This window comes from Larimichthys crocea, chromosome XXI, assembly GCF_000972845.2.
Source record: "Larimichthys crocea isolate SSNF chromosome XXI, L_crocea_2.0, whole genome shotgun sequence".
Taxonomy (NCBI): Eukaryota; Metazoa; Chordata; class Actinopteri; family Sciaenidae; genus Larimichthys; species Larimichthys crocea.
This window is the reverse complement of record NC_040031.1, coordinates 3,776,777-3,905,734: the sequence shown is the minus strand read 5'-3', so window position 1 is coordinate 3,905,734 and position 128,958 is coordinate 3,776,777. Positions and strand designations below refer to the sequence as shown.

Below are 128,958 nucleotides of genomic sequence, written 5' to 3'. Positions count from 1 at the left end.
AAGAACAAACAAAGAAAAAAAAAAGGTGTTTCCCCTCACCAGAGCTGTAAGGTCACGACGGCAGACCTAACTTAGTACTGTACTTCAGGTACCGGATCGGTACTTTTTTTGGCGTCTTATTTTTTTTTTTTTTTTTTTTTTTTCTTCCCCACCTCGCTTCTCTCGTTTTGATTCGTTTTCTTACTGCCCTAACACATATTTTTTGCTGCCTTTAATACTTTTTCCTACTTTACTCCGATACATGTTTCATGTGCTCTTTTCCCCCTTGCTGCATCATGTTTATTTTTCAATGTGCTGAATCGTCGTTATCGTTACTATTGTAGCGTCAGGCCGGACCACGTTGGAAATTGAAGGACGAGGTTTTTATTCACAAACCTGCATTTCTTGCTGAACGGTTTTGGTTACAAGGACTCGGTGACTGGTCGGGTCGTTAACACGCCAAAAAAAAAAAAAAAAAAACATAACAGTCCCGGCTCGCACACAATCAACCCTCGCTCGTGATGCGCCGTACGTCAGAACACCTGACGCACCCAGGTGCCGCTCTCCTCAACCTGCTTCCCCCGCCCCCCGCCCCACCTGCTCTGCTCCCCCCCTTACCTCCCTCCCCCGCCCCCGCTCCCCCCGCGCCCTCCCCCCTCACCCTGCTCCCCTCCTCCCCTGCTCCCCCGCCCCCTCGGTCGAGTAGCATTCAATTCAGACGCAGTCACAGACCAGGGAAATCACAGTAACTCTACGACCATGAACATGTAACACTGTAACATAGAAATTTGTCCTTAATAAATATTACTAATAATTTAATTTAATATAAACAACAGTAAAACTTGTTACTTTTAACTTGGGTACTTTTACTTTACTTTCATCAGTAACTTGAGTAGCAATTTTTACATTACATACTTACTGTCTAACTTGCAATACTTAAGTACAAAACAGTTTTTGAATACTTTAGTACTTTTTTACTTAAGGTATGGTGTTCAATGAAGCACTTTCATTCAACTTCCTTACTCAAGTCAGTTTTTTTGATATAGCCACTTGTACTTCTACTTTTCTACTCCACTCCCTTTACTCCAAGTAACTTTATACATCTCTGCCAATCCACACTAATTAAGGTTCTGTTCCCTTTAGTGCAGCAGCACCCTGAAATGGAACTGGACCTTAATTAGTTAAATCCATTTGTAACACCTGCTGTGTACTGCTTCCATGTCAAAATGCTGCGGTGAAAAAGGATCTAACCATCAGAGGAGACATTTGAGTACTTCTACATTTTACTTATTAGACGTGCATACTTCAGTTAAGTAACATATTCATGCGCCTTTTTACAGTGACCTTTACTCACACGGTTTATATTATTTAGCCTCGGTAAGAGCACCCTTATGTTTACAAATGCGCAAGTTTAGCTTACCACCCCCGATAGTCCTCCACTTGGTGTCCCTTAAAAAAGGAAAAAAAATCCTCTCCTGTCTCTCAGACTCTGCGTTTTACGACGCTCGAGACTTGTTCTAGCCATGCGGTCTGAGAGTAATTCAGCTTGGAAAATCATTTTTCACTTAAAAACAGTGAAAGTGTGGGCGTGCTAAACTGGAACAGACACTCGTCCCTCCTGTCGCTTGGCTTTAACTTCCGTTCAAACAAACCGTGCTTGGAAACCACCGTGCGTGGAGCGTTCGTTGAACGTCGGCCTTTTTCCGGAACCTGGCCAGCCCATGGGACATGTAGTATTATGTTTGAAGCTTTAAGGTGAAATTTGGTTTCCAGAATGAAGTCTGAGACCCCCACGGCCACTCGAGTTAAGTTCAGGTAGTCAGTAGCTTCCAGAGGGAGTTTTATTTATTTTTTTCCTTATCCCCTCAAAAAAGTTCCCATAGTGTTTTTGACCAAATATGTAAATATACTTTGTTAGAGATTAATTGTCACAAATCAAAATGTTTTAGCAGAAAATCTTTTACAGCCTCTAAATAAATCACAATAGAACCCCATTTATTGTAAAACAACTGTCCCAAATCTAAGTTGACAATAGACAAACCTTGCACAAAAGTTAATTTTTTCCAATATGGTTGTCAGTAAAGAAAATGTATAACTTCTGTGGGCCAGTGTAAAAACACACGGAAAAGCATATTACTGTGTGTCACTTGATTTCCTATATAATAGTTACATGACCCCAATGTTAGCCTACACCGTGTTCTTAAACCTTGTTGGAGGTACCGAACCCAACCAGTTTCAATAGCTCATTCACCGAACCCGTCTTTAGTAAAAAAAATAAACTATGAGTTTTTTAACTGGTGCACAAAATTAACCGTGGCAATTAACACATCACCTTGTTCAAATAAAAAACCAACACAGGGCATGAACTCACAACACTTTTTACCTCAGTGGACTTCTGCTTTGCCTTTGAGAGCCAGTTTCAGATAATGCCGTTGGCTTCACCTTGGCAAGTGCCAGTCTCAATGTCCATTTTCCCAACAGCAAAGTCGTGTTTCCTTTTTCTAGTTTTTTAATGTCCAGCATCCATCCTCGAAATGATTGCTCACAAAGATATGTGTAACAAATGGTAATAAAAAATTCCGGGCCCCTGAGGCTTCACCGAACCCCGAGAACCGACTCATACACACACCGAACCCATAGGGTTTCGATCGACCCAGGGTTTAAGAACCACTGGCCTACAACTTGTCATATGTCCAACATGTAGCATGTTTGCTTGCAGATTATGGCCATCATTGGATTTTTCTAATTAAAAAGGTTTTGAAAATGTATTCATTTTCAGGTACATTTATTGGTGTACTTAGTTTTTTAAATTAAGGCACCCTGTGTCACCAAACTACATGAATATGAAGCAAAACTAATCTATTTTAAATAAAAGTACATGCATCGTATCTGAATTTTTCCCTTAGCATGCAGAGGGAATGCAAATTATTTTAGGATAAAGGTGATGTGAGCAGGGTTCATAGGGACTTAGAGAGCTGGAGATTTATGATCAGAGTGTTGTAAAAGGCGGTAAAGGATGTACGAAGCAGGGGAGTGGGGAAAAATAATTGTAGCTTGGGGGAGTAAAGTAAACAGAAGTAAGTACATTTCTTTTCTTTTGTTCTATTTCATATATTGTCAACTCTAATGTTTTCAGCTCCATATCTAGAGCTCCTTTTCAACGCTGTGATGCGTGTGGGGTGGGGTGAAATCTCTGCAACTTGCATGTGTTTTGTGTTGTAGTTGTATGAGAGATGCCTGCATGCGGGTGTTTTATCTATTAATGTTTGTTTTGCCAACTTGTACACCCCTAAGTTGAGATGAACTCAAGTATCCTGGGTCAACTGTATGTTATAATTTAAGCAGCCAACTCACGGATTTAAAGAGCAGTTTATTTTACCTGTGATTTCTCTTGTGACTGTTCCCTGAAGCCACATCACTGCCCAGCTAATCAATACATGTCGAACGCTCTTCTCTATAGCCGTCAACATGCTAGAACTGGAACTTCACTTAGATTTATTTAAAGAAAAAAAAAAGAATCACAGCAACGAGTTTTTATAAATCCCTATTTTAAATTCCAATACATATATAAAATAATGTTTAATATTTTGAAAAAGATTTAAAACTCTGCCTTTGCCTCAGTACAACAAAACAAAACTGCTATAAACAGTGTACATAAAAAAGCTTTAGTACCGTGCCAATGCAGATCCCCAAATATGGCCAATCCCTCAACACTGGAGGTGTCAAGGCTCTCATTGGGCATTGACTATAGGTTATTATATAGTTTAACAATCTTTAGAAAAATACCGGAAACCCTTATTAATCCAGGTAAAATAAGTATACCAGAATAAAAAATTAACATGATGCCTCAAAGGGATATCAAAGCACTGTTTAAAACACCCTCCAGTATGGTTTAGTGTAGATTCTCAAACTTAACAGCCAAGACAAAAGACAAAATACTAACCTCAAAACCATATTATATAACCAGAGATAAATATCCATCAGATAACTGTCAATTGCAAATGACCTATCATTAATTAGAATTCCTATCGTAATTATATATGAGCTTTTTTATTGTGTTAAGTAAATGGTTAATCGTTATTTTACCTTTGGAAGTTACGGTCTTATAAAGTAATCCTTAACAGTATGGGGTGCTCAGCCACCTACAAAAGGAGTCTTTGTTCAAAGGTGGCTTGGTTATCAAGTTCATGCTCCAGTCTGATTACACTTCTGTACTGTGAATATCACTATGTACATAAAAAAAAAAAGATTTCAAGCAGGGACAAAGGTATTGGCATAAAAGTGCCAACAAATGTAGGCGCATTGTTATAGAACTAAAACCTTTTAAGTACATTTTATTTGCAGTTGCATCTCACTCACTCATCTCACACAGCATTTGGTTTTGTGACCACTGCTCTGCTGCCTGGCCATGAGAAAACTTTAAACAGCAAAACAAACAAAGATTAAACCTGTGACTTTTGCTATACCCAGGTTTTAATATAAATAAATCCAAACAAATAACAGTAAAATCCCTCTAGATCATAACTCTTAGACTCCATTGTGGATAGACATGGCTTCACTCTCATATGGTCAGAACAAGGATGCTAAGGCGAGTTACCCTCTCCTCCACCTAACCAGATTTAAACACAGTTTGTTACTGTGCTACCAGAGAAAACAAAACCCTGATCTGCTGTATGCCAACGGCAAGAAGCCTACGAGATACGGCCTTACCACCAATGGGCAGGTCATATCAAAAGTGGGTGTCTCTTCTGCAGATGTAACAGTCATAATGCTCCTCTTCATTGCTAAATACAGGACAAATGAAGAACACAAGCGGCTTCCCTTATTCTTATCCGCTTTTCTGACCTTTGAATCAGGTAGTTTTATGTTCATTGAACAGTATGAAAAAGGGTGTGGTCAGGTTAGGTTTTAATTTGGTTACCAATCATCTTATATGTTTATAAAAAATAGGATTATACTGGGCTGCAGATGTGTTTAACTCTTATGAGAGTGTGTGTGTATTCGGTCCTTTGCAATGTCTTCGTGTAAACTTCCCTTATCTGGCAGGTGTTTTGCTGAAGCAGGCAGGGAAGGTAATTCAAAAATGGTTTTAAGGGCAAAAGAGACAGGTTAGGGAAGTGTCATTTTAAACAAGAAACATAATACTCCAGTACTGAGTGGAAAACAAAAAAAGGAAATTGTTTAGTGAGAATATGTCCGAGACAGCCCATTTTTGAGAAAGAATGTGTATAAGAACGAACTGACAAGCTCCTCAAGAGCTTTTCCTCTGTAACCCGCTGCAATGTTGCACTTGTTAAAAACGCTGCTTCTTGTAACAAGAATAATTAATTCAACGTGAAATTTGAAACTTTGAATCCAGTCCTCCTTATTCAAGGGTCCCTCCTTTAAAAATTCTAGTAACATTGTAACATCAGGGGGAATGTTTGGTATGAATTTTGTTGATGTTTTTTTGGAGAGTTTCAGGCGGAGTTGAGATATGTTAGCTAGCAGTCCAGAAGCTAGTGGCCATTTTTTAGCACTTGTTGAGATATATGCTGTGTAAGTCTTGTATCTTTTTGTTTTGAGTCCTTTAGTTTGTATTTTGATGTAGTGGAAACTCAGTTTCATTAATTCGTGTAAGATTAGTAAAATCAGTAAAGAAAATGTAATTAAGTAATGTTGTTTAAACTGGAAAATCTGAAATGTTTGTTTTAAAATTGATAAAGTAACAGAGAGATAAGACAGAAGCTGCTTCCTGAGTCGTCCGCCTTTTCGGACCCTTATATCAGGCATAACACGTACCTGTTACAACAAACCCTATCTGCAGAGGGAACCTGCAAATACACTCAAGTAAATGAACTGTAATGAGCCTCATGATCGTGGCTGCTGTGTGGTCCTGCACAGCGTCCACTGTCTTTTGTTGTTACCATATCTATATCCCATTACAGTTTATAGTTAATTGAATTGCTGCTGCTGTGCATCTGTCTCTCCTTCTCTCTCTCTAATCACAGGTTTCACTGCTACTAGTGATCATTTTATCATTCAATGTAATTCATTGTCATTGTTAATCATTCATTGATATGTGTTACAATAAGTGTTCTGTACACGTGACATCTATTGCACAGCTGTCCAGCCCTGGGAGAGGGATCTATCTCTGTGGATCTTCCTAGGTTTCTTACCCTTTTTTTCTCCCCCAAAAAAGTGTTTTTTTGTGTGAGCAAAGTTTTTTCTCACTCAAACCATAGGACGAGGGGTCACGTCCCTGTTTGAGATTGTAAAGCCCTCAGAGGCAAAATGTTTTTTGTGAATTGGGGCTATACAAATAAAATTTTAGTTTGACTTGAATGAGCTGACAGACAAAGATTTCCCCTTAGGATATAAAGTAATTTGGTATTCATGGTATGCTTGAAATAGAATATATTTGGGCAATCTCTGGGTGGATAGAAGTGAAGGAAAAAGGATTAACCCGACATTTAGAAGTGTGGATAAGTAGCAAGGGTGGTCCGTTTAGCTAGCTCAGTTGGTAAGCATCTGCCCCATGTACAAAGGCTCAGGCCTGCGTTTGTGGCCCAGGTTTCGAATCCGAACCTTGGTCTTTCGTCCTATGCCATTTCCCATCTCCTCTCTCTCGCTCTCCCACTTTCCGGTCACTCTTTCAAGGTCCTCTGGTTCAAAGTAAAGCTCAAAAAGGCGAAAAAAAAATTGTGTGTGGTTCCAGTTTCCACTCTTTTCCATTCACTAGGTTAGCACGCAGTATGCTCCATTACAGCATCCATTAAAAACCTCTGAGTTTGTAGCTTAAACCTGTTCCAACCTTTTCAATCTGGTTTCTTTCCAACACGCACTGAAACAGCTCTCCTGGAAAGTCCAACGACATCCCCTCCTCTGGCCACCTCAATCATCCTCATCCTCCGGACCTCACTCAGCTTTTGACACCATCAACCACATCATTGTCTCCTCTCTCCCTCCCGCCCTGAGTCCCCCTCAGCATCACGCACTCTCCTGGCTCAATCATAACTCTCACAGACAGAATCATTCATCCCACATCAACACTGCAACTCCTCCCACTGTTTCCTCTGTCCCCAAGGCGGTCCCCCGGGTTTCGGTGCGTGGTCACCCTCCCCTCTTCATACTTTTACCTGCCAGCCGTGGCAACATCATTGGCCACTATGGTCTCCATTCCTCTGTTGCTGATGACATCCGCTTTAATCTCCAAAGTCCAATCACCTTTGCCACTCACTCTACTCATCTCCCCACCACATCAAATCCGGATGCCAGACTAACTTCCTCAAAATCTGTGACAAACTCAGACCAATCATTATCAGCCCAAGTCCCTCACCAAAACCACAGTTTCCGACCTCATCATCGACCACTCAACCCTGTCTTCAAAACTTTAAATAAACTACAGTGCATCCAAACATACTCGCCCCACGTCTGTTCACCCCACCCGCACCTGCGTTCACATTAATCCGGTCCTAAAGAAACTCAACTGGCTCTAGTTCCAGTTCAAAATCCGCCTCCTCCTCACACACAAAGCCCTCCATAACCAGGCCCCTCTTACCTCACTGACTTGCTCCATCGCCACAATACATCCCGCAGCCCCCATTCATCTGATGCAAACCTCCTACTCCACCACTCAGGACAAGGCAACCGAACCTGGGGCGACAAGCCTTCTCTGCAGCTGCCCCCTTCCTCTGGAACTCTGTCCCCAGACAACATCCGGGACTGTACTCACTTGCCCACCTTCAAATCCTAACAAAAAACAACCTTTTCAAAATTGCTTTTAATGTTTAGCCACTCTAATATGTTTTTTAGTTGCTGTGCTTAACTGTTGATTTAGTGACATAAAAGAAGCAGAGTCCTGGTTTTAGGGATGTTTAGTCAAATTCAGGTATCTGATAATTATTCCAAAATTGTTATATATATAAAATTAGTACAGTAGTTTAGTACATTACAAATTCAATCACTCATGAATCTAGATCTTAAAGTGAATGAATAGAACCCCTTATGAGACTTGTTTCATTCACCCACACATTTGCACTGAATTTCTTTGGTATACACAATAAAAGCAAGAAAGCTTTTATTAAAAAAAAAAAAAAAAAATCAGTTTAGTATAATGAATACATATTTAAATAACCCAACCAAAGCAGGTGATCAAACAGACAAAATAAATAAAAGGCAGAAGAAGATATAGTAAAAAATTAGTACTTTCAGGCCTAAAGTCAATTTGGATACAATGTTGTATCCAAAATTTTTAGGGGAAATAAATATATTTGACATAAGATGCAAAATCAATATTTACTTTTCCATCACAAATAGAGTACAATTAAATAATACGGGAGTCACAGTAGCAGTCAAAATGACTTTTACACATTTAATTGTTAGTATCCCTGACCACAAGCAGAGAAGTGCACTTTTTGCTTCATACACATACACACTCTTAAAAGGCTTTGATTATATTCTCAATTTCCCATCTTTGGCCCAGAGCATTCCTTTATTATAGTTGGCCCATTTTCAATCTCCAGACATCTTTTTTGTCTGTCTGTTCCTCAGTTCTTCTTCGCCCTAGAAAAGAGTGATAAGAGTGCTGATTGATAGTAGGTCATCATAATATTCAGACAATGATATTTAGCCATAGAGTCCACCACCCCGCTAATTTAAAAAGTGTTACCTACCTGAGTGAGTCCAGTAAATCCCCAGTTCCTTCTGCATAGCCTCCTTGCAGTTGTAAAGGCCCGGCTTGTGTTCGTTTTTTTGCCTACGTCGGTTAAACAAGCGTTGTCATTGTACTGTGGGACTTGATGCCGCCGATGTAGAGCTCCACCATTTTCTCGATAAAAGTGAACTAAAGTATAAAAAATAATTTCAGCAAGCAGATTTGGCACAAGGGACAAACAATCTTTACACTTGACAACCACAGTTAACTGTTTTACTTACTTGAGGTCCATAGTAGTAGCAGTTGTAGGCGATTGGTGTATGACCTGGCACTGGCCTTGGTCTATGGCACATGTTGGCGTCAAGATTTTTCATCTGTAGTAATAATAATAATTTTGCCAAACCCTGTGAATATTTCTCAACTAACAGCAAGTAGGTACATGTCAATATATGTGGCAATGCATGTGGCACACGCCCTGCAGTACTTTCGCAACCGCACACAAAGCAGCAGAGAAAAAACTGAACTTACTCCTCCATAGGCAAGTAGGTTGTCCCAGGGATCCAACTTAGGAATACATTTTCCAGGACATTGAAAGGCTTACAGTTCAACCTTTCCTCTGAGTTTTTTTCCTCTCGGAAACATCACCAATGTCAATTCCGTGATTCTACAGAGGCAAGAATATGGAGTGATTTGTCTGTGATATTGAAACAGAAGAAATCAAAAGGATTTACTTCAGTTTAAGAGTTAATAGATTGTAGATTCACTTTAAAAATAAATGTCTAAGAAAATAAAGCTTTTAATGGTGAACCCTTGAATGATCATCCTGCAACGTGTGTGTAGAGGCAGGTAGCAAACCATGAAAAAAATTGTCATGTTTCTTCTTCCTGACTACATTTGAAATACCTCGAATGGCAAGTTCCAAGCCAAGTTGATGTTGTGTTTGTATTCATCCATCAGACTTCTGCTACCCTCAAGGCGTTTCTCTTCATGGCGGCTCGGTCAGGCATGTAGGGCTTGTGGTTCCTCTCGATGTGGGCAATTTTGGAGCATGGAACTACTTCAATACTGCCTCCACATGTCCACACCTAAAATGAGCAAAACAATTTGGGGGGGCCTTTTTAAGCTTTATTTGATAGAGACAGCTGAAGTGACAGGAATGGGGAGAGAGAGAGAGATGGGGAATGACATGCAGGAAAAAGCCACAGGGTCGGATTCGAACCCTGGCTGTGGCGGCAAGTACTTTGTACATGGGTGGAGGATCTACCAACTGATCTAAACAACACCCTGCAAAACAAACTTACAACAAAACATTAAAACTCAAAGCACAAGTAAAACAAAGTTTTTTTTTGCATGCTTACAGTCTGTGGGCAGCACCACCTCATATACGCATTTAACACATTGTTTGTAGCACCACAGGATACTACTGCTTATTAAAAAAAGGTTGATAATTATAGAAATTTAGGCAACCAGCAGAGACTCCAGGAAGTTACTTTGAATGTGTGTACGGATCAAACTAACTAGATGCATGATAAATAGTTCATCTTTAGAAGTAAACCGAACAGAAGATAGCTCAGACTACAGCGCTCTTGCAGAGAAACTGTTTTGAGATTTGATGTTGGCTGGGTGAGGCTACTCACACGAATTCCCAGCTCACATTTTCTCCACCATACACTTCATGCCCTAATCGAGGAGTCCAATTTCTCCTAGAAACTTCCTTTCAGCAAACAAGGATCCCCATGACCGACGGACTCCTGAAATGAAAGAAGAGAACATTTATTGCTTTATCATTTTATACAATAATAGAACCATAATAGTAAAGCTTAACAAAATATGTGTTTGAAACAAAGGTAAATCACAACAGGACTGATTGATTACTTGAACTTACTTTCCAGGCAATGAGCTGTCTCCGAGTTTGGAACTACTCGGGTGAAAAACCCTCATACATGCACCATAAAGCCCAGTCAAAGGCGTGTGCTGCTGGCTGGTATTGAATAACCTTGAGGTCATCAAAGTGATCTGTCAAACACAGGGACACCACCACCGTTCGGTCAGCTTTGATCGGTGTCAGCGGGGGTTCGGCCCTGCATGAGGAAAAATAAGCAGAGATGGTACATACTTCACCGCAGTACGCTTCCTTAATTTAAAGCTCCACGCAGTATTTTTTTTGTTAAGTGGCTTTCACAAGTTTACATGTTTTCTCTTATGTTTTATTTTTTCGAGCACCTCTGGCTAGCTGTAGCTGCCTGCATTAATTCGGTGATGCAAAATCAGCTTGTTACAGTATTGTACCGACCACTCCTTTACTCTGTGACTAGGTGGTTTCCAGTTTAAAACATCACTTGCCCTCCCTTATAAGCCTTTTAACACCTTTAAGCCCCTATGGCCCAAGTGGAGCTCTAAAGAGTAAATCAGACTGTGGTTGTACTGGGAAATTGTGCAGTGTTAACTGTGTAAACAGGGTGTTTCTCTTCGGCGACCATTAACTCAGCAAAACATCATCATGGTGAAACAAAAGCTAGATCACCATCATCCACATCACCGAGTCAGTTGTACGAATGGTGGTGTGGACACTTCCCTGTGTGAAATAGTGTAGATTATAACCATGGCAACATTGTAAATTCTCGTGGTAAAAATGTAATTTGTTTGTTTGTTGTTTCAAAGACTGGAGCTTTACGCAAGATGAATTATTTGCAACACAACCTTTTATACAACACAGATTATTCATTAATCATTTTGAGCATAGTATCATACTATTATCTTCACACATCTCATGGACTTCAATATGTGCATCCAGGATGGCCACCACGTCTGCAGTAGCCGCCCTCCACCCAGATACCCTAGCGTAAGCGAGGCCTTTCTGCATCATGCCTCACTCTCACGCAATGCGGAGACCTGGGTTCTGCTCCTCAAGTGACTTCACGTAGATGTCGAGGTCACCACCTTCAGGTCCTCTGAAGGGAAAAGGAAAATGTGGGCAATATTTTAATAAAAAGGGGAAACAGGCTTGATCGGGACAGATTTATCTGGGATGCAAAAAAGACAAAAAGCTTTTTGAGGTGGAACACAGTTCTGATCAAAGACACTCCTTACATTCCAGTTGTCTGATTGAATTAGCGGTGCTGCACTGATTTAATTACACTGAAAAGAGTTTTTGTTCACATAGGGGGGATAAAACAAATGAGAAACAATTACAATTCAGTGCCTATTTGCTGCTTTGAAATGCCATTATGTACAAGATTACATGGATTTATGTGCTTGTAAAGAACTTTCTTGCTATAAAGTTAGAGGAAAAGATTGCTACCATTTTCATTTTTTGTTTGGTAATATAAAACTAACACCCCTAGCAACTGCTTATCTTAGCGAAGCGCAAAGACTGAAAACTGGTGAGACCTGTGACCGATGAGAATGCCCTTATCTACTGGTATTGTTTTTGCAAGGGTTATGTGCTGGAACGTTTTGAGTTTTAACTTCCTCGAATTCTTGTCAGTCTGTGAACGTGAAGATGTCAGACAAAAGCCAGAGAGTCAGCTGGTCTGCGCTCTTTCCACTTTGTGCTAAACTCAGTTAACTCTTATGCAAAAGAAATGAGTACGATCGTCTCATCTATCATTAATTCTGCCAAAAAAATGCCCTACTGTCCATGAGTCCATTAAATGAAACCATAAACCAACATAAGAGCATTTTATCTTTACTATATACTTATTCACTAATTAGTTGAAATGACATGTGGAATATGAGCACGCAGTTTTCATTAGCTTGTCTAGCCTTCATCTGCACTGTAAATCCTAGATGAGCTTTTGTTTACCCTGTGTAGGTTGCACAATTCTTTTGTAACCAACTAACCATTAGAGCTGTTGTCATCCACCATTATTATCTCCTTCAGTATGTTTTAGGGGTGCGGTCGATAATGCTGCGCATGGCTTTTGATGATAGACAAGGTTCATTTAGGTAGATCAGTACACTCCTAAACTTGGAAGGTCCTTTGGGTACGTCTTTTTCAAACACCTGTTTGGAAGGAACACAAGGATTGTTGAACCATTATGAACGCACAACAAACAATACAATAGATGAAGGGTCTTTGTATAAAGTGAATGACAGGTCTATATGTAAAATGATAAAGCTGTACCTTGGATCCCTGGTGTCAGGAAGGTCTCGATTTAGAGGGAGGCGATCGCTGAGAAAACATTGTATCCATATTTTGAAACAAAGTCTGTGCTTCTCTTTGGTCCTTCTCAGACAAATTCTCTCCCCACTGCTTGAATAGTACAGAGCCGGGAACAGTTTATTGGATTTTTTCTTTTTGTCCTGGATTTTTGCTTCAGGTTGCTCCTTCTGCTCTGGCTGTTTGACCTCTGCATTTTCACTTTGTCTGACTCGGTCCTCTTCGAGGAGTTTCTGCATGGCATCCTGCTTTTTTTCAAAACCTCTCATTACATTGTCTTGACAGGTTTGAAAAATAAAGGATGACAGGGAGAAAGCAAAATGAGCCAGAATCATAATCACCATTTACAAAAATGACTAGACTAGATTAAAAATTAATAAAAAAAAAAAAAAATCACTAAAATGTTTTCTAAATAAAAATAAATCAGCACGAAAACACCCAGGGGGGAATAAGGTGTTAGAGCAACACAAGAGAGTGCATGAAAGACAACAAACTATAGAAAATAGACTCGTTTCCTTGTATCCTTCCAATACTTTTCTAACAATGTGAAATTCATTCAAACGGAACCTTTTCTTTCATCATTTTCTTTCCGTTTCCTCATTTTAACTGATTAAATTCGTTACAGTAGAATTAATTCACTATCGGAGGAGAAAGATGAATTATTGCGTCAACTCACGGAGATCCTTGATGCTTGCCTCCAGGTCATAAAAACTCTTCATCACACGCGGCACGTCCAGCTCCTTGTCAGTCACCGGTGTTTGCTGATATCCCACCGAAAGCAGCGCGCCTATGTAGACGACGATCCCCAGACCCCCCAATGCGAGCACTGCCCGCTTTAACCCCGCTGTTCTCATACTGATAACACACCGACTGACGCCCGGTGAATCAAAACTTACAAGACACCCACATACAGCTGACAGGTTCAACCACACATAACACAAAACCCACGTGATGATAATTTGTTATTTAAGAGCGAGGTGAGCACGCGAGGTCCTCCGCCGCCGTGCCTGGGTTGAGCCGCAGGTGTCATTCATTAGTGCGCGTCGTGACGTCGTGATGTTACCTGGTAAGTAGAAAGACCCCCTCAACTCAACTCTGGGAACAAAGAGATAAAAATATCGATTTATAAAAAGCTTTTTTTGTTGTTGTTGTTGTTGTTTCACCTGAGTGCAAGTCAGGCATAGTAGCATTAAAAAAAAAAAAAAATTAAATTTTTTTTTTTTTTTTTGTGGTGTTGTAAAAGGTGGTATTTGTACCTCCCTCTTCATGGTTGCTTACTGAAGCCAAAAGCAATCCAACATTGAATCAATACTGAATCAGTGCACCATAGTTTTTTTTTCTACATTCAGGAAAGAGAGGTGAAACAAGAGGGTTGCAATCCACAACTACACTGCTAGATGCCACTAAGTATTACTTGCCAGTAAAATATGTCAATTATGATTTCATTCATTTCAGAGTATGCAGAAGTACAATCGACTATCTTTAAATAATAAATAAATAAATACATCTTTCAGACATTGACATGCAATTTTATTTTATACACCACCACCAGGACCTTAAATGTACAGAGCTTCAAATGTAATTTATATACAGAAGGGATAAAATAAATGTAGTGAAGATTTACATCTTTTTAAAACCTAACTGCAAAGCTGCTCCTTCTACCACTGAGAGCAGTGCCATCGCTACTGTAACGCACGTTACGCGCTGCGCATAGGGCACCAAGTGCTGGAGGGGGCACCAAAATGGCCAAATTATCATCATTTTATAAGAGTAGTGTTGTGGAGAAATTGCTGAAGTCAAAGGTCAATGGTGAGGTCAGGAGGGAAGAAAGTGTTCAGGAGCCTCTGATGTCTTATGCTGTAATATTTATTGACGCTTGGCCAAGGAGAATTAGAGACACTCTCATGGTGCATCAGAAGTGCCTGAGTCGGTCTCACATTCTGCCCAACTCATGCTGGTGAATCAACTTTAAACCCAAAGATAATACACAAATACTATACGCCCAGAATAAGTGAAAGAGAATGTTTTTACCCATGGAGGTGATATTGTCAACATATTCTAGTCTGGAGACACAGATTGAAACGTCAACGGCAAGCTATCTATTATGTCTATGAAGGCAGCAACAGGTCTCTTTGACCCTGGCCACCACAGTGTTGAGATAGACTGGCACCTGCTGTTCCCAATCAAAGCCAAACAACTAATACTACATGACCTTGTGTAACCTAAGGATAGAAAATTCCATAACAAGTAGTGTAAGTAATTCCGTTGGGGAATACAGCTGTGGGGAATGAGTGTGGATGGAAGAGCTGCAGGTTAGCGGTAGAAGTTGGGTTAGGAATAAATATACAGTGTAGGCCACAGTGTGTGATCAAATAAAGGGCACAGCACAAAGCAGTTACGCTTAGGGCACTAAATTAGCTAGCAGCAGCCCTGACTGAGAGTGAATGGACATTCTCTATTACAATATGGTATCCCAGCTGGGTCAACCAGCAGCAGACAGCTCTACAGGGAGTCATAAACACAGCCCAGAAAAGAATTGGGCTTCCCCTGCTGTCACCTTCAGATCTCAATTTTTTACATTATCCTTTGTTATTACACAATGAATTCGGTGTAAGCACCAAACTTAAACACTTGTGATGGGATGCTCAATCCTCCAGCTCTGTCCACTGCACTGCTGAAGGATGATCCCATAGTTTCCTTCCTGTGTGACCTCAAGACACCTGTTTGTTGCTTTGTTCCTGATCGCTTGGCCCTGCAGAAATGTGATCAAGAGAGAGAACTTATGAGACATAGCATGATAACACCATTGGTGATTTTGGCACCTCCTAGAAAAGACTCTGTGCTGCATTGTTCAAAAAGTCACTGTACAGAGGTCTGAACAAAAGACTACCATGGCCAGTTGAGGTCTTACTTGTTTAAAGTCCCAGTGCATGTGTAAGTTGTTTGCTTTTGCCATCCAACACTCCTCAAGAATAGGAGTACCGCCAGAGCCTGGGTCAACCAGACAGCGGTTGCTGTTATATTTATGAGATTTAATCCACCCAATGATGAGTTCACCATCTGTGTTGAAGTAGCAATGCTGTTGAAAGGTAACGTTATGATTTAAGGTGATGATTTATTATAATTTCAGTACTGTTTTTTCCTTTATGTCCTCTTCTTACCTGTGGCTGCTGGAAGTGGCATTCATATAGGATGGGGATGTTTCCTGGATCAGCACCTTGGTCCACACATTGCCTCATAAGAAGGGTGTTCCGCAGCTGTACGGTCAGTGTCATATTATGAGTTATTAATTTTCTTTGTGTTTGACCACCATGTAAACATTCATTGATTGTGTCAGTCACAACTTCAGCAGGGCTATATATTTAGGGCTTTGCCATTGACATTTAAATGTAATATATGCATTGAAGGTAGATTTCATATAGTATTTTTGATCTTCAGTTCACTGTTAATATTTCAAACTCACTAAATTAGTACTTGCAATAAAATATGAACTGTTAAATAAAAAAAAACAATGACTGAAAAATGCCACTTACCACACCATAACCCAAGAGGTTATCCCATGATTCCAGACTTGGATAAACATTGTCCAGGTACCACTTGAAAGGTTTACATTTCAGCTTTTCTCTAATCTTCTTCCTCTCAGACACATCGCCAATATCGATTCCATGATTCTGTGTGTCATATACCATATCAGAAGGTGCAACAGTGATGCAAAATTGTGGTAAAATCTACATCTATCTGAACAATAAATCTCATATTTGCGAAGCTAAGCTTAAAACGTTGGCTAAGGTAAACACAAACATATGCAGTGTTGATAAAAACATGTTGCAGTGTGTCTTCTGGAACTGATGAACTTTCATCATTTGTGTATGTTTTAGTAACAAAAATGAGCAGTTTACATAATGATTGTATGGATGGACAGAGAAGTGGAATTAGTATGATGAGGATGATGTATGTAAGAAAAACTCCTAGGTATGTGCAAGCTAGAAGTTTCCTGTGTTGAAAGCCATTGAATACAGTAAAACATGGGAAAAACAGGGAGAGCTGGCAGGTATGGAAAATGTACCAGCTAGCAAAGTGTGACACTCCATAAATAAGGACTACATATTCCTCATTACTATTATTATTGTTGTTGTTGTTGTTGTTGTTGTTGTTGTCATCATTATTATTATTATTATTATTATTATTATTAATAATTACTACTCATAATAATAATAATCATAATAATAATAATAGGCATTATATTATTACTACTACTACTACTTATTATAACTTACTTATTTAGTTACATTACTTCCATAATAACGTATTATTATCTACTATACTATATACTCTGTTATCTATTTCTATTTATCTATATATAATTTATCTGTCTATTGAGACTCACATAATTTCTTTCAGACTTAATAAGCAATTTCAAGCAGTTGAAGTGTGGCACAACAAGCTGAACATAGTTTAACAGATGGTGTGTCGTTAGACAATATATTATCTATAAAGATGAATATATAATGTTTCAATAAAAATAATCTCATGGATCATAAATCTTTGTGTCCACCTTAAAAGGAACATTCCAGGCAATGAATACGTTCTTCTTGTAATCATCCAACCAGATATCTGCAACCCTCAAGGCATTTCTCCTCATGGCAGAGCTGAGATCAGGTGCATACGGTTTATGTGCCCTCTCGATGTGAGCTATCCTTGAGCAAGGCACGACCTCTACACTTCCTCCACATAGCCATACCTGAGCAGTCAAGACACAGAGGGTCACTTATGATTCTGCAAATCTTCAATTTTCTTTGCACTTAACAGATTTGGCTACTCACACGAATCCCGAGTTCAACATTTTCTCCCCCGTAAACTGTCATTCCACCATCAAGCCCACCAATTTCACCAAGGAAGCCTCTATCTGCTGCAAAGATTCCCATGACAGAGGGACTCCTGTTCAGAACAAAAAATAACAGTGGCACTAGCAAACCTTTGGACTGATTTCATATGTTTTCACATGTAGTTGAATGAAGGACATGCAAACTGATTTATAGCCTAAGAAGTTACTTGTACGATCGATCCTTTACTTTTAGATAAGATTGCTAGTCTTTGTTCTCTGTGGTCGCATTTGCACTTTCCACCTTTATTATCTGTAATATTGTGAAACAATTCATTCATTTGCAACACCCACAAGTTAAATGACTTTTTCTCCTTAAATAAAAATAATCCAAAAGGCATATGGCGTAATTTACTGTGAGAATAGTCTAAACACTGTTAATTCCTAAAACCTATTAAAGAACATAACATTAGGCACAGGACTGGATGATAGAACATGAGATTTCCCACTAATGTGTGAATGCATAAGTTAGAGAAATGCTTCATAGGATTTAAAATAGCTGGATGCTCTTTTGTGTAAGTGCTGTAAGTCAAACTCTCAGATCTTAGTCAAAGGGGCTAACCAAACCCCAGTTAAAATACTCTTAAATATTGCTTGTTCCACTTACTTCCCAGGCTGCGATTCATCGTCCATCTTCAACCACTCTGGCCGGAAGGATTCATACATACACCACAAAGCCCAGTCAAAGCCATGAGAAGCTGGGATATATCTTTCCACATGAAGGTCATCAAAATGGACCTTATCAAACACAGGGGACACCACCACTGTCCTGTCGGCTTTAATCCTGGCCAGCAGAGGTTCTGCCCTGGGAAGGATTATTCATTTTTTCAGTCATATTTGTGTAAGATTGTAATGACAACTTAAGGCAGTAAAGGAATTTAACTTGAAATACCTGAAATATACGCATATACATACCATCCCACTGTGGCTTCAATATGAGCATCCAAAATGGCCACAACATCAGCTGTAGCATGCTCCCAACCTGAGATCCGGGACTGGGACAAACCCATCTGTCGCTTATGCCACACTTTCTTTATGAGTCCAGGCCTTTCATTGTGAATTTGAGCTATGTAATCTTCTAATGGTTGTCCAAGATCATCTGAAAATGTAGGTCCACAGTCAAATCTATAAATAAAGGACAACAACGACAACAACTAGATAAATACTAATACTACGATAATACTAATCTCTACAAGGTAAATGGATATGAATACAGAAATCTGTAGACAAGGGACAAGATTTTGGTATCTGAAGTGTTCCAGTTTAACCAACCAAAGAGGCGTAACACAGTGGCCAAAATGCAATCTCAGAACTTACCGGCTATCGTCATATAATGATTGAACTTTTTCTCAGCTTTTATAAAATGTATCTTGTCAAGCAATCTGGTCGTGGACTCAATTACAACTCAATTCTCACATCTTCCGGAATAAGTAGTCTTGGTCAGGTTTCTGGTATTCGATATCGATATCCGTTAGCTACACTGAAGGCCTGAAACTTTTGCTGTTGCTCGTAGAGGCTCAATCCGATCCAAGATTGGTAATTCACTATCTAATCTAATTTACTCTAAAATTAGGGGTTATGGTTGATGTAGATTTGAGAGAAAGGTCATTATCCTTTATTACGAATGCAAACTTACTGTAAGTGCTATAGTCATCCACCAAAATAATTTCCTTCAGCAGGTGCTTTGGAGTGTGGGTGATAATACTTCGTATAGCCCTTTTAATGACAGAAAGAGCCTCGTTCATATAGATCAGTACCACGCTGATGGTTGGCAGGTCTTTGGGATAATTCTTTGTCAGACATCTAAATGGTGTGAGATAAAAAATGTGGTTAATGTTTTAGTTTCATTGGTTAGTAAATAGAAATATGAAAGCATACAAAGCTTTTTATTTGTTCTGTTCTGTGCAGTAGGCAGATCTTTCTGTGTTGGAGTGCCATTGCGTGACAGTTCTCCTGTTAAATGTGTGCATATTTATGGCTTGATACTGCTTGATACTGCCACTAAATTCAAATGATCACAATGTATTATATGAACTGGCTGCATGAAATACCACCCAGGAGACAGAGAACACATTAGATTACTGTACAGGTCAAGTTATGGGCAAGTCATTATAATTTGAAATAGTTAGAACCCATATGAGCAAAAGTTACCTGTTGTCTCTTGTATCTTGAAGCTTCCTGTCTAATGGCAGCTGGTTACTCAGGAAGACATTGTATCCGTAAATCTTAAACAGACCTTCAGCCATCTTCTGTTCCTCTTCTGGCAGGTTATCGCCCCACTTTTCAAACAGGAAGGAGTTTGGATATAACTTTGGCACCACAATCTTCTCTTTTTCTTGGTCCACATTTGGTAAAAGTTGATTTTTTTGACCAGATGCTTCTATCAGCATTGCTTTGACATGCGTTCATACAAAAGACAAAGACAAGGACAAAATGGAAAATTATGAGTAGCTGTGTTTTCTAATGCATTCCATTCATTTCTAATTCATTTAAACTTGTGCGACCTTGTTGTAATTTAAGTAAATGGTGTGTCGTAACTAAGCAAACAACCAGACAACCTCAAATATTGCTGTGGTAACAGAAAGCCTTACTGGAAGTTTACACTCTATGAGCACTCTTCTTGTTTCTGCATGTTTTTGAATTGGAATCATAAACCTCATGATACGCACACATTTTTCACTCAAGTTGAAACACTGTCGATTGTATATAGACATATAGACGTCTTTGTGTTCTCTCACACATTTATTTTATTGCAAACAGCCTGAACATGTGATTAGAGAATAATTAATTTGTATGTCAATGTAAAAATGTCAAAAATAATTTATGATGTTCAAACACTGAAGCTGTAGTCCTGTTCTAAAATATGCAAATTGGATCAGATATGGAAAAACAGGGCACGCCAATGTAGATTAGGTTTTCAAACAGCTAAACTGGTCAGTTAAAACCACTATATAGATGCTACATGATGGTAAAAGTAATGATGTTGAATTTATTCAAGTTTAAGATGATTTACTTGTAGTTAACTGAATCTATTCTTTTAACTCAGTAATCCCTCTTTTACAACTCTTGCTTGTGAGTTATCAATATAAATATATTTTGTTACCTGTAAAACTTTAATATAATAGGTTTAGGCCATTCAAAATCCATTGTAATAAGATTGCAAAGTCTTGCGGTTGCATCTGAATTGGTACTCACCCAGCTTGTTTAAGGTCTGTTCAATCCTCTCCAGTTTATTCCACACAACCTCCTGAGCAATAAATCCATTTGGAGCAGTTTTGTCTGGTTTCCAACTCACAATCATGTAGGTGATAATGTATATTAAAAGTATAAAAGGTACAATTATTCCAGCTCTTCGCAGGTATGACTTCATTATGGTTTCTCATGGAGGATCACATCAGTCATCGTGTCCTCTACACCAGCAGCGCTTTACTGCTCAAGTTGCTCAACATCTTATCTTAAAGATAACAGTCATATACACCTTAATTTATTATTTCAGTTTCTAACACAAATACTATTTGTTTACAGTTGTTTGATGCCGAGATACAATCAAGGAAGCATGATTTCATGAGGCTATATAAAGACATAGAACTGTCAATGCACTGCATTGACACTACAAGGACAAGGACACTATAATACCCAGATACACGTCTACTGACTTGGGTGGAGAGGCAGAAATTTGACACTATCAAGCTAACAACACAACCAAAGTAGACTTTGGTTCATACTGTGTCTAGAACACTCCATTCAACACCCCTTTGATTTGTTGAATGGCTGTGATCAGAGTCCAAATGTACGTTTGTATCTTTGGCCTCAATAACAGCCTTGATTGTTGTTGTCATTACTTTCCTGTGCTAAAGTACAGTACACTATTGTTGTACAGTGTAAACATTACTGTTAAATCCTCTCCCGGTCGACCAATCCACGGGGCCCAAAAGGGCATTTAGACAGCAGCCACCAGAGCATCGTGGCGGCTTTATTGTGTATTATGGTTATGGGCTCGCCTCGTTTGGTCTTACTAAAATCGTGTTTCGAAACTGTTAAAATCGGTGAGGATTTCGTCTGAGACTGGGCAGGGATTAGTTTAGATATTTAGTGACTGATTGTACTTGAGAGTATTTTTATGTTTGAACCATTAGTTCAGGAGTGCTGTTTTGGATGTGTGTTTTGTTATTTAGTGTTAGATTAAGTTAGTGAGGTTTTTCTTTCTCGTTTTGGTTTTCTAGTTAGATATTATAGGCTCTGTTAGAGTTCTCTTTTTGTTATACTTGTTTGTTCGTTTAACAGCACTCGCTCGCCCTTAGTTCTCTTTTGCCTCTCCTCCTTTTGTTTAAAAACGATCTGAACTTTCATTTGATAAAATACTTTTGTTTAATAACCTTAAAATCTGGTTTTATGTTACTTCTTTTCATACCCCGAGTTATGGTTGTATGTAATATTTATTCTTTATTTGTCATGTGCTAAACAATAAACAATCGAAACAAGAAGACATTTCAAGGTTTTTTTTATTTTTTTATTTATTTATTTATGTACAGAATATAGTTAAAGAGCAATCAGAAGTACTGACATCCTCTGGCTGCCCATGTGATGATGGGAAGTTGTCGGGCATTTTAATAGCTGACAGTCTTGGCTGGCTTTGTCTCGTCCAGGTCAGCCTCCAGGTATCGGAAACGGCGGTGGCGACGCAGAATCTCTATAGCCTTTTGTTCTACAGTGGAAGGAGTGATACCAAGATCCTCGAGACCAGGAAGTCCTGGGTACTTCAGGTCTGTTGCGTGAAACTAGAAAATAAAAGCGCAATTGATTATTTTAAAAAAAGAAGAAAAAAAAAGAACCCCATTGATAGTGTTACAATTCTCAATACTTCAAGTTTAATATTAGATCAAAATCTTTCTTACCCTTTCGACTTTGTCTGGGGTTGTCCAGGGCTCAAATGGGTTCATTGCGAAAAACCGAGCAGCAAGGCTGAAAAGAAAAGACCGAAGCTATGACACGTGCAGTGGTATATAACAACTGCACCCAAGACACCCTGTAGAAATTCTAATGAGTAGTGATCCTGTATGGGAATGTGCCTGAGTTCAATTGTTTGTACATAGTCAGTCAGCACAGGTAACCCACAAACACGGTTTAACGTGAAATATGATCTAAGAGAAACAGCTTTAGAGACTGTTGTAGCACACATGGGTTTCAATGTACATTTATCTTTGAATCATGTTTCGTTTTCAGAGTCAAATACATAACAGACTTGTTTGTGAACAACACAACTCACTGATAGAGTGGGCGTGGAAGCGGGTAGGGCACAAAAGGTCTGTGTGCCACTGCGTAGATGTACTCTACCAGGTCATGAAGAAGGTAACGGTTGGGACTAGACAAGAGAAAACAAGACAAAAAGAAATTTTGAACGTGAGTCCTCGCAGTGTAAAATAACATGAATCACAGATCAATACATGCTGACCATACACTGTCATGACTTTCAAAATATTTGCAATCTAAATCTCTAAATGATTTGTGCTTGGTGTCCAGACAAATTGCAGTATTTGCTGAACTCCTCGACACAGGTTCAGACCACCTACCCAACTAATGCATAGGTCTTTCCATTGGCATCAGGATCTCTGACAGCATTGATAATGGCCTTGGCCACATCCACCACCTGAGGGGGGAGAAAGGAGACAATGTGATTGGGGTCATCTGATAGGCATGTAAAGAAATTTTGTGAGGTGCTCGTTTTTTTATTTTTTATTCAGACAACATGGGGCAAGTATGAATATGAATCTCTAAGTTAATCTTTCAGTTACATTGTACTAACCCAGAACAGAACTACAAATATGTTGGCATGACTGAAAAAGTCCAGTACTTTCAGTCATGTGACATTCCTGTTATCAAATCAAACCAAACATGAACCAACACAGAATCAGGATGGCCTCATTGTAAACAACCGCACAAAGTGACAGAATGTTGTTACTACCAGCCACGCTGCCATTCAAATTTGAGAGATTACTTCTACAAGCTTGAATTCATTAGAAGGTAAAATATTAGAACGTCTTCATCCGTTTGACAAACTTACATAAACAGGCTGCTTCACAGTCTTCTTCCCCATGGATAGGAGTGGAATAGCATTGCCAAACCAGCGCATGTCTGGAAAAGGATTAAAGCCACCCATGAACATTCAAACACTGGAACACTGAAGTGGTTTAATGAAATCAACACCTGTGTAAACAATGTATTGTGCCACATTTGCATCACTCATGACTGACATGTCTGCGTATTAGTCGGCTTACGGTCTGACCACTTTCACACAAACAGCCGCCTTACGTGCGTAATGGTTGAAGAATCTGTCCTCTCTCCCAAACATCTCAGAAGGCTTCATGATGATTGCGTCAGGAAACTCATCCCTCACTGCCGTCTCTCCTACAGCCTGTAAAGTAACATGATGCACAATAATGTCAACTACAAGTGTCCTTTAATATGCACTGGCTTATACACTGTTCAACAGATTTTTCAACTTGTTTGAGTAAGACCTTGTTCCTCAGGTATTTGGACGGGCTGCGTATGTCAGCGTTGAGGTGAGACATGTGGACGAACTTTGTGATGCCGGCCTCTCTGGCTGCCTTCGCAATCTGCTGAGGGATGGATACGAAGACATCCTCGAAGCGATAGTTTCTTTACACAAAAAGAGGAGAAATACTTACATGTGAACGCTTACCTACAATTTTTATTCCGACATACATCTCATGTGAACAACATAATACAATAAAGACGCTTCAAAACGTTCTGGCAGTCAATACCTCGTCTCCCACTCTCTTCCCACCAGGTTGATGACAACATTCGAGTTCTCCAAAGCCTGTTTGATGGAGTCTTTGTTCCTGGCATCCCACTCCTGCGGCAAGGAAGAACAGACAACACATTTCATTTACGACTCAAATGTGTAATTACATGCAGATGAAACATACCACCATCTATGAGTGTTGCCTAATTTCTGCAAGGTGTCTGTTCGGCTCTTACCATGAAAAGTATTTGCCCGAGATCACCCATGGGCCTGAGATACATGATGTCATACTGATCATTGCGGTGAGGGATTAAAACCTGAGAGCCAATCCGACCTGCAAATCATCAGAAATATAAAAAAGTTCAAACACTGTAATTCCAATGGAATTTAAATAAAAGATGACAACACCATATGACAACCTCAAACCTTCACTGCCACTTCCTGGGATGTTAGGACACAGGATGTGATATTGATATGAAATAACGCTGCTGAATATAAAGTAAATAATGATCCTACACCAGCAGCTCGTATACACAGAGTGGATAAGATATTACTCATAAATAAGAAGTACATAGAAGTCGTGCTGATGTTAAAGAGCATGACAGCTGTCGGAACGAAGCACCTGCAGTAGTGTGCATATAACTTAGCAGCAGTATTCGGCTTTTCACTTTTAACTCACCCAGCCTGTTGACCACGTAACGACCCAGAAATCCTGTGGCTCCAAAAACCGTGGCCGCTATTCCACTGGAGGAGGAGCGTCCTCCCTTCCCTTTGGGGATGACTGCATGGTGCAGCTTCCTCTGCTGGACTGTGGTGACAGAGGCAGCTGACAATACAGCAGGGGAGCAGCTACCTATTAAGGAAAGGAAAACAGTCAATATGGGTCTTAAGAATTGCTCTTTAAAGAATAAAATGCAGGTGACCATCACCTGCCTGAGGAAAAACGTGGTCAGTGCAGGATGTGCTGCACCCGGAAATGCACCCGTTTGCCGGTTTATAGTTTGTTTTAGAAGTCGACCACACACACAGGTATTTGCTATTTTCCAAAGTAATTGCAAAAATTCACCAATGCTGAACTCCGCACATAGCAAAGATGGAAATCTGCTATGAGTTTAACTTTGTTGAATGACGTCACATCTCCAAACAACAGCAGACTGCATGCATTCATGTCGGCAGGCGATGGTCATTCCCCTGCATTTACATATGTGTGACCTCTGTGCTTTTGGCAGAGGAGCTGTGCAGACTGTGATTCCTCTGAGCAGCACACATGGGAATCAATTTCAATATAATCTACTTCACCTTTATTCCTGTGATGAGCACAACGAGTCGATAAATCGCAGCTTTTTAGAAATAAAGTCGCTGAGAGGGTCTGAAAAGTCGCAAAATCTAGCAAGAAAGTCACCAAGCTGGCAACACTGGTTCCTCTTTGTGTGACGTAGTGTAGAGCTCATACTGGTGCCACCTCACATTTCACAAATTTGAACAACCAACAAATTATACAGGCTGATATTTCATGATGCATAAAGAATTTCATTTGTAATGAAACTGTGTCTGTCCCAGACAGTCACTGTATGTTTGTGTCTCAGGTGCTACTGTCAGTGTTCCCGGGACAACTGGACATCCTTCATTTCACGTGCCTGGCAGACAACATCATCATCATACAGAGGTAATAAATAACTGTTACTGTAATTAAACCATGATGTTATAATATTGATATTACAAACCACTCAGACAAACAAACTACAGCATCAAAAACAACAACTGTATATTTTTAATACTGACAATATGACACTAATAGTTATAGCTGTATATACCTCTGTACAATATATTTTATTTTATCGTATTTACTATTGCTTTTTTGATATTTTATTATGTATAGTTTGCTTTATAGTATATTTTTATTTTTTGTTGTCACTTGTCACTTTGTGTAATGCTGCTGCTGTACTATAATTTCCCAGCTTGGGATAAATAAAGTATATCTATCTATCTATCTATCTATCTATCTATCTATCTATACTGTAGCTGTATTGTTGCATTACTGTATTATTAACAAGGATATGAGACTGTTATTGTGGCTAAAATCTGCATTATGATGAACAGCTGATGTGGCTCATGTAGCACACAGCAGCTAACGCAGAGACGGACATCACTCTCACAAACACTCATCGCTGTAACACAGACACATCAGGTAGCCGGGCACGTGAAACATCTGTAATATCTCCATAGCAACAACACATCGTGAGGTCAGCTTATATCTCAGAAACCACAGAGTGTTTGAGCAGCTCTGACAGACGAAGCAGCCGGAAAAGCCAATGTTTGAAGCTCAGCGTGCCGTAAACACACACAGCCCTTCGTTTATTAGCGCTGCGTGTTCAAAGTGGTGCAGGTGCAGGTGCAGGTGACTAAAGTTGGTGCAAACATTGTTCAAAAGGTGAAATGTGAGCTGCTACCGGCTGAAAGCTAAAGCCCTCGCTAGCAGGTGACTAGCCGAGCCTGTTAGCAAGGTCACCGGAGCCAGCGCGCGCTCTGACTGGGAGCCTGCGCGAGGACGACACGCGTGCGAACACCTGAAGTCCCCGCACGACACTCTAACATGCTCACGCTCTTATTAAATAATAAGACTTTGGTTATAATACTCACCTGAAATCCTCGGAAGGACACTCACAGGACGGCTAACCAGCGCCACGGTCGCCATCTTTCCAACTACGGCATGCCGCTTGCGCCAAAAATAACCCGCACTGTCAATTGTCGATAGTGGTGAAGTTGAAAGTTGGAAAAGTGTAGCAACAATAAAGCTCATGGCATAAAAAGACCTGGTCCTAACAATGCAAAATGTATCCAGATGTGTTTATGTCAACATGCAGATACGAATAGAAACCACAGGGTTAACAATAAAAAGACTATAAAATGAGAAATAATGTGCAACATGCACCTTATACTAACACCTGTACATATCTACCTTTAGTCTGCTGTGATTCAGTAATTTTGCTAAGATAATTTAGAGAGTTATAGTATATTTTTGTTCTGAATTGCAGGCATCGCAAAAATAAAACAGCACATATCTGTATAGTCATGAAAAGTGTGCAGAAATGTTACAGGAAATATATTCTTAGCACCAAAACAAGTGTATGAATGTCTCACCATCAAGTCAACAGAAAGTCTGGTCTGGTCTGACAGTTTCTCTTTTAATACTACCACCAATTTTACATGCAGTTTATATCTGATCCATGCTTTGATAAAAGTTCAATGACTGGCATTAATGGCTTAGATAGTCTTTAATGATTTATCTCTGCTTCCCCGGGAGGGCCTACTTAGTGTGCCATTAAAACAATTATAGTTTTCAATATTTGATTATAACAAATGAATGATCACTAAAAAAACAAAATGTATTTATGATGCACTTAATAAGTGAAAGTAAAGCTGCACGTCACTCCTACCACCAGCTGTTCCTGCAGTCAGCAGAAGGTGGCAGCGCTGTTTATCATGCAGCTGCTTAGTAAATGTATCTTTAGTTATCGAGAGCCGCAAATGTTAAAGTAAAAGACAAATGAATTGTGAGATGCAATATTATATAGATAGATAAATAAATATGAAAGTTGTGGTATGTAATTGCATTTATAAAATCATTTTACAATTCCAATTTACAATTAGTTACTTATTTAACAACAGGCTGTGAAGAATAAATAATTATCAATTACTATGTATTAGCAAATATATTCATATTTAAAACTATAGAAGTGATAACTATATTATTGTACTGTATTGTATATTACAGTATAGTGTTTATTATATGTTAAAGTTTGAACAATGTCATAAAAATGCCTCAATATCATGTAAAGTTGAGTCACGGTGACATAACAACAGTAATGAGAATAAAAAATACAAATATGAAAGCGTATGCTCTTTGAAACAACTTTTTATTTCATCATAAAAGACATAAAAATGTTTTTGTTTTTTTTACTTTTCATATTTAAGCTACAATCCATCCTCTCTGGATCTCCGGTTGCTTAGCTAATAGATGAGGGCACGAGTCTATCTTCAATTTCAATTGGATCTCTGTTGGCGTTTAAAGACATTAATTAATTGTAAAAACAATTGTGTCATTGTGTTCTGTAACATCAGATGTGACATCATTTTGTCCAATAAAAGGGATCCTGGCGGGGTAATCTGAACCCTTGTCTGTGTGACCGGTAAGAATCCAATGGTTTCTAATCCAGATGTACACACACAAGAGTAAAGTGCAAGATTTCTAATACTGCAAGGCACAAACTATCAATAATAGGATTGTCTTTTTGTTTCTAATATAAAAAAATGTGTAACACAAACATACAAAATGTTTTCATACAGAAACAACACAACAAGTAAAACCTTGTCTAAACCCTCAACAAATATTCTCTTAAAATATGTTCTGTATTACACATACATAGGAAATTACAGCAGAAATATATACAATAAAGTTCTATTACAAATACATATTTTATGATTGTTGAATTAAATTGTTGAACAAATATGAAACATAGGATCAAATATTTTCCATAATAAATAAGTGAAATCATTAATAATCAATATGTCATCAACTGCATTCAACAATTAAAAAGTACATGACAATTATTTCTATAACGTGAATTAAAAAAAAAAAAACTAACAATTTTTTGGCTCAGCCTTTATTGCACACAATTCTTCATATATTTAACCATCATGAAAGTAATGCTAAAATGTCTAAAAGAAAAAAGCAAAAACAAAGACCACCCATGCACTTTTTAAAGTCACATACTCAGATTTTTAACATGATAGCTGAAAAAAAGTCTAACCTGTTTATTAAAGATTTCAATGCACAGCAAAGATTGGGTTCATTAAATAATACAGGAGACAGAGACAGCAAAAAGTTGATGCTGTACTATGAATTATGATGTAAATGTAATATGTGCATTCTTATGTAATGTCTGTATTGTGACACTTTTAAACAAAATGCCTGCCTGCATCTGTATCCTAACTCCTTTGTAAAAAAAAAACAAACAGTACAACTGGTTGCTTGACTCCACTGTCATACAAACTCAAAGTTCCACAGAAGTAAATTAATATGCTATGACTGTATACTTAAAACAATAAATAGAAGATGTCCCTCTTTGCTGATGATCAGTGTGTTCCCTCCATACATCAATATTTTCTTCACAGCATGTGGGAACTGATTTTTTTCCTACCCGTCAGTAGGAAACCTGAGCTGCTTTCCAGCTTGAAACAGCTCTGACATCTCTAACATGTTGTTTCGTGTCCTTGTGAAGACACAAACCCAACATGGCAGTGTTTGTAGCAAATGAGAGCATAAAGGATCTTTACATTTTCTGTGTGTACAGGCCCAAACAAATGCAACTTTCTCTCAACTGTCCATTTACTTCCACTTCAACAATTTAATCCCTTCAACTGTTACATGATAGGAGGCAAACACTGAGACGATTCCTGGCTATCTTTCCTCTCTGTGCCCATTTCCTCTTGAGGCTTGATGATGATGTGAACGGGCCTCTCTCCACCTCCTTCTTGCTGCTTGGTGTCCGCCGAGTTCTGGCTATCATTCTCATACACCTCCTCCTCAGCTGAGGCCCCGATGGGCCGCAGACGCTCAGCAGGGGCCATCTTTGTTCCTGATGATGAGGTATCTCTCTTTAGCTTGTCAGCAGGGCTGCTGTCTGAGCTGACCTTCTCCCCTGTACCATGGAAACAAATGACATTAAGGTGAGCAGAAAAGAGCTCTGTAGATGTGTCTCTAGCCAAGGCATCAGCTAATATTTATCCTGGTATACTGTATATAAAATTGACTGTACTCGTACCAGGCTTGCTGTTGGATTGTTTGCGTAAACTGGGCTCGCTGCTGTTGTCTGTGCTGGTCGAACTGTCGGAGGACTTCTTCACCGTTGGCCTGGCTCTTGGCCGGACCTTGTTGAAATTTCCCTCCAGTATCCACTCATGCTGTAACCCCTCATCAGGAGTCATACGCTTGGTTGGATCCCAACTGAAAAGTACAAAAAAAATAGTTCAAGTCAGCAAATGTTTTTTGATCTTTAATAAAATATGTTTGAAAAATCACAATGCAGTTTTCATGCAGCCCATTTAGAATGCAAGGCAGATCTTTACAGATGTTTAGAGTGAACATACGTGAGGCAGCATTTGATGAAGTCTAAGAACAAAGGATCATTAGTTTTCAATGCAGCTGACAGCTCCTTGGAGTTGGGTCTCCTCTTCTTCCCCTTGCTATTAGTGATGTTCCTGGGGTTTCCTTTTGAGTCTGCACACAATTATCAAACGCAGCATTAGCCAAATGATTTGGTTATCTTCTGACAACTTTTAGAAATCATAGTCTACATTATTTGTGTATACATACAATATTCACAGAAATAAGATATCAACATATTTAAGATGAATTCTCACCAAAGAACAACCTTCTCCTCGATGCGGATTGAACAAAATCATTTGGAGGCAATCCAAGTACCTGTAAGTAAAAATATTAGGACACCTTCACTAAATAACCAAAACTCATGTCATGCAGTTCCTTAAAAATAATGCAATAAATGTGGACACACAATTATTTCCATGTCATACCTCCATTATGCAAGCTATCTGCTCCACTTCACTCTCTCCTGGGAAAAGAGGATAGCCTGTGTGGAGTTCAGCAAGGATGCAACCCAGACTCCACATGTCAATGGCCATGCTGTAGGGGTGACCCAGGATGACCTCTGGAGAGCGGTAGAAGCGACTTTGGATGTAGGTGTACACTGATGGAAAAGAATTAAGACGCTGTGAGGAAAAGGAAGTTCTCTGGACAAGGCCTTCAATGTCCTGACATTGTAAAAAAAAAAAGTATTATTACACATTCTCTCAGTTGAGTTTTATTCTTTTACCTCTTTGTTGTTCATAACAGCTTGATCCAAAGTCAACCACCTTGATGTTCCCTGGCCCTCGCTGTGACAAAAGGATGTTCTCCTGATCAGAAGAAAAACACAAAACATTCAAACATGCTGCAATATTGCATTGCTCCACTAGATGGAGCAAAATTCACACAATTGCTCTGAAGACTCTTCGGAGTAATAATCAACAACATGCAGTGATTCAGTGCAAAGGTGTGATCCACATCAGGTTTTACTAACATTGGGATATTTTAAATCATATAACATAATCAGATTACAGAAACGACAAAGTCAGTACCGGTTTGAGGTCACAGTGGATTATCTTCTCCCTGTGCAGCATCTGCAGGCACCTGAGAAGAGCGTGGGTGAAGCGACGAATGAGCGCAAGACTGAAGCCCTGGAAGTTGTTTTTTTTGATGAGCTCATATAAGTTCACCCTGACAAAAGAAACAAAATGTGACGTGTGGTTAGAAAGCTTTTGCCATGTTGCACCATTAAAAAAAAAAAAATACTGCTTGGATTTTCTTTTTCTTAAGGATACTTTTGCAACATTCATTTTCGATCTATGCACTCTGTTCATACATAGTTGACTGAGTTCAATACGGGTTCACTTCTAAGGAGATGCACCACGTGAAGAACTTCTCCACGTTCCACAAATAAACGCTCCGAAAAAAGACGACCGCTAAGTTTGAAGACTGACTGCCAAGTGCATACTGGGAAATAATCTGATTGTGCTCACATTTAGAGTGCAAAAGAGAGACAGTGACCTCTTGCTATTTCCTGCTACTTGTGATAAGCATAAACTTCTTTAGACTGTGTAACTGGAGCCTTCACACCATGAAGCAAGAAGAGGTAAGAGATAGGCCCCTAATCAAGGCCTTAACTAAAGGATTCGGTGACAGTAATGTTAGACAAGGTGGCAGTCCAAGACGTCCTCTAAAGGTCATTCAGCCAGAGTGATACACAAAACTATCTCCCCTCAAATAGATATCAGTGGCGATCCACGCTAAAACACAGATGGCTTAAGGTACACAGGTGAACACTTAACTCCTGATTGACTGCAGTCACGTAGTATCAGAAATAATGAATAGACCCAAGTGAGAACAGTCTTTGATAAGACAGTACAGTGATCTAACCCTGCGGTTGTACTTGGGGAAAGGTGTCTCACATTGAATACCTCTGATCAACCGATGAATTATTCACTAGTGTCTTTATATTCTCCTGTACGACTAACTTCTGAACATACAGGCCTGCTTGCTCGCATGCAAAGTATAAGTGAGCATACTAACCCGAGCAGCTCAAAGGAGATGCAAAGGTGGTTGCGGAAGTAGAAGTACTCCTTCATGTGGATGACATTGTGGAGGTTGTCTTTGTCTTTCCTCTTTATTACGTCCAAGATCTTCAGCTCAACCAGAGCTTGGTGATGAAACCTGCAGATTTACAAGAAGCGTTAAGACACTAGGTGTGATTTCAACATCATCATCTGTTCCTTGTATTTTCAGATATAGAAGAGCCAGAACGCTTGTATCCATGTTCTGGTGTTAAAATGTCCCAATGGTGATAAATGTTCTGCTGTCAAGTTTCTCTCAGTTTCTCAAATATCCCTAGATATTTCCTAATCTCAGCGATTCACAATCCTCTCTCAGGGGAGATACGATCGGTGAACACAGTGTCCAGTTCGTCTACTGCACTACTGCGGCCGCTTGCACCCATTTTGTTTTCTGCATTATTGAAGTGGACCTGATGGCTCCTGCATCTAACCTAAAGGACAGTCAGTTGCTGCCACTGTAATCCACAGCAAGAAAGGCCAGGTAAGAAAACACCACGAGGTGCAGACTTCTATCAATCTAAATCAGGATCTCAGGCAGACATGTAAAATGATCCCAGTGCAGACATGTGGGAAAACCTCACAACAGGGATATCATATATCAGATTAATGGCAAAAGCTGAATCCTTGAACATGACAGATAACTTTGTCAATGGAGTTTCTACTAGGGTATCGTGTCATTTAAATGCAAGAGTAGTACAGGGTGTGCTTGTCTGAATAATTCTCTAAGGAATATTTGAAAATAAAATAAATGAATTTCAAATAAAAATGGTTGCATTTTTTTTACGTGTACCTTTTCTTATTGCGTATCATCTTAATAGCTACGAGTTCATTGTTTTTGTGATCCAGACATTTCAGGACCTGTCCGAAGGAGCCTTTCCCGATCACTTCAAGCACTTCAAACCTGTAGCCAATGTGGTCATGCAGCACCTGGAAAAGCAAGAAGAAGAGCACTGTGAATATTTGAGCAGAATTTACTATTATGTATTGTTTATTTACTTACTGAAATAAACTATATGAATGCAATTAAATCACTTGTATTTAGTCTATGTTATTATCTTCTGTGTGCAGAGCAGCTGCAGTGTTGACTGTACTATGGCTTTTCAGTAATTGTGACTTGAAGCCCCTGATAGTGAGAATGATGGTCGGTCACTCAGCCTTAAACAGCTAATTCATTACATATTGTCTCACACACAATTGCATGTCAGTCACCTGGTTTATACAAGATTGTTAAGCCTGTTGTCACAGTTTATTGTAAACATAGTGAACAGACGGACGGGCAGGTTCATGTCTGCAGCTGCTGGATTAAGGTCATATGAAGGCATCTGGTCGTGTACAGTTCAGCTTGAAAGCCTGTACATATGTGTGTGTGTGTGTGTGTGTGTGTGTGTGTGTGTGTGTGTGTAAGTATGTGAAACAAGATTTAATATAAACTAAAAGCTCTCAGATCTACCTACTTTATTTTATTGTTCTTCCTAAATTAGTGGCTTCATATCTACACATGTTTGTGGAAACCATTTAAAATGGGACATGAACTCATTAGGGTGGTTTTTAATGCATCAGCAAATTACAAATAAAAATATACTTGACTACTTGATCACTTTTAACCAATTTATTGAAGTATCTATGCCACTTTACACCACTATATGCTATATGCCATGTTTTTTTTTGATTCAGTTTTTCTCCTTCCAGTAGCTATAGTTTCAGCATCAAATTTGCTAGAGATATGGTACATAATTCATCACAGTAAACACTCAGTCAGCTTTATTGTAGGACTGCTTAAACTCTCTTTGTTGGTGCATTGAAGTGCCTCGGGCAGATGCTAACATCTAAGACATACTCTTGAGCTGCTTGCAACACAGCAAACTTTGTCATTGCAAGATGCTTACATATATCTTTTTTATGATGTTTGTTTCATGGTTCTCTGCTAGGCCACAAAGCTGTTTTTTTTTCTTCCCGCAGACAACAAAAGTTCAAAAGCATTTTTCATAAGAGACATGGAACAGTCACTGTTTATAACTGCTTAACCACACAACAATAACACAACTTTATTGCCATGGACCACCCATCTCAAATGTTTTATGTTTCTTTCAACACTGACTTCAACTGAAACCAACTGGTGTCTTGAACACACTTGTGTAAAATGGTCAGCAATGATGTAAAAAAGCTGAAATTCGATTAATTGGGGGATTCTTTAATGCTCCATCTAACACATTACCCTGATGTAGCTTCCATGCTCGTCGTCATATCCGGAGTTCTGCGGTGTGCCTTGGGAACCCTCGATCTTCTGAGAGCCCAAACCCATGAACCAGATCTCTGCGTAGTCCATGATCTCCTCCTGTTCAAACGGCGTCAGTCGCTCCTGGAAGTTCTTCAGTGCCTCTGCAACAGGAAGTAAGAGGAGGAGGATGGGATGAGTCACGTTTGTATCGATTACACCTCTGCCAAAAGCAGAGGATTGTGAACAATCAACTTAAATGCCAGCATGCTATTTTTATTGCATTACTGAAGTCAAAATTGTTTCTTAGTTACATGTTTGTGTTGGTACACCCTGAAAACATTCATAATGTGAAATAACATCTCTGTGCCTTTCTAGTTCTGTTATATATCTATAATAGTAATAGTATATTATCCAAAGTAACATACCTACAGGGGACATAGGTAACCTTTGTCCCTCATATGACTTCTCCTTCTCCACCTTGTTGCTAAAAATCTTGCTGTTGCGGGAGACTGACACTTTATCCATTGCTGCACCAAAGCGCATGGCGAACTGCTGGGTGGGCTTCGGCCTCTCATCCTGTACAATAAACACACACAGAGAAAGCAGAGTTTCTTGTTATTATGAGCACAGAAAAGATAAATAGTTACAGTGTGACATATACTTCATATTGTTGTCACAGTGAACCTTGTCCTTGAATCTACTCAGCTGTTTTCTGATGTTCGAATCTTTTTCCTCCCATCAGAAACACAATAAAAACAAAACAAGCTACTACTGTTGGATAATTAATGCTGCTAGTGTATGAGAGCCTCACCGGATGGGTTTGGTAGTTGTTTTGGCCCCCTTTGTTGGCAATTTGGGGCAGGATGTTGTCCGACTGCTGGTGTTGGTTTTTGGCATTGCTGACCACCACCTGGACCACTGGTGGCTCAAGCTGAGGCAAGGTCCCCACACCAGGGCCAAACTTCTGTAAATCAGAGCGACTCTTTTAATTTTACTTTATTAAATAAAGACACTATAAATACCACTACATTAACTAAAAACTTAACAAAGACAAAAATAACCAATAGAAAACTATGATAGAAAATGTATCTCAATGTGACTAAAGACTTAGATGAAGTCGAACTGTGGTGTGATTCACAAAAAGTGAGAATATTTAGGAAAATCAACAAAGAAATTGGCCATCTTCCACAGCTAAAAGGCTTTTCTCTGTCAGGAATACCTCACTCTGCGTTTCAACACAACAGAATAACAAATACAGAACAGCACCTCCAGCTGTAGACTGACAACAAAAGCAGCATTATTCTTTTTACACTGTTGTTACAAGCTTCTTAGAGACCCTTTCATTTTTTCATGAGTATGTGTTTGTGTCTGGCTGCACCTCGTCAGATTTGGTTTGTGTTCCGGCTAACGATCTACATCCCTTTCACATGCATTTGGTCTATGGAGGCTCGGGTGACTAGGACCTCCAGCAGGTAGCAGGTTGGAATTACTGATCAGGGTGAGAGTGAAATGGGGACAAAGCATGTGAGGCTGGGTCCTGACAGAATCTGTCCGAGGTGGTGGCTCTGTGGGGGAGGTGAAGAGGAGCAACCTGCTTTTCTCTGACTGCCATCCTGCTTGCTCTGAGAGCATGATTACATGTGTCACAGCCTTGACAGCACTGGCAATGTTGGATAAAATTAGACCTCTGTCCTGTGCCAAGTCCTCTGGGAAAAAATATACATCCTATAGATGTGTATCTGTGTCAGGTGGGATTTATAGTGTATATTTAAGAGCTGCAATTCCACTCAAATGTCAGGTGGAAATTTCAAAACAGCACTGCCCCTACATCCTACATGAAGCATTTAGAAATGTGCCTTGTTAGCAGAATAATATATCCTTTCATATTAATTATTAACAGCATTCCAGAGAAAAAAAAGCTTTCCGATCGATAGAGTAGATAATTCAGATTTTTTTTCATCTCACGTGGTAAGAGCTGCTGCAGGATCTGCCAACTTGGGCATGACGCATAGAGATACAGGCTAAATATAGTTGCAAGCACCTGCCACAACAGGCAGAGGAAGTAAACACAGTTACGTGCCTGTACATAACCAGCGGACATGCTGCTCCAGTAAGATGCGCCTATATGAATGGAAATCTGTGATGCGTCACACCACATGTGCACGTGTGCAGACAGATGTGTGCAGTCGCATCCACGTTTTTCTAAGACCTCGTGTGTAACTAAATGTCTATATTTAAAACCTGAATTGTAAAGAGAAAAAAGGAGGCATATAAAATAATTCAAGTACACCTCACATAATTAAAAATACCAAGGGAAGAGATGGCTTTGTTCTGTGTATGGGTTGGCTGCTACAGCATCTTGCAGAGGGGAAGAAGTGCTGACCTGTGAGCAGGGTCGGTTTGTTCCAATGCGGCTGCCTTCTGTTGGGAGTCTGTGAGGGTGAGGGAAGGCCTCTGGTCGTGACGTCTGTGGGAGGAATAAGAGCAATTCATAAAATACAAGACGAGCGAAAGAGTGAAAAAAAAGAAGAAGCTGCGTTCATATATTTTTGCTTTTTCCCTGGGTACACATATTTCTCTTCTGCATTGTTTTTCATACAGCACAACGCATAACAACGTCATCACAGATTTAGGAATCTTTTTTTTTTACCAAAAGAGATTAAAGCTGTCGTGATAAATAATAATGAAATAGCTTCTTGTGATCATGCTGCCTGGATACACCAGTCTTGTCGGCCCGTGGGCAGTTGAGTGAAGCTGAAGCCAGACCAGCAGAAATAATGCACTGTGATCTTAAAATAGATTACTTCTGAAAAAGAAAAAGAAAAAAACCCCAGCAACAACGATCCAGTATTCTCTGTGTACCTGCTTGTTTGTGCAGGTGTGTGTGCACATTCATCTGGCAGTGGGTGTACATGTGCCTCATAGCCTGTACACACCGGAGTTCCACTTGCTTCAATGTGTTAAAGAGACGGGATGAATGGTGAAAAAAGCAACAGAGGATTTTCCAGATATTCTAAAAAAAAACAAAAACATGACAAGTACCACATGCATTTGAGCTGATTCTGCACGCCTCTCTGGAACACCAAGCAAGCTTACACGTGCCTTATTAATCAGCATGTGAGTGTGCAGCTGTGTTGGGCAACACCATATGGGTGAAATAAAGCTCCATATGGAGATACGTGCTAAACTCACTCTGCCAGGCTGGCAGTCGGGTAAGGAGGGAGAGGGAGAGGGGCTGAGACAGGCTGTGTGGGGTGTTATCCACAGGAGCTGCTGCATATAATCTTAACCTTTCCTACTGATTAAGAAGCAGAGGCAACATCAGATCAGTGTCACGACTCTATCTTCCAAAGGGAGGAGGAGCTGAACTCACTCAACCAACACGAGGAGGAAGATGAGACATTGAACTGACTTCTTAACTTGACTTCACAAACTTTTGAGTCTTACAAGTCACTTGATAAAAGTAAGTGAGTTCAAACACTCACTTCATTAAAGTTAATAGTCCTGCAGTAGGACAGACAACATCTAGCCAAAGAAGGGGATGATACACTGATGTAGTCGTGTTACGGCAAGCAATGTGAGTGACAGCAGGAGGCATCTAGGTCAATGTGGCAGGTTGGCTTCTGAAAAACCTGTAAAGGTCTGCTGTAAGCCTGGCTAATGAGCACTGAGCCTGTGGCAAGCCAGTGACATCATAAAATGTGCCAAAGTGCCAAAGAAAAATTGTGATTGTGACCTTTAAATCCACTGTGATAAATTAGAATCTTAGTATCTGAAGTATAGAAAGTAGCTGTAACCAAAATCCACGTAAAAGAAATGAGTATAAGGCAGGCAGTGTATACACACCTCTGTCATTAAAACATGAAATTATGAAATTTGCTTAAGATTCAACACAGCAGGAATCTGTGCTTTCATGTTTGCAAAAAATAAAACAAAATCTTGCTTCACAAGCATTTTTGTATGTTACTGCACATAAATGCAGTCAATTTACACACAGCACATATGAAACATACATGACAAGCAAGTTACAGTAAGTTACATGAATAAAAAAAATGGAAGTTAAGCCAAGAAACAGCAGTCAAGGAGTCAGATGCTGGCTTTGTATCTGTGTGACTCGGGGTCTTTGCTAGAGGTGGGATCCTCCCAGCAGGTGTGAGAAAGCATCTTTGGCTCATTAAGGGTCAGTCCTCCAGGGTCAGTTGGTCAGAGGGTCAGCAAAGCAATAAAAGCACGAGTAAGTGAAGGTAAACATCAACAAACTGTAAAACTGTGCACACTCACACTATCAGCTGTCAGACGTGAATTTTTCAATGTATAATCACACCGCCCTGTCATTTTCATCGCTGTTTCTCATGGGGCATCAAATGTGACCGCAGAGGAAGGATGCATGTCAAGTAAATCACTGCTCAATCCTTGTGATCAAAATGAATGGGAAACATTCCTATAGAAATATTTCAGTTACTAAAACAGTAAGAAAGATAAAAGCTGCTCCTACCATAGCAAGGGTTAAATTTATATCAGCTTCCATGTAAGGTGTGAAGAATACACCAGAGTGCATATAGACTTACAGAATCTGTCAGCATAACAAACACTGAAATAAGTAGACTAAACAGCGACTGAAATAGAAATGGATCCGATTTTTCATCATAACTTGGCATAGGTTCAGGAGCAACAGGGGTGAACTAAAAAAAAAATCCATTCAAAGTGTGAAAAGTTGTAGAGGAGTAATGGAAGTAATTCCAAAGTGGAAAAAAAGCTTTAAATTCTTGGCACGGATCACTGATGATTAATAGAGAATGTACAGTACGTGCTTTCTTTTTTTAATATTCAGTTTAGTTTATCCTTGTAAAAGGAGACCTGCAGAGGGTTTTTCCCAAATTGGAATTAGCCTGGAATGAAGCCCTGTATCTGGGCAAAAGAAATTCTTCTTCCATAGAAAAGAAAATATAGGAAATTTAAGTTCACAATAGTTGAATATTAAGTGATTCTATGGGATATACTGATGACTAGCCATTATTAGAACATTTACAGTGACCATGAACTGCCTATAAATCTACTATGAATACAAACCACAGTACCACTATAACTAACCACAGGAAACATGCTATTTCACCATCAACCAACCAACCTACTAACAAATCAAAGTGCCTCACCTTGTTATTTATTTCTGGAAACATGCTGTATTATCAATGTCAGTCTTTACAGCTGCTTGACAATCCAAACACAGACAGTTTAAAAAATCCAACAGAGAGTCATTGTATCCAACTCTTGTCAGTTCAGCCTCAAAAACCAAAAAAACAAGACGCACTTTCCAAGACACCAACTTCTTGAAGAGAACTGAATCAACATTGGGTGAGTACAATCCTGATGACTGATCAAATCCACGGACCCAAACCTGCAGCGCTCCTGGTTTTACGCACCACGAGGTAAGTGCGTTGTCGTCAGAAAGGAGATTAGAGAGCGATGCAAGCTGTTGAGGGTCTCTGCGCCTTGACGCGCACTGCTAAGACACTGAACGAGCCACCTGTTCAGGTTGCTGTCGATGACAGCTGGGGCTGTCCCGATATAGATTTGTTTTTTATCCGTCTGCTGTCGTCCACCTACAACATGCTGTGTGACTGATGCGCTCTCCAACACCAACGCTGTACAGCAACACCGACGCACGCACGCCGTGGCCACTTTACAGTAAATGCTATGTAGACTGCTCCCTCTCGAGTTGCAGAAAGGGTCTCCACTCTCATAAACGAGTCGTGTTTTTTACACTTTCTTTCTGGAAACCTTATATTTCTTACAACTTCTCTCTTCATGTGTTTAACACATTCGAACGAGATAGAGTTTATCCAAAGTAAGACTGAATATAAAATGGATAACTCAAGAAAATATGGAAAAACGGGTGCGTTGGAACCAAATGGCATTCTCTCACAAAATTAACATATTCTTAGTTGTTTAAAAATAAAGAAATGTTAAATACTCGGTCAAATGGACAGATTTTTAAGAATACGCTCCCTTTCTTTCTTCCTGGTAGAATTCCTCTATTTATGTTTAGTGGGCTGCAACCTGTCAATGTAAAATGACTGTTTTGAGACACCTTAGCTAAGGTTTCGTGCTAGAGACAGACAGTAATAATGAAACAAAATAATTCCTTGGTGCTGGAACCCTCCAGAACATAGAACCTATAATAAACAGTGAGAGGCCTGACCTACTTCAAATATATTTTCAACGCTACGTTTTTATTTAACCAGGATGGCCTCTTGAGATCTCTTTTCATAAAGTAAATAGTACTGGCTATAATTTCCATAAGAGCCAATACAGGACCAACATCCATGAGAGGAAGAGGAACTCATGAATTTTAAAATGTCCAAAACAAATAAAGACTATATATGACATATAGTCACACAACAGAGACAGACTTCAGACTTCATAAATGGACGCCCATTCTTACAAACAGAGAGAGCAGGAAATATCCTAAAACTTCTGCTTAACTACAGTACCAGCCACTCAGAGGGCTGCCAGCAAAGGTCTGCCATGGGTCAGACAGCAATTCTACGTGTCCGCATCTTGTATGTAGAAAGAGTCACAAGATTTCCCCCTGACCACATATGTGAAATAACATCTTGTAACAAGAGAGCAGACATTAAAGCATTAACACCATGTCACCATTTGTTTTCCAATGACTAATCCTGCAGGGGAGGAACCAACTCAGATACTCCGTGTGATGAAAAGGCCAGAACAGGAGATGAATATGATTAGACGACAGCTGTTATACAACAGTGGTAGCCACTCCAGTAATCAGCCTCAGCTGGGACAGGATGAGATGGGATGAACTATCGAGGAAGCTGCTTCTGTCCTTTTTATTGCATCCTTATTACACTCTCCAAATCTATATATTCCCTTATCTGTTGCTGTATTTAAACTGTAAATAATCATGATGTAAAATCACTGGAGTTAGATCAGACATATGTAAAGTGCTGCTAGCAAACATGCAAGAACTGCCACATGATTTCAGTATTTATGCTAAGTTAACATTGTGTGATTTGCCCCTGCTGGTGGAGTGGCCCTTCTGGAGGGAACAGAGGAAAAACAGGAAGGAGACAGGGGACACTCTCAGAAGTGGACAGCTCCTCTAAAGGATCAGTGTGCAGGATTTATCGAAGCATGAAGGAGAACATAGGGTGGCTGCAAAATAAAAAAACACCCTAGTGTTTAGTTTGGCTGTTCTGGGCTACAGTGAACATGGTGGACTCCATGGGAGAGGACCTCAGGCTCATTCTAAAGTAACAAAAACATCCATCCATTATCTGTAACAGCTTATCCTCATCAGGGTCACGGGGGGATGGAGCCTATTCCACCTGACTGTGGGCGAGAGGTGGGGTACACCCTGGACAAGTCACCAGTCCATCACAGGGCACAAACAACCATTCACACTTGCATTCACACCTACGGACAATTTAGAGTCACCAATTAACCTATTAAGTGCATGTCTTTGGACTGTGGGAGGAAGCCGGGGTACCACATAAAGAGTTTTGAAGATTAGCTTAGCTTGCTTAATGTTAACATGGTTAACAAAGCCAGAAAACAAACTGTAAAAACATGACTATTTTGTAGGGTTATTTCTTGGCCTGGCTCATTGATCTCCTGATGTCTCTCTGTGTTTGCCAGGGATGGCTGCTTGCTGTAGCGTCATATTTATTGAACAGAGTGGTATCACCTTGTCTAACTCTCAATAAGAAAACAATTGTAGGGGCGGTCAGTAGCGTAGTGGGTTAAGCGGCCGCCCCATGTGTGGAGGCTACAGTCCTCGCTGCAGCTGGCCCCGGTTCGAATTCTGCATTGGACGGCCATTTACTGCGTGTCACTCCCCCTCTCTCTGCCTCCTCTCTGTCTTCAGCTGTACTATCATAAAAGGCCAAAAAAATAATCTTTAAAAAAAAGAAAACAATTGTAAAAAAAAAAAAAAAAAGTGTATGTCCTAAACTATTAACTACTAAACTAGGAACTGTTCCTTCAATATTGACTGTTAGTGTCTTCAGTATGTAGCAGAGCTCATATAGTACATAATCAAACTGCAAACAAGTCAGACACTGTAAACCTTGTCACAGTTCACCTGGGAGAGTCACAGTAATGTGTGTACATTTTGTCACCCAGGCGATGAGAAGCAGCTGGAGCAAAACAATGCAGATACAGTATATCTCACCATGACAACCAAAAATTTATGAAACAAAACATCAGAGACAAAACAAGGAGGACTGTGCTACCAGTGAGGAAGTCTAAAAATAGAAACTTAAGTGCTCAGAACAGGAAATAAAAAACAAATGGAGGTGAAAGAAAGAGTGTGGGCATGTAGACATGCAGATGTCCCATCTGGTGCCTGTTTACTTCAAACATACCTCAGGTTGGACCCTCCTGTTCCTGCCCCAGCAGCAGCCCTGAAGAAGGCTAAAACCACAGCACGCAGGCGAGGTCCCGTCTTCCCACATAGCATTTCTCCCCCATGCTGCCACCACGACCACACCCTGAAGCCCACCTCAGCTTCCAGACACCATTTCCAGCCAGAGGGGAGGTAGCTGCTCAGCAGGTCAGAGATCAGATAAGACACCCGCGGAAACAAATTGAAGGATGATGATGACGATGATGATGCCAGGCCTGCGTTACCTGCTGCTTTTAGTCTATGAAGTGTAAGTCAGGGTATTGCTCCTTGACTTCTTTTTGCCAAAATGAAATTCCTCTTGAAGTTAACAGCAATTTGATGCTATGAAGTTTAGTTACGTTGACTTTCCAATGTCTTCGTTAGATGTGTTGAAATCCTGAAAATATGACTGACTTCTTAATGCAGAACTCCCTGTGGTTTGTCATAACTCACCCCAACATATATAAGCGGTAACGTTCTGGTTGTTTGAGACCTCGGTTCCCTTTGTTTTCTTCCTTGCCAGGTTCATCCAAACTATTTTTCTCTGCTCCGGGATACAGACAGTGGTAGAGAGGCAGGCTGCAGACAGACAGTGAGAGGATGCTGTTGCTTTGTGCTGTTGCTATTATCGGTGAGGGAGTGCTCCGTCTTTGCTGCTGCCAGTGACGTATGGATGGGACTCAACAAGGGACCCATCCTGAGCCGGAGACACAGCAGCAGGGGCCTGGCACTTAGCTTCCTGTAAAAGAGGCCTCTGGGAGTGCAGGTTGGGAGAGAAACAGGGGGGTTGTGGGACTATACTGTAGATACAGATCCCATGATCCTCCCAGGTGGGCTCTTCATGGGGTTGAGGAAGTCAGACAGGGAGGATGTGCAGCTCTAATGGGCCTCCCATCGGGTTCAACAGACACCCGCAACTCTCCTCTGCCTACTCAATTGCCATCGTATCTTGGAGACAAAGCCAGAATGGCTGTCAGGCACTTATCCCCTCCTCCCTCCTCCATCTCTTTTACCATTCTCCACCTGCTTTGCGGCTGCCACAAACCCCTGAGGGGCTGCTACAGTCTTGCTGACAAATAATGCGTAGGTGAAAGCTTATCCCACCACACCCAAGCTTCCCTTGGCCTTTTGCCTGCAGCAGACAACAGCAGCAGGGAACTGCAGAGTCCACTGCAGGACCAGACACAGAGGCTGAGTTTGAGCTTCATACTGCGGGTAGTCATGTTATGATTACCTCTCTGCACCTAGTTTATTATTGATGATTGAACGATTTACTGGAGGTGACAAAAAGATGATCAAGTACCAACTCTCTCTATTTAACTTCAAGACATTTTAGCGACAAGTTACAGCGCAGCACTTTATTTAAATGTTTGCACGCCAAAAAGACATCCACAAGTATCACATGAGTTCTGCCCCCTACCAAAAATAAAATCTGTAAATCACCTTGTTTTGGTGACAGGAAACATGTTTCTATTTCTGTAGCATGAACCACCAGGCTACTGTATTTCATTACTGCCCTGTCAGCCAATCTTGATGCTTATGTGACAGAGTGGTAGCTGCTGTATCTGTTTATCCTCCACACCTTTTTTCTTAAAAATATTTAATCCATGGCTGCAAACCCAACTATAAACAGAGTCATTTGACAGGTTGTTAGCCTCTCAAAGCCACACCTTTCCAACGTCTTCAAACCAGCAGGCCAGATCTGGATTGAGTGAACAGCAGGTGGCTGGACAAGCAACACCAGGCAAGATAAGACTCAAGGTTTCAAAGTTTGGCCAAATGACCTCCTCTTAGAGGGCCATAACCCGGTGCCATGCATTCTGTTGGGCTGTGGTTAGACGCTGCCAGGTGCCAGGGAAGGCAAACTGAAGAGAGGTGAGCTGCCAGCCAAAACAGACAGTATCAGAGTCTTCTTCCAACTGGCAGAGAGGAGTGTGGGTAGTTTGACCTGGCTGGCAGGTGGAGTGCAGCATGTACAGTTTTAGACTCACAGCAGGCTTCTCAGTGACAGCATGTCACCATGTGAGATATGGGCCGAGTTCACAAGTTGACACAAGCGCATACACCCAGACACTCTCGCAGACATAATTATATTAAGTAATTATAGGATCAATTGTGACTTAAAAGTGACTTGTTAACAGCTCTTGGCAATAGAAATGAGTCAGCAAAGAGGTGCGGATTGACAAAGTGGCGATGTGCCCTCAGTCTTTCACCCACCTATCTATGAATGAAAATGAAGCGGACTGAGACTTAAAGGAACACTTCCCTTTAATCACTTATGACATAAAATTATGGTTAAGGTCAATTCTCTGACTGTTTTACCTCTCGTGGAAATTAATATTCGTTCCAAAACTGAAACTTTTGCTATGAATAGATTCTTATCTGAACAGTAGGGAGTTTTAATCGAAAAGAGGTTATGTACAAAGTACATACTAACCAGCAGAGCTGGTGAACAACTAGCACACGACCAGTGTATTAAAAGAACATTCAATAAGCTCATTGTAAAGTAATTACAGTCAGGTCAAATTCTAAATGCTTCTCTGATTGTCCTCATTCTCTGTCAAAAGAACTGAGTGATTTTGTGTGTATCAGTGTGTGTTTCTCTGTTTGATTGCGTGTGTATATGTGTATGCGATTGTAGATGTAGACATGTAAAAAAAAAAGAAAATTAAGCGGGGCTCAGGCCAAGCCAAATCTCATTAGCCATGTGTAGAGGCTCTTCGCTGTGGTGAAGAGGGTGAGACAAAAAAACAAAACACACTCCCTAATTCAGCGATGTCTGATTGCAGCAAAACTCTGTCAAGGTCTAAAGAGACCAATGCATCGGTCACAGTCCCTCTATATCTATGTTTGCTGTAGAAACTTCAGTCAGGAACATTCTGTACTGCTGTGACATACAAATACACAGAGTGGGTATCAGTGATATTTACATGTAGCTACTATGTTAGAGCACAGGTGTCGCATGTTGTTATGACTTGATGACCTACTGTAACTGTGACTCACCCTTGATAAATAACTGTGAAAAATAGCACAAATCAGTAGCTTTGTTTCCATACAAACTACATTTCGAGTTATTCAGAATTTTTTTTTTTCTTTGTTTGTTTTTCGTATAAGCAGTAGGTGGTGCCATGAGGGCTAAACAACATGATATAATAACATAACAAAACCTATGGAAAATACACTATTAAAGACACAATGGAAATATGACATTTGTGTTTGTTCCATGCATTAATGTGAGTAAGGTTACATCACATCTCTGGGGCGCTATTATGGATGCATTATAGAGCCATGGGAGTAACGAGAAGACTGAGTGGAAACAGTTACTCAGTCATGTTAGTTAAATATTTGCTACATCAAAACTACAAAAAAAGATAAAGAAAAACTCTTTTTTTTTAAAAGGCAAAAACAACCTAAAGACAAAAACTTTTTGGGGAAATTGTAGAACCACCCCAATGGTTTTTAAATAATTTCTATTAGCAATAAAGGGATGGACTATATAGCTAAAATTAACAGCATAGTTGAAAGATTATTCTTTTAACTGAGACAATATTGGGCAGATTCATAGAATTATTATCATCATTATTATTATTCATGGATCTCTTTCTATATGTTTATCTCAATATGGCAAATGTACACAAATTCACATAAAAAAATACATCACATAAAAGTCACATCTTGAAATTTAATATTTGGGCATTTTTAATACATAAAACAATTTTGATTTTGAGAATGATCATCATTAATAATTAATGTGTGGCTCAAACATGTCAGCAAAACTGTCTAAAATCAGTGGTATATTGTAATATTATTGTGTTGTTAATAAAGTGTATACAAAACTGTGGGTCTGGAAAAAGTACAGATACTGGAGGAATGCCTGCACTCGTCAAGGAATACTACATGTAAGCAAAATCTTCATGTACTTTTAACTTTTTAATATGTCTGCATTGAATCATGAATCTGACTGAAATCATGGAACAATAACATTATTAATAATTCTTCACCAGCAAAGATATGATCCTGCTTAATGTCACTGAATTATCTTTCAGTTTTTAATAAAAACTCTACTCTGACATAGATACATTTTCCCCATCATTTAAGACCACTTGTGTGTTTGTGTGGGGTGCAGGCTGACCTAATACTTCATGTTAATTTGTGTCACTGTGTTGGTCTGTCGAGACCACCTACATAGTACTAGTACACGTAATCCTCTCATGCTCCATGAGACATCATTTCATCTACTGTAATAACCACAATCAGACACTCAAGAGCTTCATGACTGTCTTCTTTTCAGACAGAGACCCAGACTGTCACAAAAATTGTTAGAATTGGGTCACAGGTCATGTTCACTGGCCTTGTTTAGCAGATTATTAGACCATGACATTTTATAATTATATAGTCTTTTCCTATTTCCCCAGCCGTGCGTCTGAAAAATTAATCCCGCACTGTTAAGTCTAATGTAAAATACAGACCTTTTAACTAATCCTGTGCCCCAGTGCCAAAACAATCCTCATATGTCATTTAGTGTGGCAAATCTCTTGCACACAGACGTAAGTATAGTCATGCGCTCAAAGCAGTCAGTATTCCAGAGGAAACTCTATACCATATGCTATCTCACCATCTCTCCACCCATCTCTTATTCCTTTGCATTGAAGCCATATAGAGATTAGAAACATGATCTAAAAAATATCACCGATACAGCAGAATGTATATTTTTTAGATTAGAAAATGCAAGACGATGGCATTGCGAGTGGCTGCTATCAAAACAAAGTCCATACTTTCTAAAACTCTAGCAAAGAAACACAGGAACCTAAACATTTGGTACAAGAAGATTTGAAATCCTTAATTTCATTAATTCCTTCAATGTCAAATCAAGACAAAAGCATGACTATATTAAAAACGTCGGCGTAGTAATACCGTGAAGGGTTCCCTGATGTCCTGACCAGTTTCAATGATGAAGCCTTTGTTGGCATCCCAGTTTTGCATACTTTCAGCTGTTAAATCCAAAGAGAAAATATTGCTCAATACTCAAAAGTTAAACAGATTAACAGGTACAAAGCTTCCACGGAAGACCTCTCACAGCTGTCTGTCCCTCCAAATTGCCTTGAAAGTCTTACCTCATTAATCTATCTTTCATCTAATATCTGCTGCCTCCCATCCCTGGAGTGAGACCTGACCCAGGGCCCCATGTCTGGCTATGACAGGACGTCACAGTTATTTCAATAAAGCTGATCTGATGAAATCATTGGCGCACTTGCAAGATAGCTGAGGCAGGTGTGGTATAAAAAATCGCACAGGTGCATGTGTGTGTATGAGATTTCTCAAGCCTGTAAGTTTATCTGCATAATCAAAATATGTGTGTGTCATAGGTTTTAGTGCTAAATATTCTTACAACACTGCAGGCTTTAAGCCCATATCATGTGCAGTGTAGGTGTTGACCTGAATGCCCCAGACACTGCCCTGCCAAGGCTGAGAACCTGAGGACGGAGAAGATGAATTTGTGCAGCCAGGCCTGTGTGAGTGATGAAGGCCTGGTATCTCTGGCAGCTCTGGGGCCACACACCTTGTCCTCACATGGCACTAATGTTGCTTCCAATAAGACAAAATCTCTAGGCAACACAGTGCTAGTTACAACGTCTCATTTTCCATTTTTAACTTTCTCAGGATTCACACCCCTCTCTTTTTACTTCAAATCTTCCTGTCATTGAAAAAAAAAACACAGCTAATACTAGTCTATTGCATCACTGCCCTCTGAAACCTCTGTCTGTCTTCTTGATCCTATGGAGCTGATGGGCAGAAATGAGCCTTGTCACCCAGGTAAGATGAGAGTTGTCAGCCCTTCTTCTGACCCCATAAGCAGTAACTCCCCTGTCACCTTGCAACAACAATCTCGCAAGGTGATCCGCTTTTGTTGCCACCTGCATACAAAAGACCCCATGTCCAACCTAGACTGACGCAGCCGATACACTGCCTTCAAATTGTAACAATTAGTGCAAATTGTATTTTCATGTGATGACTCATGTGGACAATGAGGACAAGAACGCCTGTTGTCTTTGGGTGCCAAATCGAAGAGGCTCTACTGTTCCACACCGTGTTGTCAAAACACAGTGGACAGACCGAGTGTGTAAAGAAGATCCCGTCTTAGATTCTGCTGGCTTTATTATCCAAGGCTCAGGTGTAATCTACCGGAGTGGCAGATGCTACAGGTATATACTGGCCTGTGAGACCAACACAGGAACAACTAAAAGGTTAATCTCGATTTTTGTGATCACAGTTATTATCAAGAGGAAATAAATTTTAGAAATAATGAAAAAAAAAGTAAACATTTACTAATTTTGTGCATTTTAAATTTACATTGTTACACTTTTGACGTAAATTTAAATGTCTCATCATTTCTAATAATAATGAAATATTACCCATGGAAACTAAAACGGATATAAAATGTCTGTATAAGAGTTTTTTTCTTCTATTTTCTTCTTAATATTATTATAACTGGTGATTTTAGTGGCAGAATTTGTTTTGAAACAGTGGTTCAAAATTGGCACGAACATAAAAATAAAATCTTGTGTTATGTTATGTTACTATGTATGAGGGAGCCTAGAAGGCAACAACAACAACAACAACAGCCGGATCCTCTTATATAACAATATTTTTGATAAGATCTCACACATTATTACACAACATTTCTGCTCAGCCTATGGAGATGGAAGGAGAGAGTGCGACGGGGGAGGACGTTGGCATACCCTGTTTAGCAGCCCTGTATTGCATGACTCACTGTTAAAGGAAAACAGACACTTCAACACAACCAAGCCAGGCACTCATTAACGAAAACTCCCTGGGTGGCTGTTTACCCAGCATTCTTTGTAAATCGAATTAATGTTTATCATACTTGGGGAGTGTTTTCATCCAGATGTCCTCATGTCCTCACCATGAAATCCTACAGCTGGGACATGGCAGCACAAGTAGCCTTGGCAGTATATATAGAAAGCCAAACGTTGCCCAGGATCAGTGGGTGGGATAACAGTCATCCACAGCAGCGATGATGCTGTTATGCCTGAATCTATTATGGTGCTCACAGAACATGGAGATTCACATGTTGAGATGCATGGGCCATGTGACGGCCTTAACAACATGCCAGAGGCTTTTCTGTTGGCATACATGAATGCTTGTGAACATGTATGAACATGGATACAACGTAACTACATGGATGACAGCACAATCTTATGCACACACGCACATGCAGAAGAAGAAAAAAGCAGAGAGATGAAGAAAAAGGATTGCAAGCAAGCTTAATCATTTCTGCACAGCTACTGATGCACAGTAACGTGTTAGTGTGAACCCTGTGCTCAGTGACACTGATATCAGCATGTAATTCAGCAGAGGTGAGCTCTCTCTCTCTCTCTCTCTCTAAAAGACCGGCTTTAATTTGTGGGGTCCGGTGTCAACAAGGGACAAAGCTGCGATGAGAAACCCTATCAGGGGCAGGGTTCATCAGAATAATGGGTAGGCACACTCGCTATTTCACAGTCTGCGGGGGTGAAGGCTGGGCCAGGCCAATGGGTCCGCCCTGATAAATAATACTCTTAAGCAGGTCATGAAGTGCACAAAAAATGATTAAGGTCATGATCTAACAGAATATAGTGACACTGTTTTTAATTGGGTTACACAGACAAAATTAATCTGCAAGATTTTGATTTGCGATTAATCATTTAAGTCAATTTTTAGAAACAAACACCAACTATTCTCTGGTTCCAGCTTATTCAATGTCGTGACTAGCTGTTTATATAATTGTACACTGAATATCTTTGGGCTTTGGACTGCAGTTTTCAGTAGCAGTTTAGTAATATATTATATATTATCACTAGATAATACAGGTTAATGAAATAGGTGCAATCCTAGTTGTAAGCCTGTTTCCTACCAGTTTCTTTGATGCAAGTTAAACCCCCCAAAAACCCTTAAAATATACCTAAATACCTGGACAGAGATTGGAATCCTACGTAAAAGCTTAAATACAGTGCTGAAGACCTCCTACAGTATTTATATGCTGGCACAAAGCTTCAAGATTAGTCTTTAGCGAGTGGACAACTGCCCAAAAATAAATCATGTATTTCCAAGCAACATAATGTACCGCTTTACTGGAAGGATCTGACAGTACTTTCTGGTATAAAAAGAAGGTTGGAATGCCGACTTGAGGAGTGAGTCATGTCGTACAAAAGCGTTCATGTCACACTGCCTGCTGAAATCTCAAGGCGTTTCACATCTTGAGGGGGTACTGTGCATCTGCTGAGAGCAGCTGCTTGCGTCTGTATTTTGTAATGACGCAAATGCTCTCTATTGATACCCTAACTTAGAAAAAGAGAAAATCTACCCGCACTCAGTCCACTCACAGTACAAACCCTAACAGCTTCAAACGATGCCTCAGAGTTGCTCTTTCCAATTTCTCATCAAAGTTCAAACAATTCCAACATTCTTATCTCGAGTGTCTTTTGGCTTAACAACAGTGCTAATGTGAGGAACCTTGCTGAGATCAAAGCAAGTAAAATTACCATGATGGGGTTTGGCCGAGTTTGGCCGACACACGCTGCAGTATGTAATACTCCACATAAAAGACAGAACAATAAAGTCAGAGCTTGCTTTGGGTGTCATATTGTAATGATAACGGCTATGACAGTCACTTAAAATGACCTCTCCTTCTCACACAAATACACCTGCACACACATACAAAAAGCAGGCATTCATCCATTTCTATTATTTCAATCTAATGTCCCTCATGTCCCATATTCATATCTACATTGTGTTTCCTCCCCATTCATCTATTTCTATCAAACCAGCTCTGTTATAAATAGGGCCTGCATAAACTCTGAGCCCAGGTAGCTTTATCATCAAAGGGATTCAGTCATTCCTGCTCCACTGGCTTGCCCACCCTCATGGCAAAGTTTAATCAGCAGTAGGTAGAAAAATGTCCCATAGGAGTTCAGTGAGGGGAGGTCCGACCAGCTTTGAAACACTCTAATCCCACCATGCAGGAAAGGGAGGGGGTGAATCAGCCCACTGCTGCGTGAACCTGCCCTTGTAGGGCAGAGCTGAAAGTTGTGGTACTTTCCAGGAAGAGGACATGATGGGGTTAACGCAGGTGGTGTCAGAGTAGAGAACCTCAGATACAGTTTGTAGCCTTATAATGGCTCAGCCCCCTCCCACCCCCCACAGCATTTGCAAAAAGGAAAAGGGCACCTCTCTCTCTCTCAGACGTGCAGACCAAGAACATCACAAGGCAGAGAATGTTCCCTCGTAAATCACTTCTGCTGAGTGCACACAATCACCTAAATAACATTTATTTAATGGCCTGCAGATCAACACGGGGTGTAGGGTTGCTTAGAGGCACACAAAAACATGGCCACCACTATAACTTAGAGTGATATATTGGAGCAGTCAGACTGACAAGTAAAAAAATAGCAATAGCAAATAACACTTTAAATATGGACACATGCAACATATATTAAGAATGAATGACTACCTTGATCAGCAGTGGAAAGGTGCCCTTTCTCTCCTTTAAAATTTTATCCAGCTTATTTTTGGAGCCATTCCTGTCCAGAGGAAAAAGAACATTTGAGTTTAATATGACTGCATATGCTTGGAAACTTTAATGATGTCAATGCTCCAGGTTACAAAAATAAATCTGCAAAGCAAACACATGTTGCCCTTGCTACCCTTGACCTTGACTTATATGTGAAGCATATTAAAAAACACAATGTTGGGATGACACAAATTTGTGAGATGTTTTCTCTTATCGACAGCCACAGCTGTAAGATCATAAAGAGCCCATTTCCATTGCATAAACTACACTGACACCTTCTGGGCACATGTTTGTGTTATATTAAATACATCGAGGACTGCCTACTTTATACAAGTGTCAGTCAGTCACAGTTTCCGGTGCCTCACTCAGTAAATATGTAAGCCAATCACCCGGAGATAATTAACTTTTGGTATGATACCTGACCTGAGAAGCAAACCTATATCATAATGTATTACACTGACTTATAATACTGCATAAACATTGTGTTTACACAAGAAGGAAACTTAGAGGAGAATATGGCACTAACCTTTTCTCTGAGGATTTCGGCACGCTCATGGTGAAATTAAACAACACGGTGGCAGTGATGAAGCGACATCCGACCGTCTGATAAGCACACAGTCGGCTTGCGCCTAAAAATACAAAGGCTGTTATACTCGCCACACTAAGTACTCACTATTTCATTCTCCTGTTGTTTTTTTTTCTGACGCAGCTTTTAGGCAGGTGCTCACGTGCGTGCTTGCGCGCGCGTGTGTACGGGACAGAGAGAGAGAGAGAGAGAGAGAGAGCGAGAGAGAGAGCGAGAGAGAGAGAGAGAGACAGAGGAGGGGGGAGAGAGAGACAATGGGAGAGACAGACACCCACAGGGATATACATTTTCAACATACTGTAGGTCATGGTAATGTCATCATGTTGGCAAACCAGCATGTACAAAGCTGATTGAAAAGATTTTTCTAAAAAAAAAATAATAAATAAATAAATAATAAATTCATATATATATATATAAAGATTATTTCTAAAAAAAAAAAAAAAAAAAAATATATATATGTACATGAATTCTAAAATAGAAAATGAAAGAAGTGGGCTTAAAGGTGATGACATTTATAATAAAATGACATTCTGTCGGCCATGTTGTGATTTGTGGCTAAAATGCTAAAGATGACATGTGGACAAACAGTCAAACATCTGTAATGGACACAGTGTGAATCCTTTATGAGGGATTTGTCTCTGCATGGTGAAATAAAACTCTACTTTATCCTCCAAAACTACAGACAGAGCTCTCCTACATACTACATAATGACACCGTGCAGTTAAATGATCCTCCTAAAATGAGCTAGAGTAAAACATAGTTATACTATTTCTTTTATTCTTCAGTAAGATTATTATTTCACCGTGATGTCTTTGTCAGAAACGGGATTAGTGAAGACAAACACCTGTTCTTCTTTCATGGTGAAAGTAAGTGAGTGATTTCTTTCTTTCTTTCTTTATTTTTTCATTTTGCTCTGGATATCCTGAAAAGGTCAGAAAGCATGGCCCAGGAAGGGCTGAGCCTTCTTACATGGGGCGTACACTCAACTGAGCTACAGACAATGGCATTATCATCATCCTGTTATTTAACACATGCAGAAAACAGCACAACTCACACAGAGTTCAACAGTTTATTTAGAATAAACAAGGCAACATTACAGCACCGGTAAGAAAGCAACATTCACACAAGTTCTGCACATAAAGAATGGTCCCAGCTTTTGTTTTACACCTTCAGCTTATTATATGACCAGCTTATTCTTCTGTTATTATAGGCAGCAATGAAAATTAGCACCATTTGAACTTATGACAGAGGCAAGTTGAACAGTTGACTGAAACCAGGTAACTTAGAGAATCTTGGCACCAGTTTTAAATATCTGCTCTGTGCAAAAGCTTTTTATTATTATTATTATTAGCATGTCTGTACTGCAACAGGGGCTGTGATAGTGCGAGGTTTAATAAAAAGACTGTATGAGGCAGTATGATTATTCAAAATGAGGACATGTCGGAATAGTCATACAGCACTGGTATATTTGTTGTATGACTTATTTCATTCACTTCAAGTCACTCTAGTAAATGGATTTCGGGGAATTAATTACAGATATATTACTGTACATACAGAATTTATATTTAAGGGACAATCCACCTTAAATCAATCTTTTTTCAGTATCAAACACTTGCCCTCTGTGGGCTTATTTAAATGTGTTTTTAAAAGGTTAAAGATTCTCCTTCACAGGTGGCATATACTTTTACATCTGTCTCAGATGATTGTGCTCATAGCAATGAAGTCACTGCTGTCTGGAACTAATCTACAGCTGCTCCAAATCCTTTGAAACTGACACAATCCACACGCTCATGTGGCATGTATTTTTTAATTAAAGTTATGAGTAATATTAAACCACATTTGGATTCCATTTGAAGATACAACCACTACAGCTGTAATTTTTCCATTTGTCTATAAAACTTTCCAGATTTCAAATCAGGAAATCTGAGCAGGGTCCTTCTGAGAACAAGAGAGACAAGAATGAATAACAGGGCCACATGGTCTTGATTTTGTCTGTGGACAAAGTCCGAGAGTATGTTTGTGCATATATAAGAATAAGGATAAGTTGCAGGGAGGGAGAGGATTGTAAAGAAAGAGACGTCTGATAAACAGCTTTAGTGCACACCCTGTTCTCTTCACCTCTGCTTCACCATCAACACCCTCTGCTCCATCCTTTCACAGACAGAGAAACAAAAACAAAAACAAAAAATCAATTATTTCTTTGGCTGTGTTTGTCTCCCAAAGGACTTCATGACTGAGGCCGCAAGACGGGGCTTTGCAAAGAGGAGGTAGCCGCTGTAGGTCTGGTAAAAAGGTCGGATCTGATCTTTGTTCAGGTGTCATAAGAGCTGATCGAACAATAGTGGGCTGATGTCAGAGGTTGTGTTATGGTCGTAGCTGAGGCTGAGGTCAAGTGGATCTGAGAAAAGATACGACAAAAAACATAAGGCTTTGTCTAAAAAGGTGATCATTGTGAAGAAGTCTCTGGTTTTTATTGTGTTCAAGTCGCTGACGACATACTTCATCCCAGGTGCTTGTGATGATGTTTTTCGTAGCCAGCATTGTTAGAACTGGTACCTGTCAGGGAGAAAACCATCATCATGTCAGGCAGATTGGCGCAATTACTGATTCATTAATCATGCAGGTGTTCAAGGTGTCCACATTACCTCACTTACCTAAGTAGTCCTTGTAGTCCTTGAAGTATTTGTGTCTCAGACTACGTCCATCTGTAAACCACGCAGCCAAAAAGGAAAAACAAAATAAAAAACTGACATCTGATCTCCATATCAAATTCATTACACTTTGAAGTCTTAAGAGATATTAAGTAAAAACTCTACATTCTTTTGATTAAATCATTAGTTTGATATTTCTGCCAGACACAGCTCATATGTTAAGACAGACTAATGACTTGCCAGGTCACTCCAATTTAATACTATTTATAGATCTCTTTAATAGGAGAAACCTGGCACCCAATAGCATGTAATCTGCCAAGAGATAGCAGGCCAGACTCAAAGAATGCTGCTGGCACTTCCTGGCATCATGGGGGTACAAACTTTGGAAAGAGTTTCCATTAGATCCAACAAAGAGGAGATTATTTGTAAAAATAACATTAAAATGGGAGATGGTGTGTATAAAGGGCCATATTCAAAGCCATATCACATTCACAGGGTAATCTTTCAACTATTAGATTCTAGCCATACCGGAGTTGCCACGTTGCTTAATGCACTGTCCCCGGTTAGGAATGCCAGAGGCAGGGTTTCCTGGGTTGATGATGTGGCACTCGTAGCCTGTGGGACAGTGAAGAGGCTCGTCTCCATCCTCAGTTGTGCTGCAGGCCTCAGCTAGTGGGAAGAAAATGTGCTTTAGAAGAAATTACAAACATTTTGATGATGCATTTGCATGCGTTTGCACCCAAAAGCTGCTGATGATTTAGATCGCTAACCTGTTTTTATTGTACTCAACAAATGCTCGATGCCATTAGCATTTGAAAGATTTGCAAAAGCTTAGATGCCGATGATGGGATCATTTCACTGTGTTAGAATTTCAGTTAGGTGGAAGTCATGCAACCCGACCAGCTGGAGTTACAAGTGTTTTCTTTGACCTCAGTGACTGTTGAAGTGTGTAAGTGTGTGTGTGTGTGTGTGTGTGTGTTTGCACTCACCCTGCAGAACCTCCTCTGGCCCATCTAACAACCAGCCATTACCCCCCAACCACCGAGGCTTGGGCTGCACCAGCCAGTCCAACACTGTTCAGAACACACACATAACCTTATATAAGTTACTGGTAAATACCCAGAGAATGCTTTATGCTTTCAGAGAATGACTGACACTCATCAAAAAGTCAAAAACCTAATATCTTGATGTACTATTGTGCATGTAATCATCTGTTGGTACTGCTGACCTGGAGGTGGCTGGACAGACTCCAGGCAAGCGTAGATGCAACCATTGTAGCAGCAGCGTTTGTGTCGCTCACACTCCGAGTCTGAGCGGCAGCCTGGCACTTCACAGGCTCTTTCTGGCAACATCTGGGGTGGCGGTGGACACCGGTCATTCTTCTGGTGCTGTGTGGACTGGGCATGGTTGGGGTACTCATAGTCCTGTGTGAGAGAGAAACAAATATCCAATAAATAAATAAGAACATACATGTCATTTGTCCATACTATGACTCTAATATCAGCAGGTTCTGGGTCTCTCAAAAGCTGCTACAGGCTCTAGTCACAGTGAAAATGAATAGCCTAAGTGGAAATAAAATCAATAAACAGCTGCAGGCGATAGACCGTAAACACTCAGTGGATGATTACGCAATAATGTCAGGCCAAGAGGAGGTCACAGAAGTCATCATGGAACACCATAAAAACTCTCAGGGGTCAAATTGCTTTACACAGCTTCTTTCCTCAGGCTGTGTGACTGTAATTCATCCTTGCAGCTTGCATTTTGCCGCACAGGCCTGTGTTATGGAATGATAAATAAATTAAACTTGAACCTTGAATTTTGATCCTTGGACCTTGAACTTGGACCTGAATTGAGTTCTGCCTTCTGACATCCCTGTCGAAGCTGCCAGCTTCAGGCACTTCTCTGAAGAATCATAATTATTTTTTTCCTGCCGTGTCAAGTGCATCATTACAGGGAGCTTTCAGTTGACATGCAATAATATATTTGCAGTCTTTGAATTACAGCAAGCCTGGAACATATCTTATGATTAAACAGATCATACCTAACAATAAAAACATAATTTATTGTACTAAGCCAGTGCAAAAATACTTTTACGCCTGAACAGGAATGGCTCCCTGAAGAGGTGATGCCATAGGGAGAAAGATGTCAGTCTGCATCATTTCGGAAGCAACATATAATGTTAGTGTTTTGTGAAGCTGAATGATTCTTGTGAATGCCACTTGAGAAATTAAACTTCTCATTGGGTTACAATCCAAAAAAAGACTCATTATTCACCTTGTTCACACGGTGTTCTTATAGAATTACATATAGACTGCACATTTTAACCACCAGAGGGCAGCAATGGATGTGAGCGATGACAGCAGAGTGACAGCAAAGACACTGAGGGTCTGGCTTTAGTACACATGCCTGCCTGGTAACGTCTTGATCTGGATTGAGAAGGTGATTTGCTGTGGGAACAAACACTTCTCTGGTGAGCATGAGATGGGGAACGTAGGTCACAGGACCCTGAGCCAAGTAAAGATACACTTCTCACACTTTGAGTTTAGCAACATAAAATGTGGGCCTACGTGCACACATGCACAAGTAAGCAAACAGCAATGCATGCCCTTCTCTGCTCTGAATGCTCTCTGATGATATGTTCTTGTGTGCATTGTCCAAGCTAAAATAATGGGATCCTGTATCACAGTCATGGTTTCTGTGGTTTTATATGTTTTTACCAAGCTACAGCTCTTTATTGATTCCAACTTGTTGGTTTGGAAATGTGGGCAGAATTTTGTGGGTTTCTACTCTTTCACATGGCTGGAATCAGATATCACATTCTGTGCCACTGTAATAACAGCCATTCATTGTATGGACACATGGGAAATATTACAAGAAAATCCCAAAGAAGCACAGCTGCTCTTGACTAAACATGAACTCTCATATTTTCTCACACACTGTATTTACTTTTGCATGACAAATGTGATCAAGTTTCTCGTTTATTCCACTGCTGTTACAAAAAGGAAATGAGCAATATTGTGCCGTTAACATAACTTTTACAACAGCCACTGAAGCACATAACAAGGAATAATTTAAGGATACTTTCTTGGGTCATTGTTGGAGTATTACGTGGTTAACTCCTTGAGGTGCTACAGCACAGCACAGGATGTTTGGTTATCACATTCTAGTAGGCCACAAGGTTTTCCTTACCATGTGAAGGACACTAATGGGAAATGGACTTAATGATCATATGTCCTTTGTCACATATTCATTGTGGTGGTTTGTCAAAAAGGTTCAGAACACATGCTGTGTTTCTGAATGTATGTCTTTGCAGTCATGTGGGTGAATTTCCAGCCTCAGCCATTAATTTGGGAGGGTGAGCGAGAGCGAGACACAGAGAGAGAGAGATGGGTGTTTTTTCTAAACCAGATTAGTAATTAGATAATCAGCTTGCGGGTCGCACATGCTCATTAAAACGGCGCTGTTTATTTGGCAGGCTTACTGAGCACTCTTACAAACCAACCAGAAAAACGAAAGCAAATGTTTGGCTCTGACGTGGTATCACTCACACAATGCGTGTCCACTTTAAACACACATTAATTTGTTCTGGCAGCTGAGAGCGTAATGGGTGGATGATTCTTTCAGGGTGGGAGAGGGGGGGCTGGCTTCACACCATGGAGTGATGGAGGGACTAATGTGTGCTCAGTCAGAGCTTGTTAGTGTTACTTTGAGATCCTGCGTATTAGTAGTATTCTTTGATTAGATAGTTCAGATTAAAGGCAGCTTTAATCAAGATATTTATATTAACAATGGACTTATGTAATGCAAATTGTGTCACTCATAGTGGCAAAACCACAATGAATTATCACCTGGCACTGCAGTTAGACTTTACAGAGATTTTGAGCTTGTTTTGAGTTTTTAGACCAACACCCTCACTGTTTTGATTCAGTTTTACTGCTGCAGCTGATTTCCCAAAAAAGGGCTAATAACCTGACTGTTACAAAGTTAGTGATTGGCTGGTGAACATATTGGAGTATTTAGCAGCTGGAGAGCAAAATATTTCCTGCAGGAGTTGGTGTACAACAACAACAATCATCAGATGGCCAGAAACACAACTTCAAATCAACTTCAAATGAGTTGGAGAGTTATTGCTGCACCGTGTCGGTTCATGAAACAATATGGCAATTTCAAGGGAATATTTCAGTCTGTACTTTGTTTGTAGAGTGAAGGATAACAAACATGCCTGTGTCTTCATAGATTGGATTTGCTACAAATTTTCCTCTCTGTTGACAGACTGGAACATTAGGAGGTCCAGGTAAAAAAAAGAGGATGGAAATAATGTGTAATATATGCATTTTTGGGGTTAGTTGTGTGGACAGCAAAGTCCAGTAAATATGTCACTGTTAACTAAGAAATTCATTGTATCAACTTTGTAGTTTTCAGTGACATCACTTGAGGCAATTTATCAGACTTTGCGTAGCTGGGGCCACAAAGGACTTTGTGCAGTAGTACTCCCGAGAAAATCCCCATTTAGTATGAGTTATTGAAAAATATACATTGCTTGGTTATTGAAACCAGTCTCAAAAAACAATACCCAGCCTGCTGTACTGTATGTGCTGATCCATAATACTGTAGACTACAGGTCTTTACTCTTCACTCCTGGCTCTCAAGAGGTAAGTGGAGCCACAGTGGTTAACAACGTCTCCTGGTACAATGAATGAAGACAACAATGTCTGCTGTGATTGGATAATGACATAATGACTACTGCTGTCTCCACTTGTCTCATATCCGATCAGCTCGTAAAGTCTCCTACAACCGTCTTCTACCAAAGGTCAAGTGCACGCTTCCTGTTTATGTGACAGCGTGAGTTTGATTGTATGCTGTAGAAGCCATTCATTCTTTAATATGTGTGATTGTATGATCTTTGAGCCTTAAACTTGCCAGCATTAAATATGTCACTCAGCTCTTACTGTAACTGTGTCTCTCTCTGGCTCATCTTGCTGCCTTCATTGTACGCCAGAAGACACGCCATGCTCTATATCCCAGGCTCGATCACACAATCCTGTGCACATCTCTCTGATGTTCACAGTTGTTTATTTACACTCCTGTCTGCTATGCCGCTCTCCTGTAGACACTGCCAGCGGGCCTGTGTGTGATGTTCATGTATCTGTGGGCATGAATTCTCCCGCTCTGTCTGAGACACTCACTATCTCTCTTCCTCCCCTTCCTTTTTTTCTATCTATTTGATTTCTTTCCTCTTCTTTTCTTCCTCTCTATTTTGTGTTGAAAGGCGGTAGCATGATGGTGGCTGTATGGATTTATCTTAAACAGCTGTTTTTCAGTCTCTCCCTGTCTCTCTTTTTATTTACTCTATGGTTTGTGGGGAGTTTGTGGGGAGAAGCCACTGGAGACCCTGTCTGGCTCCATAACTGTACTGAGATCAGTCTGTTCATGGTTGCACGCAGAGATCTCAGACAGATACTGAGATTTTCTGCTTCCTTTGTGCATGCACATAAGCATATACCCAGAAACACACCCAGTCTCTGACATACGCACATATAGTACTGCAGGGTCAAGGTTGTGTACACATATAGATAAACAAGGAAAAACTGTGTTCCTTCATATAAGTGTAAGCTCAACTGTGCCAGATCTCCCATGTCTACTTAATGAAGTAGCCCACAGCACACATCTGGTTAGCTTTTGGTTTGTCAGGACTCATTTCCGGCCACTATATGAGCAGTTAAGTTTGACAGAAAGATAGACAGATGTGCAGATAGATGGAGATGCATTAGGCTAAGGTGTGAAGCAAACAGACAGCCTGTAAATCAGTCGGAGATGAGAGTTTCGATGAGTGATGGGAAGAAATGCTGACAGATAAACAGGTAGATGCACATCTGGGAAACGTAGTACTTGAACTGACAGACGCCTAACCTTGAAATGCAGACGAACAGACTGCACCCATACGAGATGTCACTTACACAAGGAGGCAGAAGTAAACCAACTGTGGATGCAGCAAATTAGCGCTAGGAAAACTGTCTGAAACAGTATGTGCTACCTGTCAGTACTAACCTGATGTAGCAGGGGCGGCCATGAAAGAAGTCCCAATTAACTCATACTGCATTACCCCTTGATTCTCGGATTTTAGTGCAGCAGCCACACACAGCCGGGTTTCACAATAAAAATAAAAACTGGAACAATGTCAGAAAAAAAATATATCGAAGAACAGCTGTGTGTACTTGCAGACTTATGGGTACAAACATGTCTGTGGTCTTGCATACTTCAAATGCCAAATAAATGTTATGTCTGCAACATCAGAGGCTCTAGTGAAAAAAGTGAAGCAGTTGGTGTGGAAATGAGTTTATGTGTGTACCCAAGGTCCTGAGCAGTGACCTGCTCCAGTGTAAGTTCAGCAATGTGCTTCTGACCAGCAGGCTCACATCATCTGACTGGGATTAGTCCTGCTGCACACACCAGTTCATGAAACTACTGGTATGCTGAATGACTGACTACAATAACTCCCATCTATGTAGTAATCCTTACACCCAAAATTCACATGTAAAATATGTATACATCAAAAGCTACAAAAAACATCCCAAAATGTAGATGGCAGTCTACTTCATGTATGCTGCAGCTTCCAGCTGTTCTGCTTACTCCACTCTTTCATTTTCTTCACCATTGTACATATTTTGTAAAAGAATAAATGTAGAAGGAAAATATACTCTCCATCAGCAGACTTACTAGTTTAGCTCAGTTGCTAAAAGGGCAATAACTTCACACAGTTTATTTAAAAGACGTACTTGTGCCAATGACCACAATGTTATAAATGACTGCAAAACATGGTTGGTTTGTGGAGCAGTCTATAAGGAAATCCAAAAAATGAATAGTGCAATGCAGCTAATAAGCTACATTATATTCCTCCATTTTGTCATCCATCCAATCAAAGGTCACCGCCATCAAGACAGCTTGCTATTGATCAACAGTCAAGTTCACAGGCCAAATTTCACCAAATTAGAAATGTTGATTTTGAGCGAATCCGCAAATCAAATCCAACTAATTGGTTTGGAAATGCAGAAAAACAGCCAATGCCATGGCTGTAGTGCATTTGTCATGCATTCCCAGGATCTGTCAACTCTTAGCCCTGAAGGACATAAACTATTGCGAAATGCAAAACAGCTCAGAGATAACATTGTTGACAAAAATCATCATCATGCATCATTTATGGGGCTCTTTAGACATAATAGGGCATAAATGGAATATAGTATGCATAACTATGTTTTCATTAGAGTATAATTACCTGTCAATAACACTCATTATGTTTCTGTTACTTTAGAATGAGCCTTTTATTTCTACAAATGCAGCGGGTCCTCTTCCATGGTGCCCACTAAATCAAATCTAGAGACAGTAGCCTGCAACTAAACAGCTAAATGCCAGACTGATTCTTTAACACCGGAAAGAGTAAACTTGAGTTTAATTTTCCTTGTAAAATAGGACACCCAGACAGAGCTGTGTGTCAGTAAGTAATTGTGTATTGAATGCAAACTCATTGTGAATCACTGCAATCAAAATGTCACTTTTAATACATTTTAACTGAATCCAAGAGAGATCCAACCTCTCTTGTTTTATTCCATACTTACTTGATAGTATTAGGAGTCATTACACGGTGTAAGTTAATCTTACCTTGACAAAGTGTCACTTCCTTAAAAGCTACAAATTTCCATTGGTAAATGAGCAGAGTATGGATCTGTTTTGTTTTACCTAGAGGCCCCAGGCCAAGTCGAAAAAGTGGGACAGCCTAAGAACAGGAAGTACACATGTTTCTGAGCATTTGCAGGGCCCCTGGTCTTAATACCAGGTGTTGTCCGAATGGTCCACATCACATCAAAAAAATAAAACTGTAAAGATTTATGATTGAAGCTGACAGACACTGTTTGTGCTCACCGACATGCATGCCCAGGCAGGTGTCTGAGACAGACTGTGTTATGGCTGTATGAGAAGAAATCATCTGGGCTGCATGTGTGTGTGTGAAACTGAGAATCAGGAGTAATGATTTGTTAAGGTGGAACTACAAATTTAGATTCAGACAGAGGTGTTTGAAGTGTGTGTATTGCTGTTCGTACTGCTGCTGGAAAAAAAAGATACTTTTAATTTGTGCTTTTCACTTTCAGTCACAAACTTATGAATCCTTTTCATAATCTCCTCCATTCCCTCTAAAAATTTAATTACTATTTTGGAGATACAAGTGGCATTGGCTTGTTGTTCTTGAATAGTGTCGAGTGAAATGTTCTCTCATGGTTTATAGGTTATAATCAAAAAGCTGCCAAACAAACTAAACTTAAGGTCTCTGTCATTATCATTTCTAACACACCCCTTTTTTTCCTTCCCTCCCGTTCTCTCCTCTACACATCAAACATGTTTCTCTTGATTGCACGTTTGCATTTCTTACCTCTGCACCCTCATTACACAAACACAAAGAGGAAATTAGGAAGTTGCTCCTGGTGACCTTTGAACCTCATGGCAAGAGGTGGTCTAGATAAGAGCGGGTCGACATAACTCTAATCCCCAACACTATCTGACCTAGAGCTCAAACACACACACGTCTGTGGTGAGAGCTTTAAATGCCATGTCTGAAAAAAAGAAGTTAAGGGCACAGAAAACATGATTTGAAAACACATTTTATATTAATTGTAGATTTCGTAATGGATGGAAAAACTGGCTGCTTACATTTCAAGTCTACACAGTGAAGGAAAATTGCATAGAAGCAGTCACTGATCCCTTTTATACATTTTAAGCAGCGTTCAATCATCAGTAGTCAGGCATTTGGGGAAAGTCCCCACACTATGTTGATACTTTTCCCTACTTATTGGAATCGTCTAGACATTTTGACTAATTTGGATCCAGTGTGTACTTAAATAAACAAATGTGAAGAAAAGTAGCATTTTTGAAAGACAAGGATGACCATGAAAAAAAAGCCAGGTACAGAGCACGCTGGTGGCCTTGGGTTTGTTTTAAATTTTTACCAATTTTCCTTTCAAGACACACTACTCCCGTAGTGCAGTGCCTACGTGAAATACTCACTGACTATAATTTGTCTTTCTGCAAAGCCCCAGTATTATGAATGAGACAGAGGGTGTGTGTATACGTGTGTATGGGGGAGGTAGTTAAAAAGAATGAAAGATTGAAAGATGCAGAGATGAAAGGTTCAGAGGGAAAGAGACCAACTCCATCTGCACAGCCGTCTCAGCATGTTCCAATTACAGCAGCTTTGAAGCAACGTCCAGCAAGACACTGCTTTTGGCTCATCCTGCGAGCAGTAGACGAGAGAGAAGAGGTTTGAAAGAGTAAAAATTTGGAACGGCATTGTGAGAGAGGCACATGGCAGAGGGAAAGGAGAATGCCTGGCAGAGAGAGGGTGAAAGGGTAAATGAGAGAGGGGAAGAGAGATAAAGGCTAAGAATGAGAGAGGGAGGGAAAAAAAAGGGCCAACGGGGGCAGAAACCACTCAGAAAGTGAGAACACTGAAGCACAAGAGGTCGCAGAGAGGGGGAAAGAAAGAGAAGGCAGCACGCTACAGTGAGCCCTTGTTAGAGATGATCAATCAGCTACACTGAGCTGAGTTAACAAGCAGGAGGCCCGGTCTGCAAGTTCAGTTCCTGCCATAATAATCCACTACAAACACACACACACACACACACACACACACACACACACAGACAAAAGTACATCCAGTGTGACCTTGAATTACTCATATGGAAACTATGGAAAAAAAAATCAGCGACTTATTCCAACCTGTTGCACACTCCACTTTCTGCTACTCATCAAAACCGAAAAAACTCTCTTGTCATTGTAGATTTTTCATGCTTCAGAATCAAAGCCTGTCTCTTCACTAACTGTTTCTTTTCCAGCGGTGGAAGAAATATTTCAGATAGCATAGATATCACAATGTGGTGGCAGCGCTCTATTGCTCCAAAAGACCGGCATTTAGTAGTAGTATCAGAAGTTTAAAAAGAGCCCAGAAACAGAAGTTAAACGTGCTCCATCTTTATATTATTGCATTATTAACACATGATCAGCGTTTTAACTTATCTAATTGACCTAATTTTGACTATATTTGATATTTGATACACTTTTTAGAGGTCTGGTCTACAGCAATGCATCATATTTTATCACATTTGTATCATCATTATATTTTAAAATGTGGTCATGATTTGTTCATTAGTTGTCAAATACATATAATGGAGTAAAAAAAAAAAAGCTTCCCTATGCCTAATTACACAGCAAGGGAACAACAGTCATGTTTATTTATTCATTTTTTATTTCATCTGCACATGAAAGAAATTGAAAAACCTCTCGCACGTAACCCCTCGTAAGGCACACACACAAAAAAAAGTTATGTTATTTTTTTTCTATGGATTAAGCAAACTTGATATAATGTATTAATTAGTGAGCCTGAGAAGTGCTGATATGTGGATTTTATTACCTTGGGATTAAGCTAAACTTGCTGTATTATTAACTGTCGCTTCTAGTCATTATGGTGAGCTTAGACAGATTTGAGTGTCATATTGATCTTTTCATGTAACTCTTGGCATCTTGGCAAGACATAAATGCATTTCCCTAAACGTTGAACTATTAAGCACAGCACTTGGGTTACTCGGTTAATTAACATCGCTGTTCTTTTCATTACTGGCATTAGAGCACTGAGACCAGGTCAACTTGACCACCTCTCACCTAAGCCACAAAACTGCTCTCACTGTGTGAAACTAGTGCGCTGTAACAGAGCCAGTATTGTACTGTAGTTCTTGTGAGCTTTCACCTACTTCCACTTTGCAGGATATTCTCCAAACGGCCATAAAATAGAGAGAGACACGAAAAACCACACGCTCATGCAAAAAGTCAAATGTAAGGTTAGCAGCCCCACCTTATGGTTGAGTCCTCTTTTCCTGATTCTTCTGGCATCACTTCCTGTGGACAGCAGGACCAAAAGGGACAGCAGCAGCAGCACAGAGCCCGGCATGGTCCGTTTCCTGCACCCCAACTCCAAACTCTTTCTGTGTCTCCCTCCTTTCTCCTCCGTTTCTGTCTCAGAGGTATTTCTTCTTCCTCTCCTTATTCCAAAGTTTGTCCCTTACTCGTTTGTGGGTCTTCTGCTCTTTCAGCTAAAGCAATAACTCTCTGTTGCTCATGTGCAGCCAGAGATTACACAAGCCCTCTCCCTCCAACAGGACCTGCCTTTATATCCGCCTGAGGAAAAAGTGCAGGACAGAATGAAAGAGTAGAGGGAAGGAAGGGGAAAGTACAGAGGGGATGAATGAAGGCAGTGTAGGGAAGAAACTAAAGGAGAATAGTTAGGGGAGCAAAAGAAAGGGGAAGGGAGAAAACAGCAGCTGACTGTGCATCAGTTGCTGAGAGCTCAAACTGTCTGGTGGCACAGCATGCGCACATGTCTCTGTGAGAGAGGAGGGGAGAGGAGAGGCGAGGGCTGGTGGTGAAAGGAGGGAGGGGAGAGCTTTAGAGAGGGCAGTGTGTGTGACACCTCCCCCTTGCCCCTTGTTACATCTCGCAGCACATCTGGTGATCTTTATGTGAATTTGACAGAGTTGTGTCAATGTGCGGCCGTGACATATTTTATTTTGTGGCTTTGCCTCGCATGTTTTGCATGCGTGCGACATTGTAGGAAGGGAAAAAATATAAATGGCTTGGCTAAGTGTGGGGTTTGAAAAAAATACTTGTTGACTGCTAGCCTGGAGTTCAAGCATGTATTTTAACTATTAAGTGTCCAACATCTATGTTTACATTCCTGATTTGTCTTAGGGACAGGATGTACATTATTTATCTGACAGTGGCAGGAAATACTTAGAGCACACCTGCATGTGTGTGTATCCCTATGTGTCCATTTTTGTGTCTGTATAACATGTTTGGAGAAGATGCAGTGTGATTTCAGTGGCATTGACCCATAAAGAATGAAAGCATGTGGTATGTTTCAGGGAAAGGGGCCTCACTGTCTCTTTTTACATCTTGTGCCTCTTTTTTTCACGTCTCCCAAGTTGTGCACCCTCTAAAACTAGGACATCTTCTCCCCCCCTGTCTCACCCCCACCCACCTTACCACTAGACCTTTCTCCCCTTTTCCGTTCCCTCCCCTCTCACTCCATTCTCAGTGTCTTGCACTGAAAGGGAGAAAGAATGCTAAGCCCGCACAAATCTCAGTCATTATTAGTTTTACAGGAGCAGGGCTCATGTCACTGGGAGGCCCTGGCTTCGCTTACACAAAAGACAGAGTAAAGAGTTGGAGGGGGGGGATATAGAGATAGTGGAAGAGACTGCATGAATGAATATGTGAGAAGAGAGATGAGCCTGTTCATCACTCAAGGTTTGGTAGGTGCATCCAAGCTATTTTCAGAAATGACTGCTAAGCCCCGTCCTATTTACTGTTACTCGTGGTACGTCTTTTAAGCTGTTCTTGCATGGTGCATAATGTAACGTAATGTAAATTCTCAGTAATTTGTATATATGTAGGAATCGAGTTGGCCAAACATGCTAATGTTCATGGTTTATGTTGGAACAGACAAACAAACTGTTTTACCACACTGTACATAATGAGGAAATTAAAAGTTTCACAGGCCTTGCAATGCCTAGTCACAGTTGCTAAGTTTGATTGAACAAAGAAAATCGAATTCAAACTCTAAAATGCTTTGAAAACTGCACAAAAACTGGCGATGCACCTAGCTGGATTTGGTGTTTGGCTCATTTGAATTTGAATTTCAAAAGGGAATTAAATACGTAGAGACATTTTGAATCTGTTTGAAACACCAAGTACTGTAGTACCATTAGCATTTCACTCTGACATAAGAAAGCTTTTCCATATTCTACATGCTTTGGTTATCCAGAAATGAGCTGACATTATTTAAAATCATGCATCACAAGAGAACAAACGCACAAAACCAAGTGCTTAAGTGGAATGAAATGAAATCCACTCGACCAAAATCAATATTCAGCTCTGTGTTGTATCATGCTGTATTTCACTGTACCGCACCCTAAGTTATCTTCAGTTAATTAATGGGGAACAACTGCAGCTGCACAGTTTCAAGTCGTAGACACGTTCTCACATACATCATCCAAATCCTGTCTGCTTTCTATCTGGAATGTATACATGAATATTAATTGTATTCATGAATAGGACAAGAGGTGAAACATTCACACATTCCAACAACTTTAAGTGCATGCACAGACGCACACACACACACACACACACACACACACACACACACACACACACATACTGTATGTTTAATTCCATATACACAAGAGGATACAAATGAAGTGCTCGCACAGCTAAACAGGACATGACATTCAGTCTGGACCTCGCATCCGTTGGTACAGTTATGAATGAGAGCAAATTCTGAATTGATTGAATTGACGTTAGACAGAGAGGAAGGAACACCTCAGAGATAAAGACAGACGTTCACTCTGTTCAGAGACAGACTCTCCACTCAACAGACTGAAATTCCTTTGATCTGAGAGGCGTTCTCTGGAGGCAAAGACACGACGTAGCTGTTTCTGCAGGGTGGAGTATCTGCGAGTCTCGGTGGGCTTCATATCACATGCTTCTACTCTCTGATGGTCAAGATTAATTCCAGTCTAATTCATGGCGTAATAGTTGGAAGCTGTCCAAGGATGGATCTGGCTCAGCGGTCAGGGCAGCTCCTCAGCCCCATGTGACCAGTATATGAGCACAGTAGGTATAATTTTATACAAGCCGAATGGGAATATGCATGGCATATGTTTTATAATGAAGCCCAGCTTGTGCATCTGGATGGAATATACTCACTCTGAGGTTTATGGAAACGTGTTGATTGTATATGGTTTCTGAGTCTGTGTACCCATAACATTTATTAGGTGTAATACAATATGTAATAATTATACATAAGCATGTAGTGTATACACTGTTGGTAATTGCTGAAATATGAATTTGTTGCAACACATAGATGTTCAGAAATGCTTAAACCCTCAGACATTGAACAATCTTTAGTGGTCATAAATGTGGTTATCAATACATGCTTATGAATACATTTACAAACTGACAGAAAATATTTTCTCATAAGAAAAGGTTTTTATGGGTGAAGTAGTCGCAGTCAAGCCCAGAAGTCCACAAGACAGGGTCTGTAAGGTGGCTCTGTGATGCTGTGTTTTGGCACAGCAAGCGCTAGCATCAGCAAGGAATGAGGTGATTTACCATTTTATTGTTGCTTAAATGTTTATTGGCATGCTACTCTGGTGGGCTGTTCTTGTGTCAGTGTGCTGAAGCCTGAAGCAGGAGCCCGTTAAAGCCATTCATTCCACATCAGGGCTGTCAGCCAGGGTCAGGGGTCAGCCTGCGGGGTCAGGGGTCAGCTGTGATTGTTGGTATGGTTGTTGGATTTGGAGAGGGGTGAAAGTTGAACTTCTCAACACTTAGGCAGTATAATACACTTAAAATACTTACATTCATAGTCCATCATACTACATGTAAGTTTATTCTCATGTGATTTCATCCTGCACTGTTATGCCAAGTGAGGAAAGAGATGCATCCACAAAAGACTTTATAAACTGTATATATTAAGTCTTTATAGCACTTTAAAACTAATTTTCTCCATGTAATGTGTTGTATATCAATAGCAATAAAAGTCTACTTTGTTCTGTTTTACTGTCTCACATTTAAAAAGTTCAGCGGGCACTAGATGCATCCTGGCATTTGGTTTTAATGCGTGTCTGATAGAATATAAACTTTGAGCAGCCTAAGAGGACACATAACTCACTGACTTAATGGCTGTTTGAATCAACAACAGTTTGAGTTGGAGCGATGTGATGAAACAGAAAACACACTCACATACTTATACAGCATGGATGCACGCAGAGCACAAGATCGTGTTGTGGATTTATTTGACTACAAAGAGCCAAGAAGAGAATTACTGGTGCCATCCGCTCCATTTTACTGGATAAATCAACACAGTAATGGAAAAGTTTCTACACCGGTGATGTAATCTGATACCCTACTTTTTAAAATGCATATTTGTGATGTCTATAATATGATGTATTGTTTCCGCCTGCTTTTATGTGACGACGTTTTTTTCTGTGTGATCTATGAAAGCACAGTGAGTGAGTTAAAGTGGGACAGCTGTTTAAAGATGCGGGCTGGCACTGGCTCATGGAAAAGTAAGGCAAGATGAGGACGAAGAGGAAGAAAACAAGAAGCTGAAGGACTGAAGAAATACAGATGGGTTGATAAAAGTAGAAAGAGGGTGGCGAGGAATGATTGACACCGGACAAAGAGGCATTCATGTAGACTAAACATCTGTCTGACTTCTGTATCGTCTCTCTGTCTATTACGTCTGAAATCTTCTTAAAAAACTTAAAAATAAATGATATGATGTTTACTGTATATGAAGACTGTATATGAGAGCTTTAATCATTAAATCTTGCAAACTTAAATCATTTGCTGAACTTGGATTTGGAGCCACTAATAATACAAACATAACATGATGAATCTCTACACATTCCTGGAGGTTATTTATTGATGTGTTTTGCAGGCTGAAGCTGTGGACACTGGGAATATTTTTGCCTCCTACCGACAAATTTAACTGGTTATAAATTGCAATCTGGAAAGTCTCCTGGGAAAAAACATTTTGCAACCACTTGACATCTCAGATCAGCAACATGAGATTGTCCATGTGTGCTGTCACCTGTTTCAGAGTGCATATCTGCCCTCAGTGGAGGTACTGTGGGGTCTGGTTGCTACTAACGCTCATTAAGATAAACCTCCGTAGCTACACTAATGATTTCTCATGACCACCATGTCTGTCTTTTCTTTAAATCAGTGAATATGTTAGAGCCATGCCCAACCCCTTCCTTTCCCCTTTGTGACTATTTCATCCCTGTATCATTATCCTTTATCCTTTATCCTGTAATGGCACTAACCGGCACAAAGTCTGAGTACCCTCAGCTAGCTCTGAGGGTTTCCCCAGTCTACAGTAATTGCTTCTTTTCTGCCATTCTCCTTCTCTTTCCTCACATTCCTCAGCTTTTTTTTATTTTCCTTTGCTTTTTTTTCTCTACTGTAGCGTGCCTACTGTTCCCCTCTTGTGCTCCACCTCAGTTTTAAGTTTCCCTTAAAACTCCTCCAGTTTTCTCCCACCTGGTTTATCCTCTTTCATACCTATCTCTGTTTGCCCCTCTCCTGTCCACCATTTCAGTTTTCATCTCGTCCTTCTCCTTCTCACTTCTCCTTGTTCTTGCTACCGAGCACTTTGAACTCAGGTAGCTGCGCAGCATTCCACAACATGACCCCTGGGAGCGAGGTCGGCAAAAAAAAAAAAAGAAAAGAAAAGAAGAAAGAAAAAAATTGAAAACCTATTTCAGCTGTTTCTATTGAGCCCAGGGCTTCCACTGTGGGGTCAACGTGACCGGGGGGCCCTTCAGTAACTCCTGTTTGACTATTTTATTCTTTATTTGAGTTCATGTTGAAAGGGTTAAAATTTAGACAGTCCTGTATCTCTGCTGCTACTCTCTCCCCCTCTCTCTACACACATGCAGTGGGTTGTGGGCTATGTGAAGACTAAACAATCTCACTTAGTTGTTAGAAGTTAAAGGACATCGGCTTGTCTCATCTGTTTCTACCTTCCCTTGTATGAACAAAGTAAGGTGTACTCATGAACCAAAGGTACCCAGACTTTCAGCTCTTTAGTATAGGTTAAGCACAGAAAATGCTGTATGCCACATTTCCCATCATGCAACTCTTACATCTTGACCTTTGAAATGGCTACTTCTTTCAAACTCCACATCTCCAGTTTGTAAACAAGGCTTACTATTAGCAATAACTCTTATGACATCACAATGGCATCATCAGGGTTATTCTTGGAACGCTCCATCGGGATGTCACAGAAAACATGATTTTAAAGTTTGTCTGGTACTCCTTGAGACGAGTAAAGTGAACTGCGTGCTATTAACTAAAACGCCAGTTAAAATACCCCTGTGTAAAATAAATCTGGAGTGCCCCTTTAAGGTCACTATACACATACTGCAAGGTCATGAAGGAACATCTTTTTATAGCTCAGTCAATACAAATATTTTAATACATTAAACAAAATTTAGTTCCACACCGCCTGCTTTGTTTGTTGCTCAGTCAGACATATCATCCCTTTTATGTGCAGTGCTGACTGTGTTAATATGGGTTTAGGGACTCCAGGTATGCTGATGTGCAATTAAAAGATCAAACTTCCCCATGTATCAAGTAACAGCAGATTTTAGGTTCACTGGATTGGAAATCCTCTGATAATTTTGAACCGACAGTCTTCCTTTCCCTGATAATAGGTGGCCTCTTCTCTCTCTTGGCAGTCAACCATGACACACAGTGTGTGTGTTTGAGTGCGTGTGTGTTTGGTTTTCATGTAGAGTTTCTATGAAACATGGATTATGTCTTTGTTCCTGTCTGGCAGATCAAAGGCATGTGGTATTTTGTGACCAGCTCTCTTGTTGTGGCAAGTTTTCTTTTCTGCAGTCTTTCTTTTGGTGTGTGTTCATCTCTCTCTCTCCAGCCACTGTTTGTAAATCCTCGTTTGGAGTTTGTTGCAGATTTATGCAGGTTGACGTGTTTATTTATTCATGTTTTATTTGAATGATATCAGGTTGAAGATGTTTATCTGGTGCCTCTTGTTGGTTCGGAGTTATGAAAGCTAGTTTTCTTGATGGTTGCACATACCAAACATTCTGCAGCAGAGGAAGAAAATGAAGAAAGGCTTTTCTCACTGCCTTTCATGCTGCTTTTGGATCGAACTCCACTCAGCAATTTGGAACTTGTTTTGTTCTTTCAGCAATGTAACTATACACTTCAGACTTCTAAAAATATCCTTGTAATTTAATGGAAGCATGTTTCATAAATTTGGTCTTTTTAGCAGCACAGGATATTGCGTTCAGCTGAGCACAGAACACAAAACTGATGCAACTTACTGTAATTTGGTTGTTTGGTGCACATCTTTAAATTCTCCAATCTTCCCAGTGGTATAATGAAGTCTGGATATATTATGCACTTTTCTGCTCAGTCCTGCACAGAAAGATGCAACTGAAATATCAGTGGCTTCTCACTGGAGGGAGCCATAGTCACATTTTCACTTTGCACCCAGCTTTCATTCATACATGACACTACTGTAAAGGACAACAACATCAGATTTTATCAGAACAAAAATCAACTTCTTCTTGTGATTTTGTATTGAAATTAATTTTAAAAAATGAATGAGGCTTTATGATTGTCACATTCCTGACACATTTTTGCACCAGAGTGACGTAAATACACACCTGTACTGTGTTACAACAGTGTAGAAGACATCCCCCTTTTTCCATGAATTTAGGAGAAACTTGCAAAATCCTCCCACAAACATTTGAAAATAATACAACATTAAAAAGCGTAATAACTTTAAGATGAATTACTCCAACTTAAACATTTAATATCTTAATAGTACATTCTTTTTCACAGCAATTTAAATGCATATTTAAAATGAAATCAAAATAACAAATACGGAACAATTTCTTTCCTCTTTGGTGTTTGTCCATTGAAAGGGGAAGATCAGCTACAAATTTTGACTGTGTGAATGATTTATCGATTTCATAATTCCCTGCTTTCACACACTAACTCTGTGTGACATAAAGAGATGCTGACTCCAAACCATCCACATAATCCTGAGTTGCAGATCTGTTTTCAAACTCAGCGTCTGTCAGTCATGGGAATCTTTTTTTTTCCACCATTCCCATCATGTTCAGGCCTTTAGCTTTCAGCTCTGCTGCTTTGCATCATTTCGCATATTTCGGTAGTTGACCCCTGGCCCTGTGGTTCATTTGATGGAGGAGGAGCAGGAACATCGCAGACATGATGAGAGACACTCCTGCCATGAGGAAACCCGCTCCGTAATCACTCATCCTGTCTATGAAGAACCCTAAAGGAAAAAAGTGCATGTGAGTGATTTGCAGCTTGGACACAGTCATATTTTTATAATTTTTTAGTGTAATGACAACAGTCAACAACAGAATACTGGCTGAAATTCACCTACGCAGGCCAAAACACAGCAATATCGCAAATTATGGTATCTTCAGTGAATTACAGATTATTATAAACGAGGCAAAAGACTGAAGCAGAGATAAGGAAGAGAGGATTGCATGGATTTAATTTTGTCCTAAGGCGGTAATGCCAGTGCTGTCCCCCCGTGAAGGAAACATAATTAGAACGCTTTGATGAATCCTCAACATCCATCAACTCTCTGGTCTTCAAAGTGCTCAAAGAACTGAGTGCTACAGTAAATAAGTTAGAAATAGCCTCCGTGTCAGAGGAACCATGTGAATTTATAAATAGGACACCACCTTCAGTTTAATTAGCTCTTAACTTTATTTGAGGTCAGTTTCAGCCTTTAGCGTTATCTTAACTCTAACATTTACATGGTATGGTATTCCTTCAGTCCAAATTGGGAGGTTTTCAGGAACTTGTAAAACAGAGAGGAGTGGATGTATTAAAAGGAAAATTAGGATAATGAGGACTAAGCTTTCTTCATACATCAGGCCAGTGGCAATGACTCCATTTGTAATTAAAAATATATACTGTGCAACAGTACCTCTACACCTTGACATGCTTTAATAACTCATCCTTATTGTGCTGCACAAACAACCTTCTTGGAAATCCATAAATGCCATCAAATGAATCCAAACCCCAATTATGTGAATGTGTTATTTTTCACTCTGTTGGAGTGGTTTCCCAAGCTGATTTACTACAGGCTGCGTTCAGAGGCAGGGCACTTTGTGGCAGGAGTTGCTGGGTTTGGGTGTCAAAGTCAAGCTGGGTGTTTTTTAGGCTGTATTTACGGCTATTGTTCAGAGTTGTGTGTGAAAATGGGTCATAACCTCAGTAAGCAGGTTCGAATGCTCGCTGGTTTGTAAGGCAGTGCTGTGGGTGGTTTTAAGATTTTATTCTATTCAGTGTGAGCGCCAGGGGCATTTTAGTTTAATAGCTGCCTAAATACTTTTCATTTTTCACAATAGAATAGATTAATGAGGATAACTGCAAACAGACTGCTATAAGTAGCTGGCACATTTGAGAAGCTTTCCAGCAACTGACAAACCCATCAATTTACTTGAATGTATTTAAACGATTTTGGAGGAATGCTGGGAAACAAAACCCTGACACTAAGGGGATGATAAACCCTAAGGGGATGATATAATCATAAAGGAGGAAATGTACTTTATGAAAATCAGACAAGAAGGATTTGTTAGTTGTGTTTACTGGATGTTTTTTATTTCTTTCAATAACTTGAAGCTGCTATCATTCATATTTTTATATTAATTAAGGATCACATGACTTTGTTAAAGTAAAAATGGTCCCTGAATCCACAGAGCGTTATCACTCCTCAGCTCTACTGAGCATTTTAGTGTCTTTCAGGTCATTGTTTCTGTTTTAACTGCCCACAACTTTGTTCAACTGTTTTTGTTCACTCACACTGCTTTCATCAGTGTGGTGTCAGTCAGATCTGCCAACCGTTTTCATTGAAAAAGCTTTGACAAACCTACCGTAATCTATACCTGGAGGATAAGTGTTGGATTTCCACTCACCAGGTGACCAGAAACACAACTCTATAATTATGCTAATATTGCTCTGTATATGTTGAATGTGCAAACACCTGCTAAATAAACTAATAGGTTCACCTTTGTTAATTTTAAATATATCAGTGTTGTGTTTTTACTGCTCATCTCTTCTCTCTTCCTCCAAGTCTGCGGAGGCATTTACAAGATTTTCTCCACCTCCTTGTTATGTCCTTATGGTATTACAGTTGTTCTTATGTTCCGTAGGACACAGTGCATGAACGTGGACAAATGTCACAAGTAACTGAATGGAAAGTCAGTGGGGAAGAAACTCCATTTAAAGGGAAAAAAGAATCTTTGTGAGGCAATCAGCCATGAAATGAACATAACTAGTATCATGATATTGTAATTTTTGTACAGTTGCTCTCTGAATACAAAAACCTCAACTCCATTGGGACGGACCATCGAGACAATTCATGATTAATTGAAGGGTGGTGCTGCATGTCATGAAGGTATAAAAATCTCATTTTGGCTGAATAGGCACACTGAGCTGCAGTTATAATGCCGAGCAGTGTATAAGCAAATCTTTTGTGTGAGATTTAATGTGGTGGAAGAATAGGCCCAGGAAAATGACAGACTCTGTAACCTTGAGGTAATGATTTGGGGGGTTTCTGACAGAAATGTTAACAGACGGTAAATTAAATACAATTCTATTCTTTTTCACTCTGTGCAGCTTCTTTCTTATTTCTAGCTTGCAGCGTGTTAGTGGGGTAGAGCAGATCACAGGGAATTTTTACAGCAACATCTCAAAGCTGCATTCAATTTTTTTTTTACAGTTTCAGTAGTGCAGTAGCATCTTTCACCAGCAATGGGTGGTCCAAACAGGCCTCCGGTACTGCGTATTAGCATGAAGAACCCCAATGCACTTCCAAGCCTGTGGACGCCCACAACCTCAGCCAGCACTGTGATGTGGATGGAGACTGTGGCACCGAATACCAGGCCGTAAGCTGCGCTGAAAGTAGCCAGCTCTGAGAACGACGAAGCTAGTGGGCAGAGGAGTAACACAGTGCCCAGGAGAATCACTGTAGCTGCCAGCTGCTGCACCTGGTGGGAGCAGAGACAGACGAGACAAACCGTGCATCAGCTGTTGCACCTATAGTGGCCTCAACACATATGCATACCTACTTTTCATGCAGTACATTGATTTTCTAAAGGAATGGTTTGACATTTTGTAAAATATGTTAATTTGCTTTCTTGCTAAGAGTTACATGAGCTCAGACCATAGACAGCACAAATATGGACATAATATCCATCACATCACCCATAGGTTTCTGAAAAGCCATATGTGAAGCTCAATGTGGTGGCTCTGGCCACTGCCATCTAGGCTGCCCTGCCTCTGCCTCTCTAAAAATCGGCAAAGACATGGATCAGTCATATGTTGGCTTTCAGATATGTTACTTAAGTTAACTATTAAACTGAACGTACCGTCTGAACCAGTCTCAAGTTTGCCACCCACCCAAAGAACACCCTGCCGAACAGGTCCAACACAGCAGAGATAGACATGAGTGCAGCTGCTTGGTACTCCTCAATCCCTTTACTACGAGCATATGGAACCAGGAAGAGAGCTGGGGCAAAGAAACCCAGTGCAGCAAACACCCCAAACATTGTGTAGACCATGAAGTGTGCATTGGTGATGAGGGTATAATCTACGTAGTGAAGGATTTTGGTCCTTAGTTCAGGCCTCTTAGTCCTGTTGTTTGAGTCTTGTACTTCCATGGTTAAGTTAGCAATCTCTTTAGGGTCCTGAAGACATGCCTGGATTGTCCCCTGATCAGACTTGTCAGACATCGTCAGCTCCTCCATCTCTTGGAAGTTTCTTTTGCTCTGCTCCGAGGCACCTTTTGGCACCAATTCCAGGGACAAGCCCTCTTCCTCTGCTTTGACCTCACATGTCATGTTGGTGGATTTTAGGGGCCTCAGCAGCATCCCACACACACACAGGTTAAGCTGCAGACCCCCAAGGATTAGCAAAGCACCCCTCCAGGAGTAACTGTCAATCAACAGCTGGAACAGGGGTGTGAATACAAACGTAAGGATGCACTCTCCAGCGCTGGCCAAAGCATTTGCCACCGGACGCCTCTTCTCAAAATACAAGCCGAGCATAGTCACTGTGGGGGTCCATGTCAATGCATAGCCAAAACCTGCAGCGAAAGAGACCAGAGAATATCATTGTGTGTATGTTTTTAAATGTGTTGAGTCAACCAAAGGAGTGTGGTTAACTTACCATTTAGGAACCCCACTGTTAAGTAGAGTTCAATTAGGTTACGGGCAAAAGCCCCAAACACAACTCCTAAGCTGCATATCAGTCCTCCTGTTATCACGACAAAGCGATGGCTGTAGAAAGCACTCAGAGCAGATGCAATGGGAGCTGCAGAGAGACACAGAGGACATTTAGTAATAACCCATGTACAGATTTACTGTTCCTATTTATTTTTATGATGTTAAAATGAAGATGTTCTCTTAAAGTGTAATACAGTTTGACTAAAATTCTTAGTTAAAATTAAACCATGTTAAACCATGCAAGGCTTTAAGCGGTTTAAGAGTAATTAAATTAATCCCAGTACCCCTTAATGCTGGCATAGGCATACCCTTTTATTTTAAAAAATAAAGCAATCTTATATTTTGTGCGTGATTAAGATTAATTTAACACAAAAAAGGACCTGGCATGTAAAGTTGAACATCATTTTAGATGTAGGAGAGAGCCACCTAGTGGCCACAACCTCAACAAGTCTCTGTTTGACCTCAAGGTCAAAAAGAGTGGAGAGATTTGTAACAATACAGATATAAAATTTAGGAAATATATGAAAAAAAAAACATGCACTGAGATCTCTGAAACAAATTTTTTAAAGAGGAAAAAAGATAATTACCCACAACGTGAATGGTAGCCACCGCAATAGAGGTAATCCAAGATGTCTCTGTTGCTGTTGTCCCAAAGTATTCGTGTATCTCAACATAGAATACACCAAAGGCCTTAATGACCCCAAACGTCAGGCCAAAGACCAGGAAACAGGAGAGCATGATGAACCAGGCATAGCCACCATCAGGGGCCACTGGTGGTGCTACAGCTGTCCTCACCTTCTGAGCCTTCACTGGAGAGTCCATGTTGGTCTGCTCTGGTTCATGAAATACTCATATCTCAAGGGAAAAACACACAAAAGTTATTTATCATTTCTAATTAAAGTGAAGGAAGTGACAAGTTACGAAGTTGTGTGTATTACAGGGGTGTGGTTTACACTAAGGGATGACGGGGAGGTTCTGCTAGTGTACACTGTACATCAACGTATTAGTGTATGTACCCAAAAGGTGGTCTTTAATTTAATAGTTCTCTAACATAGAAATAAAATATCTAATGCATGTGGAACATTATTCGTTAAATATATATATATTTAAACCATCTTTGTTAAAGCAGATATCATTTATGACAGAAGATGTTCATCTCAAGGTTTTGAGAACTAAATAAAAGAAATGTTATTGTTATTGTAAGCTGGTTGTGATCTCAGTCAGTACAAGCAGATTAGGTCGACAACGCATGATAGGATTTAACTCAATTCCTTTTTCCGTTGATGAAAAACACATAACACAGATAATAATAATAACAATAATAATAATAACAATAATAATAATAACAATAATAATAATAATAATAATGGAGCTTCATAGACCACATAAGAATCTGATTACAAAGGATTGAAGGATTTTAAGGCATTTTAATTATAGAGATTATCGACCTGGTGTATGATTGGACTGGAAAAGGTCTAGACCCAAATCTGGATCATGACCTCAAAAGCTCACAATACAAGCCAGGGTGATTCACAGCATTATTCACAATATCGAACAAGTCACACGATACACACATGATATTATATGTAAAATCACATTCCTATCCTACCTCTCTAAGCTTGGTGTGGTTTCATAACCTGGCAGCAATGACTGGCACTCCTTCCCTGTCACATGCAGCGGTGGTGGTGCTCACACAGCATAATGCGCAGCATGCCAGACAGACTGTCTTCAAGGAAAACAAACTCCAGGTTAAAGGGTGCAACGGTAAACATGGACAATAAGTGACAGCAGCAGGTTAAAAGCATATTCATGCTGATGACGTGCCTTTTTTGGTAAAATCAGAGGTTGAAGTTTATGTTAACTACATGTGCAGTGAAGCAGCTAACCTAGATAGACCTTTATAACCTATTTTTCTCTGTATTCCTCCGTGCATCAACATGCTGAAAACAACAGTTTAGTTAAACAGTTAATTTATTGTTATTTTACAACACATGGTTGCACAGTGAAATCTCAGTTTCTACACACAAAGAACATATATATACAACTATTTCAATTAGAATAGGATAAAATGAAATAACATAAGATACAGTTATTTTTATGTACAAAATGTGTAGTGTCAGTGTAAAGTTCAGTGTAATTTATTTATGCTGGACTGCAGAGGATGAGTTGAGGAGTCCCACAGAAAGAAGCCCCTCGGTTGCCTGTGGGATGACTGTGGATACGTCTCACTTTCCAGACGACAGCAGGGTGAACAGACTGTAGCACATGTCTTATCCTTATCCCTAGTATCCTTTGGGCTCGGATGCGCCTCCCTGTAACCCTATCACTGATGCTCGGTAAATGATGATCTGAGTAGTTTTAGTAACATGCTGCTGAGCCCTCCTGTCCTGGACCATGCACATCCCATACCAGTGTGTAATGTTTCCAGTCAGCATGCTTTGTATAATTCCTCCACACGCCACACTCCATGCCTTAAACCTTTGCTGTTGTGTTTTTGATCTTTTGTATATATATATATATATATCTATATATATATTATATATATATATATATATATATATATATATATATACAGATTTTACCACCAGAAATTCAAAGCTTTACAGCCCAACTTGTCTTTCACAATCTTTAAGAAAGTTAAATGTCATACTGGAACAGTGTGCTTGATAAAATGTAATGGTTCTCTATATTGTAGAAATCATAGCGTTTATTCTGCTCACAGTGTCTTTTTCTGCATTAATACATCACACTAAAAATCACACTGTGAAGTGTCACCATTTATACTGAAAATAAAAAAAATAAAGTCAGTCAATATTAATTGGCACATGATAAACACCCTCATGCGGTGATCGAGCTGCAGGCTCAGACAACCGAGACAATGTTCTGCATGGGGCAAGTCAACACAGTTGGATGCCCAGCAAGTGCTTTCATATGTGATAAGCTTCCTTATGCTCACAGCTCTGCTGCAGCTGCTGTCTCACAGACAGCTCCTCTGATGATCAACATGTCAGAATACATCACACATTAAACCAAACTATCAAGGTGCCTGACGAAGCTCAGACATGATGCTGCCTATTGGTCATCAAACTGGTAAAAAATCAAAATAATTCCACAAGGAGAAGTTTTTAAAGGAAGAAACGAAGACATGAAATGTAGTTTAATATTTTGAAATGGTTACGAATTGGCGCTGCTTTATTTCTGTCTAACATTGACTTTCTCATTAACAAACAGAGGAAAAAATGGATATTATCTGAAAGTCGAATGGCTTCATTAACAGCTCAGACAAATGCTTCATAAATTACCTTTAACTGCCTCTGAGTGGTATAGCCTGCCAATAAACTTTGGCAAACTATTAATTCTGCCTATAAATTTTATGGGCTTTACAGTTCACTAAAGAGGCACAGTACCAAAGCTTGGGTGTGCCAGATCATTAGCAAGGACAAGTGTCTTCACAAAAACAAGTGCACAGTGTTCGGGCCAAGTTTGTGTGGGCTCCTGAGTCAGCAGACAGAACCGTAGTCTTGCTTTAAAAGGGCAGCAGATTATTATTCATGATTTAGTGATAACATTAAATCTTTTAGAACTGTCAGCACATTAAACACTAAACCACTGAAATTTCATTACTGGGTAGAGCTGCTTAATTATAGCAAAAGTTGGTCAATATTGAAATTGGCATTATTTAACACAATTACTCATAGACTTTGGGAACATGCACTATTGAACTTTAAAAAAAGCTTTTGTAGATATCCTTCAGCTGGAGAATAAAAACAAAGTCAGCACAGTGGCATCATGGGCTTTACCGTGTCCTTTTATTCAGTTCTATCAGCATGTGTGCTTAGTAATAGACTGGTTTGTAGCAAACCTGCCTAATCCCATAAAATCATTGAAATAAAACTACAACAAAAGACAGAATGCAGAAACAACACAAAACACACACTATAAACACTACAGTTGCTTACGCACAATAGGCCAACAATCTGGGAGTCCTAGAGCGCTAGGTGCTACGATCAACCGACCAACCAACCACCAACAATCCACTTTCCAAGGCTTTTTGTTGTTTAATGTCTGCTTCTGCTGCTTCTGCTCTTCTCTGGTTTGGCTCTGCAATGTCCTGGTTGTCACCCCAAGCAACATTGTTGGTGACGAAAATGTTATTTTTGCACATTTTTCACCCTCAGTCAACAGAAGCCACTCCCTTTGGTCTTTTGCTGTCCCACTATTTTCTCCTAGTCACTTATCGGCTATTAAATTTACAGTTTCGACCATCACTTGTCCATGCCACTTGATCTACAGCAAGATCATTATGGGAGAATCTTTTAACAAAAGGTACAGTTGTCCTGATTTCAAATGTTTTGGGCTGCAAGCATTAATTATTTTTTTGTATCATCAATGACAAAATTATGTGCAGTATTTTTTTTTAGTATTTGTTATCATCTTTAATCAAAGCAGTGATGTCTCATTTTGTGTGGCCCAAGAGGGCCAGAGTCAGCCCTCCTGGCATTTGCCCAATTTCAAGATGGCCAATCCGCCACTGGATATGGAGTCTTCTGTAACTCATCCTGTATCGATCGTGCTTGGCGACCAGCAACACACTGTCAGGGTACATTATACACACACAGTCATCACTGTAGAGAGCCGATACAGTACCATCCGCTCAAAATTGATGCCACCAGTCGGCTGCCAGCCAGATATATCCATTCATTCCAATCATATAAGCGGTGGCCTGTCATGGACCTGTCATAAACCAGTCGCCAATTCTAGGTGACTGTATCTGTACATGCTCTGCAAGCTGTCATATTCTTAGAGTGTTTTCTAATTTATTAGGAGATTTTAGGTCTGCCACACTGCTTAACGACCATCCCTGCCTGTTCTCTCAGCACAAGTTGTGTATGGGAGACATATGATATCTTACTGTCCAACAGCTAAATTAGTTTTACCTTTCTTGTTAACCAAAGACTCGTTTCATCATCTTAACTAAAGCTAAACTAGAGAAGAGGCAAAAGTCCACTTGATTTTATGTTGTTTTTATAATCAAAATCTAATCAAATTAAATTAGATTAATCACCCGCCCCTACTACTTGGGTGACTCATTGGCCTGCTCTTGCATATTTGATGATGCATTTTTAATGTAACACCAACTGCTGCCAAAATCTTCTATTGTGTACCAATGTATCCTTTTGGACTGTGTCCTATGATACTTCATCCAACATCATGCCATTCAGTTCTATTTGCATTTTTGTATTTCTACTTGTCAATGTTATTCTAGGACCCTTGACAGTTTTAGTTTGAGTGATTTGAGAGTTGAGCTCTGTTTTCTGATGAAGGTCACTGTGTCGCAGCTCTGCCTGGGTATTAGAGCTTAGACAGACAGTCAAACAGAAACAGGGGTGTGGTGGAATAACAGAATCAATCTTCCTACTCTACATCTGTCCAACAACCTGACAATAATTTAAGACCCGTCTAGATTTCCACTGTGTTACGTAACATCATGACGTTGTCTCTGCCTTTTTCAGAGGATTTTCCGTAATTTACTTTCATGGAAAAATCTTGCTTTTGGTGCACAGAACATTGAATAATACATCCCCATCGGGTGTTCTAAAAACAATTAAAGATTTATAGGCATTGGTGATAAATTATACATCTATGATGGGGATGACTAGGAAGGGCAGACTAGAGGTATGTAGAGGAACACCTTCTGAATAATGAATATGTGCTGGCGAGGTCTGACACAGTGGACACAGAAGGAAGTGTTATTAGCTGTGTTTCCAGCGGTGGATACACTCCTCTGATGTCTTGTTGTTTTCTTCACTGAAGGCTCCTCAGGTTTCACTCTATGTGACTTGATGTCTGAGTTGTTGCTGCAGCTGAGATGTGTTTGTCTGTGCTATGCTGCCCCTAAATGTCACCAAACAAATCCTAAAAAAAAAAATGTTACATTTTCTGTATTTTTTATATACCGCCCTGCACATGAGGGCTGTCCATAGAAACCCTGCAGCAAGCCAAAACATAGTGCTGTTGCTTCACCAAGATCATTACTTTTTTATGAGGGTTCATGTTGCTCATCCTAATGGGGAGAGTTTTTCTAGAGGCTTTACTCAATTTCATTTAAAAATAAATAAATAAGACAAAAACATACTGATTTTAGAGAAAACATTACTGATTAGACCTTTGTTGTTGTTTGTTTCATGTTTCTTTTTTTGTGTGTGAAAACTTCACAGAATTCAGCAAGTTACTGATGCAATAACTCCGAAATACACAAATACTGTACACTCCATGTCTTTGAAGAAAACCTATGTGAGTTGTTTGACAGCCAGCTTCTTCTCTCTACTTATTAGTAGAACAGCTTTGTCTCTGCAAACTACTTGTGTTTTAGCCACGCTAAACACACAATATTACAATGGTTAACATGCCAATCACTAAACCCTATAAACATCAGCATGTGAGCTTTGCAATTGTGAGCATATAACATTCAGCTCAAAACACTACTGTGTCCAACCCCCTCACATAGCTCCTAGCATAGCTTGTCAGTAGCTGATTATGTTAAAAGTGCTTCACCTCCTTATATGGTCAAATGGTGGTTTAAATGGCACTTTGGTTGACCAATGAAAGAGAATCAAAATAAATGACTTTCATACACAACAAATATCCACCCAGTTGGAGAAACACTGGCCTTTAGTTACAAATGGGGTGTCAGAAACTGTAGATTTTTTGTTGTAACCAGTGGAAAACAACACCAGTGAGACACAAGACAAAACTTCTCTGAATACTGATGCTCGGGCCCCGAATGTGCCCAACAGCCTCTCAAACATGCACCACGGTAATTGCCATAAAGGCTAACAAGCCAGTTGAAGTGTGTATGATGCAATCAGACATGTGCATGATGAGCCAAGGTCATTGCGAAAGAACAATGTTGTGGTAATCACACAGGGAGGCATCAACTGGCCGGCTCACAGCCTGGACTTCATTCCTGCTCTCTGATTAGTTGTGGAGCAAATAAATTCTGGCAAATCACTGTTTATTACTTCTCATCTCTGTGCATTTGTCTGCGAAAAGAGTCTTATCGCAAATCCTGCTGGAGGTTTGCCACACACAAACACATCAAGGCTTTCAGTCGTAGTAATTCAAATCAGTTTTTTTTCACTTTGTTTTTTTTAATCAGGTTGCAAATGAGTACACAATGACCCCTTATAGAGTAGCTATTCAGATACAGTAAGAAATCCTTACTGTTTTCTCTGATGATTTCATTAGAACTGTGAGGTTGTAATCTCTGCACAGCTGGTCTCTGAGCTGAGGAACTTTAAATGTTTTTTTCTGAGCTAATTTTCAAGCTAGTCAGGTTCTGTAAAACTGGCCCTCGGCACCTCCCCCCCTGTCTTCTCTAAAAAACGTCTTAGTCAATGATCATTTAATTCAGTCCTACTTAAAAAGCATATCATGTAAGTACCAACGCCCCCACACGCACACACTGCTCCACCTAAAGCTGTAGCACTATCTACACACCCCTATAGCCTGTAGATATCCTTTCATCCATCTCCACACTTTTCTCTGCCCCCTGAGAATGTTCTGTGGTCGGTTTTGTTTTTAGCTGAGTGTGAATTATTCTGGTGAATGAATAGGAGAGTGGACCAGAGGAATGTGGAACAGTCTGACAACCTTGTCAGAAATTCTGCAGACACACTCAAACTCAGCCAACACTTGGTGCAAGCCCGAGGGGAAATAGGTTTGACCTTTTCAATGTAGATAACCATTAATCCATGGATCAGCTCGTAATGTCCCCAATTGGCGTGGGAACAGGTGCGCCAGTAACCCCTCCTGCTCTTCCTGCCCAGGTACTGTTGTAAGAATGACACCAACGAAATGCATTCATGTCTGACATCAGCATCCCCTGTAATAAGCACATTTTTCCTACTTAAGCCACTTATCCAACAGAATTAGATGTGCTGTTCAAGTGTGGAGGAATTTGATTTACTCTGGATTAGCACAGTACATCTCTCTCGCCCTCAAAATACTTAGTTAGCTCCCAACTGAAGCATTTGCAGTAGTGACTTAGGTGAACTAAGAGATAAACTGAAGCACAGTCTTTCCTTGCATGACCCCCCTACACCCTCTCTCTTCCCCTCCACCTCTGTTTTCCGAGCTTCAGCCATTGCTTGCCTTTCTGTGGCACACTCCCAGAAACCACAGGTGTGTGTGGGCTTACCCAGATGGTGTTGTTGATGATGCTGAGGGGAGGCAGCCAACTAGCCGATTGCACACCGGTCACCCACCGGCCATGCAAAACCTTCTCTAACACTAGCTATAACAAGAACTTTAATTAGTGATGTTTCCATGAATGTGTAGGCTGGTAAACAAGTCTTTACTGATGAGGATTGGAAACCAACATATTTGAAAAGTTGAGGTATCTCACAGACAATAATAATATCAGGAACAAAAGAGTTGCCATGAAATGTACTATATGTGCATTCAAGAATAAAAAAAAACATGAAAGCTCAAAATGTTAGATGAGATGGTTGATAGTCATATCTATGTGTTACACAAGAGTTGGAGGGGGTAATTAGTTTAGCTTAGCATAACGAATGGAAGCAAGGAGAAACAGCAGCACCAGCTGTTTGCTAAAACCACAACTTGTCATTTTTATATTTGTCTCTGTGTGCAGATTAGACAAAAAAGAAACAACCTGGAAACAGCGTGAACCAGCTAGCTAGAAGAACTAACTAGCAGGCAGGCACTTTGCACTTCTTGCAGTCGCTGATGCTTTCCCAAAATGTCAAACTATTCCTTTAAAGTTTTTTTTTTCTTTGCTCTGTCGTCTACATCAATAATTAAAAAAAAGAGATCTGCAGCTCCTGATATTGCTGGATGTCTGATGCCCTTGTTACACACTGACAGACAAAATATTGGTTCCAGATCAATGGCTGCCAAATTGAGATGTAGCCCTGCTTGGTCCTCCAGCAAAAATGAGTAGCACTACTCAGATCATTACAGCCTCGCCTTGCACAGAACCAAGTTTTACTTGTGATGAAACATGAACACAGAATTATGGACATTTGTATTTTGTGTGCATGGGAAAATAGTGTAAAACATACAGTATTTACAGCATAAGAATATGTGAATGGTTTATCTCACCTGCTGATGTTGAGCTCTGGTATCCAGGTGAAAGGTGTGTGGAGTCAGGAGGATGTTTCCAGGAAATGGAAAGGTGTTTACAGGTAGACACGGGAAGGAGGAAGAGCTTGGGTTTAATGAGCGGGATCAGCTGCTGTTAAAGTGCTTTCACATGGGAATAACTCCCCTGGGTTTGTTTGCATCCCCCCTTCCTGAATTGTTAAACAAAGGTAGTTTTAGGAAACATCTACATGGATTTCACCTCAGTTTTAATATGACAGTTTAAAAATTAAAGTTTAAAGTGTAAATAGCTTGATAGCAATTTAAAGCCCAGCATGTTTGTCTTTGTCAGTGTATTCAACTGTACAGCATCAATTTGCTGAGATTTATGAATATATGATACATTAAAAAGGGAGGACATATTCATCAGAAAGTCTTATTGTATTTGAGGTCTGTTTGTACCACAGGTGTTTTGGGTCACTAGTAAGAGGATGTTTTCAGGCCCTCAGCATGGGCGAATGAAGACATGGTGCCAAGCCGGTGTCATGCCAGAACTGGAGCCAGGTGAGTAACTAGGCTCAGCAGCCTGTGTGGAGCAGCCCATCACCACAAACAATACCAAGACTAAGAGTACAGCCATGCCAGCAGCTCTAGCATGGCAACATGCTCACAATGCTAACATTTGCTGGTTGGTACTAAATACAAAGTACAGCAGTGTTTAAAGAGTTTATATAAACAACAGAAAAATTAACTCAGGAGCAGGGGGACTGGATTATGTTTTGAAGGGAGGCGATCCAGAATGGGAGCAAGGCTGGTGGTGAGATTTAGAACAATGCAGGGTTGGTTGGGACAAAGTACAGGAGCAGGTGCTAGGATGAGACTTAGCTGGGTGTGACAGGGGAATGATATGCAGGAGCTCCTGAAGCGCAGGGAAAGCAAGATTAAACAAGATCACACAACTATAAAGGATATCACGGTTGGCCGCTGCATTGTTACAATGATATATATTAGAATATATATATATCATATATATATAAATATATATATATATATAATATAGATATATATAAGATAGATATATATATATATATACACACACACACAGATATGCAAGAAGTAAATAGACACCTTTAATTTGAATTTGAATGAAGGTGTCTATTTGTGGTGGTGAGGTGATAATCAGGTGAGAGGGAGACCAGAGGCCACACCCAGCAGCACACACAACTGAGAGAGACAGGCAGACAGACAGACACAGAAGGGAAGCAACAGGCAAGAAGGAAGCAAAACACCTCTACAATAACAAGCAGAGACTGATGGAAATGCAGATATTTTGTCATAAACAAAATTAATGGATACATCAAACTTTTGACTGATATCTGTGCCAATGTCATGACAATCCATCTTGCACATTTTGAGATATTTAAAGGATATACATGAAAACCTGAACCTACTACCCTACTAAGTACTAAGTACGGTTATTGTGATTCATCCTCTGGGCACTATAAATGTCTGTAGCAAATGTCATAACAATGCGCCAAGTAGTCTTTGTAATATTTTATAATAAGGCCAAAGCAGGAGACACACAGTGATGAAAATGTAAACCACATTAAACCAAATTTAGTAAATTAAAGTGCCAAATAAGGTTTATTAAGATGTGTGATGTGGACCTCAGTAGTCAGTGGTGTAAATATGCATGAGTGAAAGATGTGTGTATGGCAGTGACAGCACACTAAACTAAACCAAGTGGTGCCTGTAGGGAGAAGGTAGAGACAGCTGCAACAGCATAAAGGCAGCCAGAGAGGGAGAACTGCACCACCATGCAGGCTTAAACAACCTGGGAAAACACCGGGGCTCTCAGGTGTTCCCGTTTACTCTAATGATCCACCTGCAGTGTGAGCAGAGAGACAGGTGCTGAGGCTCCTGATTGATGAATTAATAATTTTCAATCAATCAGACTTCAATCATCCAATCCATGAAACACCAAAAAAGAGTCAACAGCAAAGAAAAACTGTCTGGCAGAGAAGATTTGGCATATTTTTAAAGAGCGCAACCCAAATACTCATACTACATCCCACAAATGCATGTTCCTTACAAATGTAAAGTAAGATATTTGAATAAAGGGAAATAATCAATGGTGAAAGATTTATTGCCAAGAAGCACTGTTACAGCAAAGAATAGCCTACCAAACACATGTATATATTTTCTTCAGATAACAGAGCCTACATCTTAATGTAAATTTTCAAATCCTAATAATCCACCAGAGATTATTTGGACCATCTAATCAGATGATGGAGTGAAACAAATATGTACAATTGGGCAACATGACCAATCAAATGTGCAATGATACATGACAAAACATTGTAGTTTTTACCATTATATTTCACTCACCCGTGACCATTTACACAATATAATTTGCATCTCCCTTGCTACTACCTGTGTTATTCTGCCACTGAGGTGCTTGTTTTGTATTCATCATTTACAAGTGAAGCTAACCTTGTATAGTATGGCTCTGGAATAGTTATTCAGTATGAACAACTGAAGAAGAACTTTTATTTTCATTACAGGTTTCATAGCTGCTGCTTGATCTGTCCTCCTGTGGGGCGTTAGGTCATTTCTGGTAGTTCTTGCAAGTCTGTATGTGTCTTGGGTGCTAATATAATATAGTTTTAATGGTTATTTTAAGGAGGGTTGGTCATCAGGCTTTATTCTGAGTCTGAGCACATACTTCAGCTCATTATGAAGCTGAATATTGTGTTCTCTGCTTCAGATAAGAGGCAGATAAAGAGACTCTCTTTCTCTGTCCGCCCCCTTTCTCTCTTTGATATCTTGCCACTTGCTGTCTTTCTGTCTCTCGTCATTTCTGTCACCCAAAAAAGGTGTTCTGTCTTCAAGTAGTTTGAAATTCATATAAACCCCCACACTCTTCTGATTTCCCTGCTGCTTTCTGCTAAACCAACTTGCACATTTCATATCAGAAACCCCCCCCCCCCCCAAACAACTTTTTCTTCCCTTTCATTGACGTACACATTATTCAATAAATTTGTACCAATGTCCCCACAGTAAGGTGGTGTTGGCACATTTCAGTACAGATTTCTTCACTTTTCTATTTCATTCCTCTAAAATTAGAGGGAGTAGACACTCCAGGAGTCCTTGAAGACTTGTTTGGCTGATTAAATTATACATTTGCAGTCTGAGCCATGGTCGGTGCTTGATCTAGATGGTGGGATCTAGCCTCTATAGGGGTTTCTGTCCATTTTAATTGGATCCATGTCTTATCAGAAATCTTGTGGAGTGCATCCTTGTGGTTGCAAACAGTAGGAAGCAAACAGAGACTGATCAACGTCTTACGTCAAATAAGGTACTCAAAAAGACACGCATGGCAACAAAAAAGAACAATGTTGACTCTTTAACACAAGACATAAACTAATAAAAGGGGTCAATAAGAGCACAATCTCAAATGACTGTAAAATTAAATGTATTGGAAGATCAGTGATATCCACTGCAACATGGTCAAGACACTGCCATGTAAGGGATAATGAACAGTCCTGTTGTAAGGGTGACAGGATGATGCAGTACATTACTGTTGTACATTATTCTACTTATTACACAGCCATTTACAAAAGAAATCAATAATTTGATGTAATATATCGATTTAAAAATTACTTTATTGATTTAAGAAGGATTTTATCCACTGTGGTCAGTCTAGAGCTACGTTGATGGCAATGCATGTTTTAATAGCAGCGGTTTGCTATACAGAAATAGCAGACCGAAGAATGTCGTAACTGAACAATCACAACTGAGTATTCGACAAAGCTGTGTAATAATTCAACATACAGTCTGGCAAATTTGCAGTAACCTGTGTCATAAATACAAACACTCTTTTACTTCTATCTCTGTTCTTGAAAATATATTTCAGTACAAAGTTGATTATGTTGCAGTTCTTCTTAAGATAATCTTTTTTTGAACTCAGTCATTTTTTAAAAGACTTTTTAATTATATTGTTACTTTAAATGGTGGCAAAAAGCTAGAATTAAATTGTGATCCATTTTCTTTTGTTAACCAGAAGTGAAGGACTCAACATTTGACATGAAAAGAGACTGGCATTTTCTATCAGACAGAGGTAACATTCAGCTCAATGTGCTTCTACATGGACAACTCCTACAGTGCCCATAATTGTAGTAAAGGCCATATTATTTTATATGTAATAACACCTCAGTGTCACTCTATGATCTTTTGAGGCAGAATCACTTCTTGGTTGGTACTAGGTATGTAAACATACTATATAGGACAACATACATCTCTACCAAAAATTAAACGTGTTCACAGATCTGTTATCCAGCATTACGACATACAGGAACTGTTGCTGATGTTGACTAATGAAAATGTAATTTATTTGTCAATGAACATAAGGTCCAATTGATTTATCAGCACAAGACTTGCTTAATAATAATTATACCACCTCACTGAGTTATTGACACAACACTATGCAATAAAAAACAAGAAAATGGAGAAAACATTCACTAGAGAGTGCACTGCATTTTGAATCAATCTGCAAATACAGAAAAGCAGCTGCATTTGATTTTACCTGGGGATGTTCGGTGAGCTTATTTTTGTTTTCTTTCCAAAAGCTGCAGTACAATTACGTATCCTGGTATCCTACTCAAATGGCTGCACATAGGCAGACACGCACAGCATCAATTAATGGTTGAAGAACATTGAAAGTCAAGTTGTAGCTTTGCTATAAAAATAAGAAACAGCTCAGCTCAGCTCAGCTCAGAGCCCTTCAGCACTTGACTGTAGCTGCTGATCTCTCATCAGTATATAAATATAGGATGAAAGTAAAGCTGGCTATGAATTTTATATAACCTTCCTACCACTACTTCCTTCAAGCTGGAAGCATGTTTGGATTGCTTGGACTGGTGGATTTTCACATTGTAAAACCAAACCTGGCTGAATAATCCATTCAGTTCACTACCTGAGTTCACTTGAACTCTCTCTGGATGCAAATGTGTGCTACCATCTACAGTACACACAAGGGAATAGTTTGACATTTGGTGGAGATGTGCTCATTTGCCTTCTTGCTGTGACTCACAGGAGAAGATTGATACCACTCTCTATGTATTGTATGGTATAAATGAAGCTAGAGCTAGCAGGTTAGTTTGTTTAAGCACCTCTAAAGCTCAATTAATAACATGTTTAATCTTTTGTCTTGGTAACAGAACATTTCACAGAACATTTACAAAGCCTTCTGTTTTAACACTGCTGCTTATCCTAAGGAATAGGCTACATGAACTATAATATTACATTCTCTGACTGAAATCCTACTCACTATGTCTGTGGCCCCAGGAATCCTCAAAGTCAGCTATTTCATATTTCAATTACTTTTAAAAAGTGAGACTAGAGAACTGAGTCCCTGAAGCTGGATCATTTACAGTGTCAGAGAGGTGTAATGGTGAGAGAGAATCATAATTTGAAAAAAATACCATTAAAGGGGACATATTATGAAAAAAATTATTTCTTCTATACGGATACTTTTGCATTGCGGGTGCGTATAACCCCCTCCATTTTGCGTGAGCTGCTGCAGACACACTAGAGACAATAGGTGTGATTGCATGTCCTCCCCATGTTTGCTTGGGTTTCCTCTGGGGGCTCCAGTTTCCCCTACCATCGGAAACATGTATGCTATGCATATACGTACATAAAATAAAATTTGTGTTTTTGTTACATGTATATGTAATAGTTTCAGCTTTATAAGAGACATTCTACTGTTTCCCAAATCAACAAACGAAACACTTTTTTCTGTATCTATATTTGTATGACAATGACTCAGATAAAAAAAAGGTTTTTCTGGCAGAGAATTGTCACCAGTGTTGTTGTGCACGGCAGCAAACTGCACACAAAGATAGAGACTAGCGGGTGAATTAAGTAGAACATTTAGTATTAACACTACAACTGGTTGTTTTGAGTCAAATACTGATGCTAAAAAGATGAATTTCTTTAAGATAATGGTGTTTTTATTGAGCCTGTTCTTAACTGTCGCACACTCTAAAAAGAGTTCGACCTCCCTTTTTTAAACTTTTCCTTGCTGTTCCCTCTTTTTCCCCTCCAACTGTTAATCCTTGGCCAGGATTTCTTTAACGTCACCGTGCTAAGAGGGAGGCAGATGACAGTCGATCCATCTGGTGTGTCTGCTGTAGTCTCCGTCATACTCCATGAAAACACCTTACACTCCATCGCTCTGCACCTCCATCCTTACCGGCAGCAAGAGACATACATTTGCAAGTTTATTTGCACAGCCTTCTTAATCGCAGTTACCGTCTCAAAGGGCTTCCCGACGCCCACATTATGGGAACAATGAATGCATGTGGTGACCCCTTAAACCTTTAGACTCTCAGTGAGCAAGAAAACCTCCTACTAAAACCTTAGTCTCCAATGTGAGTAGGTGTGTGTAAGAGAACCGAGAGAGCGATGCCAGACATGCCTCCATAAACTTTTGAGGGATTTGTTTATATGTTTTAACTTTTTGAATAAATTATATAGATTCATGTGTAGTGTGGTGTTTGACTTAATGGTTCGCAAGTACTGTTTCAGCTGAGCTGAGCTGATTTAAGAGAGAAGACAAAGAGAAGAGATAAAAAAAGATTTTTAAAGCAATTTAAACAAGAAGAAATACTGTGCTGATTCCACAAAAGTATCGAGCCTCATTCTGGTCATGGAGTGAAACTGTTCAATTTGTGTTCAGCAGGAGAGTAATGTAGATGTCTTTGACAGTAACCACAGTGTATGTGATGAGCCTGCAGACAGGTTCCTAAGAGAGGGCTGAAAGAGAGGGACTACACAGGAGATCCATCCCAATGACATTTAAAGCCACAGTCTCTGCTCTACCTGCCATTTTGTAAAAAAAGACTGAGAAGAGAGTCGGTACGAGTACCAGAGAAAAATAATGAGACTGTATGCCTGTGTAGGCTATGCTCATAAATCGTCATTAAAAAAAACATGAATGATCTTATTTTCATTCAAAAGTGCAAAACATTTACTGGTTCTTCCTGGTAGTCTTTTTGTAAACTGGGACAATTGCACAATTTGGCTTAATAGCCTCATCACTGATATAATCCCCATTTGAGGGAAATCAGAGACTGAACAAGTGCCTTAAAACACTCAGTTTACTTCCAGTGGCTGCAGTTTGGAGCTTAGCTAATTAACAGAAATAATGTGAGTCATTTATCAAGTATAAGTATAATTAGAGGTTTGTGTGGAAACGATTAAATCTCAAAAGTTATTATTCACTCACACATTGACTTACACTGTGATGAGTGAATTGTCCTTTAAAGCACTAAATGGAGGAAACAGGCATGTACAACTTATAAGTCATTTTCGTTTTTGGGGTGCACAAGTTTGATCATGGCTATCTGTAGTTTCACAGCTGCTTCATGGACGTTGTCAACCTTTAAAGGTCCAATGTAGAATGTAGCAGAATTTCTTTACAGGAATGGAATATAATATTCATTTGTATGTTTCTGGGGGTTAAAGCACAGATGATGTGCTGTTCACATACAGAAGTTGTGGTCTTCTTGGGGGGAAAAAAAATACTACTACTACTAATAATAAAAAAAATAAAAATAAAATAAAATAAATAAATATATATAAATAAAATGCTGTATCAAGTAATTCTGTATGTTTGTCTATACTGTTGGACCATAACCAAATCTGTGAATATATATTTTTGTATTTTTTATTTTATTTTTTTATTTTAAAAGATGTCAAAAGCACTATGCACAAAGTATGCCTGTGAATGGAGTTTGTGTTTGGACACTAAATCCTTTTGACTTCTGACTTTATAATGCATTATCAGTATGTAACTAAGCTAACAGTCGCTGCTGAATTGACTACTGTTAGCCAAGCAGCTCCTGGTAATATTGCCAGTACTTCATACATGTTCATACATTTATCTTTGTGTATGAATTAAACACATGAGTTACAAGGTCATCATTTGTGAGCTAGTATAGGATCAACAGACAGAGAGGCTTATTCCCCCTGCTTTCATTCTTTATGCTAACCAAATAACATGATGTTGATCCTCTCATCTAATTATCAACAAGCAGGTAAACAAGCTTCTTTCTCAAAATGTTGAACTATTGCCTCAGTAGCTTTGCCATTAAAAAGAAAATGTCCTGTTTGCAGTTTGTGCCAATTTGTTGAGTAACATTAAAATTGTGTTTTTTAGTTCCTATTTCATCAGCATGAGCAATGACTTTTGATTGACCTTTTTTCATGTGGAGAACCATCATTAAACCTACTGAGCCTGAGCCAGCTGCTAAAAGCATATTTATTACCTAATGTGCATCTTTATTGCGCTTATGGGGACGCATTATCCCAGTAACTGTTTTTAAAATATGATCCCTTTGAGTTATGATCCGTCCTGTGAGATATTATGCATACTGTTGCTTATGATATCGATGTCCCTTAAGATACTGAGTATACAGACGGATAATAGCCTTAATCTGTGTAGTCCATCATATCTCATGCTAAGTTGGATTGCCTCGTTCAGACTGATATCCTCGTGGCCATATGCTCGGATATAGCACAAATTCCACTTTACCTATTAATCTCACGAAAGCTATAGCTAGTGAAATTGGACACCATATGGGCAATAAACGCCACACTACACCAAAAGTGATTGCACTGAAATCACTGGGATTCTGGGGAGAAAAACAAAACAATCCAATTTAGAATGACTGGATGAAGTTGAGTAACCCGTTTGCTTCTAATCCCAACTTTAATCTAGATTACATCCACATCTGGCATGTCCATATCCTTATTGAACCCCATGGTGTGGCTGACCACTCATTTCTAAGAAAAATGTGGATGGCCCAAACAGTTTAGGAAGGGATGAAAGGATTTTTGTATCACATATCTAAATAAAGTTGAGCAGTGCTTCCATTAAAAGAGATCCCCGTCTACAAACCACAGATTTGTAAAGAGATGTGGCCCCCTTTCTGAGTGGTGTAATTGCGTACATTGTTGTTCACAGAATACTTATCTCTCTGTCTCGCTTGGACAGATGTTTCTATTTCTTCTTCTCTCAGAAACGTTCAGTGACAGGACACTGATTGAGCATCCCAGACTGGCAAAGAAGATTAGACTGTCATACCCAGAACAAACCAAAAAACTACAGCAAGCCAGAAAATGTATTTCTCTCAGATTACTAGGAGAGCTTTTATTTGGAGCATTGCCAAGTACACATCATAGTTGTTAGTGCTCATTCTATCTCACTCACACACCCTCTCTCTCTAAGACAAACATTCTTTGTTTCTTTCCATGCTTTCATTTCCCGATCAACTAAAAAAAACAATATGCATCATAACTTCTGCAATATCCTAACACAGTTTACCTGGAGTTTAAGGTAAGGAACAGAGAAACCATTGAGTCCAAGCATACAACATACATGAGAGAGAGATGGATATATATCATATATGGGCCAAACTATCAGCTTGTTTATATTTCTTCTCAGGACATGGCTTCAAGCTTCTCAAAAAAATAAATTAAGATGAGCACTTCTTTAAAATTCATGACAGAAAAGTAGAGTATGCAGTATGAGACAGGTCATACTGTAGGCAACATATTAAAACGTAGTAAAAATAAAACTAAAAGTTGCAGTTGGGCTTATAAGTATGATCACAGTGGAAGGAAAAGCAACTTTGGATTGAATATTGCATGTTTATGGAAGCAGCCGGTTACTAATATTGGCTTTCTGGTCAGACAAACTGGACCGTCCATTTTAAAGGGTTTTCAGTCTTTTCTTAGTGTCTGTGCAGTCTACAGTGTGCACGCTCTTTAATGGGAATACCTTTCGTTGAAGTTCCTCACAAACCTTATGGGAAGTTAAGCCTTTGGAGTAATAGTCGTTTACAGTCCTTTCATTGTGTGCAACACAGGGATTTGTGGATTCATAACTTCTTGGAAGTTTAGGATTGAGTCAGTCAGTGTAAGTACTGCTCAGAAAGCTGCTGCTGGCAGGCTGTGATTGTTATTTCCTGCAGATTCATCGCCTTTCCCCAGCAGAGCGATAGACTCCAGTGAGTGCACACTATCCTTGTCTAGACGTAATCCCAGCCCAGGTAGAGCTGATTCCCTCCTTACTCCTTCACCTCCTGCCTCCTGCAGCTCCTCTGCAGCAGCAGCTGCAGCGGCTGCGCACTCCTCTTTAAATAATCGGTCATGCTCCATCTTGAGCTCTTGGTAGGAGCGGGAGAACATGTGGAAGATGGAGGTAGCGGGGAAGGCCATGATGAGGATCCCGCTGAGGATGCTGCTCAGTGCTACAACTTGTCCTGGAATGGACCTAGGCACCATGTCGCCATAGCCCACGGTTGTCATGGAGATAATGGCCCACCAGTAGGAGGCGGGGATGCTGCTGAAGTCATGGGCGCCTGTGAGCTCACTCTCAGCCAAGTGGACCAGCGGGGAGAATAAGGTGACGGCCACGCAGAGAAAAAGCAGGAGGAGGCCAAACTCCCGGGTGCTGCGCCTGACTGTCAGCCCCAGTGTCTGCAGGCCAAGAGAGTGGCGAGCCAGCCGCATCACATAGAGAATCCTCAGAGCCCGAAGAATCCTCAGTACCAGGCCCAGCTTGTCCAAATAGCCCTTACCTCCTCCTGGTCTCTCGTGATCATTGGCTGGGTCCTCCTCTTTCACCACCAGAGAGACATAGTAGGGAAGAATGGCCATGGCGTCTATGATGTTGAGTGGCCCGCGAAGGAATTCCAGCTTGCTGCGGGCCTGAATGAACCGCAGGATGAACTCCAGGGAGAACCAGGCTACACACACCGTCTCTATGATGAACATGTTGTAGCACTTGGAGGAACACATACCCTAAAGGTAGAGAAGGAAGGCGAGAGGTAGGGGGGGTGAGGGTGGGGGAGCAAGAGAGAGTCAGAGACAGAGAGATTAAGGATGAGAGGAGCAGGGGTTTGACAGAGAGCAAGACAGATGGAGTGGAGGGATGGTGAAATGGGGAGAAGACAAAAATCCTGAGGTCAGATAATCATCCTTGGTAATCATTAATAAATCATGAGCTACATTCACTCAGCATGCTAAAACTACTGCAGGAGCACTGATAGTGACACAATCAATCAATTATTTTATGAGGGCAGGTTTCATAGATTAATTTGACACTCAGTGGGAACGTTGACAGAAAGCAATCAGGTTTGCATGCCCTCTAACTACGGTATCAAGGAAGACCAATGCAATAATAAAAAGTACAGAACCCTGCTGTTAACTGACCCCCTTCTTCAGAGCTTTGTCCCATGCCATCATCAAATTAGCCTTTATTAGCCTCACATCTTCAAGTCCCACTGCAGCAAATAACTTGAATCACTTAATGAATTGTTGAGTCCTTTTTATATTTAATAGGCTACCATATCTAAAGACTGGAACTAGTGCTCATACAAAGTGCTGTAAGATACATTTAATATTTATCCGCTGGCTCCAAAAAACAAGTGTGTTATCACAATTAAATAAATTCTTATAATATATGTTATCAGTCTTTTCAGTTAGGATTGCTGAGGCTTGAAAGATGTAAGCGAAGAAGAAAACTATAGCTTTCTGCAGAAGTTCAAATCATACTTTCTCATCTCCTCATAACTGGTTCATTGGATTAAACGTTGGATAGACAAACAGATTTTAGCAGGTGCCCAATTTCAATGTTTGAAATGCTGGAATTTACCACCTCAGAAAGGGGACTTTCATTGTTATGGTTAAAATAACAACTACTTGGATACATTTAAATGTGAACTCAACAAGAACCCAACACTGTGTTGACAACATCCGAATGATATCAGAACGAAAACGGTGAGTTTCATTAAAATTGTGTTGACTCATCCATCCACACTGACCACCTTTCTGTGGACTCTGCTTTACCGCAGCACTCAGTACCCATCTTTTACTCCTACTGGAGTCATAATTCATACAGCTACTAAGGGTCTTTGTCACTTGAAGAGAAATGTACTTCATTATTGACCATTCTCTAACACCCGATGCTGTCATTTTGTCCTGAGGTGACTCCTGGTTGTCCATCTTTGGGTTTTCTCTTTACAGGTTATGACAAAATAATGATAATACTGGATATAAGCCCACATGACTTCATTAAAATGGACATTATTTGTCTCAGCCTCTCCTTTCATCAGCTTCCCCCTATTTTCACCACTTCCCTCATTGTTCACTTTCTGCATTTATCTCTCTGCTTCTGTGTGTCTCATCTATTTTCCTTCCCCCTCATCCTTCTTTTCTCTCTCTGGTACCCTCTCTTTCTCCTTCTGCCTCTGTCTCCACCTTCTCATCACTCATTCTCTTTCCTCCTCCGTCACCCTCTCCGGACTGCCTCCCTCTCATCCTTCATCCTCTTTTTGCCCCTCACACCACTGTCTCTCAGCTAGAAATCCTCTATTCATTCAGTGTTTCTTCAAGTGAAACACAACTCCCTCCACTGTTTCTCTATGCATGATGCATCCTTCACACACGTGTCCCATTCCCCCAGCTCTCATTTATCACCCGTGTCCTCTCTGCCTTTCTTTTCGCACTGATTCCCATCCCAGAGTGACTCTTAGCCTTTCACTTCCTTTCTGACTGACATGCATCTGCATAATTTGTAGTGTTGTACAGAATGCAGTGTTATTATTGAGTTGGGAATTACATATTGGCCTAAGAACATTTCCCTTCATGCCTTTTACACTGTGCTGAGTCCTGGGCTGTTTCTGTTCTCATATATTCTGCATGCATCTTTTATTAGAACTGCTGTGACCATGACACCCTATCATTTTAACCCATTAACAGCTAACAGTTTCCCCTTCAAATGGGTTGCACATTATATTTCCTGAATATTCAGTCTGACACTGGTATCTTAGGAAACTATGTATTTTAAATTACAGTTCTTCAAGGTTAAAGTTTGTAATGAATTTGAGTTGGCACACAAGTTAGCTTCCGCTTGTTAAAACTTCAATATCTGTGTCATTACTGCAAATGAGCAAAAGTGTCATGTCTCCAAAGCGGCTAAACGTTTGTCATAAAAGTGCAATTTTATGACTTAAAGCAGTAAAAAAAGCTTTCTGGTAATACTGGACATCAATTAACATTTATGAGAGTTGTGTTTTCCAACCTAAGTATGTTGTGAATCAATTTTTAAAGACTTAAAAATAAAAAGCAGACTTCTGCGAGTGCTTTATTTGAGCTTTTCCATCATCCTAATTGTACCAAATGGCCAAATTCTAAATTTTAGGAATTCCTTTGGTGCTTTAAATAAGGGACTACAACATGCTGCATGAATGACCAACAATTCAGACAATTTCTCAACATAATTACTACATATTCATTTAAGAAATTAAGACTTTCAAATAGACTTAAAGTATGAATGAGAATGATAAGCAGCTTCATGTAAAATTTAAACTTTATGTTAAATAATCCTGGCATGCATGCTTTGCGACATACTTCAGGGAAGCAGAACAAGCCAAAAGCAAAACATTTTATAAATTGTTATAATTATTATGTAATTTCCATCCAAATGACATATGAATGACCAATATGGACTTATAGTTTTGGTCTCTATTGACTCCAGAGAGAAATATATACCTGTATAGCTGCTAAATGGTTCCCTATATTCACCATCTAGTCACTGACCTTTTATCCACTTAAAACAAGGCTGAGGAACACTGCAGATAATAATCATCACAATGAGTGACATCTTTAACATTACACATAATTGTTTATTCCATTGGTAATATAAAAATAATGATTAGTGCAGCTTTAAAACATTTAATAAAACACAAATTTCTTACGATATCCCACATATCAATAAAAGGTAAATATCCTTTTTAATAAATTAATTACTCACTCTTTGTTTGTTAAAGCACATGAAACTTTAATTATTGCACGTAGGTGCAAAGCAGCACTGCAGCAGTCGTCAGTGCCCAGACAGTAAAAAGTGAAACCACAATCGCTCCTGCAGTCCATGATTTCTCCAGAGGTCTGAGGCACTGACTGGGGGGATATTTGTTTCTCAAGCAGTGGACATTTTCAAAGGAAAAAGACACATTCGATAGTTTAAAAGGCCACTTCCTGAGAACTGCCACTTCAATAAATCTTTAACTAAATATTAACCTTTAGACTTCTCCTCCTTAATCTTCTCCTGCATTCTTCACGTTTTCTGTCTGATGTCCAGTCCTGCTGCGATTTCTAGTTGGCTGTCTGTCCTGTATCAATCTGTCAGTCGCTCTCTCCCCACAGCTCACATGTAATGTCTCTCACGTGCGCTCTCATTTATTCCATTCCTCACTGCTATTTCTCTTCCTCGTGCTGACATTAGGCCCATCAGGGCTTTTGCGACATCATTCTTACCCCCTGCATGATAGGCCATTTGTTACAGCTAGAAGCTTTCCACTTCTGTCTCTCCCTCTCTCTTACAAACACACACACACACACACACACACACACACACACACACACACACACACACACACACACACACACACAATGCCTCCCACAATACCCACTATCTCCCTGACCTTATCTCCTCTGTACGACTCTCTCTGGAACTAATGTCAGTGACAGCTCATTTCAACACAAACACTGCTCAGCCCAGCAGCTGTCTCACACTGTGTTTCACATTAACATCCCTATTAACACATCTCAATGTCAAATTAAGACAAAGACCACAGTTAGGGTGGAGTCATTGTAAAATGCACTCTGGGGACAGATGAAGTGACCATGTGACAAACCACTTCATCATTATTACAGCTTTTCCTTTTTTGCTTCCAAATGTTGCCACACTACAGGATCCTACAAAAAGGTGGTCAGCTGAGGCACCTGCAAACCCACCTGGTAGAATCTGTGCTTGTATACTAATTTCTTACTGCAACAACCCAAGTTGAATCAGCCATCCATTAGCCCCTAATTGCATGTCAACCCACCATCTTGACTACCATTTTGTCTTAATGTGTTGTATCTAAAAAAAAGTTCCCCAAAATAGTGTTCAGGAAAAATTCAAGGTGACTAGTCTGCAATAAACTGAAACACAAGCCTCTCTGTAGATGAAACCTCAAGCCCAAATAATTAGACAGGCTGCCACACACACACACACACACACACACACACACACACACACACACACACACACACACACACACACACACTTCTTTGATATGTTTAGCTTAGTATCTTTGAAGAGCAGCAAGACTACATAAATGAAGCAAGCTGTTTTATCAGAGCGGGATAAGTCCTGCTTCTTTTTAACTGTGTTTCATTGCACATCTCCCTTTCTCCAAATGGATCCGCAAAAAAACTCCTTCGTCCCGAAAGGAATTTTGTGTGAAGGAGATTATCACTTTGTTATGACTGAACTAGTAAATTGTACAGTATATACAGTAAGAGAGACATTTGACAATGTCTTTCTAGTAGGTCAAGAGGGATGTAAGAGAACATCTTTCTGTAGACTGATGGATTATTTTGCACAAAAACTTTCAATTTCAAAAAGAAACAGACCGAAGTTGCACAAAAACTTTCAATTTCAAAAAGAAACAGACCGAAGTTATGCCCTTCAAGCTGAGGCTGGCTAAGAGATTTCAACAAACCTTAGCCAACCTTAACAGCCATGAAAATGGTATAAATTGCTCCACAAAGGAAGCACAGATTATATACAGTTACAAGATTTCCCTAACAATCAAGAACCTTGCAAATGTTATCTGTTGTGACTAACTATGTCTTCACAGCTGACTAGTGGGTTTGCAGTTAGCCCGCCACGTACAGTACAGTAGTTCACCAACTAGCCCTATGTATGTCACTACGTACTGCAGTCATACCTGCTGTGTTTGTGTCAACATTTCGACTGCAGCTACACAGTGTGATTCTGTGAACTGTTGTGATGTTATGTCTTAACTTGTAGCTTTCTAAAGTGGCAATGTCTCGGATTGTGGCACTTTTCTATTTGCTGAAACATGGTGAAAACATTGTCAATTCTCGTGTTTTGTGACACTACATTTAGATTTGAGGCAGTTTGAGCTGAACTGCAAACTGTGATTCCAGATCTCTATGGGAAATTTTCGTTCTTGGGAGGGGCAAAAAAAAAAAAAGACATTCTTAATACGTCTAAGACTATGTCAATAGTATGTCATATTGCAACCTATATTGAAAGATTGTTGTATTGACTCTGGCTCTGACTCTGGCTCTGACTCTGTTTGCATTAATTTTGTTCATTGCAACTGGTTGATTTTCAGTCATCTCTCTGATTAAACATCTGGCATGTATTGCATAATTATGATCATTTTCAGGAAGTTTCATTTTTGTCAGTGTTTGTGTTAATGGTTGGGCAGATGGTTGATGAAATGGGTTCAATACAGTACACACACTGACAACTGACTTTCACTGTGGGAGTTTATTATAAATACGCTGTGACACAGACAGCACTCACATTCCTCTTCATGAGATTAGAAAAAGACAATATGTTTAATAGTTATTCTTAATTTGGGTTGAAGGTGAACACACAGTTTGTAAAAAATTGAATGTCATTCAAGAATAACAGGACTACTAATGCCTGCATCATATTACTTCACCACCCAGCCTCCCATCTACCCTCACCAGTGACCGGTCACTGAACAGTGAGACAGCTGCTAGATGTTTCAACAGCAGGCCACTCTGTGTACCACAGGTTTGAAGTGCAAATGTATCTCTTCATTGTTGGACAAGAGAAAGCTTCTATAGCTCTGAAATATGCTATGTTTTTTCCACTTGTGGATCAGGTGAAGCCCCATATTTCACTCTCTTCGGTTCAGTAATTAGGACAACTCCTATATGCAAATGGTGTGTTTAAAATTTGATTATCGTTCTTCGTAATGCTCCCTGGTGTTCTGTTTCATTCTCTGACTCTTTCACAGTATGTGAGAGAAGAATATAGCTTTCTCTTCATCTCTCTTTCTCTCAGGGCCCGTCTCCCAATAAGGTAAAAAAAAAAAGCCCCTAATGACGACCCTACCGGAAATCTATGGGTTTGGACAGAAAGAGGAACAGAAGAGAATATTCTACCCATCAATCAGATTTACCATGCAGCAGACCTTGAACATAGCTTGCACCATTGAATTTCTCTATGCTGCTGTACTGACCTTGCACTCACGAAAAAAAAGAAGAATAAAAGAATTGGAGCAAGAAGGAGAGACAGGACGGACGAGACATAAAGACAAGGAGAGATAATTATGGGGTGTGGTTGAATGCCACACCTCTGGCTTCAGCCTGAAATACTGCACATCAGCACCGTGTTCACTCGCCATGGGTTATTAAAGGACTTGTATTATGTGACACCTGCATCCGTTATCAGGTTGTTCTTCTGTGACCTGATAGCAGACAAAATGTACTCAGGGTAACACATGTAATGAATTGCATTTGCACCAATTTATTTGCAAGAATTCTGGATATATATTATGATAAAGGAGAAACAAGCCAAATCAGCCAAGCAGACTCGAAAGACACTGTCCACTGACTCTAATAACATACAGTATGCTGAGCACAATAAAGAGAGTGTGAGAGCAGATCCGAACAGTTTTCTCTGAAGCTGCTGTAGAGGCTGTCAAGTGTCCCATCTCTGACAAAGACCAACAGCTTGTTCACGCACAAACACCCTAATGGAGAAAAATGAAAGAGGGAAAGTGGTAAGGATTGATAGATAGAACAAAGGGAAGATGAGAATGGATGGAGGAAGAGTAGGTGGCTGAGCAGTGTGGAGGGATGGAGGAGAAATGTATTACAAGATCAGTTGATGAGGAAAAAGATGAGGTGACATCTGAAGCATGGGGTTCTCTTCATACGCCATATGTCTCTATTGTCTGTCTGTCAACACACACACACACACACGCGCACACAGTCAGAATGAGACACACATAAACGGCAAATTAGGTTTTCGCTTTCCAGTTTGTTAGATATCTCTTCCATGATTGTTTCAGCGAGTATTGGATGAAGATGGGTGCACATTGTTAAAGACGGAAAAACGAAACTAAACAATAGATACATAAGAACCACACATGCACACACAAACTACACACAGTACAATTTAAAAATGCTGTAAAAGCAATTCAGTGCTGTTAGTTTCTCGTCCAATTTTCTAAAGCGTTTAGTGTCTCATCAAATTCAAAATGTTATACGTGGATCAGCAATGTACTTATAAAGTGACTCTGATACACACAGGAACACACACACACCTTCATAGCCACACACACACAACAGAGAACCATTGCACTTTTTTTTTTTTTCCATCACTGCTCTGTGCAAGATATAAACCACACACACCACCAACACTGGAAGTGTCCCATCAATTTATTGCATCAATAAGCATATCAGAAAATTAGATTAAAGAAGGGACACAGGCACACACACACACACACATTCTGGTGGCTCTGCAGGCTGCATGTAGGAATGCAGAGGCACACAAATGGTGCGCTTGACATCAGTTATGCGGGGGTGGAGTTGCAGTATGAAGAGGGATGTTTGATATTGCGGGTAGCTCCCGGGCAAAATGAGATTCTAATGTGCCGCAGTGACCAGAAGAAGGCAACGTTGGAGGGGTGGGCACCTGCTGCTCAGTGTATAACCTCCGGGGGGAAAAGAATGCTGCTGTGTTTGTTTGCATGCGTGTGTTTTATGTACTGTTGTGGCCACAGCTGTTTATTCCTCTCCATCCTCCTTCGCCCTGAGTTCTTTTCTTTCCATTATGTTTCTAGTTCCCCTTCTCCTCATTCCTCACCTGTCCAGCAGGTGTCCTCGGTGTGCTCTCCTGCCCTGCACACCTGTGGTTCATCGTTAATCAGTCCCGATTTGCTGCGGCTGTCTCCACAGCTGCGTCTAATCACCAATTAGTGGCTGAGTGTTTATAGTGAGAGCTGTTTCTTGTGTTGGCTGCCAGATTGTCTGTTGCCTTGCTGCAGCATTTCCGTCTGCTCTTCTAAAGCGTTTTTTTAGATGAAAGCAGCTTCTTTCAAAGGAACTGCTACGATAAGTGTATTCACTCTATTAAAGCTGCACAAACTTTGGGCAACTTTTGACACGCAAAGAGGCCAAAAGAGATTCATAAGAGAAAGCCCTTTGGCTATGTTCCATAATCCACTTTTATGTAACAGTCTTCTGCTTCACATAAGAGGAATGGTTTAAATACAGTCATGAGACAATGTAACGCCGTGTTTTGAACTAGCTAGCTTTCTAACTGTAACATATTACAAATATTACATGTTCCTGGCCAGTGTGTTAGTGGGCAGCTACAGTAGTTCACCAGCTAGACCTATGAGTAGTAACTACAAGCTTCTAGCACCACGCACGCACTCAAAATACTGATAAATCTGGTACCTGCTTGTTTTATAACCTTTCCCGCTAACCAAGCCCACACATCCTTCCAAATAAACAACAAATCTGCTGTATTTGTATCTACCTTTGGAGCCCAACTACCTATTGCCAGCTATTCGAAATTGAGATAATGTATCAGGCCATTAAGAAGAAAAGAGTTTCATTATTTCAGTTTTGTCTCAATCAAATTGTTGTTTAAAAGAATGCAGGAGATAGTATACCTCTTTGTTTGGAGAGGTCGTCTTCAACAACTGAACATGTACGTTTGCATGTACAAGTGCTTTTACGCTTTCTAAATGAAAACTCTGAAAATAAATCCTCAGATTATTTGTTAATTCTTGAGTCATTTTTAAATTCGTAAAGAAGCAAACATGTCATCACATGTATTAAACTTGCTTGTTATGTGTTCCCAGTCAGATGATACTTTTTTAAAATTTATTATTTTTTTTCCAACATCTGAAATTCAAGTGAAAATCTGAAAACTGCAGCCTTCTTTTGCAGAACATCTGTAGGACACTTCTGTATCAGTCTAGCTGTCTTATGGTGCATTCAGTTGTCTAGTAAATCAGGAAACAAGGTTATATTTACAAGGCTACTGAGGCTGTTAATCATACGCTTTAAACTTTCCTATTAGTATTTATCACTTTGGTGGCTGCTTGATGGCCATGTCCTGATGGAAGACTTTTAATTTAAGACGGACAAACACACCATTACTTTCGGTCAAATGAGTCTTATATGGGATGGATTCAACTGAGTGGCCTTCAGTCCTTTGGAGGATACCGTTTTCATTGGACAGCTTGTTCTCTCTCTCTCTCTCTCTCTCTCTCTCTCTCTCTCTCTCTCCTTTGTTTTTTTTTTTTTTTTTGCAGAACTGTATTTGACATCTATGGCTTGTTTAATATCTATTTTTAAAAAGATCATGACAACTTTGAAAAAAAAAAAATACAAATTGTGAATATCTGGGTAAGTTAAGTTTATTTAAAAATCCCTAACTTGAATTTGTCTAGCACATAAAATAGCATCTTCTAAACTACCAAAGGTTTCCAATTGTGAAATCACAGTTTACTGTACATTAGCAGTCAAAAACAATCTCCAGCACTAACACATTCAGATCTAAGAGGTTCCTCTTCACCCTCTGCATGGTGCTGTATTCATCTATGCTGTGCTGTGCTACAATCCCATTTTGGCACAGACAGGATAAACACCTCATACTTTGCTGTTCTCTCCCATAAGCCCACTTGGCAGCTATGCAGCACATCAGACCGAAGGAATACAGCTCATAAGCAGATAGGCAGCAAGAGGCACACAGAATCTGCTCTACACTGATACGGTCAAACAGAATATATGCATGCCCACAGACATAGGAACGTAGAAAATGCATGTGCATGCTAATTATTACTGCACGCACATTCACACACATGGTGTCCACACTTTAATGGAGTCTAGTACTTAGCATACAGATATTTACAAATCCTCCTGTGGCTTGATGGTGTGTTAGATTGAGAAAGACGGTATCTCTGTTAGACAACTAACTGTTAACTAGCAACCTGTTACAGCAAGAACTGAGGAGAATTTTAAAGTTTGAGGATACACACACACACACACACACACACTGTTTTTCTGTTGTTCTTAATTCAAGGTGCTGAATCATATTTCACACGATCATAAGGCTTATAAGGTCATCTGCAGCTGAGTGTGTGTGTGTGTGTGTGTGACGCTATGAATACCCAGTTGCACCCAGTGGATTTACTACCCCTCTTCTTTTCTGCATCTACTTTATTTTTCTTTATACCTCTCTTTTCCCCCTCCCCGTATGCTGTTTCCATCCACCAGAGTGCCTAAAGTCTTATTTACTTTCCTTGACTTATAGTCGCTCTGACTGCCTGCCAGCCTCAGACTTGCCCTACTGAGCCAACAAAGTTTACAGACCCGGACACCTATTTATGCTCTGTTCGCGTTCATTTAACGGAGATTGAAATTGAGTGGAAAGGAAGATAAAAATCTGCCACGTGAAGAATGCATTCTTAATTTTGTTTCGCTGTTGCTCAAACGAGGCTCATGATTGATGATGGTGCTTTGTCTTCTTGGCTCGGCAGATGTAGCAAGCCGTCTCTGTGCATACAAAGACAAACATAGTAGACACACACAAGCTGAGTCATTTAAAGCCTTTAGTTCTTTGTATCTACTGTTACCGTATGTGTTTCACATGTCAGGTGTGGAATTGAATTACCTTAAAATAAAATTATACGCTTGAAAGGCCTACAATTGTATTATGCTAAAGTGAATTCACTTTTCAGACTGTTGGCCGTGTTGCTTTGAGCTGCAGGGGAAATTCATTCATACTTCCAAGTCCAGACTGTTAAAAATGTTGGATACCAAATCATAACTCCCCCGCAAAGGCAATAAATGTGGCTTTGTTGATTCACATAATTCAATTCTGCACAGTTCAGAAGCAGGACACATAACCACATTTTTTGGGACTTTATCACAGCCAACACTTTGATCTTTTCAAAATGATTCTCAATGGAGGCGGATGTTGGTACAAAATGACAGATAAGAGAACTCTCAAACTCTGTTTTTAGTTTCTGGCTGTTGGCGATATGACAAGTCGATCTATCAAAGCAAAAGATAAGGCCCTTCCTGGTCATTCAATTTTCTTATTTATGCAATTTTATTATGTTCAATCAGATTACTAAGTATTTTATACAGCCCTGACTACAAATCAGAAAACTCCTTGGGGCCAGCAGTAATAATTTAACGGCTATACAGCCTCTGAGATGAGTATGTATTGCAACTGACCTAATATGACGAGTTCAGGCTACAAGGTTAGAAATAATCCTGTTTACCAGTCAAAATTGAGGTTACCATTCTTAAATGAAGCTCTGTGATTATGTTATTATGAATTAACTTTTTGTGATGCATTACAAATTACCACGAAAAGGATTCCAGTGATTGGTTACATGCCGTAACATATCATATTCCATCACCGCAGCGCTGTTGAACATGACAAGAATTTATGGTCTTTTAACAGAATCAATGTGATTACACGTTGTTACATAAACCGACTTTATCTTAATGACATTAGTCATTAAGATAAAGATACTTTCAACTTTCCTGACGTAGTACAGCCAGCTGCAGATGACATGCATGTAGTTTCTCGATCTTTATTTGATGCTGACACAACAAACCTTGTTTTCCAGTGATCATGAAAAGGTGTTTTTTATGCAGCTTGTCAAGATTGCAGAATTAGACTAGCTTTTGTCTTCACAATGAAGCGAGAACCTTTGGTAAGCATTTTTCTTCATTTATTCAGGTCAGAATTTCTTACCTATGGTCTCTGGCATTCTGGGACACAAGAGAAATGTTGTATGTAAATGTAATCTATATTTTCCCATACTCACCCAACAGTCTTTGAAATAATTCATGTGTTGAGAAGTCCTATAATAATTCAAGAATTGATAATCTTCAAATATGTACTAAAATAAGCCGTGTGTGTGTGTGTGTGTGTGTGTGTGCACTGCTATTCCCTCTTCCTCATGTGTAGAGGTAATATCGCTATGTCTCAGACAGTCTTTAAACATTGAACAGCTCCTCTTGTCGGATGTATGGGGGAGAGAAAGGAGGCTTCATGGCTGGTTTAGTATTTACATCCTCCCAACTTGCTCTGTTCTCTTATCTTCCACTCCGTCTCAACAACCCAGAACCTATTTCTTCCCTCCTTAATAATATAAAGAATTATCTGGCCTTCAAAAATCACACCACGTATTATCTGTCTCACTCTGTCTTTCTTTCTAATATTGTCCTTAAATAGAATATGAAATCACACTCCACCTGCCCTCTCTATAATCACTTGCTCAGACAGGTTTGATGGTTCAATAAGATTATTGACACGACTCTGCTTGAGAGTGGATAGTCAAGAAGAAAACGTGTCACAACCCAGAGTCAGAAGCTTAAGTCGAGCAGTCTGTTACTCTGCTGTCTTCTCTCTCTGTCCCTCTCTCTCCAGATACTTGTGATTGATGCCCTGGGACGTAATTATTGAACAGCAAATCCCACTCCAATTTATAGCATTAAGGACATAAAACGGCCACTTCAATTACTCCCCAGGCCAGAGCACGACTGAATTAGTAAAAAAAGAGAGCAAATCTGATGAGGCTGTCTGAAAATACTCCATCACCCGGTGAGAATATTAAAAAATGTGAATCTGAGTGACATTCGCTGAGTGTAAAACCTTTTGATGTATATGCAGCAAATGAATGCTGAGAAAGTTGCTGCTTTGCTGTAAAGTTTTAGCGAGAAATGTATGCACAAAAAAAGTCAGCGTCTTTGATGGATGTTTGACATTTGAACAGTAACAAGGTGTAAACTCAGTCAGGTTATCAATGTGTGCTAAGACCTGCTGCTTTCCATACGCCCTGTTGTTTCTAATGTAAATGTTGTTGGTATCTTGCCATAGAGATGACTGGGGTCAGTGCTGGGTTATAGAAATTCATCTCATGGACTACTGAATATGCCAACTGCAATGTGTGAAGTGAAAAAATACATATACATGACCAGAGAGAGTTATTTACTCTAGCTTGACATTGGAATAGTAAAAGTGAGGTCAATGTCATCACAGCCAAACACTAACCCTCATATTATGTCCTCAATCTATGCCTGAGCTTGAATTAAAACCTAAAGTCTTACTGTAGCTGCCAACCTATCCTTTGAGTTGTGAACTTATCACAACCTGTACTGCTGTGTTAATGTCATCCATGCTTGTTGCTATTTTTATGTCACTATTTTTCTTAAAAATAGACAGATGGCTAACTTGCTATCTAAGAAAACCACATCTTATTTCTTATTACATTCTCTGATCGAGGAAAACAGTTAATTCCACTGCAATTAACAATGCATTAGAGATATTTGATCTGGTTATTGCATCTAAGCTGTGGGCATGGATTTAGAGGACTGGAATCAGGCAAAAACTTTATTTAAAAAAATCAGAATGTGTCTAAATTCCACTGGCAGGTTTACCTTTCCATTAGCTGGGTCTAAAGATCCACTGTCCTTTTGACTCCCTGATCTTATATCAATATTTCCATTTGCATTTTAGAAAAACATCCCTTGGGGGAGGGGGGCTGTGCTTCCCATATAAAATATTGTAGCTACACATCCTGGAGGACGGATGGAATAATAGCGGCTCCAGAATTATATGGAAAGTTTTTACATAAATAGCAGAACACTTACATACAGTGGGGAGATAAACATTGACAGCAGGGGATAAAGTGGTTATCAGTGAGATTGAAACTGAGCCGTATGATAAAGGGCCCTCTCAAAGCATTTAGTTCATAGTGATCTACTATTGGATAGAGGGGATCAAATGAGGACATGCAGAAAAACACATTACATACTGTAGAGATAAACGGACTAGAGCAGGTAGAGGGGGAAATTATGTTTGGTTATCTCTTGCTTTCCCCCCACCAGGATCTCACTCTTATCCATTTCCCCTTTTTAATTTACCCTCCAAAGTATATTCTTTCAGTCCATTTTTACATTCCCTCCATCTCTCAGACATATACCCTGCTTGTCCTCTTCCTCCATCTTTCACTAGAGCTACTATGCCAAACCGAGGAAGACAGTGAAACAGGATGAATAACGAGTGGATGAGGGAATTTTGGCCCACTCCAGCACAAAGCAAAACCGAGTCAAACAGCAGGGCCATGTGAATTAAAGATGACAGTAGTCCTGCTCCTCCTGCCTGAGCATACTAGCCAGACACAGTGGATGGAGTTCAGTCGCTGAACACAAGCGAACGGTTTGAAACTCTGAAGCATGTAGCGAGGAAAAACATGAAAGCAGCAGATGGATTTGTTTACTTTTGAAGGGAGCTCCCCACCCTCTTTCCAAGAATGAGTATTGACGTTCAAAGAGATGCTTGGATGAACACACACACCTAAGATATCCTTACAGCCCACAGTGGGCAATGCATAGAAATGTCTGACACAACCATATGAACATCCACACATGTACACACAGTTCCAAAAACTCTGTTTTCTCTCATGCCAGGAATCAATACAGTATAACAATGAAAACTGTGCGTGTGTTTGTGTGTGTGTGTGTGTTTGTGTGTGTGTACAAGGAGTTTGGGGAAGTGAGCTGGCCCCTGAGGAGTGTACTGACCCCAAAGGACAGCTTGATTTCTCCCATGGAGCTCCTCTGTCTCTGCTACTGTTTACCTGAGGGATTTTCTTTCTTTTTTCTTTTTTTTTACTATATGTTAGGAAATACAATCAGCATTACTTGTACTATGTCTCTGTTTCTATTGCCTGAATATCTGCTTGCTTGTGCTGTATATCTGACTCTTTTGTTGTGAATCTTATTACCCACACAAAATACATCAATAGTAGAATCTGACTCCACTGTGCTCATGGTTGCAGATTTGTCCTATCATATGCTATAAGTCCATATCAAAGACATCACCCAGTCATGCAGATTTACAGCAGTCAGTGAATCAGACCCATGGGACTGTCCAATTCTGTGCCCAAGCTCTTTTATCTGTCTTTCTATGACTGTCACCAACTACTGGACTCCTCCTGTCAGGGCTCTTTCTAAATCCTCTCTTCAGCCTTCACAACTCCCCAAGCATTCTGCAACTGGCGCTCTCCTCCACCTCCTTAATTCTCCAGTATCACACCCTACTGGCACTTGATCCTTTGGGCCTGTGGCTGCTCATATCAAAATCAATCCAGAGGCACTGCTGTTAACGTCTTAACAGCTATTGAACAGGTATGTAGAGTTTACCTGCAGCAACCAGTCTTACATTGGATGCATACATGCATACTATATCTTATTTAAAATGCTCACAACTGAACGGTGGATACGCTGCAGTAAAAATGTTGTTAAAAGGGAACAGAAGGCTTGAGAGTAAATGTGTGCAAAATTCAGAGAGCCGAATCAGTTACAGCGGTTGAGTTCATTACTAGTGTGTGTGTGTGTGTGTGTAGGCATGTGACTGTCAGAGCACATACGTGTGTGTTTTAACTTGTGCAAATTTGTGCTACTATAAGTGCATGTACTGGCGCGTGCATGTGTCTTTTGTGTGTGATACAGTAAGCCCATTTCATTATTCCCCAGTGTTTACTGACAGATACTGGACAGGCCTCAGTGAGCAGCTCTGGCTTCATTATCTCATGCTGCTATGGGTAGACACAGATCACAGGATGTGCATAGCCAACACACATAAACAGCAGCATCTCACTGGAAAACTTAAGAGTGTGTGACGAAAGGGAGTTTTTATATTTGAGAATTTTGCAGCATCATAATGTCTGCCTCGATATGAAACGAATAAAACAAGGCTCACACACTTACACATACCGCTGATTAAATTAAATGTTACTTTTTAGGAAAGTTAGTTAGTATCGAAACCTAAATGAGCATCCAGTTTGTCATGTTAAGGTGTGAGCAGCTCTGTTACTTCATGATCACTGTTCCTTCGAGCAGCAGAGAGCTATTAGAAGACACAAGAGTAATCATTCTCACCACTCAAGATAAATCCCATTAACACACCGGCCTCTTACAACACAACTTGAATATATGGGCGCTATTCAAGTTTAAGTATTATACTTGATTAATTAGTTTAGTTTGACTTAAGTTAGCAACCCGTGCTGCTGACAGTTACACAACATGCAAACACCCTGGTTCACTCACCATGTTCTCTTCCTCTCTGAGGTCTGGCATGGTGCTGATACACAAGCTGACGACAGTCACCGCAACCATGATCACTGACATGCAGGCAAAGATCTTCCCCGGTATGCCTGACTGCGGATTCTCCACCATATCTCTCAGCCAGTTCATCACCCTTCGGTACCTTGTTTCCTCCACTGACACACGTTGCATGGCGTTTCTTTGCCTGCACTCCTCTTCATGCCGCTCCATCTCGTGCACCTCCTCGATGCGCGTGTACATCTTCCTCTTACAACAGCGCTCCATGTACGCCATCTCCACACCCCAATAGGTTAGCTCATCGTGCAGGGATAGGACGCACATCTCCCTCAGCAGGCGCAGCTTCCCCGCAGCCAGGAAGTTGAGGATGACCCTAAAGGCAGATGGTGAGCGGTCAAAGAAGAACTCCTTGCGTGCTTCATCATAGTCATCGCAAACACTGGCGATGTCCTCAGGTGACTGGCAGCCACAGAGACGACCAAGTCGCGTGAGAGGGAATTGCTCCAGGGTGCTCCAGGGGAAGGTGTAGCGATTTCCCCCAACGTTGATCACTGCCAGCAGGGCATGGTCGACGGACACCAGGTCCTCTGGCCGACGGATAAACTGAGCCCTCTGGTAGTGCACACCCTGAAGAGTGAACAATGTAAAGCTTTAATGAATAGGCAGCTTAAATGTGCGTAAGAGTTCAACTTGATAACTTGTTTTTGATTGTCACTGAAGTAAAATCAACTCAATCTTATTCATACCTTGATGGTCTCAGTCTCGGGGATCTCTGTAAAGATGCGGTCGAAACTGCTGTCATCACTGAGGGACAGATTGCTGAAGTCATGGTTGGCGTTGCTGATGATGGGCATGGCAGCATCTGGAAAGCACGCTGCTCCTGACTGGGCAGCTCAGACCAGGTTATAAAGACAGAAAAACTCGACAGGTTGCAGCAGACTCAACTCTTCGGTCTCTGGACACGGTAGTCTATTCTGTATTGCAGTGTACAACAACTTGCACACTTAAAACTTGCACATGAAAAAAGCTTTCCGTCCACATCCCAGGTCTATTGCAGACAAGCTGAGCATAAAAACAGCTGTAGCTTTCAGTCTTTTTGGTCTAACAACCCCTCATAACAAGCAGTATCTTCTCAGCGACAGTCAATCTATGGCTCTGGCTTCCGACCAATGGAATGAAAAACCACAGAAATGAGAGGAATGAGGAATGTCAACCTGTTGTCACATCTGAATGTCAGTGAGTTTTGACATTGCCAAGGTCCACAATAGGCTGAAGTTGCTATCGGGATTCAGCATCAGTGGGTAATCCCAGCCTGAATCGAGAGTCCGGAAAAAGAGAGCCTGAATAGAAACTGATAGCTGCAGGATGAGCTGGCTGAGTCAAGGAGCCAAATGTGTAGCACTGAGGTGTCCAGGGACTGAGGGGGATCCTCTGTGTCGCTGCAGCAGGATTAGAGAGGGCCTAGACATGTGGTGGCATCATGCAGGCACTGACAGAGAGGGAGAGAAATACGTCAGAATGGGATAAGATTAGGATGCTGTCACAATATAGAGCAAGAACGGGCAAAGAATAGGAAAGAGATTGGTCTGAAGGCTGAAAACGGTGAGGGAGAGGCAGAGAGAGCACACCTCAATGAGACTGCAGTGCTGGAGGCTCCACCCCCCTCTTTCACTTCCTTTTAGTGAGAAGCAAGACAGACAGACAATCAGCTCTGCTGCTATAAATGGCCGGTCACTGTGGTCCACGCAGGACTTGAGCGAATAGCAAAGGAATTTACACTCAAATCAACATCCAATAAGGACAGCCTTGCTGGTTTACTTAGCATGGGTGTTATAAAATGAAAAGAATAACAGAGAAAAGAACATTCGGGTCTGTGGTGTTATTCTCACTTAGTCAGTTATTGGCAGTTGTAGTTGGGCAGCAATCCTAGCAACAGACACTGAAACACAGGGTCCAAAATGTTTTTCTTGGCAATGCAATTACCCTGAAACTTACTGGCATAGTCAGTGGTTACAGTTGCCCAGAATGGTTCGCTGTGTATCAAAGACTTAAATAGTTGTGATTACTTATAAACTTGGTCTTGTTTCATTTGTTATTTGTTTACTGCGATAACTTGCAGTTAATCTTTTTTTTTCCTATTGCAGTTAATTAATGACACTCCATGCAATGAAGACCAGCTACGAGCAAACAATGTGAACATCACAAAGACTGGCAGCGCAATCCTGTTAAATTTTTTTTATGATGACCTTCTTTGGTTGTCATAGCAAGAAAAGCACAGGTTTAATTAATTACCTCAATAAAGGCTGCATTGTGGTGAGCCATTGTTAATGCTATTAATTACACCACCTACACCGCTTTTGGTGTTGTCACATATAAACTGTGTGCAAAAAAAATAATCTATTGGATCTGTTTACATATATTCGTATTAATAACATATTGCATATTATTATTCAGGTGTGTTTTAATATATTGATTTTAAACATTCACCAAACTCAACAACCTTTAGAGATAAAAGCTGCTTTGTTAAGGCATTGGGCGAGAATGGTTTTAGTTTTTAATGGTATGGGGGCAGATGATGAAAGAATAAGGCCCAGGTTGAAACAGCTGGATTTATCCTTTGAGACTCATTGTTCTGTTACTTCTTGTATCCAGCTACTAAAACTGACTTGCATTTGGCTGCCTTGCAATTTTCTCCTGCCAGCTTTGGTTATGATTATAAAGCTGTATTAGATTTTCTACTCATGCCACAGCAATTTAGGAAAAGTCTATGTCTCCAAGAACAATTTAAGACTTTTTTTTTTTCATTTTCTAAACACACGTGTATGTGCAAATGTCTCTGTACACATAAATCACTGATCTGTCACTGACTCAGCCGTGATGCTGAGCTCAGTGTGCTGTCCTGTAAGACTAAAACAGACCTAGGGTCTAACAGAGCTGTGAGTTTGTCAGAGGTACAGTAACACTACATACTTTGCTCACTTCACCTTTTATAAAGATATAAATGTTATCATTCATTTTCTGAGTATTTTGCCCATTCCTCCCTACAGTAATCACAGACTTCTTGAATGTGTGACTGGACAGACAGTTTGAGGCATTGGACCGCACCAACATGCGTCACTAATTCAGATCCAGGACTGTACTCGAGGAACTAATAAATCACTTCTGTCACAATGCTGGTGTTTCATTTCCACCTCGCAGAGGGAGGTGAGCATGATAAACTATTTATTAATCGATCTGTAGTCCCTGTGGATGTAACTGGTGTTTCTTAGCGGAAAGTTAATTGAAGGAGTGTTTTTAGCAGCACACTGGTGTTATCAGCTCTGCTCGACCTCCTTTGCCTCTCCACTGGACACAAATGACAGATGGGGAGAGGAATACCTGAAGAAGTGTAAAGTACACTTTGGAGTTTAATTACATATGAAGGTTGACATTTTGCAGGGTGGATTCACTGTAAAGGTTGATCTATACAGAGGACTATTGAACTAAATCACCTCAATTAAAAGAAAATATAAGTATGTACCAAAGATCTAATCAAATTGATACTTTTATTGATTTATTTTTGTTTCTGTTGACTTTTTCTATGATGGGGGTTATACAGTATTCACCATTTAGTCAGAGAGCTTATATTATATTCATGGGCAAGTCAACAGTGACTGCATTTGCCAGGAGCTGATAGAGGGACCTGCGTCTCGAGTTGCTCTCTCTCTCTCTCTCTCTCTCTCTCTCTCTCCTTTTCCCAACTTGCGAAACACACACACACACACACACACACACACACACAGGGCGCCGAACTATTTTGCGTCCTTATCAAGCACAAACCATTAATTAAACTTGGTTAAATTGAGCGATTAATTTAAATGACCTAATCGTGTTCAGATTACCTCATGCAGGGAAATGTTGTTTACAGCTCTATGATATATAGAATGGATATATATATCCATTCTATTTCCAATTAATTTTGTTTTCAAATATTAAAAACGCAGTGCTATTTGATTTAATAAGCTCACAAAGTCAAATGTTTATCTTCCACGTATCTTCCGCAATTTGTCTTTTCCTTGTTGCAGTGTTGGTGACATTAAAGGACACCAGCATTCCTCATTTAAAGTATTGTGACAGCAATACAACTTCGGATAAATATTCAGCCACAAAGACATCAGGATAACTTGTGAAGTGCAGCTTACCATCCTGAGCCCCGCACTCATCTCCAGTCGGTCAAACAAGCTCGGCATAAAATCCTTTTGTCCCCCCCCCCCCCAGCCCCCCCTGCAATCCCTCCGATCATTCAACACCAAATCAGGGTGTCAACGAGCATTCTCAACAACTGCATGTTACAAGGACAGGTGTACCTCTCCGGCGTCCGCATCATTCAAGTCGGTGGACGGCGCGCAGAGAGTCTGAGCATACCAGACATGGAAACGGGTAAAGGTTTGGTGCGCTGAAAGTGTCCCGTTACAGCTCGGTTAGTGGTGGTGCAGGAGGAGGAGGAGGAGGAGGAGGAGGAGGAGGAGGAGCAGTGAAGGGGGGGGAGTCGGAGCTGTGGTGCGCAACACAGGAGACTCCCGGTACCCAAGTTCGAGTTTAAGCGTAAAGGCAAAGACAAGCGCAATAGTGTCCGGGAATATCTGAGCTCCGGATAAGAGAAATAAGACATTTTAACAGAACTGTAGGGGGAGGGTGACTCTCAGTATAAGGTCACATCTCTCCCTTCCATCTTAGATAATATAACATTCAAGGACACTGAGGAGATGTTCTCATCCATGTTTCCTATCCTGGTCGTTTCATGCGCAACAGGGGGCGCGGTTACCGCTCAAATTACCTCCATTAAAGGTTGAGCTGGTGCTTCAGCAGATAGGTCTGATATCATAACACTCATAAGTGCAAAAAGAGAAATGATTTTAAAAAAAGACCATAAAGTATGATTTTTATCACATATTGTATCTAAAATTCAATCTAATTGAAGACCAGTGAAGGCACATCTTATCTTGCAGTCTGATATTAATTGGAGGTGGTGTCAATCTGGAATAAGACAGGCATAATAAGTATAGAAATAACTTGAATTTTGTTTTCTGTCATACTTTTTACTGGGGCTGTGCCACTTGTGGACTCTGGATTGTGTTTGTGGCAAATAAAATGTGGTAGATTCCCCTCTCGGATGCCCTTACGGTGGACAAAATGTGATGGCATACCCTAACTAAGCTGTTTCGCCATGACTTTGTGCATGCTGGTGCCCTCTTAATTTTTTTTTTGCCCCTGTTCCTCCAGCCCAAGAACGCCACTGATCAAGTGATACTAAGATTAAAAAAAGGAAACGTTTTTTTGTGAATATGGATGATGCAAAAAGGCTCTTTATAAGGATAAACTTCAGCCTTGCAGCAGTTATCACATAAATATGTTTTTTGTAAGCATGGACAATAACTTATAGTGTTGGAACTGATGTTTTTATGAAAGCATGCATGCTATACTATATAACAGTTTAAATCAAACCTGGCCAAACCTTGAGCTGAGATCTCAGTGTGCTTACTTTGAAAACCCTGACTGTTCCAGATCAACACATGCTGTGTCATCCCTAGCCACCACTGCAACGCTGGAACCAAACTTGTACAAGGTGAAAGTTCAGAGAAAAAAAAAAAATATCATCATGCTTGCAGATTTGTCTGCGTCGCTGGCCTCACACACCCACTTTGTCCTTCAGAGGCAGCTCATTAGGTTGCATGTGCCTGAGGGATCTACTAAAACAAGCAAACACTTTGTCCAGGCCCTTATGGCTGCTAACGGAGCAGACAACACATTAGCAAGGGTAGAGATGGAAACTGAAGAGGTGGGGGTCTGTGTATTTGTGTGTGTGTGTGTGTGTGTGTGTGTGTGTGTTCAGAACAGAGACATACAGCTTATTGAATCCCTCCATCACTATTCATTAACCTGCAGTGCAGCATATGCCCAGGGCTGGTTAGTGTATGCAACATGAGACTGATCACACACGGTAGGCTATTAGTTCTCAGTCAGGTTTTTTTTTTTTTTCTCACAAAAGAGACAACGTTTCAGTCACAGCTGAATGCATTAGATGCTTTGCAATCTGCTTCACTGAGACAGTAATGCAATATGCCTTTTTAGTTCTTTCTGTCATAATCTTATGCAGAAGAAACACAGAAAGAAACACTCACACGTCCACAGCAAGTCTGGATTTTGCACAGGTGGTAGACAGGGAACACCCAAGTCCTCCAACATTAAACCAGCTAACTTAGTTATGTGTTGCACCACTCCCAGCACACTGTGTTCCTGCCTCTTTTTTTTTTTTATTAATCTCACACACACACACACCCATAGAATATACCTGCAGCTGCCCACTATCCATCCATTACACACACACCCCTGCGCTAGTGCAATACACTAGAAGCCAGCACAACATATACGCACATGCAGCAAAAAAAAACACCAAGATAGCCACAGCCCTGTCGGTACTAATAGCAAGCCTCAGTCTGGCGGATTAAGAGTTTAATCCCTCACAGGCAAGAGAGGCTGAGATGAGATCGCAGCAGCCGATGTGCTGCGGTCCGATGAGCAGTGGTGTGAGGTGCGTGCAGGAGAAGAGAAATGAGTCACTCAGCTATTTAAAAACTGTTTGAACTAACACTTTCACACCGATGGGCACCTGAAGGTCCCACCAGATGCTCCTGTCCAATCTTCCCTCTCTTTCACCTCCCTCGCCTGCCTCTCTTCTGATTTCCCCGTGTCTCCCCTCTCTATGATTCTTTCACTGCCCTCCCCTTTGAAAATTTGTTTGATCTCAGCACCGGGAAGTTTTGATCAGGTTAATTGCTCTCTCAGCGGATGGTGTGAATAGACAGATTAACACCCGGCACCCAGGACGGAATAAAAAGCAATGTTGCTTTTTAGAAAAGAGAGCAGGAAAGGGACAGAATCAGCATAATGCAATAGAGGACGTGTGGGAAGGCATTTTATAGCAAAAGGAGTGGGAAAAGGTGGATGAAGGGTAGCGTCTTTTCGAGGTTCAGGAAAAAAGGTGGTGAAGTGGGAACACAGAAGTGGAATTAAAAGGAGAGGACAGGTTGATGAAACACCAGGCTGATACAGGTAGACAGCATCTACATCAGGTCTGTTTAAATTAGTGTCTCTGACAGCAAGGTGGTCTTAAACAGGGGCGTGAGTATAGACAGTGCAGGTGGTGTGGTCACACTGGGGAATGTGGGCTCCTCCAGCAAGGTGCTTGGTGGAGAACAGGTTCTTGTCAGTAAATTTGAATTTTTATTGGAATTGTATATGCAATGATAAGTGATATTTCTGTTAATGTTGTCTGATGTCAAGTCTCTGTTCGATCTTGTGATCATACAATATGATATACAGTACCTAAAGCAGATAATATTTTGCACTGGGTCTTATTCAAGCTACTTTATGCCATGGATCGCAAGATAATACTGTTGTTTTCTTGTAATATGAATTAAACATCCAAATGCTACTGTGTTTTGCCCGAAACACACCAAAAATTTGAGGACATAAACAAATCCTTTAGTATACAGGATGAGACCCATCTTGTATACTAAAACCAAAAGCATAAACACACACACTCTAACACATTCAGTATTTACAGCAGGACAAATGAAGATTCAGAGCAACACCATCATACACTATACATACACACCTTTAACACAGTTTAGCCCTGATGTTGTTTTACAGATAAACTCTTTGTGTTTTAAAATGTCAAACTGTATTATAGAAGATTTGGCAGCAACGGCTGACAGCTGTCAACTGTAACAAAAATGTAAAAATTAAAAAAACTAAATCTCTCTCTTTCTCTCTCTCTCGCTCTCTCCTTGATCACCTGACTTCAAGGAAAAATCAACACAGTTTCAAAAATTAACTTTCTTTTTTAAACAATTATTTAAGTACTGAGTTTGATTTGATGGAGGAACCTTCCTGTGTCCACACAGGAGTTTGTTATAACTGCAGACAGTAGAATGACTTGTTGAACCGTTTCTCAGCTGTTCCCACCATCACGTTTTATTCTCTTCAGTGGTGCGCCAACATCGCTCCACCGGAGAGTGAAGTTTAAAAATATTTTTTCGACTCATTATGAAAGTGTGACAAATTAGATGTTATCAGGTGATTAATGGGAAACATTGGATTTTATTTCAAGATCACAGTCACAATCAGTGTCTTCTTGGTCCGAGACCGAGAAAAGACTGGGTAAAAATGTGACCGATCTGGTACTACAACATAGCATGGCTAAAAATATAATAAACAAAGGAGATGATGCCACCCATCTGAACCACTTTATGTTTCACCCAACAAATTACCGCACCTAGACATTGCCAACATTGGTACATTTGCCAACAACACACTGATCTATCTCTGATAACTTAAGTGTAGGCTGATGATATTGGCCTGCTGATATATCGGTCGGGCTGTATCTTTTCAATGAGTCATTGACTGATGTATAAAAAAGCTACCTACGGGTTACCCCGCATATATAGATATATAGATACTATATATATATATATATTATATTATATATAAAATATATATATACAAGTGTTTAGACCAATACATTAAACAATAATATAGTAAAATATGTTAAAATAAGTGGCAAGACGATGAGTTTCTGTTTAAATCACAACTCCCCTGCCTCAGGACCCTGCCATGGAATCATGAGACACTGTGCTTCTGAGGGGGTTTTAACCGTGCACGTAACTTCACTCATGGTGCAAAATGCCTTGCATAACAGCAACTTTAAGCTACTAGGAACTTATAGAATGAGAAACAGTGACACTCATAAACAAACAACATCTATAGAATTTGGAACAAAATTACTAAACTTTGTCCGTAACACAGTGTCTCATGGCATGCTGGGAAATCTTCAAGAAATCTTCTCAAGTGTAAAAACAAGTATCAGAGTACGAGTTTGGTTTAGTGACATTTTGTTATACACTTAATTTTGACACCAACGACCTTTAAAAGAGTCAAATATAATGCATTTTAATCAACTCAGTCCTGCTCAAATTTCACTACACCAAAACTTTATTTTTCTGAATTTGCTGTGTATGTTGTAAGTCTGTGTTGGTTCAGTGTAAATGGAATTAAAAGGTGAAGTTACTTCCTGCTTCGTTTCAGTGTAATTACCACAACAGTAAACCACTCCAATCAAGTTTTCATACTGTGCATCTAACCAACAAAGTCTTCAGTTTCTTTCAGGTTTTTTTCTGAAATGGTGGCAGAAATTTTGCAATTGGTCTGAATGCTTTCTTACAGTGCGCCACACTCGAAGGTAAGAGTATTTATATGTCTTTCATTAGAAATGATTCCAATCAAGAAAGTTGTAATACCATTTTAGTTTAGATTAAATAAATATGCCTCAAATAAATCCTGAAAAAGTAAATAGAAAGTATACATAATATATAAATAAATAAGCCAAATCTATAAACTCGTATAGCTCACATGTTAGCTTTTTGAAGAAGGAAAAACCCATAAAATTGTTAATGGAGAACATGAAACTGACATGGCCATTGCAAAGGGGTTCCTTGACCTATCATCTGTGAGACACAGGAACTGTGGCACCCTGTGTCACATAATTGGACAAATGTAATATTGATATAGATCATATTATGTAGTAATACAGAGTAATGGACCTTATGGTATTTTGTTGCTGTTAACTCAGTGCCACTGTCTTCTACATAGACATGCCACAAGATTTGCTGTTTGATGGGACTGGGACTCTTGTTATTGATTGGCACACAAATTTACACTGACAAAAAACTCTCAACTAATTTCACCTAAACTAAACCTAACTTCATTTGAACCAAAAAATGAAAAACACCTTCCTAATGGTCAGGACTGCATTTATAATAAATTGTAATATATAATATATATATTATATTATATATATATAATATAATATATATATATATATAATATATATATATATATATATATATATATATATATATATATCCATTTGTTATGTTTTTTAAATAATCTAGAATTAAAAAAATGTTTACTCAAAATATAAAAATAAATACCAAGCGCTCTGGAAGCCACCGTCGCGTGCTGAAACCTGACCCCGTCGTCTTGCCCGATTCTCAGATTCAATTTCATTTACGGTAATGTGTCTCTTGCAGCTTTGCCAAGTTGCAGGAAAGGGATTTCAAGTTCATTATACGGCAACTTTTTACTTTACTGGAATCCTTTTCCATTTCAGTTAATGATGTGAACATCTCCCATTCCCCCAGTTTGCCTTCCTGAGAACACAGTGACACGAGAAGGGGTCTCCTTGCTCCTTATTTGCTCCAGAGTGATGAGGTGGGCTCTATACGTGCTGAATGTAACGCTGTAAAACAATCAGGGAATAATTTTTATTTCTCTGATTAACAGCTTTACGCGGCCGTGCGCTCGCTTCTCTGTATTGCCTGTTATATGTCTTTTGACAAAGCGCTCTCTCCCTCTCACTCTCTCAACCATCGGACACAAATCAAATTAAACTTCGCCGTGTCACTATTTTGCAGCGTAAATTGAGTCAGACCAGATTTAAGATGGGTACATGGAAAACAAAGTCAGAACACACACACGAGATTATCAGAGTTTTGTCCGTGAACCTGCCTGGATAGTCTCAGTTTCAGGACATTTCAGGCTGTGGAGGTTTGGACTAAGTGTCTGATTGTTTCCCAAAATTGGATCTGGCTCAACTTCTCTCACGCACGCTGGTGTGTTTTTTTTTGCAAGCAACCCCTGTTTTGACCTGTGCGGAAACGCATGACTCCCCTGAAATGAATGAAAAAACATGATCCGGTCTGAACCCCCACAAAGTCTTTGTATGCTAGCTGTAAGAAGAGTAATGACTTTTTAAAAGCCAAAGTGGAAAACCGTTCACACTGCAAGTATCAAGACAATCGGGTCATGGAACTATCAATGAACAAGGTCAGCTTCTGTAACGACATACAAGGTTATTATCTTTCTTGATTGTCCGTCTTCACCATATTCAAAGGAATAAATCCAACTCCACGAGAGAAACATCAAGTTCACACTCTACCCACAAGCTTGAGTCTGGAGGAGTACAATCATCTTGGCAGCTGAACCGGAGCTTTCTTTCCTTCACTTAACACGTACACGTAAAGTTAGCTGACTGTTTTTCTATGAATACTGGTGCATTTACATGGATTGGCAGATGGTAGACAGCAAAACGGATATCGTTTTGGTGATGAGAGCAGGCCGAAAAAATGAGTTGAGTGCGGCAGAGAATACTGTCCACCACACAACAGTAGTGCCATTGCTGTCTAAAATTCTTCACAAAGAAGGGAAATAGGTAATCTGACCAAGAAGTAATAATAATTACTGCATTAAAAAATAGAAACAAAATATTTTTTAGTTAATATTTTATTCTTTGTAAACAACACGACATTGGCATAGCAACATTCCATCATGTTGTGTTTTGTTCCGGCCACCGAACCATACTGGGATGTCTTGCGGGATATGCAAGACAGTGAATGAGATGCTGATTTATGTGTAGTACTCATTGGGAGGGTTGGAGTCTGAATGACTCTATCATCTGTCCTCAGAGACTATAGACCATATGTCTGTGTTTCTCTTTCACTACTGATGTCAAGTCAACGTTTGTTTTTCACTTTGGGAGCAAGAAATTACAGTTTGCACATATACACTCTGGGACATTTGTTTTTGTACATTTAATATAGCACCTACTATTGTATTGTCAAAAAAGTGTTTGAAATTTCCCGATGTCATGTATTATTCATTTTAAAGCTTTGGAATTAAAGGTATGCATGTAGAGTGTAATCTTTTTGTAGTTGTGAATGGCCAATGAATGGCAATGAATAACAGTTCATTTTAAGACAGACTTGAAAACTGTTAAGGTATCCTTTATTCCTGTCATGATATGTATAAAAGGAGATATCATTGGTGTGTCTGGGTTCCTAACGCAGAGATTAGCCTGCATACATTGGAAGCAGGAGGGGACCGGCAAAAGTATAAAAGAATAAGAAATAAAAACAGTTTATCATTCTAGGCCAATCTCAGCTGGCATTGGGCATGAAGCTGGGTACACCCTGTGTAGTGCTAACCACTGCTCCACTGTGCCACCCAAGGTTTTTATATCACATGTAAATTTATTAATTAACTACATTCAGCCTAACCCAAAATCACAAACTTGAGTCGTAATGTAAATGGTATAATGATGTTTTCTTCTGTAAGTGTCAAGATCAGCTGATTTGACTGAAGAAATCTGCTCGCTCAACAATAGACTCATCACACGTTCACCCCACACTCTCATTACTAGATTAACGGTGTTGGACATTTTTGTAATAGATTGTAGCAACCAGCAGTTACTGTACTCTGCACAGAACCAAGGATTATATTTACCTTCCCATAACAAAACAAACACAAACAACCAAACAACTCCATAGACACACTGGCCTTTTAAAGGTCCAGTGTTGGGGGACTATTGTTGTGTCTTTTTATATCTACTGACATGTTGGGTTCTTTTCCATGGCCATTTTGGACTGGCAGTATCCCAGAAGCGGACAGACCAAACATGGCTCCAGATAAGCTTCTTTCGCATGTTTCACAGTCAACATAGTTTTTCTTGAAACGTGAAATTTGTAACTACACCACTAAGTGCCACTAATACACTGATTCTTTAAAAAGAGTCTTAATTTATGCACCTTTCAGACAGATTTGAAATGAGGGTCAGAATAAAAGCTATGAGTAAAGATTCAGACTTTTACTCCAAGTCTGGGTCAACCCCAACACCTTTTTCGCAACTTGACTCTGCTATTCGATTTAATTACTTTCTGGATCCTTTTAGTAACCTATTTCTAAAAGCGCTAGCACAGTTTAGCACTTATCAGACCATCAGGGAAAAGGCAAGAAATATATTATATGTATATTATTCCCATGCCCCTGCACATCTCCTCTGCCAACAGCACCAGGGTCTCTTCCTCCTGGTGCGGGAATACACATTAAAAATGACACTGGATGAATTCTGGGTTTGCAAAATTATTCAATCGATGTGTTGCTCTGTTTCAAACTGGATAAAACTGGAATGGGTTCCGCTACAGCGGCAGCGTTTTGATAAATAATCATTAGTAAATTCAGTCTTTATCATGATGAGTGACGGCTGACAGAATCTAAAACGGGTAGTGTTCATGTAAAAATATTCAAAAACTACACATCTTTCAAAGATGTGCTGATCAGTCCAAAGAGCCAGCATGTACGCTGCTCAGGGTGAAAATTATTAATATTCAAAGCCAGGTTCAGCGTCTTATCAACAAGCTCCCCACTGACTTCAAAATCCCTTCAGCATGAAAGAATCCTATACAGCAGGCTGCAGGCTACCAGGTGGGCAGCACTGACTGCTCTCTCAGTCTTCTCCATTTGTCCATTTCTGTCATTAATTTGAATTTCTTCTTTTCATCCTAGTTCGATGCCATTTTATAGATTCAGGTTTACACTCGTCTCTGGATAGACAGCCAACCCATATCATGCACTGATGAAATAATTTGTTGTGAAAGGATTCAGATTCAAAGCTCTACTGTTATGAACTGCAGAGTGGTGCTGAGTGAACTATAATGGGAAATAAAATAACAACCCATCTTCCATGGCTCTCTCTTTTCCATCTCAGAGGCCAGGTATCTGAAAAAGACTGGTCCAAAACTTTCAAGCAACCACTGGAAAAACACAATTTGTGTTCTCGCATTTAGGTAAAAGCTGTGCTGCTGCTTTTTGTACGGGCCTAAGATGTGAGGAGCTTTTTTCACAAAGGCAGGGAGC

At 40.0% G+C, this 128,958-nt stretch overlaps 6 protein-coding genes across 14 annotated transcripts; all 6 read right to left on the bottom strand.

Annotated features, from left to right (window-relative positions):
* Positions 1-15,014: 15,014 nt before the first annotated feature.
* On the bottom strand, positions 15,015-20,941 carry LOC104920693 (probable polypeptide N-acetylgalactosaminyltransferase 8). The gene is made up of 11 exons (XM_027273047.1): positions 20,854-20,941; positions 19,810-20,050; positions 19,295-19,461; positions 18,574-18,757; positions 18,266-18,463; positions 17,600-17,714; positions 17,332-17,517; positions 16,310-16,447; positions 15,938-16,033; positions 15,688-15,855; positions 15,015-15,528 (listed from the first exon to the last, which is right to left on the bottom strand). The coding sequence occupies exons 2-11, from the start codon at positions 20,046-20,048 to the stop codon at positions 15,400-15,402; spliced, it is 1,620 nt and encodes a 539-aa protein (XP_027128848.1). The 5' UTR covers positions 20,049-20,050; positions 20,854-20,941; the 3' UTR covers positions 15,015-15,399.
* A 1,222-nt stretch (positions 20,942-22,163) lies between these two features.
* Positions 22,164-27,183, bottom strand: ndufa9a (NADH:ubiquinone oxidoreductase subunit A9a). Its single transcript, XM_019276134.2, has 11 exons — positions 27,062-27,183; positions 25,101-25,274; positions 24,658-24,755; positions 24,441-24,532; positions 24,174-24,315; positions 23,968-24,070; positions 23,720-23,790; positions 23,229-23,305; positions 22,925-23,020; positions 22,554-22,620; positions 22,164-22,436 (listed from the first exon to the last, which is right to left on the bottom strand). The coding sequence occupies exons 1-11, from the start codon at positions 27,114-27,116 to the stop codon at positions 22,266-22,268; spliced, it is 1,146 nt and encodes a 381-aa protein (XP_019131679.2). The 5' UTR covers positions 27,117-27,183; the 3' UTR covers positions 22,164-22,265.
* Positions 27,184-28,512: 1,329 nt separating this feature from the next.
* On the bottom strand, positions 28,513-53,587 carry dyrk4 (dual-specificity tyrosine-(Y)-phosphorylation regulated kinase 4). Of its 5 annotated transcripts, XM_027273157.1 has the most exons (15): positions 53,373-53,587; positions 52,787-52,856; positions 37,252-37,335; positions 35,680-35,832; positions 35,294-35,444; positions 34,866-35,029; positions 33,441-33,577; positions 32,610-32,750; positions 31,619-31,757; positions 31,315-31,396; positions 31,016-31,188; positions 30,845-30,905; positions 30,572-30,701; positions 30,247-30,428; positions 28,513-30,123 (listed from the first exon to the last, which is right to left on the bottom strand). In XM_027273157.1, the coding sequence occupies exons 1-15, from the start codon at positions 53,399-53,401 to the stop codon at positions 29,846-29,848; spliced, it is 1,974 nt and encodes a 657-aa protein (XP_027128958.1). In that variant the 5' UTR covers positions 53,402-53,587; the 3' UTR covers positions 28,513-29,845. The 5 variants fall into 5 exon arrangements, with proteins under 5 accessions (XP_027128958.1, XP_027128960.1, XP_027128959.1 ...); XM_027273159.1 differs by lacking the exons at positions 52,787-52,856; positions 53,373-53,587 and adding an exon at positions 48,190-48,276; XM_027273158.1 differs by lacking the exons at positions 52,787-52,856; positions 53,373-53,587 and adding an exon at positions 43,256-43,815.
* Positions 53,588-54,487: 900 nt separating this feature from the next.
* wfdc1 (WAP four-disulfide core domain 1) lies at positions 54,488-67,487 on the bottom strand. 4 transcript variants are annotated; one of them, XR_797052.3, is made up of 7 exons: positions 66,978-67,487; positions 57,312-57,507; positions 57,073-57,156; positions 56,612-56,752; positions 56,078-56,137; positions 55,932-55,988; positions 54,488-55,830 (listed from the first exon to the last, which is right to left on the bottom strand). XR_797052.3 is itself a non-coding variant. In XM_010733025.3 (7 exons), exons 1-6 carry the CDS (start codon positions 67,071-67,073, stop codon positions 55,933-55,935), a joined length of 624 nt encoding a protein of 207 aa, XP_010731327.1. In that variant the 5' UTR covers positions 67,074-67,487; the 3' UTR covers positions 54,488-55,830; position 55,932. The 4 variants fall into 4 exon arrangements, 3 of the variants coding, with proteins under 3 accessions (XP_010731327.1, XP_010731330.1, XP_010731328.1); XM_010733025.3 differs by having other exon boundaries at positions 56,087-56,137; XM_010733028.3 differs by having other exon boundaries at positions 54,488-55,988.
* Positions 67,488-74,877: 7,390 nt separating this feature from the next.
* LOC113744205 (monocarboxylate transporter 2) lies at positions 74,878-79,812 on the bottom strand. The gene is made up of 6 exons (XM_027272976.1): positions 79,578-79,812; positions 78,935-79,078; positions 78,549-78,851; positions 78,226-78,413; positions 77,514-77,748; positions 74,878-75,020 (listed from the first exon to the last, which is right to left on the bottom strand). Exons 1-6 carry the CDS (start codon positions 79,810-79,812, stop codon positions 74,878-74,880), a joined length of 1,248 nt encoding a protein of 415 aa, XP_027128777.1.
* A 17,470-nt stretch (positions 79,813-97,282) lies between these two features.
* kcng4a (potassium voltage-gated channel, subfamily G, member 4a) lies at positions 97,283-119,656 on the bottom strand. Of its 2 annotated transcripts, none has more exons than XM_019276145.2 (4): positions 119,514-119,656; positions 115,914-116,656; positions 115,153-115,794; positions 97,283-98,967 (listed from the first exon to the last, which is right to left on the bottom strand). In XM_019276145.2, exons 2-4 carry the CDS (start codon positions 116,019-116,021, stop codon positions 98,092-98,094), a joined length of 1,626 nt encoding a protein of 541 aa, XP_019131690.1. In that variant the 5' UTR covers positions 116,022-116,656; positions 119,514-119,656; the 3' UTR covers positions 97,283-98,091. The 2 variants fall into 2 exon arrangements, with proteins under 2 accessions (XP_019131690.1, XP_010731326.1); XM_010733024.3 differs by lacking the exon at positions 119,514-119,656 and adding an exon at positions 119,349-119,436.
* Between the last annotated feature and the right edge of the window lie 9,302 nt (positions 119,657-128,958).

Excerpts from the sequence above, each read along its gene's own strand:
- LOC104920693 (XM_027273047.1), bottom strand. The coding sequence starts at position 20,048 with ATGCTGATAGAAGCATCTGGTCAAAAAAATCAACTTTTACCAAATGTG. Across the intron at positions 17,715-18,265 it reads GATGAATCGCAGCCTGGGAA|GAGTCCCTCTGTCATGGGAA; the intron begins GTAAGTGGAACA and ends TGTTCTGAACAG. Across the intron at positions 16,448-17,331 it reads CCTGGAATGTTCCTTTTAAG|AATCATGGAATCGATATTGG; the intron begins GTGGACACAAAG and ends TATGACACACAG.
- ndufa9a (XM_019276134.2), bottom strand. The coding sequence starts at position 27,116 with ATGGCGACCGTGGCGCTGGTTAGCCGTCCTGTGAGTGTCCTTCCGAGG. Across the intron at positions 24,756-25,100 it reads TTACGTGGTCAACAGGCTGG|GTCGGATTGGCTCTCAGGTT; the intron begins GTGAGTTAAAAG and ends GATGATTTGCAG. Across the intron at positions 23,306-23,719 it reads CTGTGAAGCAGCCTGTTTAT|GTGGTGGATGTGGCCAAGGC; the intron begins GTAAGTTTGTCA and ends CTCCCCCCTCAG.
- dyrk4 (XM_027273157.1), bottom strand. The coding sequence starts at position 53,401 with ATGAGCGTGCCGAAATCCTCAGAGAAAAG. Across the intron at positions 37,336-52,786 it reads CCTTTCCACTGCTGATCAAG|ACGTCACGACCAGAGGCCTT; the intron begins GTAGTCATTCAT and ends TTCCTCCCACAG. Across the intron at positions 35,030-35,293 it reads GTTACCTATGTCCCCTGTAG|AGGCACTGAAGAACTTCCAG; the intron begins GTATGTTACTTT and ends TTCCTGTTGCAG.
- wfdc1 (XM_010733026.3), bottom strand. The coding sequence starts at position 67,073 with ATGCCGGGCTCTGTGCTGCTGCTGCTGTCCCTTTTGGTCCTGCTGTCC. Across the intron at positions 56,753-57,072 it reads GCCAGAGGAGGTTCTGCAGG|CTGAGGCCTGCAGCACAACT; the intron begins GTGAGTGCAAAC and ends TCTTCCCACTAG. Across the intron at positions 56,138-56,611 it reads TAAGCAACGTGGCAACTCCG|ATGGACGTAGTCTGAGACAC; the intron begins GTATGGCTAGAA and ends CGTGGTTTACAG.
- LOC113744205 (XM_027272976.1), bottom strand. The coding sequence starts at position 79,812 with ATGGACTCTCCAGTGAAGGCTCAGAAGGTGAGGACAGCTGTAGCACCA. Across the intron at positions 79,079-79,577 it reads GGCTACCATTCACGTTGTGG|CTCCCATTGCATCTGCTCTG; the intron begins GTAATTATCTTT and ends GTCTCTCTGCAG. Across the intron at positions 77,749-78,225 it reads AAGGGATTGAGGAGTACCAA|CAGCTGGCAGCTACAGTGAT; the intron begins GCAGCTGCACTC and ends CACCAGGTGCAG.
- kcng4a (XM_019276145.2), bottom strand. The coding sequence starts at position 116,021 with ATGCCCATCATCAGCAACGCCAACCATGACTTCAGCAATCTGTCCCTC. Across the intron at positions 115,795-115,913 it reads CCGAGACTGAGACCATCAAG|GGTGTGCACTACCAGAGGGC; the intron begins GTATGAATAAGA and ends TTCACTCTTCAG. Across the intron at positions 98,968-115,152 it reads TCAGAGAGGAAGAGAACATG|GGTATGTGTTCCTCCAAGTG; the intron begins GTGAGTGAACCA and ends CTCTACCTTTAG.